Here is a 144,179-nt window from a genome sequence, read left to right as displayed (position 1 = left end):
TGCTGAAGTGTTCCAATTTGTCTTAAGGTGTGGTCTATGAATATGTGAAGAGCTCCAGATCTGTTTGTGCTAGGTTATGCCACACATTTATTGTGATCGGAAAGGGAGGGGATCTGCCTGGAGAACAAAATGCAAAGCATCTGTAGAATCATCTATGGGATCATCAGGGAACTCATACACAAGCTAAGACACTTTAATGGACGGGTTACATATATATATGCATATGCATATACATATCTATATATAATAAGCATTTTCAGTTATATTCCTCTTCTCAGAGAACTGAAGTATGAGCTCTAGGCAATTGTATTTAATCAAGGGGACTGAAGCTTAGGATACCATCTTTTATTGTAAAATATTGGTGTGTTTGTAACTGACATAATCTTTTGCAAGACAAAAAGTAGTTCTGTGAGTAAGGAGAAAGCAGTTCCTTGTTGGAAGGAGTTAGTTTTTGAGGACTCATTGCCCAAACATGCCCATTAGGCAGTGGAGTTGATGGGAAGCTCTTCATGGCTTCTACTCCTGTCCCACACACTAGGTCAGCATTTTCAGGCTTTCCTATTCTGAGTAGCTGTGCTTGGAAAATCATTTCCCCCTTCATTTTCCCTCTCATTCCTCCTCATTTCTTCTCTGCTTACTGGAATACTTTTAAATAGTTTCTCTTTCAGCTAGAAGGTATCCTTTAGGACAATTAACTGAAATTAAGTACTTCCTACTAATTTAGTTCTCTTAATGTAAACCTACAAAATTCTGCAGCCTCAAGAAAACAACTGTTTCTTTTCACCTCAGATGAGACAACCCAATAATGTAACTGCTAAAGGATTAGATGGATTCCTCCCAAATTGCAGCTTATGTAGCTACATTTTTCTCTTAATCAGTCACTCATCTAACAATATTTACCATAATGTAATTAGTACCATAGATTTAATGGCACCTCTTTAGGATTCATGTTACTTACTGGTATCTGTACCTTTGAAGACTGAAATAGCTCTCTTCAAATTGGTCTGAACTGCAAGAGTTTCATATTCAATGACTCACGTGAAATATTTATTTTGAATTTATGAAAAGAAACTAAAACAAAAAAAAACCTCCACAACTGATCTACAAACCAAAATGATCCAAAACACACCTTTGCAACAAGATTCTGAGAGGCAAGATGTTGGATTTTCTAGCTCAGTGATTTCAGTCAGCTTAGCAACTCTTCAGCTCAGTGATATCAGTGGCTCATGATTCAGCCTTGCTGGGTTGCTGGTACTGCTGTAAATGATCTAAAGAATGCTGTTAGATACCTGCTCTGCCAAAACATACAAATGGACTTTAACTGTTAATATAATGAGATTAGTGAATAGGATATAAACTCAGGAGAAGAATGTCACAGGTGGATTGCCTTAGATATGTTTATCTCTTGTACCACAGTATATCTCTTTAACTTGCAACCCAAACTTACATTGCAGAATTAGGATGGCAATTTACCTTCAGATTTAGAAAGGTAGTTACACTTTCTTTTTTAACAAAGAGGGAGAAACCTGCTGCATACCTTAAGAACAAATGCATTCAGCCCTAAAATTCTTCTTATAATTTTGTACAATATTTCAAAGTGTTGTTACTACCCTGACAAATGATAAAGAAACACATTTTCTTTGAAAATTTCTTTCCACTTTATATAAAGACATAATCATACAGTACATAACAAATATCAAATGCATCAGTTTTCCTTCCTTCACCATTTCCACAGTATTTTGACCTAAAAAATATCATTAAATATTTATTGACTGGCCTAAATCACTGGTTGTAAAACACAGTTGATTATTTCACAGTTCATTGATTTCTGTAACTCTGGCTTATCTTGCTATCAGACTTTTCTCAATTTTTCTATCAAAGCAGGAAGAAGAAGAAATATCTTTAAGTGAAACACAAAGAAATACAAACTCTTCCAGTTTCTGTGCTATTAATCAGAGTTTGGAGGAGAGCTTCTGTTGGAAGAAAACCTGGGAAGACTAAGAGGAAGAAACCCAAAAGGAGTGGGACGTGCAGAAGGTATATTCAGTAGTCATGCTTCTGTGGCTCCCTGTTAGTGTTGTAGTGATTAAAAGTGCTAAGTCAAGGGGGACGTTCTAATCTGGCAAGTGACTCACTCAACAAAATTGGTAATTGTGAAGTTTTTCTCATCCCTGTTACCTTTTTGGAGGTATTGAACCAAGTCCTTCTGGTTAAGGGTCTGTGTCACAGGAATTAACACTTGGGTTCCTGACAGGCTCAGGACTTGTACCAGATTTGTTTTTTCTCTCCATAAAATCAATTTTGCACATTCTAATAGATATTCTCAGCTTTTTGTTTAAATTGATTGTATTTGGGTTTTGTAACACATACTGCTTTTCATTAGATTTTGGCCCAGATCTTTAATTCATATCACCCTAGACCCCTCAGATGTGTCAAAAAGTAATTACTTTCTTATCAATACAGAGCTAGCCTGGATTATAATCACTGACTTGAAGTTAAAAGGCCTAGTAACTCATTTACAACTTCTTGAATTCCTTCTCTTGCCACTCTTCAATTGTTTAGTTCTTTATCCACTAAAATTTTCTTATTTTCCAGAGAAGTGAATCTGTCTGTTAACAGTACCTACCTGTCTCCTAAGTTGAAACACAGAAAATTTTGTCTTTCTCTCTCCTTAGTATGTTTCTCTTAATAAATGAGTTAAGAGATGCTCTGAGCATAAAACTTGTAATTCAGAAGGTTAAATAATTACATTATATCTCTGAGGCACAGAAGACCCCTTCTCTTTATCAAACTCCCCCCTCCAAATCAAGAACACTGTTTATTTGACATTTTGACCACATACAATGACTTAGAGGCCCTCTGGGCCTGTGCATAGTATTTACCTGTGTCTCTGGAAAAGTCTGGTATTTAAGAGTCTAATATTAACATACAAAATAGATTTGTGTAATTGCTATCATGCTCACTAGACTCTTTTACAATAATTATCTCTTCCAGCAGCAGTTTGGCTATTACAGCCCCTAGGTTAGAAGGGGTTACAAAACTTCTTCAGGGTAGTAGCTCGGTAATTAGCTCTAGCAGGTGCACCACATTTAATAGTGTCTCAGCTCACCCTAGTGCCTTTCAACCATATTTATGTGATCACAGAGTAGATGCATCTTTTGCCTTTCAGTTTTAAAAATTGTGTAAAAAAAAATGTTAGATTTCATTTAAAAGTGCGCAGCAGGTAGCAAAATCAGCTTGGTTCCTTAGTTATACTTGTAGTGTTACTGTGACTCTATGCAGGACAAATATACTTCAGCCCTTAATTCCCTGGGTGTTTCAGTGATGCCACAGCCACTTCTCTGCAAAGATAAAATAGTGGGCTGACTTGAGGCAATCAGCTGTCTCCAAACTAGATCACTGAACCTTCACAATCAAGTATTTGATCAATTGTTACAGGACCTCAGAGCTGGAAATTTCAGGTAGTACTAGAAGCTCCCCCTAGTAGTTCCTGCTGCACCTAGTCCAGTTTGTGTGTTTAAATGTGTTAACAACCAGGTGGAGTTTCCCAAAGACTCTCCTACATGGCTCTGTTGAAATGTCAGTCAAATTGTACATAGATAAGACATTTATAAATCATCAACAGAAACTGTTCCTACAGAAATGATCACTTGGGACAGTCTTTTGTGTACAGGTATGATATTAGGGGTGTTTTGCACTCAGTAGTTAAGATATGGCAACAGTGGTGAATTATGCATGTGCTGGGTTAGTCAGACATGGCTATTGCTTCCTGGTTTATCAAAATTGAGCAGAACAGTACCTCAGGGTGTCCCTTCTTATCTTCTTTCTGCAAGAAACCTTGCTAGCAGATTTCCCATCAATACTGAACAGTAACTGATTACCCTATTTGGAAGATTTTATTTCCTCATGAGAGTGTCACCCTAGGCCAAGATCCCAATAAATTAGTTTTCCCTTTTAACTAACACTGTGTCCTTCAGTGTCTGTGAAACATCACTTTTTTCTTCTACAGCTAAATCAAATGTTATCTTTGGTTAATATTGATAAAATACCAAGCTTTTGTAGATCGTCATGCTGGAAGGAAAGTTGCAGAAAAACAATGAGAAGCACAGTAGATTCAGGATTACATTTCTCTTCTTCATAAGTCTTTCATTTCCTCATACAGTTCTAGGTCCACCTGCTTACTTTGAATAGTGTATTTTCATGGTACATCTAGGGAGATGTCACAAAATGTAGGTAGAATCATAGAATAGTTAGGATTGGAAAGGACCTTAAGAACATCTAGTTCCAACCACCATGCCACGGGCAGGGACACCTCACACTAAACCATGTCACACCCAAGGCTTTGTCCAACCTGGCCTGGAACACTGCCAGGGATGAAGCATTCAGAACTTCCTTGGGCAAGAAATGTACAAAGAAAGAATATATACAAAGAAAAGCGCTTTTACAGTAAAACTCCAGTCTTTGAACTCTGTGGGTGTGTAAAACATTATGAGATGGAATTTGATAGAACCCATTAATTCTAAGGAAAATATTCACTAAACAATCCACTAGGTCCTTGATATTAAAATTAGCAAATTAAAGGAACAACAAAAGCAGTAACAAACGCCTCAAAAATTCAAACGCTTAGATTTAAAAGAGCAGCTTGAAAGAGCATTCAAGTAAGTTTGGCCAAAAATACTTTTTTGTAATAGTAAAACCTGGTATATTATTACAGGGGTAATGGAAGCCCCTTCATATGCACCAGAACTCTGTTATGCTAGCAAAAGATTAAGAAAAATAGACAACTTGGAAAGCTCGTCAGTATCTTTAGAAGCCTTCAGCTATCAAATGTGATAATTCGAGTAGTTTCAGCCAGATGATGGATGTTCAGGGTCAAATAATAGAAACTATTTCAGACATCTCAAAGAAGTGCGCTGAGTAACTGCCCGGAAAAATAACTTTGCAAAAGTGTTACCTAGAAATCCATAAAATAAGATTGTCTTTTTTTTTTTTCTTTCTGTAAAGATGTTATGGTTTTGACACTGAATCAGGTGATGTTGCAGTAATTGAGACATGATACAAGAGCACAAACAAGAGTTTTAATGTTTGTGACAAACGCTGCCCATTCAGGCAGAATGTATCAAGATTTCAGTTGCTTTATATAAAGAAAAGATTCTTCAAAATGAAAAATAACTGCCCAACAAGAGTTTTTCCTGTAATGCTTGCTCACTTGGAAAAACCACTTTGCTTTCATTGAGAAACAGAATGTCACGGAGAGAAAATGTCTGACAAAGAAAAGAGGAAGCAACAGCTGCAATGAAATTCCTACCCACTGGAAAAAGCGGATGATCAGTATTAGCCACACAGCAAAGATACAGCAGCTGTTAGTAGCCTTATAAATTTGTGATTTCTGTAGCCCTGGTAGTCCACCTCAGAAGTGAACCAGTAATGTCAAACCAATTCCTAATTTATGCATCCATGTTAATCTTTAGAAAGCAAACAAATTTGAAACAAAATCAAACTCTTCTCTCAAAAGAGAAGTGGGCTTGACATTGGTTCATCTGAGTAACCATAGTTTGAATATACAGTGAACCTAGGACATAGTGTTTCCACTCTTCTGCAATGCACTGAGATTCCTTCACCAGTCATGAACCTGAAAAGGCTGTAAAACAATAAATAAAGTGGTTTTGTGGAATTCAGTTGTTAGAAAAAACTCTGATGAAGATACCAGGGCACCCTGTCTCACACACTTTGCCCACCCCCAGCTTGAGTCCATCTTCACCTCAGTTAAAAGGTGCTATTGAGTGCAAAAATAGGCATACAAGCAAGTTTGGGTGGTTACTTTATGCAGCAAATCCATGTATTAGAGGGGTGGCACAGAGCTCTGCACAAGCCAGGAGGCAGGGTGTGCTGCCAGTATTTGGCAGATTTGCATAGTAGATACTGTAAGATTTGCTGTTAACTCATGTTAACTAGACTAGAGCTATCTTCAAAATATCTACCCCTGCTACAATTTACTGAAAATCAGTTTGTCCTTGTTCTAAAGCTCTTACAAATACAAGTGAAGTTCTCTATATAAATAACAGTATATCAGTTTTTTTCCTCCTGCTTCACTGCAGTTGAATTTACAATGTCTTGACCTGTGTGATAACCTAATAAAACTTACTCTACAGAAGCTGTAAAGTTAAACCAGAATTTCTTCCCCTTCCCTATACGAGATGATTGCCTAGGGTAAGAGAAAAACATATATCATTTATGCTATATTGAAACAAATAGCTTTTTTTTCTCCTCAACCAGGGTGTCATAACAGTTCTGAATCTAGAATAAAACTGCACTATTTCAGTGGAGAAAGGAGGAGTCATGTAAATGCTAGGTGGATAACATAAGCCAAGGACATCAGAGAATGTAGCAGTCAGTCATTCCAGAATTGGAGCTGTTGAGCCTACACATCCATTTCAGGACCGTGTCTATCGTGGGTTAAAGGCTGAGCAAGCAAGGCAGCTCTTTTAAGTATGGTGAGTTTGCAGAGGAGAACAATAGGAAGCATCCGTCTTCCCACTCATGTATTCACAAACCTTGGTAATCTCAGCAATTAAATTAAAATTAATCTCTGAAGCAAATAAGCTACTAATGCATTAATCCTAAAGAGGTGTTTCCATTTATTGCTTTAGACTGACATTGACTGGAACTTCAATGAAGGGGTAAACTATTATTAAACCCAGCCCGTATCTGGTGAAGAAGCTGAGAAGTGGGAAAGAAGACAATTTAGAATATTTATGGTGTGAAAGAGAGGAGCATTCTACATAGAAAATAATACTTTTTCTGAATATCTCTTCCAACTTTGCTTACGTGGATATGTTTCATAGTTTTATTTTGGGATATTTTATCATGCATTAAAGGTCATTTGATTTGCTGCTCATACTGCAAGATTTCCCATCTAACTTTCCTCATGTATTGCACCAGGTGAGGAGTGAAGTAAAACCAGGATTTGGAGACTGAGGTTTTCACTGAATTCAGTAGGAACCATCTTAATGGCTGGGCTGCTATGAATTATACTCCACCAACCACTACTTCAAGATGAGGTCCCTTCATTCAGTTGTACTCCAGAAACAGTATGTCTTAGAGATTTTGAACTGCTCAAATAAACCACTTTTCCCATTCTCAAAATACATTACAACAAATGAAGCACTTCCTGTTCTCCTGCTTTAGCTGCTGTGCTGCGACCTCATTACCACAGCATCACTGAACGTGCTGATAACATTTCTTATGTCTATACTGGTGGAAAATCCTGACACAGGTCAAAGCACCAATGTCTCTGTCAGCTCAAGAACTGCTATTATTTCAGAGGAGTACAAGAGAAAGTACAGAAAGCTTAGACATAACACGTAGCTCATTTGATCTAAACATTAGGCAACTACAGAAGAGGAAATAGAGCCTGGCCCTGGTGTCCCCTAAAGTATGGAGCCTCATATTTTTAAAATGAAAACCTTGCTCCCTGCTGCCACAGCCTCCTTACAAATCAACTGCTGACACTCCATATTCTTGCAACAGTTCATTTAACTCTTTGCAGTTGTACTTAGCAGGCTGCTACTCCCCAAGATTTAGTAAAACATGGATTTCTGCTTTCCTGCTGCTATCATGCTTTTGGAGTCAGCGCTTCTACATTAAATCAAAACTGGAATAATATATTTCTTTCAAAACCTCGTGTCCAGGTTTGAACCAGGTACTGTTAAAAAAGCTTTTTCATGGAATCTTAAAAATCTCTTTGATGAAGATGGGAGCACAAAATTTCTGGTCTAGATATTACCTCTATTGATTTACATTTCATCTAGAAGTCATGGATGGTGAAAGAGGGTAACATCTTCAACTACCAAAGTCATCTTCAAAGTCAAGATTTGTTCAAGACCCTAGCATCTGTGCTCCTGATACAAAAGCAGAAGTATGACACAAGTCAGTCAGAAGTACTGACTTTTAATATTAATTCTTTTTAATTTCTTTCTAGATTAACAATTTTGACACAAACCCCATCTTTCCCCTTTCCACATAAGGTGCCTTCTCACAGATATCTTGCTGATGGGCATATGAGATAAAAGTGAGGAAAAAAGGCACGATTAATTAATCAGTAGGCACTTATGTTTTCCAATTATATCTGATTTTGATGGAGATCTCAAACATCACACTGAGGGAGTATGCTAGACTGAGAAAACTGTGTCCAGGAGTATGGTCAAACCCCCTCAAACATTTAATTTTACCAGTGAGCCAGGCAAGTGAAATTTCTAGGGAGCAGTAGTCAGCTTCCCACAACACTTCTGTATAAAGGCATCTGGGGCATTCACAGAACCAGGAGGGGCTGCTGTTTTAGGTGGGGATTTGCATATTTATGCATAAATAACTCCTGTGACCCATCACTACCCTGGGCAGTGTCAGCGGGGAAGCTGCATCCTTTTCTGCAGGGCTTCTTCATCTATTTGTGCATTTACAGAATACAGTCTTTAACAGGCCTTAGGTTTCTCTGGGATTAGGTGGTGGCTCAGCAGTCACTGGGCTGTCAATTGCTTTTGCAGGTGTCTGCATTTTGAAGTCCTGTAACACTCACATGCTCAAGCCCATCTTGGATCATATCAAAGAGGCTAATTATTTTGAGCCTGCTGCTGAAAAAGAACACCAAAATACACCTCCTTCCCCTCCAAAACAACGAGTAATTTAAGAGGTGCCAATGGGAGGAACTAGTGAATTCTTCATTTTGGGTTGTTGCTATAGCAATGCACTCAACATTTACACTAGTAAACTGAAGGAGAGCTCCGTTATGTGGTTTATCCTCTTGTACATTGGCCAGCCATCACAAAGCAATATCTTATTCACTGGAGTGTAAAGAAAATAATCTTCTCTACTACCTGAAGAGTTAAGGACACTTTAGAAAAAGCTGAAGAAGGTTAATATGTTTGCAAGTGTTCTTTTGTATACAGAAGATGAAAACAGAACATGATGATTATTAACAAAAATAATTTGTTTGCATTTAGTTACACCAGAGAATGAAAGACAGTAGGAGTTAATAATGCAGAAACTTCCAACTATATGTGTGCAGAGTTCCCACAAACCTGAATGACTTCTATTCAGTACAGCTTTCTTACGTTTCATCTCCACAGAGGTAGCTCTACTGCTAACTTATACGTTAGTGATGGGACAACTGCAAACCTTCATGCAGCTCCACAGAGAGCTGAAAATTATTAGTAATGGAAATTGCTTTACTCCCTTCAGAATTCTTGTCTTATTGAAGAATATCTAAACTACCATAGGAGCTTGAACCCTACATATCGATGGGCCCTGACATTATCCACCTGAGGGTGTTAAGAAAGCTGGCTGACATTGTTGCAAGGCTTCTCAGTGTATATGGGACAAATGATGGACATTGTTCACCTGGATTTCTCAAAGGCTTACAATATGGTTTGCCACAACCACTTCCTAGAGAAACTGGTGCATTGTGGTCTAAACAGGTGGTGTGTGTGGTGGCTGGGGAACTGGCTGACAAGCTGTATTTGGAGGTGGTGATAAATAGCTCCAACAGGTGACCTGTCACTAGTGATGTCCCCCAGGGATCCACATTGGGCCCAAAGCTTTTAGTATCTTCATAAGTGATCTGTGATATCTTGTACCCTGACCAAGTTTGCTGACAATACTAAGCTGAGTAGGGAACTGGACACTTCAGAGGGGAGAGCCACCCTGCAGGATAACTCGGATAAATCAGAAGAGTGAGTTAACAAGAACCTTATGAAGTTCTACCAGGACAAGAGAAAGGTCTTGCACCTGGGAAAACCCAATCCAGGAATGAAGCACAGACTGGGATCTACCTGGCTGGGGAACAGCTCTGTGAAAAGGGACCTGAGGGTCCTGGTGGACAACAAGCTCAGTATGAACAAACTGTGCAGCTGCAGTGAAGAAAGACAACAAGATGCTGGGTTACACCAAAAAGAGCATCACCAGCAGAGATAAATATGTCATTATCCCATGACTTGGTGCTTATTAAGCCACACCAGGAATACTGTGTTCAGTTTTGGTTCCTGCTATACAAAACCAATGTGGATAGTCTGGAGATGGTTGAAAGAAGTTCTACAAAGATGATCCAAGGACCTTGAAGCCTGCCTTATAAGGTAAGACTGCAAGAACTGGGTTTGTTCAGTCTCAAGAAAAGAAGGCTTAGGGGAGACCTTATCACCATGTTCCAGTATTTAAAGGGTGGCTATGAAGAAGACAGGGACTCCCTTTTTACAAGGAGTCACATGGAAAAGATGAGGATTAATGTGTACAAGTTACTTGGGAGATCTCGACTGGATACAAGAGGAAACTTTCTCAAAATGAGAACAATCAACCACTGCAATAACCTTCCCAGGGAAGTGGGGGATTCCCCAACATTGGACACTTTTCAGATCTGGCTGGACAGGGTGCTGGGACATCTGGGGCATGCTTTGTTAAGAAAGGTTGGACCAGAAGATCCTTGAGGACTTTTCCAACATGTTATGATGGAGTGCAGTACTTTTGCAACAAAGTAGACTTCTTTTCAATTCCACTACTTATATGGAGAAATATTTAATTCGGCTTGAATTTTATTTTGAAACTTGGCTTGGAAATTAGTGACAGAATGAGAAATAATGCAAAATGCTTGAGAGAAAATAAATTGGAATAAGGTGGGAGCAGGCTACTTTGCTTAGATATTCAAAATAAAGTAGCACAGGAGTCTCATCCCTGAAAAAAGAAATTTTCTTAGCATGTTTCCTTCAGAATATACACTGAAGGGCTGTTACATCTCTATTATGAAAAGAAGCTTAAATGAAAACCATGATATTTGCTGTGTGCCAGTAAATGACACATCACAAACTCTGCTGCAGGATGTTGGCACAGAAAGTCACTTCACAACACACTTCTTTGGGAATATAAACCCAATTCTCATACTTTGTATCTTGTTTCCTTCAGTGAGAATAAGCACTTGATCCCTTCCTGTTTGAAAGCCTCCGAAACTCTTTCACAATACCAGGAAACAAAGCCTACTGTCAGTTCTGCAAGACTTAAGAGCAAGTCTTATTTGGTATAGTAAGGTGAAACCAAACAAGTAGCATTGTCTTAATACCCAAATGTAAGTATGAAGCCACAGTTACCCAGTCTTTGTATATCAATTTTGGGGCATCAGGAATGGAAATCCCTCCCTCAGTGGGCCAGCTCTGGACATAGAATCATAGAATAGTTAGGGTTGGAAAGGACCTCAAGATCATCTAGTTCCAACCAGCCTGCCATCAGTATGGACACCTCACACTTAACCATATCACCCAAGGCTTCATCCAACATGGCCTTGAACACTGCCAGGGATGGAGCATTCACAACCTCCCTGGGCAACCCACTCCAGTACTTCACCACACTCATAGGAAAGAATTTCTTTCTTATATGCAGTCTAAACCTCTGCTATTTAAGTTTTATCCCATTACCCCTTGTCCTATCACTACAGTCCCTAATGAGTAGTCCCTCAACAGCATCCCTGTAGGCCCCCTTCAGATACTGGAAGGCTGCTGTGAGGTCTCCACGCAGCCTTCTCTTCTCCAGGATGAACAGCCCCAACTTTCTCAGCCTGTCTTCATATGGGAGGTGCTCCAGTCCCCTGATCATCCTCATGGCCCTCCTCTGGACTTGTTCCAACAGTTCCATGTCCTTTTTATGTTGAGGACACCAGAACTGCACACAATACTCCAAGTGGGGTCTCACAAGAGCAGAGTAGAGGGGCAGGATCACCTCCTTCGACCTGCTAGTCACACTCCTTTCAATGCAGCCCAGGATGCAGTTGGCTTTCTGGGCTGTGAGCACACACTGCCGCTGGCTCATGTTCATTTTCTCATTGACCAACACCCCCAAGTCCTTCTCCACAGGGCTGCTCTGAATCTCTTCTCTGTCCAACCTGTATCTGTGCCTGGGATTGCTCCAACCCAGGTGTAGGACCTTGCACTTGGCGTGGTTAAACTTCATGACGTTGGCATCAGCCCACCTCACAAGCATGCCAAGGTCCCTCTGAATGGCATTCCTTCCCCCAGGGTATCAACCAAACCACACAGCTTGGTGTCATCGGCAAACTTGCTGAGGGCACACTCAATCCCACTGTCAATGTGAGCGACAAAGATGTTGAACAAGACCAGTTGCAACACCGAACCCTGAGGGACACCACTCGTTACTGATCTCCAGCCAGACATTGAACCGTTGACCACAACTCTGTGTGCATCCATCCAGTCAGTTCTTTATTCACCGAGTGTTCCACCTATCAAACTGATGTCTCTCCAATTTAGAGACAAGGATGTCATGTGGGACAGTGTCAAACACTTTGCACAAGTCCAGGTAGACAATGTCAGCTGCTCTACCCCTGTCCATCAGTTCCGTAGCCCCATCATAGAAGGCCACCAAATTGGTCAGGCAGGATTTCCCCCTAGTGAAGCCATGCTGGCTGTCACCAAGCACCTTGCTCTTTTTCATGTGCCCTAGCATGCCTTCCAAGAGAATCTGCTCCCAGATTTTGCCAGCCACAGAGGTAAGACTGACTGGTCTGTAATTCCCTGGGTCATCCATTTTCCCCTTCTGGAAAATGGGGGTTATATTTCCCTTTTTCCAGTCATCGGGAACTTCACCTGACTGCCATGATTTTTCAAATATGATGGCCAGTGGCTTTTCAACTTCATTCGCCAGCTCCTTCAGGACCAGTGGATAGATTTCATCAGGTCCCATGGACTTGTGTACATTCAGGCTCTTAAGATGATCTCGAACCAGATCCTCTCGTACAGTGGGCCCAAGGTGTAGGTTTTTACAGTCCCTACGTCCACCTTCCAAGACTTGGGTGCTGCGGTCAGAGCCTTTGCCAGTGAATACCGTGGCAAAGAAGCCATTCAGAACCTCAGCCTTCTCCAAATCTTGTGTAGCCAGCTCTCCAGAAAGCTTCTGGAGGGGGCTTCTGTACCTGGCAAACAACTCCAAGCAGCTGGTTCTCTGGGTAGGCAGAAGTTGAGAAGACTCTGTCAGTTTGGATACAAGAGCATAGATACATCCTCTTCATGTCAAGACTGTGCCAGTGAAGACATCTTTGACTCTGTGTGCCGCCAGCCACCCATCAGTTTCCCCACCCAAATGACTGTTGCTCTCCATAGGCTGAGCTCATCACTTCCCTAAATTAGCCAAGTCAGAAAGAACCAAATCAGCAGAGACCTCATGTTTGATCCAATCCTGCCAGTTTTTGCTTAGGTGTGTTAAGACAGGCTCACACAAACAACTGCATTAGCAGGTAGGTGTCAGGGTCAGTGCAAGTCACTGGGGACAGGCCAGGTAGGGCAGCAGGTGCTCACAAGCCAGCAGGACCATACCTTCCTCTCTTCTCTTCCATGAGGTGTGGTCCCACCACCCACCAGAAAGCCAAGCTTAAGGAGGCCTGGTACCCCAGCTGGCACCCTGGCTTGGTCAGAGTCGAGCAATCACTGGGTAAAGCTGTAGCCATGAGAGAGTTCCCAAGGCAGAGTGGGAAATTATGAGGGCAAGACAAAGTTGAGGTCAGCAGTGCAAAGGCAGGGCACGATGTACCTGCAACAAAGCTTGGGGAAGGGCTGCTGCCAGGCAGCAGAGAGAGCAGTTCTTCCTGCTGGCATAGCTACAACAGGAGCTGGCCATGGTCAAATCCTGTCTTGAGCTAACCTGGCCTTCCTTCCCAAGCAGATACAGCCTAAGAGAACTGTCTTTTTTTTTGTTAGAGCACTCTGATGAGTAAGCAGAAGGCAAAAGGGCTCTGCTGTGCAGCAGGATCCATTACAGGCTGGATTTCCTTTGCCTACCTGTGCTCCTCCCCAGTAAATTCTCATCCAGGTTGAACCCTCTATTAGGAAGCCAGGTGAGAAACTTACAGTGTTCTCTGTAATAGTGGGGAGTGAGGATTTAACTTCTACCTTGATATGGTATATAGAGGAGCATGTTCACCTATGGAAAATTGTTCTTTAAGGGAGAAGAGTTTCTAAGATTAATAGCCAATTTTTACTGTTTGTCTGTTCCGCTAGACAGACTCTTGATCTGTCATTTAAGAAAACGTTATCTGCTGCTTTACTGCAGACTTCTTCTCACACAATGAATTCTCATCAGCGCACAGAAGCAATATGCTCCTCATCAAGTCTGTTTTTCTTAATGAGCTTTAATAGGCTTTGCTTCTTTACCCAAACCTCATCGCCAGTACCTCCTCCACAAGCTCTATCAAGGTAAAAAGGAGTTTCCTTTTCAAAATCAATTCAGTTAGCACAAACTCCTGAAAACTGGAAGTACCAAAATCAATTTGGACTCTATGCAACATTTACAGTATTAGTTACAGTGTGTGGTTTTCAGCAATGCTCAGGCATGTATTTCCATGCCTCTTGCAAGAAGGCCATAATCTCTGTGAAATTAAAGATGAGATCCTGTCCTGAAACAGTATTACTCTCTGGAATAGAAGAGAGTATGAGACTGTAAAGGACTGAGTGCTGTTTCACTTGCAGTAAGCCTCTGCTGAATTACAACTCATTAGAACATACCCTCAGTCTGTGTCATTTAGATGAAGCTTGTTTGCTGTTCCTGTTCTTCTATACATTCATTTTTATCCTTGCTCTTTCATCATTTTCAGTAATGATACATTACTATCCACTTCTTTGGTGTTCTACTATTGAAAAAGAATAAGGTCTGACTCAGACAAACACATTGTTATATTTTATATAATAGTCCAAAGACACAGGCTAACTAAAGTGGATACAATGCTATATAGACTCGCTAGACAGAAAAAGATTAAAAATCACAAAGCCTGTTACACCAGGAAGGCTATTGTCAACAAATTTACTTCATTTTCAATCCTCTATCTCTTGGTGCTTTGTACTGGCCCCATAGAAGAGCAGGAGTTCCCTAAGCCTCTAATCCCACCTCAGTGGCTTCACTCAAATCCTTCCTCATCATTCTCCTTGGAAGCAATGGCTCTTCCATACACAAGAGGGGATGAAGCTGTTGCCTTGTCTACTGTTATCTCACTTCTCCTGGGTAACTTTTTTCAAAGTGTTTATTATCTTGTCTTAGTCTCTATACATGAATTTTCAGCTGGCATTTGTTTATTTGGATGGCATTTTGCATACATTTTGCCTTGTGATGAAGATGTAGACAGTACCAAAAAAAAACAAAACATCCCAATAAGAGGAGGCAAAATAAAAGCATCTCTACATGAGTGACTCTAGCTGTTGTCAGTGTAGGATAACTCTTTAGTTTCAAAGTATGAGACTAATTGGTTCACGTATTTTAAACATGAATTAATTAGTTCAGTGCCACATTCACTATTAGCTGCAGCTCTTGGCTAGATGTGAACAGAGATTAATCATGTTCTGTATACCAAGCTCAAACAGCTCAATACACTGATTCATCAAGCAAAGATGCCTGATTAATATTCAGGAGACTTCAAGTGGGTTAAGAGACTATTATAAAAGCAACAAGCAAAAATGGAACAATAGAGCAAAAATGGAAAAGCTTTTGTGTTATCAACTCCCTTCCTGGTTCCAGCACCCAGCAAGACCAGGCTACTCATGGTGTCAAGCACTGCTTATTCTAATATTTTTCTTCTATGGGATAACTAGTTCTCTAAATTTGGATCTGTAAAGAAAGTATGGGTGTGTGGGGAACAATAAACCAGATAAAATTGTCCATACCTGTCTGTCACAAGAACCCTTGACCCTTCAGTACAGTTAAACAGAACACACTCATCCTGCCAATACCTGTGTCTCCCATTGATACAGGTTACTCAGAAACACACTGAGTGGGTTTCTGCCTGAAATAAACTTTAAGCATAATGATAAACAGGATCTATAAATAAGCAGTCATCACAAGGGTTCCGATTTGTCCTGCTCCATTTCCAGACTGCTATTAGTCTCTACATTATTCATTTCATCTTTGGTCAGTGAGGAAGGAGGGGAGAAGGTGCTCCAGGTGCCAGAGCAGAGATTCTCCTGCAGCTCTGGGTGCAGATCATAGTGAGGCAGCTGTATCCCTGCAGTCCATGGAGGAATGCAAGCTGGAGCAAGTGTATGCACCAAAAGTGATCCCATTGGAAGACCATGCTGGAGCAGGCTCCTGGCAGGACCAAAAGCCACATAGGGAGAGGGCATGTTTGCCGGCAGGACTTGTGAACCTGTAAAAGTGACCCATGCTGGAGCAGTTCATGAAGAAATGCAGCCCATGGGAAGGACTCATGTTGGAGCAGTTCATGGAGGACTGTCTGTCATGGGAGGGGCCCCACACTGGAGTAGGAGAAGAGTATGATGAGTTCTTTGCCTCAGGAGGAAGGAGCAGCAGAAACAACATGTGATGATCTGCCTCATTCCCTGTCCCCTGTGCTGTTGTGAGGGAGGAAGTAGAGAAAATTGTGAGTGAAGTTGAGCCCGGGGAGAAGAGAGGGGTGAGGAAAACGTGTTTTAAGATTTGGGTTTGTTTCTCATCATCTGACTCTGATTTGATTGGTAATAAATTAAATTAATTTAGCTGAGTCTGCTTTGCTATGACAGAAATTGGTGAGTGATCTCACCTTATCTTAACCCATGAGCCTTTCTTTGTGTTTTGTCTCTCCTGTTCAGCTGAGGGGAGGGATAGGGTAGCTTTGGTGGGCACCTGGTGTCCAGCCAGGGTCGAGCTGCTACATACTTAAAGCAACACGTTATGCCTCACTCTTGCTTTACAGTCCTCAACTTGCGAGAAACAGAGTTTCCTTATCAGAACTGTAATTTCTCAGCTGTCATTACCAGTGAGAATAGAATCTCTCAGTATTAAGTGAAAAAAACACAGATATCTGACTCAGATGTGTGATCTTACATCTTAAATGTTTCATTGCAGTTATTGAAACTCCATGGTATGAGAAACAGGTTATCTGGACAGATGTCAGCAGGACTACAGCCATGACATCACATGCTCCTGCACCAGCACCTTAGCCTTTGACATACCCCTCTTCTTACAGATTTACATTACCCAATCACAAGTTGAATTTGCTATCATTTCCATAAACTTCACACAAAAATTCAGAAGTAGAAGACATCAAAATTGAGGACTACCTAAAAACAGCTTACCAGCAGTTGGTGGCCTTAGAGAAGGGCATAATATTAAAGTCATTTATTGCAATGATTTGTCTTCAGATAAAAAAGCTGAACCTCCTGTACAGACCTGTCAATGTAAGAATGCTTTGGCTAATCTAGTTTCTGTTGTTCATACTTTCATTATACTAAGGGAAGTCTTTGAAGTTAAATAACAGCCTTTTGCAAATTTTGACTCAAGGAGCACTAATAACCTATCTTAGTGAATTCCTCAGTCTTTTCACTTCTGTTTCATGCCTTCTCTGTCCCTGTAACCTTCTGATCACAGATGCCACTTTTCCTTCACCTAGCCAAAAACACCTGCCAGAACCATCTTTTGTCCCCAAACTGGCATCCAGTTATTGTTCACTCAGATGTTTAGAGTTCTTTTCTTGTTATCCATACCCATTTTTTTTTCCTGAATCTATTCAATCTACTATCTATTAAATTAGGCAAACCAAATACTGGGCTGCATTAGGAGAAAGATGGCCAGCATACTTAGGAAAGGTATTATTCCCACTCTGTTCAGCACTAGTGAGGCTGCCCTGAGATACCAAGCCCAGTACTGTGCCTCCCAGTTGGAAAGGCATGTGGAGAAATGGGAAAAGGCCTTACAGAGAACAAATATGAGGGACAGAGGCTGTGACTGGTTAAATTTGTTGAGAGGAGACTGAGGGATGTGTACAGCTAGCTACTTACAAAGCAGTACCAAGACTATAGAGCAAAATGCCTCCTAGTAGTGACAAATGATATAACAGGAAGCATTAGTCACAAACTGTTCCTTCAGAGGTTCAGTTTTGAAGAAACCTTTTCACTAACATAGTAGTGCAGCACAAGAAAAGGTTGTGCAGAGACACTGTGGCATCTCCTTTGTTGGAGGCTTTGATGATCTAGCTAGGAACAGTTACAGCTGATCCAAGGCCAGTACTGCTCCTGGCTTTGAGCAGGAGATTGCTCTAGATGACATCCAGCACAACTATCTATGATCTGTGATTTGAATAATCTATGCCAGCATCAGCCATCAGTCAGCTAGAAAGTTTGTTTTAGCTCCGAGGGAGCAGATAATGCTATGAGCCACAAAGACTCCCCAGCTCAGCTCTAGTGATAGACTCAAGAGTCCATGGAATGAAACAGTGGAACAGAGAGAATTAAGGTTGAAAAATATTCATGGCTTTAACAAACATCTCAACACTGTCAGCTATTTACTTTCATGCTTATTATAGAAAGGGAGAGAAATTTATCTTTTGGGTTTTTTAATTTTTTTAATCCCTTGTTCCAGTTCTTTAAAGTTTTGACGTGATTTGTCTTTGCCAACAAGCCGCCTCGCTCAGTTCCTTTTGATGAAGATATTAGGGTGATTAAATACTTCTTTGTAGTGATTTATGCTCTCTTTTGTTTTCAGATCAGGCAAGCTACCACACTGTAGTATAAGTAATTGTCATGTTTTAAGCCTTTCCAGCAACAAAATACAATGAAGCAGCTTGCTGAAGCCAGTGGAATGGGGACGAGAATTGGAAAAACATAAACCTCCATGGGTTGAGATGAGAAGAGTTTAATAATTAAAAGGAAGTAAAATACAATAATAATATAAAAACAGCAACAGCAATAATGATAATTGGAAATTGAGAGAGAAAAAAAAGGAAAAAGACCCACACAAAAAGAATACACTCCTCTCAAATACAAAAAAAAAAAACAACCCCACAGGTGACGCACAATACGATTGCGCAGCACCTGCTGACCGATACCCAGCCTGACCCAATCAGTGATCTGGGCATTCCAGGTAACTCCCCCCAGTTTATAAACTGGTCACGACATGCTGTGGTATTGAATACCCCTTTGGTTAGCTTGAGTCAGGTGTCCTGTCTCTGCTTCCTTCCGGCTTCCTGTGCCCCTCCTCACTGGTAGAGTATGAGACTGAAAAGTCCTTGATTGGAGTAAGTGCTATTTGGCAACAACTAAAAATGTTGGTGTGTTATCAGCATTGTTCTCCTACTAAAGCCAAAACACAGCACTGCACCAGCTACTAGGAAGGAAATCAACTCTATCCCAGCTGAAACCAGGACAGTAATAGCTACACATCCTCTTTTTATAGGCTAGATTTATTGGGGAAAATCTTCTTCCTCTGTCTCTGTTTCCTCAAGCTAATACAACATATGCTCTGGTTTATTTGATGGAAATCAAGTATTACACTTCAGTCTTTTCCAATAAATTCTTCAGCTTTCAGCCCTGCTGTACAACCTTCATCTCACTGATGTTACAGGGAATTCAGTCACCAGCCAGAAATAGGACAAAACAGGAGAACTGAAGCAGCTAGATCAACACTGGAGCAGTAAACCAAATCAGAACATGTTCAACTCATTCTATAGGTTAATAGACATAGTTTTGGTGGGTTGCTCCTGGCTGGACACCAGGTATGCACTAAAGCTGCTCTGTTCCTCCGCTCCTCAGCTGGATAGAGGAGACAAAACATAAAGAAAGGATCATGGGTTGAGATAGGGAAAGGGAGAGATCAGTCACCAATTACCATCACAGGCAAAACAGACTTGTCTTGGGAAAAAAAAAAAAAATTAATTTATTACCAATCAAATCAGAGTAGGATAATGATAAATGCCTCAAATCTTAAAACACCTTTCCCCACCCCTCCCTTCTCCCTGGGCTCAACTTCCCTCATGATTTTCTCTACCTCCTCCCCCATAGCAGCAGAGGGAAATGGGGAATGAGAGTTGTGGTCAGCTCATCACACATCTTCTCTGCCACTCCTTCCTCCTTAGGGGGAGGACTCTTCACACTCTTCTCCTGCTCCAGTATGGGATCCCTCCTATGGGAGACAATTCTCCATGGACTTCTTCAAAGTGAGCCTTCCCAAGGACTGCAGTTCTTCATGAACGGCTCCAGCATGTATCCCCTTCATGGGGTGCAATCCTTCATGAGCAGACTGCTCCAGCATGGTTTATCCCCCGTAGCAGGATAGTGGCAATAATCCACCAGCTCTCCACAGAACTGAGCTCCTTTAATATGACTTGTGACCCCGTGTGGGTTAGGTGGATATCTGCTCCTTTGTGGATCTCAGTGGGCTGCAGGGCACAGCCAGCCTCACCATGGGCTGCAACATGGAATGCAGAGGAATCTCTCCTCTGGTGCCTGGAGCAGTTCCTCCCCTCCTTCATTGACCTTGGTGTCTGCAGAGAAGTTTCTCTCACATATTCTCACTCCTCTCCCCACCTGCAATTGCTCCTGTGCAGTAACTTTTTCCCCTTCTTAAATACATTATACCAGGGGAGCTACCACCATTGTCAATGAGATAGGCTTTGGCCAGCAGTGGGTCCATCTTGGAGCTGGCTGGCTGTCTGACTTTATCAGACACAGGGGAAGCTTCTAGCAGCTTCTCACAGAAAGCACCACTGTAGCTCTGTAGCTCCCCCCGCCACCAAAACCCTTCCCTGCAAACCCAATACCAGAGTAGATAAAAAATGGACTGCCATTGCACCCTCCTAACAAGATGACTGTATTAGATAACACTGTGTAAAAAAATCCAGTAAGTAAGGGTAATTTTCAAGCCCCACGAGTAAGCGCTTGAAGAACAGATTATATGTCAAGAGATAAGCAGTGGTCTGGTCTGCCAGCTAAGATAGCAGTTCTAAAGTAGAGATACTCAGCACCTTCCAACAGTAAGCAAATGCGAGTAAGATTTCTAAACACATGAGAAATGTGATACACCAGCACCAATCAAAACTGCCCTTTTCAGCAACATTTTTACAAAGTAGTATTTTAATCATTTTTTAAGTTTATTTACACCAGGGTTGGAGTTATGCATCTAGAAACCTAACATTTGCTGCATTTTTAAAGAAAATATGCCAAGCATACTTCTGCACACTTAGCTATGTAATACTCTGGCCACTTTCAACATAAGTTTAATTTAACTCAAGTATTAGGTTCCCAGAACATTAAGACAATACTGACATAAACACTTCCAAGATCAAAACTGACTGAAATCACAGAGAGGATTAAATGGCAAAGCAAACTTTTCTTCTTCTCTTGTATATATGTTGTCCACCTGATCCTGCTCTGAATACTTGGCCAACTATATTGGCATTTCATGTTGCTTTTTCTATGCGATTTGGCATTGCACTTTTCTGCTAGAGTGGTTTTTCCTGTCTGGCCTAAATGTGAGCCTGTGCCTGGGGTCCATTATATAGAAGGAAATCAGTTCTGTAGACAGCTGGTGGATTATTGCCACTATCTTGCTACAGGGGATAATCACGAAATGGTTAATGGTCTGGCTTTACAGTCTTGCAAGATTTTTATGTAAGGGAAGGTCAGAATTGTAAAAGTTATTTCCAGCTACATTGAGAGAGCTAATTCCCTCTCTGCAGCTGAGTTTTCCCTCTCAGGTATGCTTCCATGGTAACATATTCTTAGCTACTGCAAGGATGAAGTTAATCTCAGAAGCTTAGCTTTCCATTTGCTAATTTTCTGCACTGAATCTTATTTGAGATCCTAGTAGCACATACTGTAAGTCTTTGTGCTAGTTTTACTTTCTGATCTATTTCTAATTATCTTCTGTTCCAAGTAGCATTTTTGAAGAAGATTGCTGTACAAAAGAGACTAGTATTAAGAAAACAGTTTTTGAATGAATATAAACTTAAAGGTAAATAAGTGAAATTAGATTATGTCATGCTTTATAGTTAATGCATCACATAAATATAATAGTAGTGGAGGGTCATCAGCTGAGTTACAATAGGGGGATAATATCTTGAAAAAAAGAAAGACTGTGCATAATCAGATGTGAAAGCATATTCTAATATCAGCGTTTGTGAAAAATTTCAACCAACGCCTTGTTGCTCATATCAAGAAAATTCTTTTTTATTGGGAGGACTTCCACAAGTTCTTTGCTAAATAGCTTTGGTAATAAGTGAGCTATATGATTTTACTACTGAAAACCGAATGAGAGATCTCTATTTGAGAATCCATCAGGGTTGATGTAGAACATCCAGAAATAACTGGATAGTATAATACTTATTAAAAGCATTAGACATATTTTATAACTGTCAGTTTAACAAATTAGAAAAGTCCAATCTGTTTGATTTTTTGCACATTTTGTTTATTTTACAGGCTTTCTAGGTGGAGCCTATGATTGATTGCAACTACTTTCCTACTAAAGGACTACACTCCACGCACTAGCATAAATGAACACTTGCATTATGTAAAATGGGATTTTGGTTTGTTCAAAAACGTTCTAATTCTGGAGAATCTAAGGTTAGCATCAATGTAGTTAGATCAATTAAGTCATGTGGAATATAGGGAATTTTCACAAAAAAACATTCTTGAAGAAATTTCCCAACACCTTATAAGAACTCTGCAGCAGAATTACTGTCTCCAGAGGGACATTCAGCAGTACCTTTAACAAAAAACTTTCTTCCTTCTTGCCTTACTGTAGATGGTTTCCAAAATAAGCATCAAATGGGAACTGCAACTGACAGATCTTTTTTATTGCAACTCCCCTTTTTGTATTCTAAGCAGGTGCTCAACAAGTCTGTGGTCCTACTGAAAGTGGGATTTGACCAGTTTATTTTAATAACTGTAAATAAGAATCCATTGGATTTGAATGGACAATCTTTTTTTTTTTTTTTCTGTTACTCAGTTTATGAGCGCCTGATGTTATATAAGTATTGTCACTTCTCAGTATGTACGTATGAGAGAGAAAACCACTTGTCTATTTTGGTTGTAATGACAGCCTTCCAAACATGAACACAAGTAAATGTTGAAGTCCATTTATTTAAAAAATTACTCTTCTCCCATCCCCTCACTTCTTGACATTACATTGCTTTCTTGCATAATCTGAGATCAAGCATTACAATTGTAAAAGGTAATTCATTTCAACCACATTTAACAGCTAAGCAGAAAAGCAGTTTTTAGGCTTTTGGTACATTATACTACTAATGGATTTTCATGTTCTTAGGAATAAGTAATTGAATTTCCCAGTACAATTTAGAACTGTAATAACCATATCAAAGAATAACTACCTAAAAATGAACAAAAATGCATTACACACATGTTCTTTTCATTTTTACAGATTTGGTTAAACTTTCTCCCTGCCTCTCCATTTATTTGGTCACTTAAAATTTTATGCTTATGTAAAAAAAGGATATATCCATTTATCGTAGTTAAATCTGTGTCAGCTGTATGAAAGTGCTTAATAAAAGGGAGCAAAATAATCTTTGTGAAGTTATGAATTCCAGTAAGTAAAAAAAAAAAATAATTCCTCCCCTTTTGCTTCCTTCTTTTCTCCTTCTCAGCTTTTCTCCCAGCAGGAGCACTCCAAAATACATTTCAGACCCAAGAGAAGACACTGTATTTTCCAGAATAATTCGATGTAATAAGCAAAAGTAGACGGAATAAGAAAAGAAGCATGCAATTTAACACAGATCTGACCAGCAAAGTCTCATATCAGAAGCTTGGAGCCTTATCAGTAATATGAGTTGGAAGTTCTAGTTTTTCTCATACGCAACATCATTGTGCTAGTGCAGAATTCTTAATTATGTCTACAACTTTAAAAGCAAAAGGAATGTGTCAACAAAACTATTCTATGATTCTATAATTCTATAAATAGCAAAAAAAAAAATCAGTGGATGCTTGTAATTACTTTGCAGTGGTTTGTTTTGTTCAGCCAGACTAAGGTATTCCAAGCATCTATATTCTATTTAATAAAGCCAGCTTTCAATATGCAATACTCCTTTAAGGAACACCTCCAACAGATCTGTCTCTTCAGGAATCTTTTACAAAATTCTTTTAGGGGACTTAACAAAAAAAATACCCATGAGGTTTTCCAAAGAATGCTTACTGGAACATCAGAGATGTGATCCATCAGTTTTCTACTTGTTTGCTATGGGAAATGATTCTTGACTTTCTGATCACTAAGCTTGAAAAATCAGTCTTTTAAGAGAGTCTCAAAACTTTTAGGAGGAAAGCAACAAGGCATCTTTTTCTCATAGTGGAACATGAAAAGATAGAATTTCATATTATCATTTTTCAGTATCTCTCTGCAAAGCATTAGCTGTTTAATAGCTATCCTCTGGCTGTTTTCTTATTTGAGGTAACTGATGATACCAAACACTAGCAGCAAATGTTTCATTAGTGGGCTTGATTTTTGCAGCTGGTTCAGGGGTGATACTGTTCAAAAGCAGAACAATTACTCTCCAGCAGTTTAGGCATTCTGAAATGCAGGCTCATAGTGTCAAAAGGGCAATTGTATCTGGAAATTTGAGTCTGAAACTTTAGGAAGTGTTGCAAAGCTGTAATGTGGGTTGACAGCACTTCCTTTAGGAAGTGTAATTACTGGCCTTTTTCTTCCATAGCAGAGAAAATGTTTTTTCAGCTTGTGTCAGCATGCAGCAGCCACACTATTTCCATTCTTCTTCAGATGTGAGTTGCAAAAATAATTTTCTTTTTTTTTTAGTTGTCTACTTGCATGTGCTCAGTGACTGCAATTCAGTTGAAAAGGCAACTCACATGTACAAACAATGGTCAATCAATCACTGAAGTCATTGATAAGGGAACAACAGGAACCTGTTCTCCCATCCTGATTTTTAAATCACAGACATAAAATTATATGTCAGATATATCTTCCAGATCAAGCAACTCATGTACTTCTTACGTAGGAAGTTAGAGCAGCAGCCCAGATGTGCTGGAGACAAGTCCCTCGCACCCCCCAAGCTGGCATGGAAAGAAGTTAGGATGGCATTTTCCCCCTGATTCTGGATGGTTCCTCTCTGACATATAAGGAGAAAATACACCCATTCCCACTGTAAGAAAGTGGGAAAACATCAGCTGACCACAGCCAGAGCATGTTTCCAGTGGAATAACGAGTTGCGTATTGTGGACTTTGTGAGTATTACCCAGGCAGAAGAGAAAAGATGGTGAGCTAGAACAGCTGATTTGCTTAGGAAGATTTACCAGACTCTAGTCACCAGAAAAAAGCAGAGCTGCTTTCTCCTTAAATTCCTTTCCAGCAGGATGCAGTTCAACTCCTTTTACTCACACAACACTCATGCTGGCCTTTACTGTATGAAGGGCACAGGGGACCATGGGCTGGCAATGTCCAGGCGAGGTGACTGCACAGCAGGTGCCCGGGCAGGCTGGGTCGTCAGGGAGGATAGTGGTCAACACAACCCCCAAGCCTGAAGTGAGTCCTCCATCAAAGCCTCTCCTGGCTACTCCTCAGCTGCCTCAAGTCTGGCAGCCACAGCCTAGGTCCTGCCACAGAGGGGAGGCAGAGACTACTGCAGCCTGCAGGGTCCTTCCCTGACTGGAGAAGTTTGGCCATGTCCATGCTGCTCTTGGTCACTAATGGGTGGGTGCCTGTGAGAGTCCCCAGGGTGTAGCTCAGATAGGGAAAAGAAATGACAGTAGTCTAATTCATAATGCCATGACTTAAGTGCAGATAGAGCTAGAGTATGAAATGACAGCTGCTCAGAGGGACTGAGGCAAAGGAGGAAGAGATTTACATTCAACTGAGAACTTAAACAAAACAGGCTTGAGAAAGCTGTGTGGCAGCTTTTCACACTTAAGGCTGTGGTCAGAAGTGCAACTGTGATCTCCATGGACATAAAATATAGAGATCATATTCTTGTCAAAACTAGCCTGTTAATATGAGCAGTTAGAAAAAAACAATACAAAACCTCAAAACCCAAACCACATATTACAAACCTACATGAAAAAGTCCTTTTTTTTTTTTATTAAGAGCAGGCTATATTTCTGTTTGCTGAGATGATTTTAAGCTAGCCAGTTTAGGAAATGTGGGCATTTCAGCTGCAAACTTTATTGGCCATCTTGTTGCCACAAAATCCATCAGAGGTCTGGGTAGCCTGGACTGAGTCTCAGCAGCCACTGAGCAAGTGACTTGTGTGAAGGATGTCACAACTCCATTGATGTCCTTGGTGCAGGAAGAACATGCAGAGTACAGGAGTCTCACAGGAAGATTAAAATTTCATAGATTTAACTGTAGCTTTTTGGTGACACTTCAGAAGAACGTACCAATTCTGCTGCAGAAGGATTCCTTTTAATCTCCCCTCCTGCTTTTGGCCTATGTGGTAAGGAGTAAATCATCCATAGCCCTGAATGACAATTGACACCTTGGAGCTACTGAATCTGAAATAATTAGCTTTTGTGAACTGACCTGTGTTGCCATGTGAACAGGCTTACAGATTCAAACTATTATGAAGGCAAGAGAATTTAGCCTGCAGAACTGAACTCCAGCAAATGTTGGTCTCAATGAGAGTTCATTAACATCATCACAGTTTGTCAACAGCAGTCACACTAATTTTGACTGCCGGAACGAAAGAAAGTAGTTGGAATCACCCATGCTGAAGAGCAATGAAAATACACATTACCAAAGCTGATACCATCCGTGGTTACTAAAAGCAGCCTTTGCTCCTACAAGCTTTATGTTTACTATCAAGTCATTGAAATGCACCCAAGAGATAACACACCTCCTGCAGAGACTGAAAGTTGAACTACAGTCTGGGTTTCCAGTTCTCTATTCAGACTAATCCCTAAGCTAAATTTACTGAGGTTCACTCAGAGCATCTATTCAAGGTAAATATGTAGCACTAACTTGGAGGACCAATATCAGTTTTGTACCTTTGATCATGAAATTTTAAAGTTATATCTGTCTTACTGCACATAATTTTTTTTTTCAACCACAACACAGCTTTTCTGATTTTATACCTTCCCAGATACAGCTGCATTCCAGAACTGCTCTGTGACTATCCAGTTTAATGTTTATTCATTGTGAAAGAAAACTGTTTTTTGCCAAAATCTGCTTCACAGGCTTGAAAAATTCCCAAATGCATTCCTTATCCATTCTGAGAGGGATGGGATACTTGCTGCCTCAGCTCAGCATGTTCAAACCATAGCTAGGTAATTCTTTTGAAAATATTAGACATCTAGCTAGCCCAAATTTTGTAGTTGTTTGAAGAAAATTCTCATAGCTTTGCAGTCAGAGTGGTGTTTGAAGTGTGAGTAGAAAGTATTTTCCTCTCCCCTGAGCTAGCAGTCATCAAGATCTACAAGAAAGAACATACAGGAAAGAATAAGAAAAATTCTTTTTCCTGAAAAATTGATACAAAGTTTTCTTTGAACAATGTAAGGTCTTTTAAAATGGAAAAAAAAAAAAAAAGAAACTCAAACCCAACTACTTGCCATTACTAGCTGTGTCAGTTGTAAGCTATATTTATTCACATGCATTGTAAGGTTTAGATCTACAAAAAAAAAAACCCAGATAATAAGTTGAGATTAATCATTTAGATTAACAGTTGTCAGACCTTCTCAAATGCTGAGGTTTACATGGGACATTGATGTATAGATAAGACAGTAAATTTACAGATTTTTTTAAGCTATAAAGTTAGCCAAATGTTATACCTGCTGGCTATGACTACATGATTTAGAGTGCTGAAGGATTATGATTTGGAGACTTGGAGAACTGATTTTAGTTCAAGTCAGTTTCAGCTTTCAAACAGCTAGGTTTCTTACAGAATACTTTTCTGATCCACATGTCTATGTCTTTGGAGCCTGAGCATGCAGCAGCTAGTTGCTGATAATGACAAGGAAAATCATAACATTCTCATTTATTAATACATGGGGTTTTGATTAATCTGAGAGACGGACATCCAGTGCAAGAAAGCAGGGAAAGATTTATGCAGTGGGTGTTTGTGCTGGGGCAGAGTTAATTTTCTTCATAGCAGCTAGCATGGGGCTATCTTTTTGACTTTTGCTGAAAACAGTGCTGATAACACAGGGATGTTTTAGTTATTGCTGAGCAGTGTTTACACAGAGCCAAGGCCTTTTCTGCTTCTCACACCACCCTACTAGTGGGTAGGCTGGGAATGTGCAAGAGCTTGGGATGGGACACAGCTGGGACAGCTGACTCCAACTGGCTAAACAGATATCCCATACTATATAATGTCATGCTCAGAATATAAATCTGGGAGAAGAAGAAGGAAGGGGAGGATGTTTGAAGTGATGGCATGTCTTCCTCAGTAACTGTTAGGCATGATGGAGCCCTGCTTTCCTGCAGATGGATGAACACCTGCCTGTCAATGGGAAGCAGAGAATGAATGCCTTGTTTTGTTTTGCTTGCATGAGTGGCTTTTGCTTTACCTATTAAACTGCTTTTATCTCAACCCATGAGTTTTCTCATGTTTACCCTCTCAGTTCTCTCACCTGTCCCACCAGGGGAGAAATGAGCAAGCAGTGATGAAGCCCTTAGTCACTTGCTGGGGTTGAACCACAACAGTATTGACACCTGCAAGGCCTATAGCAGAGTCCTGAAAATAATTTGAGCTCCTGTTACCATGTGACTGAGAACCTCTATCTTTGAGAAATAATATTTTATGAAAGCCACAAATCTTCAATATATTGTAATCTAGTTTGCATTACACGCCATTGTTCATCTTCTTTGCCAACTCTTTATCTTCTGCATTATTGTCACCACTTGAGCATCTAACTAAAGTGGTGTTTAATATTAAACTAGAAGGTTCATCACTTTCCTTGTTATCATACCCTTCAGCAGTCAAAAATATATTTTCATCAGAATTAACACTAACAGTTCCTTTAATTGATGCTAGGTATGTTAGGTCACTAATGTAACAGTCTGCATTGTCTTCTCAGTATGGGTTAAGCTTCCTGTATTCATTAACAAACTCTTTTTGAACTGAAGATGTGGAGGTTTCACTGTCACAGGACATTAACTGTGAAGCATTTATTTCTTTGTTTGGGTCATTATGCATCCATCTTTTGTCAGCAAAGTAATATTAGAGGAGCTTTTTAAAATCTACCCAACATACAATTGTAAAGGCAAATCTGTACACAAAAATGGAACATGATAACTTCATTTTAATTCTACTAAACCCAAGAAAATAGGTTCTTACAGTTGTACAAAAGGTGTATTCAAATGTATCGGCAAACAGATTCAGACAAATTTGAATTCATGTTAATTTGTGATTTGAAGTCTATATCTGAGCTGGATTTTAAGAACAAAGACAAATCTTAGTAGAAGGTATTTCTTATGGTAAACTGACAGATCTATAATCAGCCTCATTGGGCTTCTATCTTCCTGCACAGAGATGTGACATTTAAACACTACATAAGAGCTTGTTGCTGTTCACTAAAATACTCTGAACTGTCAAGAAAGACCCACAAAGATACCTAGATTTGCAGATTAGAGCTGCTAAAAATCTTCTGACTGGTAAAATTTGCAGTAGCACAATGCTTCACTATGAAGTACAATCAATTGATTCTTAAGTGACCATTATTTGCGAAGTAGACAGTGTGTTCATTAGTGGAACTGATGATGAGTGAGATGTTAAGAGAGCGTATTTTACTTCCAGCTTTCAGACCTGCAAGGGAAATATGCAGAGGGAAAGTGAGCCTGCAGAATCTCCATTCCTCATCATTACAGCTATATCCTTAGAAATGCAAAGAAAGCAGCAGAACAGCTTTGATGACTTGCCAAAGGCTTCCTTTTACAGCAATTCATGCTTCAGATAGTTTAATCATATCACGGTGCTTTTCGTCAGATATCAGTTTGAGAGAAGTCGTCATGAGGGTGCAAGAGTGTAGGCTATTTAGCCTTGATTTATCAGAAGTTTGTGATTCTTCCTCATACAGGAAAAATCCCAGTCTTTCAAAAAGTGCAGAACTACGAACACAAGCAACACTACTATCTTATAGTAGTGTACTTCTTTCACAGTCCTACACAAAAGTGGAATTGATACTACTTGTGAAAGTTGTCAGGATGTATGAGAAGTTGGTTACCGCTTGTATTGCCCAAATGTAACCTCTGCCCTCACTGCAAATCTCCACTGCAATCAGGCTTTGACCCTGAAACTTTAAAAGTATGGTATGAACAACTACACTGTAAGAGGACTACTTGCCAAAGATGGTAACAGTAAATTTTACCTGTAAGATGTAGGTAATTGGTCTTAAAGGTTTTATTCTGAAGCTCTTGGTGAGAGAGAATAAAACAGCCAGGTATGGCTTCATTTCTATCACTTCTGCTCAGAAACCAGTGAATGCAAAGATAGGATGAAGGACCTCTCCATGTTTAATGTATGACATGGTAATACTCTTGTTCCCCGGCTTCAGAAGGGAGTTTCAGCTCAGGCAGAAAGATCACTAGACCTAAGTGTTTGTCAAGCAGATATTAACACAGGATTTTTCTCTGTTCCATGAGGTTCTAGAAATACTTAGTGCTTTTGAATGTCATGGTGACAACATGAGTCGAATTGTAGCATTTGTTTATTCATCTGACAGACTGCCACATATCTCAGAAGTTCAGGCGGAAAGTTAGAAGGCTCATTACAATAATTAAGATCCACAGACTCAGTAAATTTGAGGTACTTGGGGAACTGATCTTTTGGGGTGAGCTTTTGTGTCTTGCTGACCAGAACCTGCCATTTAGAAAAGGCTGCAACAATCTTTTAGTATTGAAAATATTAAATATATATATGTTTATGTAAATATATATATATATTTGGGGGTTGGAACTAGACAATCTTAAGGTCTTTTCCAACCCTAACTATTCTAAAATATATAGGTAACCGAGCTGTTAAACTCTCAGTCTAAAACACTCTTAATTTTTCAAGCTTGATATATTTCCATTTAAGACAATAAATTTTAAACTCCATTATGACATCTTGAAAATCAGAATAATTTCTTCTGGTTACATCTTCCTGCTAACATGTCATCTACTGAATTTACTGCCGCAGGACCTGCAGCACAATTGTTTTAATTTCAGATTCCTAGAGACCAATGAGGGATACTATTAGCTCCAAATACCATGCGACAATAAAAAAGAAGCTCTAACATATCTAAATATTATAGCTGGCAATTTGCACTTTAGATATCAGTTGTGATTTCTGCTATGTTTTGCATCTGTTCATAGCTTTGGCTTCTATCTGTGCTGCAGTTTTCTTTGATTTTATACCAAGAAGTATATGTCAGAAAATATCTATGATTTATTATTTATTTAAGGAATCTTTGCAAGATGAGTTTTTTGGTTGTGTTTTTGTTTTTTGATTTTTTTTTTCACAGTTCAACAATGTATCACAAGCCTTCCCTCTGTTCTTGTAACAGCCAGTTTGAAACGTGAGAATTGGGTTAAAACTGAACAGTTTCTTCTCTTTTCTCTTAGTGACACTTCACGGTATATTCCCAGAGGTAGCTGTAAAAATATATTACAGCTGGAAGCAAGTTTGTTCAGAATAATTTATTTTGTCTAAAATTGGACATGCTCTATGCATTGTAATAATACAATTTTTTTTCCTGCGTATATTGCATACAGTGATGAAATATGTATTGCATCTGATGATCCTAAACAACTAAGCAATTGTCACATCACTGACAAATCACTGTGTAGCAGAACATTCAATGCAGCTGCTGGAAGCCTACATTCTCCTGCAGGAATAACAAATAGGTTGCAGATTCATCAACTCAGTAAGCCTCAGATTTTTATTCCCAAGGAGTTTCTTTCAGTAAGACTCATCGCATCCATTACCCAAACATATTGACCTACAGTTATTACTTCTCCATTAAAAAAAAAATCAATAACACAACCTTTCTCAGTCTCTTCACACTGAAATACCATAACATAAATTCTTACTTCTGAATGAACCAATTGTATTGAGGTAGATGAGAATCTCTTGCTCTATGCTTGTGACATCCGACCCAGTAAAGACAACAGAACTCTTTCTGTCTAGGACAATGCATGAAAAATTAGGTTCTATTATGCATGAGTAGCTCAATAAATTTATTATTTAGGCTCTTGAACCTATGCAGCCATCTTCTAGGAAAAAAGGTTCACACTGGTACTCAGCTGCCTTTGAGGATTATTGTTAATTTTGTTTCTGATGAATATATGTGGTTCTAGAAATCAGGTGACAGTACTGCATGATGACCTGTACTAGAAGATGAACTGTACATTTCAAGGGAATGCACTGACCATGTAATGGAGTAATTTCTGCCTGGAGATTTGAAGTGCCACTTGATTAAATCACCCTCAGGCAGACTTGGAGGCTGGAGTTCTACTCCCTCCAAAGCAACTAAAAATGCTAAGTCTGCAACTGCACAGCTTAAAGCAAAACATTATGTAGTTTCACCTCTGTGCTGGCCTTGCACATGCTACTGTCAACAGACTTCCTTTGAACAAAAAAGCATGGTTTACTCCAATGCTCCCTTCTGCAGTTTTCATACTCTGACTCCTCTCCCTCAGTACCTCCAGTTTATGTATCTTGCAGCCTCCCTGACCTCCCCACAGGCAATTGGTCCTGTCTCCAGCCTCTCCCTCAAGGACCTGTGGGAGGCGAACTTGTAAGGCTGACATACTTGGACCCTTATTACACAACACCTGACAATACAGTCCCTTTCCCAGATGCCTTTTCTTCCCTCCAGTTCTGGAGTTCCCTTATATTCCAATTGTAGCAGCCAGAAGCCAATAATCACAGTTATGCTGCCACAGTAGTAGTAAAGAAGTAGTATCCCTTGCTTGTCTTTGAAGCCTCGAGTTGTTCTGGCAGTAGCCTAAACTGCTATTTTCCCCATCAAGAGGAGCATGGAAGACTACTTTTGTTCCTTGGCTATGACAATTTTGGAACTAATGACTGTCCTTGATCTATGATATCTCAGTTATAGGATCAACATTCCTGTAGCAATCTTGGACTTAATTATCCTGGGAGTTCTACTCAAGAGACTAAACATTCCTTAATGTACACCATGATTAATACTTTTCTTTCCCTTAAAAACAAATGTATGCATAAACCAAGATACAGAACCTTGAAGATTTAGACGTTTTCTCAACTGCTGTAAGCATATGAATTGAATGACATCATTAATATTTAGACAAAACCACTCATTTTTTATGCTCTTTGTGATCAAGAAAATCCTCTGATGATATTGAGAAATTCTGCTCTGTAATTTCTAGTTATGAAGCAGAATTCATAATACTCTATTTTAAAACTGAGATTAACATGAGTTTTGACGACTTTGATAATTTCTCTAGTTATGCCACTATTTTTTATGCAGAGACAAAAATGTGAAATAACTTTCAATCATAAGTGCATCTCCCAGGCAATAGAACCTTTGAGGTGTGCTTGTACATTGTTTCCCAATGTATGGAAAGAAGGGGAAGTAGTAACAATAGTTCCTCCCAACACTGTTTCACATATATTTTAGCTACCCTCAGCTTTAAAGCCTGATTGATCATTTCCTAGTTAAGATAATGAAAAAAAAAAAACTTTGCAGATATTTTTATTTCATGAGAGCAAAAGAAGCAAGGACACATTTTAGAATTATAACCAAAATACATTGACTTTGTTTTCCTTGCCCCTTCCAGCCTAATAAAAAATGCAGCCTCCCAAAGGTATGTTCTTTATTGCATCCCTACTCAGATGGATTCTGTAGAGCATAACCTTTTCTAAACTGGTGTTTGTCTCTGACATGAGGCGTGTCACTCATCATAAACAATAGCCTCTTCTTGATGCTTGTCTTGCAGCTTTGTCAGGGCTTGCAGCACGGCTTTGATCAGTCTTTGAAGACTCTTCTGTAAATGGTGATCAGTTTTTCCCTTGATTCATGTTACCATTTAAAATTAATTGTGGCAAAGTTTAAATGACAGCATAATAAATTAAACAAGAGTCCCGAGACATTTATGATGTTAACAGCTGGATCACTATAACAAATATTTTTCCAATTTAAAAAGGCCTAGCTCATTAAGTGTGTAGGAAAGATCATATCAGATTTTCAAATGCAGCAGGCTGCTAAACAATCAACTAACTTTTGAGTCTTGTCTTGTTCTCCTACATGAATGATAACAGAACTTTATTAATTTATCATTATATCTAAGAGGGGGCAAACAATCCATTTCAGACTCAGGAATTGCTTAAATGACCTCAATTACAGGACACTTTTAATGACAAGTATTACATTCACAAATTCAGCATATGCACAGTCTGCATTATACTATCTGCTTTTGAAATTTAAGTTTGGCGCAGTAACCAAACAATAATTATGTTGCAATAGTGACAGTAATGATTACAGGCAGCTGAGGCTACATTTCACTTCATATAAGCAGTTTTATCATTCACTACTTTTATCCATTCCTTACTATTTCCAGTCATGTATATTGCAGTTGGTACACATGTTGCTGTTTGACTTTTTTATGTTCTTAAGGACATCTTAGCATGCACAGAGTCCACATATAAAAAGAAAATATATCTGGGGAAAAAAGCCACAGGTTGAGCTGCAGCTTGAAGTACAGGATGTTTTTTATTCTGCCAAACCATATGCTTCACTCTAAGGAGAGCATTAGAGTTGGAAAAAAAATCTGTAAGTTACTCAGGAAAAAAGAAATTCCCAGAAGTAGGAGCAGGGAGATGATAATGTGCAAAGAAGCTTTTAAAGAGAAAGGTACAATGCGTGGAGTTTCAGCTCAGATGAACCACTACAAAAGAGGAAGTAGCTTCTTGCTGTAGGATGCAGAGGTCGGAGTGTAGAGAGTGCCTGCACTGGTCTTGTGAGGGAAAGGTGAAGAAAGGGCAGGGCTGCGCTCGCTGCCCCCTGGTGGAGGTCCTCCTGCAGCAGGGGCTGAGCTGCGGGATGCTGTCAATGGACTGCAAGGTGTCAGGGAAGCTGAGAGGAAGCAGGACTGCTTACTCCAGGACCAAACAGTGCAGGGGCCTCAAGCTTCCCCTCTAACTCGTGGAGGAAAGAAGGAGGCTGTTGACCAGGGAAGCTGGAAATTAGTAACAAAAAAAAGACAACAAAAGGAGGAAGAGAGCAATTAAAACCAAGGGGCTTCCTCCTAAATCTACTGTCCCCACCCAGAACCGCTTTGCTGTCCTGCAGGGGGGTGATGAGGAAAGGCACTTGCATCAGAAACAGTCAGCTGGTGCACTGGTACAGAAGATCTCTACTGGTGCCGCCAGGAAAAACCAACGGGTTGTAGTAGTAGGGGACTCTGCCTTGAAAGGGACAGAAGCGCTCATCTGTCGGCCTGACCCGGTTGCAAGGGAGGTGTGTTGCCTACCTGAGGCACAGATCAGGGATGTTGCGGAGAGACTGCCTGCTCTAGTAAGTCCCATGGACTATTACCTGCTTCTAGTGATACATGTGGGTGCTAGGGATATAGATAGCAGTAGCCTGAGGAGTATAAAGAAGGACTACAGAGCCCTGGAAGAGGTGGTCAGGGGCACTGGAGCTCAGATATCATTTTCGACAATTCTCCAGGACACAGGGGAGGACCTTCCAAAGGCAAGGAGGATTGGACAGGTTCATAAATGGTTAAAAGGGTGATGTCATAGTCAAGGGTTTGGGTGTCTTGGACATGGGGCCCACATTTGTAGGCCAGCCCTACTGGGGGCTGGTGGAACTGCTCTGATAAAGAAAGGGAAGAGTGGTTTTGCTGGGAGGCTTGCCAGACTTGTCAAGGATGCTTTAAACTAGTTGTGTTGGGGGAGGGGAGCATCATTCCATCCCAACACACCCAGTCAGTTGCCAGCACCTATAATAAATACTCGGAGCAATGCAGTAATATTCTAGCCGCTGCAGCCAATGACCCGGCTTCGTTTGGAGCTTGGCTCAGATACCTCTATATAAATGCCCATAGCATGGGGAATAAACAAGAGGAATTAGAGATGTGGGCACATCTACGGGGCTATGATATAATAGGCATCACAGAAACATGGTGGGATGGCTCCTTTGACTGGAGTGTTGGAATGGAAGGTTACAGGCTTTTTAGAAAAGACAGGCCCGGTAGGAGGGGAGGGGGATTTGCCCTTTATGTAGGGATAGGCTGGAGAGTATGGAACTCTGTCTGGGGACAGGTGAGCAGTCAATAGAGAGTTAGTGGTCAGGGTTAAGGGGAAATCAGTGATGGGAGACATTACTGTGGGGATATGTTACAGACCGTCTGATCAAGAGGAACCTGTGGATGAAGAACTCTATGGACAAATAGAAAAAGCCTCACACTTGCAGGCCCTTGTTCTCATGGAGGACTTCAACCACCCTGACATCTGCTGGAGCGACGGAACGGCCCGGCACAAGCAATTCAGGAGGTTTCTCGATTGTGTGGAAGACAACTTCCTTCTGCAAGCAATAAAGGAGCTGACAAGGAGAGGTGCCCTGCTTGACCTTGTGCTCACCAACAGGGAAGGGCTGTTTGGAAATATGACACTCCAGGATGTGGAGTCTTGGATGCAGTGATCACAAGATGGTCGAATTCAAGGTCCTCAGGACAGGGAGAAGAGCATGCAGCAAGCTCACTGCCCTGAACTTCAAGAGAGCAGACTTTGGCCTCTTCAGGAACCTGCTTAGCAAGGTTCCATGGATATAGCCCTAGAGGGCAGGGGGGGGCAAGACTCTTGGTTAATATTCAAGGATAACCTGCTACAAGCTCAGGAATGTTGCATCCTGACTAGAAGGATGTGCAGCACTAGGGCCAGGAGACCCCCTTAGATGGATAAGGAGCTGCTGAGAAAAATTCACAGGAAAAAAGAGGCTTATAAAAGGTGGAAGCAAGGACAGGTGGCCTGGGATGAATACAGGGATGTTGTCAGGGTAGTTAGGGACCAGGTTAGGAAAGCTAAGGCCCAATTGGAGCTAAACTTGGCAAGGGATGTTAAAGATAATAGGAAGGGATTTTATAGGTATGTAGCGGCTAAAAAACAGACTAAGGACAATTTAGGCCCCCTCTGGAAACTTTCAGGAGAACTGGCTACACAGGACTTGGAGAAGGCTGAGGTTCTGAATGGCTTCTTTGCCATGGTCTTCACTGGCAAAGGCTCTGACCGCACCACTCAAGTATTAGGAGGTGGACACAGGGACTGTGAAAACCCAGACCTTGGGCCCACTGTAGGAGAGGATCTGTTTTGAGACCATCTTAAGAGCCTGAATGTACACAAGTCCATGGGACCTGATGAAATCCATATGCGGGTCCTGAAGGAGCTGGCAAATGAAGTTGCAAAGCCACTGGCCATCATCATGGCAGTCAGCTGAAGTTCCCAATGACTGGAAAAAGGGAAATATAACCCCCATTTTCAAGAAGGGGAAAATGAATGGCTCGGGGAATTACAGACCAGTCTCACCTCTGTGCCTGGAAAAATCTGGGAGCAGATTCTCTTGGAAGGCATTCTAGGGCACATGAAAAACAACAAGGTGCTTGGTGACAGCCAGCATGGCTTTACTAGGGGAAAATCCTGTCTGACCAATTTCGTGGCCTTCTATGATGGGGCTACAGAACTGATGGACAGGGGTGGAGCAGTTGATGTCATCTACTTGGACTTGTGCAAAGCATTTGACACTGTCCCACATGACATCCTTGTCTCTAAATTGGAGAGACATCAGTTTGATAGGTGGAACACTTGGTGGATAAAGAACTGGCTGGATGGTTACATGCAAAGAGTTGTGGTCAATGGCTCAATGTCTGGCTGGACACCAGTAACAAGTGGTGTCCCTCAGGGATTGGTGTTGGGACCAGTCTTGTTAAACATCTTTGTCGCTGACATGGACAGTGGGATTGAGTGTGCCCTCAGCGAGTTTGCCGATGACACCAAGCTGTGTGGTTCTGTTGATATGCTGGAGGGAAGGAATGCCATCCAGAGGGATCTTGACTCACTTGTGAGGTGGGCTGATGCCAACCTCATGAAGTTTAACTATGACAAGTGCAAGGTCCTACACCTGCATTGGAGCAATCCCAGGCACAGCTACAGGTTGGGCAAAAAGGAAATTCATTGTAGTCCTGCGGAGAAGGACTTGGGGGTGTTTGTCGATGAGAAAATGAACATGAGCCAGTAGTGTGCACTCACAGCCCAGAAAGCCACCGTATCCTGGGCTGCATCAGAAGAAGCATGACCAGCAGGTAGAAGGAGGTGATCCTGCCCCTCTACTCTGCTCTTGTGTGACCCCACTTGGAGTATTGTGTGCAGTTCTGGTATCCTCAACATAAAAAGGACATGGAACTGTTGGAACAAGTCCAGAGGAGGGCCACGAGGATGATCAGGGGACTGGAGCACCTCCCGTATGAAGACAGGCTGAGAAAGTTGGGGCTGTTCATCCTGGAGAAGAGAAGGCTGCGTGGAAACCTCATAGCAGCCTTCCAGTATTTGAAGGGGGCCTACAGGGATGCTGGTGAGGGACTGTTCATTAGGGACTTTAGTGGTAGGACAAGGGGTAATGGGATAAAACTTAAACAGCAGAGGTTTAGACTGGATATAAGGAAGAAATTCTTTACTGTGAGGGTGGTGAGGTACTGGAATGGGTTGCCCAGGTAGGTAGTAAATGCTCCATCCCTAGCAGTGTTCAAGACTAGGTTGGATGAAGCCTTGGGTGATATGGTTTAGTGTGATGTATCCCTGCCCATGGCAGGGGAGTTGGAACTAGATGATCTTAAGGTCCTTTCCAACCCTAACTATTCTATGATTCTATTCTATGATTCTATGATAAAATTAGATGAAGTGATATGACACTGTATCTAACTATATGATAGAGATCTACACAGCCAAGTTCAGAGTCTGAGTTTGGAGAGACAGAGTTTTCCACACTCTATCATTTCTCCTAATTATGAAAGAAGAGATACTTATATTTTAATCAAGAAGACATAGTGAAGATGGAAAATCTACAAATTTGAGGTAGGAAGATATTTGCACTAAGAATAGAAAGTTCACAGAAATGTTCAGATTCCATATATATGTACACAATGTTATCTTCAAAAGCAACCACTACTGCTTAGTTTTAAAACCAAGATAATGTTTATCACAGGTGTTTCATGGATATGCAACAGGGGACATATCTTTTGAAGAAACACTTCTTAAGCAGAAAGTAATGAAGAAAACTCTGTTCACCAAAGATAACTGCAGCCAGTTATCATAACCCTCTGGAGAGGTGGGAGGCAGGCAGATCTGAGACTGAAGAGAAAATCTTTTTAACAACTTTGCTCAGGAATGGGAAGACTGAATCAACTTCAGAAGATGTTGTTTTCATCCTCTTTAGTTACATTTTTAGTGTTCTTAGAGAAGTTTTACTTGTGTGCAATTGATTCTCAAGAATTCCAGTTTGAATGAAATAAGAAGCCCCAAATCAGAAATTCCCAACTTCACTTGAGGTGCAAGGATCCAGATTAGGGCCATCCTGAGGATTTAACACTCAAGAATGACGAGCTGTATCTAGCCTGGGAAATAGCTCCATGCTCCAGCATGTTTAACTGCTTTTCATCTGAAGATAGTCACACTATGCCTAGAATCAACTTCTATCCGTGTGGCAGTGAATTCTGATTTAGATAGAAGTGCTCCTACTCACTATTCTGACACAAATCTCAGAAAGCATACCACATTTTGAGATTACATGCACAACCATATAGAGAGAAAGCAGAATCCATGAAGCTAGTTTGTCCAGGACAAGAGCTATGTTGATTTATGCCTTGGAAAAATCGAAGTTCACAGTTGAATCTAATTCAAGTAGCTTGACAATTTACATACACTACCAGCTTTTACAAAAGAGAAAGAAAGGGTGGAAAAGGGCAATAGTCCATTTTTCTTTTTTCTCTGCAGTACACTCCTGTTTATTTCTAGAGAGCACATCTTCAAAAAGTTATTCCCTTCTGTATCTATTTCTGAAGAAATATTTCTTTTCATTCTGACATTTAATTGCTATAACCTCTCACTGGATGCCATGTCCCTTCAAACAAGGAATACAGGCCTGCATTTCTGTTTCTCTTGTGAAAGCCTAATCCTACTCTCTAAGGTTTAAAGATTACACTGGTATTTTTGTACCTTTCTGTTTTGCATCAGAATGTAACGATAGTTTTAAATTCTTTTTGCTTGAAAGTGAGTAAGAATCAGTGAGCATTAAAGGCAGATTCATCTTCATCTTGAAGAATGATTTATTTCAGGGAAGAGAATAAGATGGTACAATAAATGTAGTATTCTGAAATGCCAGCTTCATTCAACCTGTCTCCACAGGAGAGATTCAGTACAGATGGATTTCAAAACAACAGTGAAAATGAAATTAATGTTAAAAAGCAATTCACTTACTATGTGCAATCTCAAGATACTACACCCTTCACATTCCTATGTGAATGCAATTTGCTGCTATTATTCTAGCATATTCAATTTTCTTAAGAACTAAGATCACAACCTCTTGAGGAGTGAATGAAGATAGCAGAAGCAGTTTAACCTGGAATACTAAAATTATATCTGAAGCCATTACCTCCTGAGAAGACAACTGCCTCAAAAAGTAGGCACCATGAGAGATGTTTCCCAGCAAAAATGTTTTTACATCACGACAGTTCTTTCCCATTCTTGAGCGATTTCAGCTGAACGAAGTCTGAACAAGTACTTACATATAGTTTAAAAACAGTGAGTTTCCTTTCCTGTTTTTTATATAAGATGGACCAGGATGGGCTAGTATAAGATAAAATTTCTTTAAGGTAAGTAGGCATCTCCTGAGATCTTTAAATATCTCTGGTTTACATTATATGAGAAAATGCGTTCCAAAAACATTTTGAAGTTTCATTCAGAATAATCTCATTTGAATGCTTTATGCTGCCATTCACATCCAGAAGGAAACTTGAGCAATGTAAGAAAATAGGAGGAATAATCATTGTCTCAAGCAAAGAGTCTTAATATTCAAGAAATTAAAGAAATTCCAAACCCAATTAAGAAGTCTAGATTATAAAACCTAGTAAGTAAAGACTTGACAGAGCGATATATCTTTGCAAATCTGTAGAGGTGTCTGCTTTGAAATAGGTATTAACCCCACTCCTGCCGTATTACTGGCATTTCCATACACAACTTAGGAGCACCTCCTGGACATCAGTCAGCAGTGGAAGACACGGGACTCATCTGGGACATATCCTGAACAAAGAATTGCACAGTCCATTAAAGTCTAGTATTAGGAAGAGCCTTTAGCAGGTGACATCATGGAATCAAGCTTTTCCCCAGATAAATATTAGGTCCTTTTAAGAAAAAAGACCAAGTTATTTTAAACAGTGCATCAGTCTATGTGCGCTCCTTCCAAGCCCCCAGAGAGGAGTTTTTGACAGGACAAGAGGCAATGCATACAAACTGAAATACAGGGGGATCCTTCTGAACATCAGGAAACACTTTTTCTGTTGTGACAGTGACCAAGCACTGGCTCAGGTTGCTAGGGGTGGTAGAGTCCCCATACTTGGAGACATTCAAAAGCTGACTGGACATGGTCCTGGGTGCCCTGGTTTAAGCCCAACCAGTAACTTAGAACCACACAGCCAATTCACCCACCACCCACATACACCTCTCTTCCGGGCAGGATGGGGAGGAGAATCAAAAGAATGTAAACCCCACTGGCTGAGATAAGAACAGTCCAATAACTAAAATATAATATAAAATTACTACTAATAATAATAATGATAACGGAAATAACAAGGGGAAAGAATATAAAACTAAAATGGGAAAAGGAAAACAAAACAATAAACACAAGTGATGCACAATACAATTGCTCACCACCTGCCGACTGATACCCAGCCCAATGCCAAACAGCAACCTCTCCCTTCTGGGTAACTCTGCCCAGTTTATATACGGCATATGACGTGCTGTGGTATGCAATACCCTTAGTTAGCTTGGGTCAGGTGTCCTGTCTCTGCTTCCTCACAGCTTCCTGTGCCCCTCCTCACTGGCAGAGTATGAGACTGAAAAAGTCCTTGATTGGAGTAGTGCTACTTAGCAACAACTAAAAACATTCGTGTGTTATCAGCATTGTTCTCAGACTAAAGCCAAAACACAGCACTGCACCAGCTACTAAGAAGGAGAAAAACAACTATTACAGCTGAAAACAGGACACTGGGCAACTGGCTCTAAGTGGCCAGTTGAGCAGCGGGTCAGACCTAGTAGCCTCCAGATATCCCTTTCAAGCTCAGCCATTCTGTGATTCTCTTTTTACTACTTCTGGGGTAGTTCCCATGGCTGTAAAACACCTGGAGGCAACCTGACTTCTATTCCTAGATCCTAAAACTTTGTGCAGAAAGAGATAAGCTTTTACAGAGCCTGTAATTTTCCAGTCTTAGCACTTCCAAAGACGAGTTTATATAATAAATACTTTTTTTCATGTCAAAGACAGGCTGAAATACTGAAGGCTTAGTAAGCAGCAAAAGAGAAATTTTAACTCGTCATTTATTTCTGAAGGATCTGTTTGGAGTCAATAACTTCTCGTGAGCTCTTCCTGTGTGAAATGACAAATTCCTAAGTCCGAGCTTTTACTGATATTTTACTTATATATTTAAAATATGGTTTGCTAATGTCTTTCTATGGAAGCTTGAATCAATCAGTGCTTCATAGGGCTTAGGTCTTAATTGCTTTCAGGTTTGTGAAGTCTGCAGGCTGAAGATTCAAGCAGTCAGGCCCTCTGACCCTTCTTTTGATTCTCACTATTCAAAGATAGTAAAGATCCCACTTAAGTAAGCAAATTCATTCAGAGTAGAATGTTTACACCCTCTGTTGGCAATTTTGCTTCCACCGCTTTCATGTAACACCTGTGACATCTAGAAAATGTACTTCTGCCCTGGGTTCAGCAGTAGCAGTCATGTTTTCTCCTTCTTGGTAGCTGATGCAGTGCTGTGTTTTGACTTTTGGCCTGGGAACAGTGCTGATAGCACCTATGTTTTTAGTTACTGCTGAAATGTTTACTCTGGCCGAGGACTTTCTGAGCCTCATGCTCTGCCAGGGAGGAGGGGAGGCCGGGAGGAAGGAGAGACAGGATACCTGACCCAAACTAGCCAAAGAGGTATTCCATACCACAGCACATCATACCCAGGTTGTAACAGAGAGTTACCTGGAAGAGCTAGGGCTCTGGGGGTTGGAGTAGGTATTGGTCTGTGCTCGGTCAGGCAGGGTGGGGTATCAGTCGGTGGCTAGTGAGGTGTCGTATTCTCTTCACTTGTTTTTTCCTTTATCATTATTATTGGTGGTAGCAGTAGTGATTTGTGTTATACCTTAGTTATTAAACCGTTCTTATCTCAACCCGTGGGAGCTACATTCTTTGGATTCTCCTCCCCAACTCTCCAGGAGTTGGGGGAGCAAGGGGGGAGTGAGTGAATGAGCTGTATGGGTGGGTTTAAACCACAACAACTTCCCTGAGCCTTTTATTTATTGATGTGAAAGCTGAAGTAGTTCTCCTCCCAAAAAGGTATTCTTTGTTGCAAAACATGAGACAGAAAAAGTGATTAAGACCCATTTCCTTGGCCAACCAATAGAAAGCATGGATAAAGATGTTCCAGATAGCACCAGAGCTTGCTTAGTCTAAGAAAAGTTCAGACATGCATCAGATGCAAGGCAACAGTCATCTCCCTATCTAGCTGGGGTCCTCTGTCAAGGCTGAGTTGCTAGACAAGAAAGTACAACTACAAAGACAAGTGGCCTGAAGGAAGGCATTTTTCCAGACCAATGTTCTCAATAGCTAGGGAGGAGGATGCATGGGCAAAGGAAAAGTTTCAGCAGCATATACTTCCATTGGACAGTACATGCATAGATAGGCTTAGCTTCATAGAAGTGAATGTGTTTAGTTTAGCATAATTCAGCATATTTCTCACAAATATAGGTTAGTCTCCAGAGAATGATATTTAGTCAGGGAAACAACTACTATTTCAAGTACAGATTGAGGAGGAAACATTATTCAGTAACTGTGTGAAAAAATGAATCATATTTATGTGCTTTATAGGCAATTATGCAGAAGGATCAGAATAAAATGTTATTTTAGCTTATGCTGACACACAATTTCAATAGGCATCTTTATTATGCAAAATATTCATAACAGATCAATGTGAAGTTAATTTTATTTTAATTAAAACTTTATATTTATTATGAAACCCAGCTCTCATTCACTACAGCCCTTTTATTCTCAATGACTCACTGAGTACATCCTATAAGAAAAGGAATATCATCAGCCAGGAGCTCACAGATGAAGGATGTTTGCTAATAGCACAGTATTTCTTTGGGCTGAATACATGAGCGACTTGAAGTTTCTTACTGTTAAAGTTTTCCCTAGCCTAAAGTACCTCCAATCATAGGACCGATTATGATGCCAGCTGCACTTTGTTGTTGTTGGAGGATGCCACTTTGAAATGATTAAGTAAAGATACAAGATCCCACTGTTGCAGCAGTTGTGCTTTTGGGTAGAGGAAGGCAGGGACAGCATACTTTTCCACTTTTCTACACACATGACATTATTACACAGTTCCCATTGTCAGCAATAAGAGAAATCCCTGGGTTACCTTTTCATTACAAGGGCACACAAAAAAATGAGATAGTGGCCTAAATCCATTTGGGAACCAGTGATGTTTACCTAAAGCTACTAAGATGAAACAGTATGCACTGCTCCTGGTTATTTTGGTAGCCCTTCTAGTTTCATCTATAAAATCCAGCAAAGAGCTGGGAGTGGGGGAGCTAATTTAATTGATAGAGTGGGGTTATTTCCATAAGCAGAGGGTAACTCTATGTCTCACTCTAAAACTCTAAAACTAAAAACTCTACCTGTGTTTTTACTGTCTCACTAAAAATACTCTCTGTGTTTTTAATAATCCAGTTTTTCAGGAAGCATTGTTCCTATGTATGCACAATCAACCCCAGGTATGCTTCCCAAAGCCACCCTCCAGTTAATCTCTCTAGTTTCAGGTCTTCTCTCACCCACTAGTTGATTAAAGAGAATAAACCCAGTAATGCCTAGTCCCTATTTGTTATAAATATGCGTATCTCAGATCACTTTCCAATACAGCCTGACTTTCAAGCAGCTCTCCAGACCCACCCCACAGCTTCTTCACCCTCTTCTGCTTTTCTCACCATGTCATACAGTCTCTTCACCAGCTACCATCTGCCACAGCCACTAAACACCACTTGTGCCTCATTACAGCTACCAATTCACCCTCTGGAGTCACTGGCTCCTCAAATTATACCATTTCCCTAGTAGAAGTAGAGTTTGTGGCATCTCCTTTTAAATGTCTGTCATCATTCCCAAAATTCTTTCTATCCCCTTCATGTAAGAGAGTTAAACTAGTTACACTGAGTTGGGGAAAACTGCAGGTCTCCTACTGTTGCCCTTTCAGCAGGCAATCTAAAGATCAGAATTACCAAATAACTTGACATCTCTAAATGGCACCCTGAGCTCTCCAAGTAAATGAAGCATTAAGCTATGCACAAAAGCCTTTCATTTTCTTACAACAAAGAATTATTTGACTGTATAAGACCAAACGAAGTCATTTTATTGACAGATCTAGAACCTTCCAGGTGACTGGAAGAACATCCCTCAGTAAAGACCTGTGATAAGCTGCTGCAACAATTAAATACTCCAGGAGAAAAAAAAAAGAAAGAACTAACTAAAAAAAGAGTATATAATTTATGTGATTATTCCCTGAGTCTTGTGTCTGGGTGTGCACTTAAAGACTAGCAGGAATGAAATCTGCTGTACACATTTATTACTGATCACTTAATTTTATAGGAGGAAATGTCCAGACCTTTTACATGTCTTGAGGTCCCAGGACTCGCTTTTCAAAATGAGGAAGTGAGACAACCTTTAGCAGCTGTTTTATTTTCCAATAAGAAGCCTTCTAAAGTACCAAAAGGGCTCAACTTTTAAAAGGATCAAAATTGTTATAACTTTCCTTTAACCCACAGAAAAGGGAATAACTACAATTTGCAGTAAATTCAGACGTTTTTGTCTTTGATGCTGCTGTTGCTCTCCTGATTCTCCTTGGGCTATCAGGCAATTTCTACTCAACCTCCAGCAACAAGAAACTCATCAGTTTCAGATTACCTGGAAAACATTGTGTAAGAGCCCACATTTCCTTCTAGCATCCCCCTTTCCTGTTGTCAGAAAAACCTCCAAAGCTAGTAAGAGTCATCATAGCCTCTATCTTTCTCCTAGGCTAGGTGTTGCACAGAGGTTTCTTATCTTGGGCAAACTGTGGTGCAAAAAAACAGCTGTATCTATTGCACCAAGTTACTGAACTGGATTTTAACTGTGTTTTCCTGCTGCAGCAGTTCTGGAGCTGTCTTTGGTCCCACCAAACCTCTGGTTTGCTGAACCATCAGTTTTGTCTTCATCTTTGACTACTGCATTGTTTCTCATGGTTGTGTCCATACTAGATGTGTTTGACTCTAGAGGCAAAAGAGGAGACTCCTGGGGTAGATAGCTTTAGCCCAGAGCATAGCAGGCTGGATGAAGACCAGAGAGACTCAAATCAACCAGATCTAAAGAGGCTTCTTTCTTTGTTCAGTGATGTTTTCTGTGTGTTGTCATTGTTTCAGAGAGACTGAGCAGGTACCAGACCTCTCTCCACCCACACACAGAAATGTGTGTGTGGGTGAATATGTGCACTCTCTAGAATCTAATAAAGAGTGGGCTCATGCTGCTGCCTCACTGGAAGCATTTTTCATGTCTCCTTCCAATCTGTCTGTAGAGTCTGCTTTAAGAAGATCAACATAATTGGCACTTATTTGGGGGAAAGGGAAGATGGAGGACAACAGTAACATTCACTTCCATATTGTGGTGATAGATGTCTCATTTCTTTAGTAGGTTACACATTTTGAGAACTTCTCCACCTCTACTCTTACAGTTTTAGAATCATAGAATAGTTACAGCTGGAAAGGACCTTAAGAGCATCTAGTTCCAATCCCCCTGCCATGGGCAGGAACACCTCACACTAAACCATGCCACACAAGGCTCTGTCCAAACTGGCCTTGAACGGTGCCATTTACTACCTACCTGGGCAACCCATTCCAGTACCTCACCACCCTCACAGTAAAGAATTTCTTCCATATATCCAGTCTAAACCTCTGCTGTTTAAATTTTAACCCATTACCCCTTGTCCTATCACTACAGTCCCTAATGAACAGTCCCTCAACAGCATCCCTGTAGGCCCCCTTCAGATACTGGAAGGCTGCTAGGAGGTCTCCATGCAGCCTTCTCTTCTCCAGGCTGAACAGCCCCAACTTTCTCAGCCTGTCTTCATATGGGAGGTGCTCCAGTCCCCTGATCATCCTCGTGGCCCTCCTCTGGACTTGTTCCAACAGTTCCATGTTCTTTTATGTTGAGGACACCAGAACTGCACAGAGTACTCCAAGCAGGGTCACACAAGAGCAGAGTAGAGGGGCAGGATCACCTCCTTCTACCTGTTGGTCACGCTTCTTTTGATGCGGCCCAGGATACGGTTGGCAGCAAGCCAATTGGCTGGAGCGGCTAGAATATCACTACATTGTTCCGAGTATTTATTATAGGTGCTGGCAACTGACTGGGTGTGTTGGGATGGAATGATGCTCCCCTCCCCCAACACAACTAGTTTAAAGCATCCTTGACAAGTCTGGCAAGCCTCCCAGCAAAACCACTCTTCCCTTTCTTTATCTGAGCAGTTCCACCAGCCCCCAGCAGGCCTGGCCTACAAATGTGGGCCCCATGTCTGAGACACCCAAACCCTTGACTATGACATCACCCTTTTAACCATTTATGAACCTGTCCAATCCTCCTTGCCTTTGGAAGGTCCTCCCCTGTGTCTTGGAGAATTGTCGAAAAGACTATCTGAGCTCCAGTGCCCCTGACCACCTCTCCCAGAGCTCTGTAGTCCTTCTTTATACTCTTCAGGCTACTACTATCTATATCCCTAGCACCCACATGTATCACTAGAAGCAGGTAATAGTCCATGGGACTTACTAGAGCAGGCAGCCTCTCCGCAACATCCCTGATCCGTGCCCCAGGTAGGCAACACACCTCCCTTGCGACCGGGTCAGGTCGACAGATGAGCGCTTCTGTCCCTTTCAAGGCAGAGTCCCCTACTACTACAACCCGTTGGTTTTTCCTGGCGGCACCAGTAGAGATCTTCTGTACCAGTGCACTAGCCGGCTGTTTCTGATGCAAGTGCATTTCCTCATCAGTCCCCTGCAAGACAGCAAAGCGGTTCTGGGTGGGTACAGCAGATTTAGGAGGAAGCCCCTTGCTTTTAATTGCTCTCTTCCTCCTTTGGTTGTTTTTTTTTGTTTTGTTTTTTTGTTTCATTTTTTTTGTAATCTCCAGCTTCCTGTGTTAACAGCCTCCTTCTTTCCTCCACGAGTTAGAGGGGAAGCCCAAGGCCCCTGCACTGTTTGGGCCTGGAGCAAGCAGTCCTGTTTCCTCTCAGCTTCCCTAACACCTTGCAGTCCATTGACAGCATTCCGTAGCTCAGCCACCTGCTGCAGGAGGACCTCCACCAGGGAGCACCGAGTGCAGCCCTGCCCATTCTGCACCCTCCCCTCACCAGACCAGTGCAGGCACTCTCCACACTCCGAGCTCTGCACCGCAACCTCCCCTCTCATCAGCTCTGTCTCTGTGCCTACGCTGGCCGCAGTCGGGGCCTGGTCATACGCCGAACGCTCACCATCCCGCTCGAACTGCCGCGCTCCTGGTCACTCGCCCTCCCTGGGGCACTTTTTAACCACTCACAGCTAATGCGGCTCCTCCTGGCTCCGCCCCCTGTGAGTCCCTTCTCGCGCCAGCTGTGCTGCCGGCTCTTGGGCAAGGCTTATCGAGGGTTTGAGGCTCCCTTGGTGGCTCTTGTCGCTCTGTGGTGAGGCTCCTGGGCACTGCTCTCCCCCCACTCCGGTGGTGAAGGCGTCCTCTCGAGCTACAGATTCAGCTGCAGACCTTAGCTACAAGCTCTTCTAAGACCAGAGACCAGCAGGCTGTTTGTAACTCTGTAATGATTTTTACAGGTAAATCTCAAAAGTCGTTGATGACGTATACAACTTATACACGCTTTATATTTACAAATTAAATCTAGTATTAACTTAAGTGATTCTTTATATGCCATGTTGCAAAGTGTGATCAATACAATGATCACTTTGTTTTTATGCCTACATAGGAAGCTGAACATAGGATGTTCATAGTCACATGATAAAATAACTTTCTGTTGGGAACAAGTAAATACTGGCCTAATTTGAAAATCATCAAAGCTAAGAAATGTGCGCAGGCAAAGGAACAAAGCTTTCAGGAAAAAAATACATAAATATAATTGGGAGTAAATAAACTCTTTAGTGTAAAACCCAAACATTTTGGAAAGGTATCTTTCATTTACACAAAAAAGCAAATAACTGCACATAGCAAACCAATTTGCAAAATCCAGACATAGGTCCTGGTTTTTATTAAGAGGGGAGAAAGCTAAATGTAGTAAATAAATTATTTACAATAAATAATCTGTCCAGTAAAGCCCCTGAATCAATTTTACTGATTACTCCTGTGGAACTATGGATGTCACTACAACAAGGGTCTTGGAAGCAGACTTGGAAGTTGCTGTGACTTGCAGACTACCGTGGTGGATTTTTATATGAACTTTTTTCTTTCACATTATATAATGTGACATATGACAAGGACTGCTTCTGGAAGAAAAACTAAAGAAGAAATTAGGTACAATAAATCACCAACCCATAAATGCTACAGATGGCATTTTAGCATCCTGGTTGACAGTATTTTTCTTGGTTTTAGCTACAGTTAGTATTTTTTTAATCAGAAAAATGTGTTTTTATTTTTAAATATGTAAGTTGAAAGATGCATATAATACTTTTATTAAACCTTTTAAATTTTTTAAAACCTCATTTTTTACATTGAAGCAAACAAATTAAAAACATTAAGTTTTTAACAACTCAGTATGCAAAATTTTTACAAACTAATAAAATTATAGATAAAAATGAAGTTTCATTATTGCCAGTGAATCAAAAGAGAAGTACTTTTTTTTTTTTAATGATTGAACCAATATATACCAAACATGAGCCATAAAACTAGGCATCAAAATTCAGACATCAAAACAGAGATGGGAGAAATGGAAATGGAGGGAGCATCTTTGGCAAGGTAGGGAAAGACACAGGACACAAAGGAAGAGGATAGTACAGCACGTTTATATTTGGAATTTCCTCCTAAAAGTATCTGTAAGTAAGTAGCTTCTCTTCTGTTTCCCATCACTGTTTAAGAGGTTATTGATGTGTGTTGGGTATTTCCCAGGGTTTCCTCAGACACTTGAAGAATCACAAGCAGCACCAAAAAGAAACATATTTGTGGGAGGTTGTCCCACTAATATATACCCTAACCCCAGTAGTGTTTTAGTGCTTCAAGTGTTTCTTCTCCATGCAGCCAGTCCCAGGCATTTTGTTCAGCGATCAATCCTCCTTCCCAGTTGATGGACCTAATTACGAGGCCATTTTGGCAAAGGAAGGGCTTAAGCAGCACAACTGTATAAATAGATGCCCTTCCTTTGATGTCTAGTTGGATGATTTTAGTCTTAGTCTGCATTGTGCACAGGGTTGTGACTTAAAGTAGGATATTTAATACTATGGCATTCTGGGCTCAGAGGTGTCTTGTGCCTTATGTTTTTTTAAGGCTGAATTTTGGACACAGCTCTCAGCTGCAGCACACCAGCCTTTCCTCCTATAACACAGAACCCAGGCAAAAGAAAGAGCCTGGAAGTTCAAGGCAGTAGTAGCAGCTTCTCCTCTTGCGTGAATTGAATGAAAGAAACTGTGTAATTGATTAATACAATGGCAGATAAATAAGAAAGGTGTTTTGCAAGTAAGTCATGAATGACTTCTCTAGAGTCAGAAAATATCAACTGAATTAAAGGCTTAGAAGCAAAAAGAAGAGAACCAATGGGAAGGAAGCAAAAAAATAAAAGATGAGCAGGTGAGAGGGGAAGGAGCAGAGGTTTTGTTGCTGGGATTGCTTGCCTCCTTGAAATCAGAGCTACAAAGGAAAAAAGGGAACTACTATTTTTCTGGGCTGTCTAATGGTACATGAAGTGACTTGTTAGAAAAGAAGGAATAGCATCCTCTTCAAAGGCAGGAATTTTTACTCAGATTTTATTCTATCAAAGAACAGTATCTTTCCTAGAGGCTGAGAAATTTGCTTCTTTTGGTGCCAAGCGCTCTATGAAAATTGTAGCATATCATATATATTTTACAAACATATTTCTGTTCTTGCAATTTGTAAATAAGGAAACAAAAAATCCTGTAGGTGACGTATTTCTGTCTGAACATGATATTGTTGCCTGCATTTAAACTTTTGGACTACTTGGGAAATAGAAGTCACTAATGCCTTAAGTGTTGATTTGCGCTTCTCAGGAGTTTTAATGAGCTAATTGAGAGCAGTCTCCTGTCTACTTGAAATGAAATAGCACTTATAGGCATGGAAACAGAATCCACCCAAGATCTGGTTTTAGCTACAGGATTTGCTCAATGCCATACTTAAAAAAAAAAAAAAAAGAAAAGAAAAAGTTGCCTTGTCTGCTACCATGTTGATGTTTGTCTCTAAATTGGAGTGTCATCAATTTGATAGGCAGACCACTTGGTGTCCCTCAGGGATCGGTGTTGGGACTGGTCTTGTTTAATATTTTTGTCGCTGACATGGACAATGGAATTGAGTGTGCCCTCAGCAAGTTTGCTGATGACACCAAGCTGTGTGGTTCGGTTGATACGCTAGAGGGAAGGAATGCCATCCAGAGGGACCTTGACACACTTGTGAGGTGGGCTGATGCCAACCTCATGAAGTTTAACCATGACAAGTGCAAGGTCGTACACCTGGGTTGGAGCAATCCCAGGCACAGCTACAGGTTGGACAGAGAAGAGATTCAGAGCAGCCCAGTGGAGAAGGACTTCGGGGTGTTGGTCAATGAGAAAATGAACATGAGTCAGTGGCAGTGTGCACTCACAGCCCAGAAAGCCAACCGTATCCTGGGCTGCATTGAAAGGAGTGTGACCAGCAGGTCGAAGGAGGTGATCCTGCCCCTCTGCTCTGCTCTCATGAGACCTCACTTGGAGTACTGTGTGCATTTCTTGTGTCCTCAACATAAAAAGGACATGGAACTGTTGGAACAAGTCCAGAGGAGGGCCACAAGAATGATCAGGGGACTGGAGCACCTCCCGTATGAAGACAGGCTGAGAAAGTTGGGACTGTTCAGCCTGGAGAAGAGAAGGCTGCGTGGAGACCTCTTAGCAGCCTTCCAGTATCTGAAGGGGGCCTACAGGGATGCTGTTGAGGGACTGTTTATTAGGGACTGTAGTGATAGGACAAGGGGTAACTGGTTGAAACTTAAAACAGCAGAGGTTTAGACTGGATATATGGAAGAAATTCTTTACTGTGAGGGTGGTGAGGTACTGGAATGGGTTGCCCAGGGAGGTTGTGAATGCTCCATCCCTGGCAGTGTTCAAGACCAGGTTGGATGAAGCCTTGGGTGATATGGCTTAGTGTGAGGTGTCCCTGCCCATGGCAGGGGGGTTGGAACTAGATGATCTTTAGGTCCTTTCCAATCCTAAGTATTCTATGATTCTATGATCTTTCTAGGTCCCTTCCAACCCTTGGGATTCAGTGATTCTGTGATTCTGTGTTCAGGGTGTGAGGAAGGACAGAGATTTATCACAACAGAGTTGTTTTTACATAAAGAATTAGCTCTTTGTACTGATTGAGAAGGACCAGCCACCTCCCAGTTAATGGCTAGCCTGAAGCCAAGGGAGGAAGAGACTCAGAGAACAGTAGGCTGCCAGAAGCAAGGAGGCATTTGATTTTGGGCAGCTGGGCAGCTGGAATTACACAGATGATAGCAGAAATTCAATGTTAACAGGAATTGGGTAGCTGGTGACCTGTACTACCTTAAGTGAAAAGGTAAATACAGCTGAAGTAAGAAGAAAGCTCCAAGGTAGGTTTTGAAGCACTGAAGTCATCAATGCATCAATTCAAGGCATTTTAATTACTTTGGACATTAGCTTTCAGAGCTCACTGAAATCAGGCAGCAGGGAAGGATCACCTTGTGCGGGGCAGAGTGTTCCAGAAAGCTTTCATGCACCCTGGAGTATTGTTAAATTTGTGTTTTCCCAAACATGTTTAGAGCAATAATAAGAATAGCTCGAAAAGATGCTGGGCAGCAGGCAGAGTAGAGAGGACATAAATATTAGAACAGAACATAGTACAGTGAGAGTCAGCGCATTACCTCAGCTTCATACTAATAATACTGCTGTGAGATGTTTCTTGCCTGACTCTGTACATAGAATAAATCTAAGATTTAATATCAGAGCAAGTGAGGGATGGGCATGTGTTAGGCTTGGTTTAGGAGGTTCAGCTCTAAGTTTGCACATAATGGACCCCATTCTGTAAAAAACCAAACACAAATGCAATATTATTTTTCTTTGCTTTGCCAAAGGGTCTTGAGTAAAATTATAGGCTAACAATTCAGCTAAAGGCAAGCAACACCATAGGAAAGCTCCCTCATAGACAGTGCAGGTCTCCGTGGCAGAAGATGTGCAAAACCATTAGGACATTTATGGAAACTGCTGAAAATACGTAAATAGCATTTAGCGAGGGAAGGTCGGAACGATTGCATCTCTCCAGTGAGGTGGTTCCTTCCTTGAGAGGACTAAATATCCTAAATATTTGAAATTATGTATGTTCAAAGTGAATTGCAATTAAACTGTGAAAGCACCTGAAACAGAACTAGATGAAAATTCAGACCAAAGCCATTTCTTGAATGTTTGGGGAGATGGTTAACAGCAGCCTTTCCTTGCAGAAGAGAGTTCCCTTATCTTAGAGAGGATGGAGGTGGGAGCTGCTGTAAGGCTGAGCACTGGCAGAGAGATCCAGGACCTTCAGAAGCTGTGCGTTTGACAGAGAAGTGGGGTAGCCAGGAGCTCTCAGACTGAAAGAAAGGCAAAGAATTAAATTGCCTTTGCAATGGTGTCAGGATATCTACCTGTGGTCACTGTATGTGGCCAGACTGCCTCTCTCCTGAGACAGATCTGTGGTTCAAGCTGATGAGGGTGAGGGACGAGGTCTGTGCCAAGGCAGGAGCTTGGACTGGGCTTACTGGGTCCGTGACTTCCTATCTGCACCAGGACATGGGAAATGCATCTCTGCTGTGGGGACAGAATTTCTTGTGCGACAGACACTGAAAGCTGCAGGCAGAAAACTGATGTCTTTCATCTTCCTTCCTGAGAGTGGATAGGACACACAAAAGGTTTGTGGCACTTACAGGAACCAGGATAGGCAATCAGGCAGGCCGGAAGGGCTATCCCAGGCAAAACCCTCTGGAGGTATAAGGAGACAGGACCCTTATTCTGGGTCTTCTAGAAACAGGTCTTATCCCACTAGACTGACCTTGCTGGAGCATGATTTTCTTCCTCAACAACAGCAGCAGGAAGAAAATGTTTATGCAGTTGACTCTTCAAACCCCACCTTTCAGCTCTGTTCCTGCCTAGAGAGATGAACTCCTAACGCAGACGATAGAGCTACCAGAGACAGGAAGCCTACAATGAGGGAAAGAAATGATAACAGAAGGTGCAGTAACCTCAGTCATCTGACTCATCCCTGTCCATTTTTCCTGAAAAAAAACTCTTTTCATTTCACTGTCACAAGCAGGAAAACTCCAGTGCAGCTGGGGTGGAGAGCTGGTGATGCACAGGGAAGACAGTAGCTCCTCAGTATATATCTTGATCAAGACACTATTTTGTAGTGCACACAAATGCATGATAGTTTCAGTTTGTACCATGGCTGACGGTCCATCTTGGAACCAGAGCTCTGCATACCTCTGCTGCTGAGGAATACTTCTAAATGCCCTCCAAAGTGGGCATCCTCATTCCCCAGCACTGCTACAGGAAGCAGCAGAACTGGCAAGGACATCTAGCTACAAGAAACAATGCAATGCTACTGTCTCACTGCTGTGCCAATATACCCAAGTATGTTTATTTCTAATAGGCCTTCATGTCCCATCCTTACAGCACTGATTAGAGGTGTTAACTTTACAGTTTTGTTATCTTGCTCTGCATAATAGGTATTGAAATAAGCTGAGAGGAAATTGATGCAGACACAGGTAATGGAGGATTTGTATATGCAGTCAAATAAATAAGCCCTATCCAGCAGAAGCAATAAACAGATACCTGTTTCTGTTTGTTTTTTTTTTATTACCTTTGCCAAGGTGGAACATAACCCTGCAAATGTCCTCGCACTGTAGGAATTAATATCTTTGTAATTATCTAAGACTGACATTTTCTGGAACATATTGCACACTATGCATTAGTCATAGATTTCAGATGCTACTGATTCAACATTCATGAACAAAAACTGTGCTTGAAAGGAAGATTTCTTAAATAATTTGGCTAACACATAGACAATTCATGTTGCTCCTTTAATTCTGCAAAACCATAGTGAATCTGTGTGTACGGGTCTGGAACGACAAAACCATAGATGAAAAGTATCTCTTGCAAATGAATTTTCAGTACTGTGCTAACCAGAGGATTCCCGCAGCAGCATGGGGGCAGAGGCACACAGGCAGGGAATGCAGCTCAGTCCATGCTAGGGGATCCCTCAGTTGGATTACTCAGTCCTGGCTGCCGGGCACCATTTGCCCTTCCTTATCCAGGCTTTCCCCGAGGTGCCCGCCCGTGGCTGAGGGGCTCAGCTCTGCCCTGCGGTGGGGCCACTGGAGCCGGATGGGACCAGCTGTGTCCGGCACTGGGCAGCACCGACCAGTGTGCACAGGGGATGCCTGGGCAGCACCTCCATGCTGGTGGTGCTGACAGCACTTGGGCACCTGCACCCAGTACATGCTGACGTGCTGCAGGTGCTCTGGTTTGTGACATGGAATAGGGTATCATCCAGGTAGAACTGTGCCATCACACCTCCTACTCTCCTCTTTCTGAGGCTAACATAATTCATAGAATCATAGAATGGCTGGAGTTGGAAGAGAGCTTAAAAATTTCATCCCGTTCCAACCCCCCTGCCATGGGCGAGGACACCTTTCACTAGAGCAGGCTGCTCAAAGGCCCATCCAGCCTGGCCTTGAAATTCTCCCCAGCATAGGAGTATACCTCATACCTTTGATCCAGTAGTGTTTTTTTTGTTTCCTATAACCCTACTCAAACTCCAGCAAAGAGCATCTTTTACTTTAAAGAAACAAAATGTACACAAGCAGTACGTGATCTGACTCCACTTAGTTTCTGTATGCAGTGTATGCCTATTAATGAAGTATTAAGGATCTTGGATCCAAGGCTAGCCATGCCTTGGTATGAATACATAAGCATGAAGGAATACATAAGCAATAAGAAAATGGGTCCATGGTAATGGAATTTATTCTACGGGGAGAAATATTTTAAAATAATTATATATTTACAATCTATAATATAGTCATATCTATAGCAAAAGTTTAAAAACACTGTAAAAGTGCACAAAATCTCTGCTATCAAATGAACTTCACTACTTGGGAAGAAATTACAGGCAAAATTTATTCATAATAAAAGACAATAATTTAGGTGGTATTTTGTCTTTCCCATTTTAGTATCATTCCCGAAGAAATCCTGTATGTTTTTTTTCTCTCTTTGCAAGTGGCAGTTTTCTCTAGAACCTGCTACAGAAGGTTTTACTGCTGACTTCAGTGAAGGTAAATCTTAGTTTCTGAAGAAACTGTCAATTTAACTTGTTACAGGATTCAACAGATAAAAGCATTCACTTCCACTCATATTTTTTATCCTCAAAAATATGCAAAAATGAAAATACCAAGGCTGTATCTGTACATTATATTAGTCACCAAGGGAATCCTCTAAGGCAAAATAAGATACTATTAATGCAACAGAGTATAAAGAAAAATTAAGTGCTATTTAGAAGGCGCAGAAGCCATAAGCTGCTCTAGAGAAATGAGAGGGGGATGCCTGATCATCTCTGTCACAGCAGCTATGAAATATCACTATGCAAACCTAATGTCTTAATGGCATTATTGAGGTAATGTTTTAAAAGGTACAGTGCAGCAGGAACAAGTCTGTCACCAAACTCCCTCAAAAAATGTTAATTACAGAAAATAAGTTATATATAGTACTTTTTTTAAACACTTAAGGAAATCAGGTGACAAAATACATTTTATGAACAAAACCAGTTTATCTTGCACCAGTTTATAGAAGCAAGACAGAAAAATAATAACCACAGAACTAAGCTGAACAAAGCCAGTTCAGATGCAGCTAACTTGGAAAAAACAATCTGCCTCAAACCTGGCTCTGGGTCAGCTTGGGTTCTAGTGCCACCTGCTGTAATAACAGCATTTTCCCACTTGCAACCACAGGTAATATGCAGTTTAAATTAATCCATTGCATTAGAGGGCAATATGTGAAGAAAAGTCACACAGAAGATGAGATGCTTGAGTAATCTAAGTGCACATCAAGAGTGCCATACACTGAACCTAATAAATTGAGAACTTTCTCTTGAATGATGTCAACCTGCTCTGAAGGGCAATAGTCATCCAAACTTGATCTGTAATAAGGAAATGAAAAAAGCATGAGACAGTACAAATATCACCACCATGACCACATTTTATATGCTTCTAATGCTCTGCATTGAGGCTGAAACCACTTTCAAACTGTGATGAGTTCTGTGTTGCAGTATCACTTCAAAGCACAGAGCTCCTCCTCAATACTTGGTAACAGTTTGAAAATTTAATATAAAGTCTGTGGCAGACCAGGAATCTGACCTATTCATCCTTCCAATTCTACTCTCTTTGTCACTCCAACACAGAACATGTTGGAAGTCAAAGTTAAAGCAAATGATGCATTAAAGGACTGGTGAAAACTTAAGATCAAAAAATTCAAATTCTACCAGTAAAACAGGTACAAAAACTTGAAAAAAAATCTTCATAATCCTTGGGATATAACATTATTTACAGTATCTATTAATGAACTGCAAAGAGCAAAAAAGCAGAGCTGACATTTTTTGGGTTTTATGTCTGTCAAGATCTACATAAATGATTCTGTTTTCTCTGCAAGAGTGGATGATAACCCTGCAGCTGGCATAGGAAATACAGCTTTCTTTTATTGAAGGTGTTAGCCATACTAAATCTGGTAGACAACAATTTCATGTCAGCTTCTGCTATTGTTGACTTCCCTTTAAGGGCTCACTTACTACTTTTGAAGTGATTAAATTACAAAAATTTGTTAGCAGATACACTGTTGTCTTCAAATTAAGTTTTCCCAGGACAGATCCCTAGTTATCCCAGGTCCCTGGCCTCAAACTCCATCCTTTTCTCCCAAATAAAAGCATAACTTTTACCCCACACAAACTTTTACTAGAGCTTTCTAGAATACAAATTTCTTTCAGCCTAAGAGATGAAAGCCACTTCCATCAGAAATTTTGGTAGAATCAAAAATCCTATCTGTAGTACAATAAGCCCTCAAGCAATAGAATAAAAAATGTGTGATTTCAGCCCATGCAGGCTTGCCCAAGCTAGCTTTGCTCTAACTAGCACAAGTAACACAAGTAGTGGAGAAGAATGAACCTCAGTGACAGCTATCAATCTCAGCACACTCAAGGCCTCATCACAGGCTTTGTACAGCCTGTGCTGAAGCTGATTAAGTCATGTTTTTACTGCTTTTGCAATCTGTGTTAGCTATTCTCAATCCCAGTAAAATTGGCTGGCAGCACAGAACCTTCCCTTAGCTGTGCATATAACTGTCAATGCCTTATGTCAAACTGACAACTTTATCAGATATCAATTTTCACTACACTGTAAGGTTTCTGTTTTAAGACAGAATATAAGAGGTACCAACCATTTCTATATTGATAAAATCATTTAGCTATGTAAGCATAGTCTGAGAATTTTAAAGTAGAAGTGTCTACATAGTCTTACCGAGCAATTGTCACAAGTGTGGGCTTAGGCATATCTTTTAGTAGAACTTTAATGGATTTTATGAGGCCTTCGATCTCCTCTTCAGTGCTAACATGGTGAGGAAGCTCCATATAATCACAGGTCAGACCAGCCTGATGGACCTACATGTAAATTAAACAGAGGTCTAATTTCTGATGATGAATTACTGATGCAGCTTATGTGTTCAGAAAGCCTCTAAAATAACATCCCTAGCCTTGCAGGTAACCTACTCTCCAGGCAGTAAGAGCTGGGCTTTTTTTTCCCCAACTTGTCCTTTAAAGAAAAAGAATAAAATTCAGAGGTTATATGGATTGCTTCATTATCTTCAGTACACTGGACTTCTCCTATGAATTCAAAGTATGCTGCAGTCCTTGAAAATGATAGGTCTGATGTTTTACATATAGGTAACTTAAGTTCTGTAAGGTATATCAACACACTCTGGTAAAATGAAATCATCTTCACAGGAAGCAGTTTGAGATGTCACAGTCCTGAGAGACCACATTAATGTTCTCTAAATATAAACAAGAATACTAGAATTTTAGAAGATTGAAATAGAAAAGCTGGCCTAAGTAACAAGACATATAAAAAAAGGAAAACTACCAAAATCTCACAAATTCAATGTGAAAATGAATCAAAAAGCAAGCTTTACATGAAGCATGATGTTTTCCCTCCCTGTTGAAGCTATGCTTCTGAAATGTGTCTACTTTCTGGTATTTTACCTGGTCACCTACCATTTCATAGTCTGGGCTTTCCATCCTGGTTTTCAAACTGTGAACCAGCTCAACAAGCGGCTTCATTCTGGAGTTAAAACAAAACCAAAACTTCTTAGAGAAACAGTTGGAAACATATAATTACCTTAAGTGTAAAAGAGAGGGATGAAAGAAAAAAGGAAGAAAGGATTTGGCCTAGGATATGAAAATGAACTTTTCCCCTCTATCATCTGGCACCTGAGAAAAATGGAAATTATCAGTACTATTGTAATGTTTCACCAGTTTTGGGTTTGTTTTTTTTTTTTTTTAGAAAGCCCCTATACTCATAACTTCCTCTGGCAAGGCCTCTTTGTAGCTCTTTTAACTCAGATCTAGAGAGAAGCTGTTGTAACTCAAAGTCACATGAACTTGATAGAAAATGCTTGTGGTCACTGTAACACAGGTCTGGCAGTAACAGGTGCATTTGATGGGGAAAATGTGTGATTTTCCTGTGAACAGAAAGCTTGGACTTTTGTTGTTTCTTTTAAATTGGAAACACTTAGTTTAAAAGCATGCTGGATACTTCTGAGACATTTTGTGAACGCTGTCACTCAGGTACAGCCTTTTATCCACTTCCATTTTTTCCACAGAAAGCAGAACCTTTGTGAAGTCTTTCACTGTGTCCTCCATAGTTTGATGCTTTTTTGAGAGCTCTGCTTCACACAAATCACTACATTTTTTGTCACCAAACGTGCCTCCCTCCACAGGCAACAGAACTTGCATGAAGCTTTACAAGGCTCATCTTGGAAAGCTTACCATGGCACTGAAGACAACAGACTGCCTTTTCTTTTGTTTTGACTCTTTCTCCTCTAAACTAAAGGAAAAATGGTAGCCTTGCATAGATCCTATCCAGCCTCTCTCCTTTTCTGTTAGCAAAGTGCTGGGGAAAACTTCAGTTCCCAAAGTATTGTTTAGATTTTAAGATATTTAGAAATCTCTTACCCAGGATATGAAGCCCACTTCTGTAGGGTTTCTTCATCATCACTGTCACACAAATCTGCAAATGCTGCTTCCAGATCTTCTAGCTGATGAATACGGTTTTCAACACAATCCAGCAAGCCCTCCTTTACGTAAGCACATATAAAAGTATGTTAGGAAAAAAAGAGGTAAGAATGTCATGGCTTATCCTATGATTTTAATTCTGAAATTACTGATCTACTGGAAGTAGGGCATCAGGAACAACTGATTCATTACTACAGAACATCTTTTCAAGTGAATAAGAATACCCGAAGATGTTATAACCTTCAGAATTAAACACCTGTATTTGCTCTTTCTTACAAAAATAAATAAATAAAAACCCCCAATAAAAGCCACAGCTAAATTCTGCCAGAATACAACAGAGAGCTAAGAAACTGTATATAAGTAATTACTGAATTCGTTTCTATAGCACTTAAATGCTCAGATTCCATGATTCTATGAAACCATGCTATGATTCTATAAAAATACTAGTTAGACATTGTTAGGCATTGAGCACAGCTCTGAATATCAAGGAAGAGCAAGTAGGACAGGGAAGGGGAAAGCTGGGTGAAGGAACAAACAGGAAAAAACAAACCACCAAAACCAAACCAAAGCCTCACCAAAGCAACGCTCTGTTGAGACATAAAAAGAACAAGACTGCAGATGACTTACTATGTTTTAATTTCTTCCTTGTCAATTACCACTTGTTTATGGAAATTAATCTTCACACTCATGCTAACTATTTATGCAATTCACATGTTTAACCAAAATGTTTAATAGGAAAGAATTCCTAAGTTGCTGCTGATTAGCATCCAGCCTACTGTATAGCTTAATTCAAGACAATTTCATTAAGCACCTTTCACAGGTTCCTTCCTTCTCGTAACTCATTATTATTGGGTAAGTAAAAAGAATCATACCCTCAAATGTCCAACAAGGAAATACCATACCTCTGTCGCATTTCTATGAGGCTTCTTGAAACTGTACAACTCTTGCAAAAGCTCATATTCTGTCTTTAAAAAAAGAAAAAAAGAGGCAAAAAATTAGACTCTTCAAACGAGAAACAAAACTTAAAAGCTTTCCTTCTTCAAAAAAAAATTGATCACCAAGATCATTACTCTAGTACTACAGATAGCTCTCTATAAAGCAGGTGAGGAAGAGGTGGTAAGGCTTGAGAAAACAATACTTCATGGCCTCAGCTAAACATTTTGCAATTGTTTAACTTAAAACCTGACTTCAAACCCACAACTTTGGAAGCTAAGTATTTACAATCTGTTAGTTAAAAAGTCCCTGAAATTAATCATACATGCTGCTGAACTAAGGTCCCAATTGAGATGCTGAGTAAAACAGAGATGGCAGATTTAGGCATACAAAACCAACAGGAGAATATGATCATAAAGGAAAACAGGACAGGTAAAAGCTTCAGGGTAGTTGCACAACAAGTTCACAACTAAACTATTACAGGGGTTTGTCAGCCCTACTCCTTGATCATATTCAAGTTTAATTAATCAAGGATAAACAGATCTTGTTATTTAACACCATTAAAAAGGTGAACACTCAATTTTTTAGAGCAGAGGTAGAAAGGAAGGGTAGATTATTCAACATTTATAGAAATACAAAGCGTCTTTAGGACAACATTTTGGATTTTAGTCTTTTTTTGGTGCGAAACACAATACTTTTCTGGAATGGTGAACTATATTTGTTTTTTAGCTTTTCCTTGGATTCTCACATTTCAAGTGTTAGCTTGGGAAATTTTTTGAGAATGGAATTATTTCAACTTAGAATAGGAGGAACAGAGTTAAAAAATATGAACTACAAATGAAATCATTATATAAAAAAGATACACAGGGTGCTCTGTGCAAGTCCATTTCCAAAAGTGGCTCCTAAGACTGGGAACCTATCATAGCACAAAACAAACAAACAAAAAAGGCACAAGAAACAGAACACCCACCCCCCCAAAAGAACAAAGAACTGAACTCCCCACCCCCTCGAAAAATAAACAAACCAAACACCCCTCCCAAAACTCCTCCATTATTTTATTCAGAATGTATTTCAAGCCCTAAGAGGGATATTGTCTTATATGGCAAGACCCTCATGGTGCTTTCCCTGTACACTTCTCTATGTGATTCAGAACAACTTGCACTGCACAATGTCTGAAAATACTGTAGTCATAAATAATTAATGTCAGAAGCTAACAGAAGTGAAGGGAAACTCTATCTTCTTTTTCTGGTGAACAAGGAAACAGCAGCCTAGCTGAAACTCAAAGATGCTGTATGTTCTTTAGCATAGGCTGAAGTTAAAACAATGTGAAAAGACTAGATTTAAATGCTAAAACCATTAAGGATATTGCAGAAGAATTTATAAACCTAAATATCACACCCAACTTTCAGGGCAGATTAGTTAGTTCCTAAAAATCCTGTTGAAGTCAAGAAAACTTCAATAGAGGAAGGTCAGGTTAGATATAAGGAAGAATTTCTTTACTGTGAGGTTGGTGAGGCACTAGAACAGACTGTCCAAGGAAGTTCCATCCCTGGCAGTGTTCAAGGCCAGGCTGGATGGGGCTTTGAGCGACCTGGTCTAGTAGGTGTCCCTTCCCATGGCAGGGGGATTGGAACTGGATGATCTTAAGATCCCTTCCAACCTGAACCACTCTATGATTCTATAAAACCTACTAACAGCTTTGCTCTTTTGAGGATCTATATATTTATGACTCTATACAGATGACCTACCTTTGCTGAGCAGCCAAGTTATAAATGAAATAGAAGGCAGAGTCTTAAGTGATGGCATCAGAGACAACAGCTGCTTGCTCATCCTTATAGTCAGCACTCCAGATAAAGGAAATGAGCATTAACAGCTTCTCATCAGGACAAGCTATTACTCTTTGGATAATTAACACTGCCATTCCTTTTGAAACACAGAAGCACACCAGTAGCATACTGTAGGAGGTAAAAAATCATACAATCTATCATCACTCTGATAAACCTTGTGGGTATTTGGAACATTACCTTTGGAAACCCAAGCATAATTTATGTCCCAGGCAACAAGCAGAAGTGAGCCATATACCTCTGAGCTTGAATATGCACTTGATACCGATTTCAAGTGTCAGGATCTACCCCTATTAGGTTGTTGTAATTCTTGCAGCATGCACTCCCTTAGAATGTCTCTCCTTCAAATATTATCATGAATCACAGAATCATGATTAGCTGATCTGCTAATTTAGCTTAGATGAAAATCTCCCCATAGACACAAATGCTAGGACCGATACTCTGTTGTGAATGGTGAGGGCTCCCCATTCTCATGCATACCTGTGTGTATATTTCTTTGAATGGATTTTTAACTGAAAAAAAGTCTAAGTCAATGTCTAAAACATATGCATCCCCTTTCTTCAGTACTTGGCAAACATCTTTAACAACATTCCTAATTGGGCATTCACTGTTTCTGAGAGAGCTTGAAGCTGAGCACTCTAAGGTTTGTGTCCTGTTCAGGGCACTTGTATTTTGCACTTCCTTTTTCTTCACATTTGGGGTGCTGTAATCAAGGTTAGGAGCCACTGATGAAGAGGCAGAAGCAGTGCTTGCTGTGTCATCTGTATTTAGCTTCAGTCTCTTAGCAGATGCTACTTCACCATTTTCTTCACAGTTGTTTGATGCTGCAGTAGGTTTGATGAGAATGACGTGTAAATTCAAAGGCTTCTGGTTTTCCAGCTGATCAGCAGGGACATAAAGACCATCACTTAAAAAGTAGTTATCTGTACCTGTTACCCTACAATTGACAAAAACTCACAGTTAGTATACATCTTTGCAAAGGACTAGGAAAAAAGAGTGTACACTTTAGGGCTACTGAGAAGAATGAATAGATGTTTGATGGGTAGCAAAAGCAATAAAGCTGTGTACACAAAATTATTTTAGTCTGCAGGTTTTTAAGTTGAAGGTTTTTCTACTTCTACTTCTTTATTGCTGAATAAACATATTAAAATATCACTCTATATTTTTCATGATAGCCCTGCAAGGTTTTAATGAATAAAAAAAAATTCTACATTATGTGCTGCTAAGATTAATTTGCCATTGAATTGCATTTTAAAGACACAATCCAGAATTTAACAAGATACTGTCAATATATAGCATATAACGTTTCAAACCTATGATATTTTGTGTTGGATTATGTTGGTCCTAATTTTTAAGGAAAACTCTGTTAGTTGTGTTTGAGAAGTACACTGAAAGACATTGATAGTGATTTAGTAAAATATTATGAATTTTGATCTAATAGGTAGCACTTGATATTTTTTTACTACCAATATAGATTCCATATTATAAGTGGGGGAAGCTGGTAACTTGAGGGTGAATAGATATGTATCAATGGAATCCACTTAATTAAAAAAGAAAACAATCAGCCAAATAAACAAAAGCAGCAATGTTAAAAATGTCTGCTTACAGTGAAAAATGAAAGAACCTACATTTTCAAGCCACATTTCAGTGTATTAAGCTTCAAGCATCATAAATTCAGTTTTAAAAACAAGCTTAAGAAAAAGCGTGAACTTCCGCTCACTTGTGTTAAGGCCTCGTTTGATTACTAGGTATCACCATCAATAAACAAAGACAAATAATTTCTTAAGCAGCAGAAATTTGAAGCTTTGTTCCCCAGTGTCTTGTGGCTGGATTATCCTGAACTTGCTAAAATGAGAATATCCATTGCCTATCCAGCCACTTGTTGCCAGCAAAAATTTTAGGAAGTTAGTATTTCTGAGGACTCTTTCCCTTTCTTCCTTCATGATTTTAGTAAGCCTAGAACCTAAGGAAGAGGTACGTGACCATCTTCAAAAGGCAGCTTAAAATGTTGTTTTCAAGATTGCTATGGTGACCAGAGGATCTGTGGGAGATCTGTACAGCCATCATGAAGTATTTCTACATGTGTGCTAGTTCTCCTGGTTAAACGTACCTGAAAGCACAATTTTTGTCTTATTATTTATGTTTATTTTAGACCCCAGATTCAGACCTGTAGAGCTTTAGTGTTTTATTTAAGGTGGTAAACCAAAGCATTTTTCTGTGTTCTTCTGTTAAACTTGCGTAAAAAGGTTTATTCCAATATGCTGGCAAAACACACTATTTGTACATGCCCATTCAAGCTGTACAAAATCCTAATGCAGTGAATATGGCGAATGGAAAATTGCCATGGACTGCATGAATCCCACAGGTCTCTGATCAGCACTTGAATCACAGGTTGACTAAGACTGTAAGAGACATCTGGAAGTCTCTAGTCAATCATCTGATCAAAGCAGAACTAACTTCAAAGCTACATGAGGCTGTCCAGGGCATAGTGCAGAGGAGCTTTGACTTTATCAAAGAATGGAGAATTCACCACCTGCCTGTGTACATGATTTAGTGCTTAACTAGTAGTCTAACTTCAAAACAAAAAAAAAATCTAGAAAACAAACGAAAAAACCCAAGCTCACATCAGAAAAACAGAATCATGGATGATACCAAACGAAAATTTTGCTAGCAAGATCAAAGACTAAACAGATAGAAGCTGAACTGCTTTTCCCATCCACCCCCATAAAAAAAGAAAAAAAAAAAAAGAGAAAATCTTTACATGCATTAAATGCCCAGTTTTGCCACAATGAAGATGGCAAACTTTGTCCTGACTGGTACATTTAGGTTCTATTTAGAAAATAAAATAAAAGCTGTCTTTCATCTTCTGTCCAGTGTTTTGCTCTAATTCTAGTGAACACAAATCCCTGAACTTCAAGGGTCAGTCAGTCCTAGTGCATTTAACCACGTAAGCACACCCTGAAGGGAAACTTATCAAAGGAACTAGATGAACACAGCTAGATATGAGTAGAGAATCAAAGCAGACCAAGTGATTTTTTTGGCACACAGCCCAAATATGACTCCTCTGACTATTTTGATCCTGAACAGTAAAAACCAGTTCGTCTTAGAACAGTTTTCTTAAGTATGTTAATATGACATGCAATTGAGCAAAAAGTAATTATGAATTTTGCAACATTTGCTAAATATCAGTATCCCCTTTTATTTCAGGCCAGTTTTATCAAAGTGATCTCATTTACTTAATTAAATCTTATTTTTATACTGTACTATGAGTTAGGTTAGAATTTGGCATTCTATGATTTACTGGTAAAGCAAGAAGGATATCCCATCAATAATTCTGTTTTAACTGGTAGAGAAAATAATGGATGCACTGAAAAATTACATTTTCCTTATGTTTAAAAGTATTTAATATCTATTATTATAAGATCCTCTGTTTATAATCCTTGATATGTACTCACTGGGTGCAATACAAGGTGGGTGAAAAACTGGCTGGACCAACAGATCCATGGTGGCAATCAATGGTTTGAAGTCTTGCCAACAGCTATTTACCAGGGATTGTTACTATTTTGATGTCTTCATTAATGCCCTCAGCAATGCACTCTTAGGAAGTTTGCAGGAAGCACTGAATCTTGGGGAGTAGCTGATACACTAGAAGACAGGTTGGCCTCCTGAGTGACCTAGACAGCCTAGAGGAACAGCCTACAGGCATCTTATTAAGTTAAAATAATATACATACAAGGTCCTGCATCTGGGAAGGAATAACATGCAGCAGTACAGGGTTGGCACAGACAAGCAAAAACCTTAAGAACAGGAACTGGTAATCCCAGCAGAAAGCAATTTGAGCATGTGTGAGCAGTACACTCCTGCAGTGATGAAAACTAATCACAAAATTTCATTGTATAAGCAAAGGTCAAGGGAAGAGATTTCTCTTATTCAGCACCAGTGAGGTCACATTTGAAATAATCTGCCCAGGTTTGGGCCTCCAGGACAAGAGAGACATCTATAAGCTGAAAATCTAACAAAGGGCTGCTAAGGTGATTAGAAGGCTGGAACACAGGATGAACAAGGGGAATCTGAGGGAACTGGGCTTGTTTTGTCCTGATAAAGGAAGGCTGAGGAAGATGTAATTGCTGCCCTGTTACCCTCTGTTACCCAAATCCTCTCTTAAAAATGACTGCTTTCTGAGATGTTTTTTACTTGAATGAGACCTAATTTAAAACCTGGGTAGCTGGAATGAAATGTGAATAGCTAGAATTACCTATTTAAAAAAAAAAAAAAAAGGCACGTCTTCACTGTGCCCATTCACACAAATAGTCACATTAGGTCCTAAGGAGATCACAAATAGAAATGAAATTTTTATCTTTATCCAATAATATATATATATAAAAAAACACTGATGAAAAGCTATAGAGATAGCTTTTATACTGCTAGTATAAATCAGCAGAAAATTTACCTGATTGTAGTTGTTGATATATCTTTCCCAATTAAAAAATTGTGTTTTCCTTCTGAGATCTGCTGAGCCCAGGGTGGGTGAAGCCAAACCACCTGAGAAATATGGCCAGCATAAACAGCAGGCATAATCCAGTTCTCAATACTTAACTCACTGTAATGAATTCAGAAAAACAGGAAACAACACTGTTACCTTCCCTGTCAAGAGCACCACAAACATCTTCAACATCTTGAAAGCCCCCATGCAAATTATCTGAAATTAGAACCCTGTGTAAGGATCACACCATCAAAGAAATAAAAATGAGATCTTTATTCATAAAACAGACCAACAATGTCTATAGCAGATTTTTTTAAAGTCAGGATTATACAGTGCAATCAGCTTCACTCTTAGAATGGCACTTTGATTATAAACTACATATCTGTGTTGTCCTTTTTCTCTTGATCCATCAGACAGAGGAAAGCGCAAGGAGCATCATCAATGCTATTCTTAGTGACTTCAAACTGACCTCGTAAGAGTATTTTATTGTAAACTGATCTAAGTAGATTTAAATATAATCTCAGTAATTAAAAAGAGTCAATTAGTGTCTACAGATTAGCATCTTTTCTCATTATCAACACCCTTTTTTTTCTTCAGGTCTACAATATAGCCCACAAAACTTTTTATTTATCCAACAAAGAGAACAAAATCTTGACTATGGGTAGGATAACATAGGTACTTACAAGCATCATCCTGTCATTGCTGCAAATTACCTCAACATGGAAGCAATCAACATTTATTTTAAAACAGAAAGACAACAGCAGGGATCACTCTGTGGCTTGTTACCTACCTACCTAAGAAGCCAGGGAGAAATACTGATCTTAATGATCTTAGCAGGAAAATCTTACTCAACTTCCCATACTCACCATGTCAACACAGGATAGACTATTTCAATTTCAAAGTCAATTTTTCAGTGTGAAGAGAGAAAGGCTATTTTAAAATCACAGCTCTTCAGCCAAAGCATACACTGAGTGATCTTCTGTTACCCAGAGGAACAACTTGGGCTAATAACATGATATACTACTGAACAACTGAAAAAAGGAAATTCATACATCTTAAATTGCTTGATATGCAACATAACCATTTGACTGCATTCACAAAACACAACTTTTTCCAATTAAAAAAAGTTTTAGGCATAAGTGAAAAGGAAAAAGATACTACTTGAACCTGACTTATGCCTCTTTGGTTCATATTTCCTATGCAGTCATACCAATATTCAGTGTAAATCAAATGCAGCAAGAACTAGACTTAGCACTCTGATGCAGTATCTGGGACTTACTTAAAAAGAGCTTCTTTGTCATATACAGTGTCTGCAGGCATATTCACAGGAATAAGAAGGTCTGGATGGGAATCGAGATGAACAAAGGTGATGTTACTGCCAGGAAGATGCTTTGAACCAATGGCACGATAAATGAAAGGCAGCACCTGAAACACCACAAATAAAAACACTTGAATTATAACCAGTGAGCTGAAAAATTGACAGCTTTGACAGCAAAAACACCAGTTCCACTCTTATTTCTTTAGAATTTGGATTAGAGGAGGAGGCAGAGGACAATACAAAGGGGAAACAACTCCAGTGGCAGGACAGCTCATGAACTGTAATCATTATGAGCCCAAGTGTTTCACACAAGAAGCTGCTGAAGAATCAGCATTTTACTCCCTCTTTCCTGCTTTATAGGAAGTCTTGTTTGCAGTAGCTCCTCTCACTAATCATTCAACTCAATTCCTAGTTGTTTTGTTGTTTTGTTTTTTTTTCATTTACAACTGAACCCCATGAATTCCTTTCCTCCTCTGCAGAACATTGCTCTTGCATTGCCTTATCCATGCTATCAAGCTTCCTCACCATATGGAGAGGAGATACAAACATTTAATTACTTGTGTTTTATAAGTTAACTGATATAGGAGCGAAAACTGTCCCCATCGTGATTTAAATTTCAGCTGATCTTCAAAATTATCCCCCTCGCAGAAAGGGCTTAATTCCTAATCACTACATGATTTAGTGGCTGCAATAAAGAGGCTACTTTTCTCAACTGCCCAACATCATTGACTGCTGAAGGTGAAAACCCAGGAGATAACTCATCAATAGATAGCATAGCAAACCACTGAAGTGAAATAACATAGGGTACTAAAAATGTGAAAACTGATGGCTGATTCCTGATACCTCTTAGAATGGACTGCAGTATATGAAGTGTTTCCCACAGCAACAGGACAGTAACTGCCTTAGCTGACAGAGCAAATCCATCCAGGATTGTGCATTACAGCCCTGTTATACAGGGAATGTGAAGACTGTAAAGGTACTGGGCAACAAAACTTACACATGATCTCTACATTACAACAGAAATGGAGCTATGTTGGGGTTTTTTTTTGGCAGAAAACTGAAGCCTTGGGTGATATGGTTTAGTATGAGGTGTCCCTGCCCATGGCAGGGGGGTTGGAACTAGATGATCTTAAGGTCCTTTCCAACCCTAACAATTCTATGATTCTATGAAATCCTGCACACTGCATGGACATACATTTACACATGACTACCAGCTGAAATGTGACTGTATTCCATCTGTCTAGGAATAAATTCCACCTTCTACCCAGTACATGTGCAGTAATATGTATACTGCTGTAATAGTAGCTAGCACAAGATAAAAAATAACAAGTGTTCCCTCCTCCATGACTTTCACTTCTTCAGAAAAAGGAAGTAACCTGAACAATCTACCTTTGCAATTAAAAGTAGTTTCATCTCAGGCAACTGTTATCACAGATTGTGAGACCTTGCTACCACCTGATTTCAGGTACTTGTAGAGAACAAGATCTTTTGAGTTTCCTTTTCTCCAGGCTGAACAACCCCAGTTCTCTCACCCACTCCTCATCAGACTTGTTCTCCAGATCCTGCACCAGCTTCATTGCCTTTCTTTGCACATGATCCAGCAACTCAATGTCTTTCCTGCAGTGAGGGGCCCAAAACTGAACACAGTATTCAAGGTATGGCCTCATGAGTGCCAATGTCCTGGTTTTGGCTGGGATGAAGTTAATTTTCTTCCAAGTAGCTAGTATAGCGCTATGCTTCAGATTTAGGATGAGAATACTGTTGATAGCACATTGATGTTTTAGTTGTTGCTAAGCAGTGTTTACACGAAGTCAAGGACTTTTCTGCTTCTCACATGAAGTGAGAAGGCTGGGGGTGCACAAGAAGTTGGGAAGGGACACAGCTGGGACATCTGACCCCAACTGACCAAAGGAATACCCTATACTGTATGATGCTATGCTCTATATATAAACTAGGGGAGAATCTGGCCAGGGGCCACTGCTCTGGAACTGTCTAGGCATCAGTTGGCAGACAGTGAGCATTGTGCACTGCTTGTTCTAGATATTATAATTATCTTATCATTACGATTATTATTTGACAGTCCTTTTTGGTGCCCAATGTGGGATATGAAGCATTGAGATACTGACACATCTGACCAGAGCCTGCAAAAAAACTGTTATAAGCATTCATTATATTAGTTTAATGGTTACTGATCCCAATGTCAATTTATTTTCTCTCAAGAGTTGCTGTGAATGTTCTCAGATTTGTGTTCTGTAACACTTAAACTGCTGCATATGTTCCCTTTAGTGTGCTGTTTTATCACTTCTGGGGGCTGTGGCAAGGTTATAATTTGGCTGCACTTTGTAACATTGGTTTATGATACTATTAAATAGCTGGTCCTGAGACTGATCTGGTATTTGTACTCAGCATTGCCACTATCTTGTACTTCGGGAGCCATCTATTGGATACTATCAATAATTACACCTTCCACCTTTTCTCAATAGAGTCAATCTGTGGGGGAGATACCTTCCTCCAGCTTCTCCTTCTCCTCCAGGCTAATTACAGTCGCTCCTGAAAATTTTTAATATCCTCAGGATGTTCAAACCAGCATGCTCCTATACCTATATCTCCTAAATGTGCTTCAGGTCTTGTTTACAGTTAAACAGCTAAGAATACCACCCAGAGATCTGCCCAGAGACTGGACATTTATGAGTGGCAGGGTGTGTGGGATAGTATGAGCAAGGACCTAGGACAGTGGGCACCTCTAGTGTTTTGGAATTTCCTCCCTGAACAAGTGCAGAATCTGGAAAAAAACAGTAAAACATGTTACCCTAGCAATTCGAGAGACACAAATCACTGCTACGTGCTGGGGCCTGGCCCATGCCTAGAGAGTCCTGCTCAACACTCTTCAGTATCCTCAAGGAGCTTCAAGGAGAAGAGGCAGTCTCTGGATCTGACAACAAAAGGACAGGGACTGCAGCTGCTCCAAACCCCAAGAGAGACACAGCAGCTGAACCAAAGAACCAACCTGTGCCAGTATCAGTTGCCCTTATACACAAGAATACTGGAAGTCAGCCCATGTGGTAAGGGATGAAGGAGCTTCTTCTAAGAGGGAGCAGGAGGAAGTGGATAAGGCACACTTCCCTGAAGTAGGACCTCCACAAAAATAGGAAGAGTAAGATAAATAGCCACTGCGTGGGGAGGAGTAAGGGGTTATAAGTCATAAATGAACAGTAACCACCTGATCTCTATTCCTGAGTGAGCTGCAAGATACGCAAAAAGATTTCAACCATTATCCAGGCAAGCACAATGTCACCTGGCTGCTCTGGTGTTAGAATAACAGGACCAATAGCCTGGAATTAGAGTGCATGGAAGCCAAATAGGTGGTGGGATCTCCTTCTAGTGACAACCCACTCACAATCTAACAGCCCCATATGACCTGTGCAGAAGTCTGAGAGAGAGTAGAGACTAATAGTAGACTATCGTGTCCTGAATGAAGTCACACCACCACTGAGTGCTGCCATACTGGACATTCTAGAACTTCAATATGAACTGGAATCAAAGGTAGCCAAGTGGTATGCCACAACTGATATTGCCAATGTATTTTTCTCAATTCCTTTGGCAGCAGAGTGCAGGCCACAGTTCGCTTTTACTTGGAGGGGCGTCCAGTTCACTTGGAACCAGTTGTACCAGGGGTGGAAACACAGCCTTACCATCTGCCATGGACTGATCCAGACTACACCGTTCAAAGGCAGGGTCTCCTCTACACATGCAAGTGATGCTACATGCACTAAGTGGGCTACACTAATTACACAATGAGCTCAAATATGAAATCGTGGCCACTAGTCCATGAATTCTAGAAGTCATCATGGACTGGCCAGAGGGCAAAGATTTTGGAATGTCACCAGAGGAGAAGGTGACATGTGCTAAGTAAGCCCCACTGTACAACAAACTCCCAGACACTGAGAAGCAATATGCTTGAAGGGTCCCACCATATTGTCTGAAAGCATCAGAGATGGAAGGCAGCTGTATGGAGTTCCCTACAATAAGCCGCAGAAACTGCTGAAGGAGAGGGTGAATCGAGTAATTTTACAGAGGTGAAAGCCATCCAGCTGGCCTTGAACATTGCTGAATGAGAAAAATGGCCAGTACTTTATCTCTACACTGACTCATGGATGGTGGTAAATGCCCTGTGGGGGTGGTTGCAGCAACGGAAGCAAAGCAATTGGCAGGTCCTTCAACCCTTCTGGGCTGCTGCATTGCAGCAAGATATTGCTGCCCAGGTGCAGAACCTGGTGGTGAGGGTACGCCATGTAGGTTCTCATGTACCCAAGAGTCGGACCACTGAGGAACACCAGAACAACCAACAAGTGGATAAAGCTGCCAAGATTGAAGTGGCTCACGTGGACTTAGATTGGCAACACAAAGGTAAATCTGATATAGCCTGACAGACCCATGACACCTCAGGCCATCAAGGCAGAGATGCAACATACAGATGGGCTTGTGATCGAGGGGTAGACTTGACCATGGACATTATCACACAGTTTATCCACGAATGCAAAACATGTGCTGCAATTAAGCAAGCCAAGAGGTTAAAGCCTCTTTGGTATGGAGGACGATGGCTGAAGTACAAATATGGGGAGGCCTGGCAGATTGATTATACCACACTCCCACCAACCCACCAAGGCAAGTGCCATGTGCTTACCATGGTGGAAGCAACCACTGGATGGCTGGAAACTTATGTTCTCACGCCACTGCCTGGAACATTATGCTGGGCCTCGAGAAACACATCTTGTGGAGACACAGTACCCCAGACCCTAGAAAGAGCTGAGTCAGACACTAGGACTCATTTCTGGAACAACCTTATAAATACTTGGGCCAAAGAGCATGGCATTGAGTATATCACATCCCCTACCATGCACCAGCCTCCGGGAAAATTGAACTGTACAATGGGCTGTTAAAAACTACACTGACAGCAATAGGTGGTAGGACTTTCAAACATTGGGATACACATTTACCAAAAGCCACCTGGTTGGTCAACACCAGAGGATCTGCCAACTGGGCTGGCCCAGCCCAGTCAGAACTTTTACATACTGTAGACGGGGATAAAGTTCCTGTGGTGCACATAAAGAATCTGCTGGTGAAAACAGTCTGGGTTATTCCTGCTTCAGGTAAAGGCAAATGCAGCCATGGGATTTCTTTTGGAGAAAAGGAACACCAGTGTCAGCAAGGGACTATACGAAGTTTTTGTCAAGTTCTTAAGAGTTTGAGATGAACAGCCATTTATGTTTTATGCAAGACTGACATACTGAAAGCACAGTGTATACATTTAGTATGAGTAGACTTGAAGCTAATTGAAAACATTAGTATAGACAGTAAAACAAGGAATGATCATTAGTAGTCATTGTCTCAGCATTCCCACAACAGTAACACTCTAAGTCCTCGGTTACCATAAAAAATCAGCTATCACAGCATCATATATTTTGCTGAGTCTTAGCAACAATTATCTGCATTAAGCTACTTACTTGCAAATTCAGAACATTATTTTAAATTTTAATAAGTTTTTTTACACTGAAATTTTCTGTTTGCAAATAATCTAATTTAGAATCTGCTTACTTAGGACTAAGGCTTCAGCTTATGGCTATAAACAAACGCTATGGGGAAACAGAAACAGTAGTTCAAAAGCAATTCCTTCTTTACTCCCCTCTTCAATAACTTCACTAAAAAAAAAAAAATCAAATTTCTCATCAAGTAGCAACCAATCTGCTTGTTAGAATATGACTGTATTTACTAATTTGCTAACATGTCACGCACTGAAGAGCTGAGTTTCCAAGTACTGCACTAATGCCCAGCTAATTTTAAGAGCAGTGTAATACAGGCGTTATTACAACTACAGCAATCACAACCCACATAATAATATTTAAAAACATAAAAAGCCAGCAATAATCACTTAAAGAGATACAAAAATTCCTCCGTGTGATTAATTAGCTTAACCACTGAACTGGGAAGGAACTCATATCAGGTGGGCACTGAACTTCATTTATGTTTCAGCAGTGACAGCGAACGCAGGTTTAAGATCTGCGCACGGCTGTGGAGGCGGGGATTACTGTTCCCAAGGAAGAGTCCGGAGCCGGGAGAACCTGGCTACATGGCAGGAAGAAACTGCCGGTGAAAGTACAGGGGAGCAATCAACCGGACACCTCCCTTCGCTTCCACCTACCGGACTAAGCCTCCACGCCGCACAGAAAGAAAAGAAACAAACAAACGAAGTTACTCCCTACACAGCCCCCGAGGGACACCTCGTTCCGCCGCCCAGTCCCACCGCCAGGCACTCACGTCCTGGTGATCCTCCACTACCCACACCGGCAGAGCCGGGTAAGCCCGGAGGCAGCCGCCTTGGGGCCCAGTCACGCTGCCGGCCATCGGGCCCCCGCCGTTCATGCCACGGCGACGGTCCGGCTTCGGCGAGGGCCAGGTTTCACGACCCGCTCTCACTCTCCTTCCTTCTCTCCCTCCCAGCGGGTGGTACTTCCGCCCGCAGAGCCCTCCCACAGCCTTCCTGTTCCGGAAGCCGGGGCGCTGCAGGCCCGGTGGCCTCGGCGGCGGGGCGCCAGGTGGGCTCGCGTGCCTGGCTACCTGTGGGGGGGCCGCGGTGCTGGTGGGAGCTTCCCTTGGGCCGCTGCGCTCCGTTTCCTTCGTGGTGCTGCGATTCCTCCGCGCGGCGCCGGGGCCCTTGTGCTAGCGCGGGGGGAAAGGTTTCGGAGGGGAGGCGGCGCGGCGGTGTTGATGCCGGCGGGCTGCTAAGTGTTGGTGAGGGTCAGGGTGGTGGGGCCCAGACGGGCCCTGCCCGCAGCGCACCTCATGGCGCTGCCTGCCCGACCTGCGGTGAGAATCCTTCTCCGTGTGGAGAATGGAGCTGTGCGGCGGGAAGGCAGAGCCCGGGCCGGTGTCTGTGTCATCGCCTGGTTTGTCTCTGGTCTGTTTACTTAGATCCTTCGGGGGTAGTTGGAGGCCGTTATAGGCTGCTGGGAGGCAGTGGTTGGATGAGGCCTTTAATAACGAGCCTGTGTTACTTCTGTGTGTGGCGGCTCCCACCAGCACTATGCATTTGTTCTCCTATGTTTGTCCTTTCCAGTGTTTTTGAACTTCCTTAAATTTAAATGAAAATCAAATGTGACCAAAGTTTGCAGCGGAGGGAGCTTTAAAATGATATGTAGCTTTTATTTTTTTTTTTTTTTGGATTAGGATTAATAACAGTTGCCAGCGAAAATAATGGAAGTAGATTTCCCCTTTTCCCCTTGTTGTTTCTTTTTGAGAGCCTTTGCCAAGTTGGCAGATACAGAGAAGGCACAGACTGACTGGAAGGAGCAAGTGGCTTGTTTACAGTTGTGTCTGCTACCTCCTGAAAACTTGGGATTCTCACTTACTTTGGCTTTTGGTTATGCTAGAGAGGGAATGCATGTCACTGCCACCAATTCCAGTGGCTTCCACTGAGCCCTATGTGTCTGAGAGACATAGATCCTCTTGGTTCCTGCTTCTTGATGTCAGTCCTTTTCCCCCTTCATTTCGTTTCCTTTCTCCCTCTGATTCCAGAAGTTGTCTCTCTCAGCAAGCTCCATCTTTTGCAGGAGTGGCACAAGAATGCAGCTGAAAGTAGTGCTCTCAGCAGTCTGGTTGGGCTGTGTTGCATGATAGCAGGCAGGAGAATAATCTGTATGTGCACTTTAGTATCAGCAAAGCCTCAGTGAAAGTGAGACTTTGTTTTCTTCATCTTTCCAGTTAGGTGTGTCTTTCTCCTTTCCTTCTCTTCCTCCCCCGTAAAACAGGGTTTGACTTCTGTGACTACTTAACTTTTTTTCTCTTCCTCCATTTCAGACAAGACACCATGAATGATTTTTTAATTTAATTTTTATTTTTTCCTTTTTTCAGCTTTTGAAACTTAACATTGTAATTAAAGAATCAACTTTTAACTTTAATGAAGCGCAGTTGTTTTCATTTATAAACATTAATACAATGCAATAAATACATGTATAGTTTTGAGCCTTAAGCCTACTTGAGACTTAAGCCTGCTTGAAGCAGTGGCAATTGCTGGAAAGGTAACAGGACCAAACAGGCAGCTGAGGGATTTTTTCAGAACTATTTATTTCAGTGGAATTGCAGTAGCAGCACAATCTGCGTAATTTTGATTTCTGATTTCTGTAACCTCTAGGATTCTCATTCCACAAAAATATACCTACCTAGTGTACAATACTTTCAAATATCTGTAGAATTCATTCCTTTGCTAAATTGGATCTCAGTTGTGAATGTAGATTGCTACTGCTCATTTAAAGTTTACAAGATTTGTTGGACCAGGTAGCTTTCAATGAGGTGTCAGTAAAGTCATTCTGTCTGAAGTGTAGAATCTGTTCTAGAAAGGACTCTTAATTTCAGGGCTTTGGGTGACAATAGCATTTGTTGAAATGAGTGGTTTCTTTGGTGTGGGGTGCCTGAAGGCTTTATATCAAAAGTGTCTAGTTTTGCTCCGGGTGAGAGAGAATGCTCCAGTTTGGGTTCTGGGTTAAAGACAGTGGAGTGCTGCCATGGCTTAGAGGCTTAAAGGAAACAAAGGGATATGTATGACCTTTGCTAGAGATCTGAGCAGCAAAAAGCTCCCAGTGAAAATCAGTGGGCATTGTTCACTGTTTCTGTTAAAGGAAGCTGCAGGAACTGTCGTTTCAGCACCCTGGGAGTAGTTCTTGCAAATGCGTTAAGGACGTTCTAAAAAAATTGTGTGACACTGGACTTCTGTTTTCCTCATTAAAGGTGAGCCATGTCTTTCCATTCCGGGCGAGGATGTCCCCGTGGTCAGGGGGGACCAGGAGCAAGAGCTTCAACACAGACCTACCGCCCTCAGAACCTACGGCAGCTTCACCCACAGCAGCCCTCCGTACAATACCAGTATGACCAGCAAACTGCCCCTCCAACAACCTATTCAAATCCTCCAACCACTGGTTACATGCCTCCCAGGCCAGACTTTGTTCCCTATCCTCCTCCAGTGCCCCCTTCCACACAAAATCCCATCAGCCAGTGTCCCATGAGGCCACCGTTTCCAAACCACCAGATGAGGCAGAGCTTCCCGGTGCCTCCGTGCTTCCCTCCTGCTCCTCCACCAGTGCCAAATCCTAGCAATACTCCCGTGCCAGGAACTCCTGCTGGGCAAAACACGTTTCCTTACATGATGCCTCCACCCACAGTACCGCATCCTCCCCCTCCACCAGTCATACCACAGCAAGTCAACTACCAGCCTGTGTATTCCACAGGGTATTCACAGCAGTCATTCCCACCACCAAATTTCAACAGCTACCAGCACAACTCTGGCTCCTTTCAGAACAGCACTACCAACAGCAGTGGTGGCAGCAATCATTTTCGGCACACGGGTCAGTACCAGGGAGAGAAGTCACAAAGTGATCGACGGTCTCCAGACAGGAGCAAGCACTACGAGGAGCACAGGCATCGTGAGCACAGTCACATCCATGGTGACAGGCATCGGTCCACTAACCATGGGGACCGTCGGGATCGTGGACGGAGTCCAGATAGGAGGAGGCAGGAAAGCAGTCGGCACCGAACAGATTATGACAGAGGAAGGATATCGCCTCATCACAGAAGTTATGAGCGTAACAGGTAACTTGGGGTATTTTCTGGTTGCAGAGGGAGAGCTCTCATCATTGTCCCATAGTACTATAGCGTCAATGCAATGTTCTTCTATCACCCTTGTTTTCCCCTCTAGCTGGGGAGGTTGCCAATACTCAGCTGTCATGGAAAGAGCTATTGTTTTGATGCCTTAGGTATGTTGCTTCTGCCTCACCTTTGATAGCTGGCAGATCTGTTGCCCTTTTTTTGTGTCTAGTGATCTAGGCCAGAATATTCAAAAAGATACTGGAAAGGTAAGTATTTAAATACTTATCAGGGTACCTGGATCACATGCTTTTATTAGGAAACTGAGCTTTCTCATGTCACATATGAAATATTAATTCACACACAGTGTATGTGGAAATGAAGCCACTTTGATTTAGCTATGCAAAGATTTAATTGCAGAACCTTACACAGCTGTATTTCAAAAACAAACAAACAAACCCCTCCAAACAAACAAAAGCAAAACTCCAGACCTCACATTCAGTAAATTTTACTTTGATTTCCAAAAGATATTTGTAGAGAGCAATAAGGTCTTCCCTGAGCCTTCTTTTCTCCAGGCTGAACAACCCCTGTTCCTTCAACAGTTCCTTGTAAGACTTGTTTTCCAGACCCTTCGCTAGATTTGTTGGCCTTCTCTGGATCTGCTCCAGCACCTCAATGTCTTTCTTGTAGTGAGAGGCCCAAAACTGACCACACTATTCAAGGTGTGGCCTCACCAGTGCTGATGTCCTGTTTTTTGGCTGGGGTAGAGTTAATGACCTTCCTAGTAACTGACATAGTGCTGTGTTTTAGATTTAAAATGAGAATAATGTTGATAGCACATTGATGTTTTAGCTGTTGCTAAGCAGAGTTTGCACTAAGTCAAAGACTTTTCTGCTTCTCACATGAAGTGAGAAGGCTGGGAGGTGGACAAAATGCTGGGAGGAGACACAGCTGGGACATCTGACCCCAACTGACCAAAGGGATATTCCATACCATATTATGTCATGCTCAGTATATAAACTAGGGGCAAATCTGGCTGGGTGCCACTGCTCGGGAGCTGTGTGGGTATCAGTCAGCGAGTGGTGACTAATTGCCTTGTGCATCACTTGTTTTGTATATTATTTTATTATTTTTATCATTATTATTTTCTTCCTTTTCTATCTTACTAAACTGTCTTTATTTCAAGATGCATGTTTTCTCACTCTGATTCTTTTGATTCTCTTCCCCATCACACTCAGGGTTTTTGAGCAAGCAGCCATATGGTGCTTAGTTGCTGGCTGGGGTTAAATCATGACATCAGAGTACAAAGGAAAGATCACTTCCGTAGTCCTGCTGGCCATACTATTCTGATACAAGCCAGAATGCCGTTGGTCTTCTTGGCTGCCTGGGCACACTGTTCAGGTGGCTGTCAACCAAGGCCTGCCACTGGGCAGCTTTTCAGTCATTCTTCCCTAAGCCTTAAATTAATTTAAAGCTCTTCTGACCCAGAAATTTAAGTGGTCAAGTTCTCTGGGTCTGCCTGAAAGTTGAGGCTTGTAGGTGAAATTCATAGTTTCAGCATATGGCAGATTTTCTGTGTCTATCAGGTTTTTGTGTGTACTTGAGGTGGCTGTCAGGAAGAGATGGCTTGTCTGAAACACTTGAATGGCTGCTGTGCTTACAAAGCAATTGTGCATGGAATAGATTTTCTTTTCCTTCCTTGAGACATGAAGAATGGTTAAACGTAGAATAATCTTACCCTTTGCCATTTGTAACAGAAGAGGAAGAATGTCAACAGGTCTTATGGTGAATTTATAGAAGATACCTCTGTATGGTATGAATTAACCCTTGTATTGAGATAGATGGCTTTATGACAAAGGCAGAGGAGCTCGGTGTCTGTCTTTTACAAATTTTGTGAAGGTCAGCATTCAGAATGTCTTCAGTTGTGTGTTATTTTGAGTAACAGTCTCAGCCTGCTTCAGTGCTCCTTTCAGATATGGAATATATGAAATGCCAGTTTATGTATTTAACTTATTTTTTGAACTCCAAGGGAGCGGGAGAGAGAGCGGCATAGGCATCGTGACAACAGAAGATCAACATCACCGGACAGATCCTACAAAAAAGATTACAAGAGAGCAGGAAGGTAAGAAAGCTTACATTCAGTTTTTAATGTGTCTGGGGCTCTGTGCATCCATGCATGTGGGTTTTTGTGTTTTCTATATGTGTATTTGTGCCTGCTTTGAAACTCAGAGAAGATGAGTGTCTTAAACTTATAGCCATCTGCGTATACATGCAAATGTCAATTTTCTCAAGACCTTGCACAGTTGAAAATAGGATTCATCTCTGGAGAGGTGGCTTCACTGCTGTGTCCTAAAAGCTTCCTCTTACATCTGCTTCCAGCTTGTAAAGTGTCAAGATTATTTAAAATCATTCTATGTTTAGCTCATCATTTAGGGTCTCTTCTTATATTGATGCTCTTTTCTTTGTGAATCCTGGGTAGTTGAAAACAGCGCAACATTATTGGCTCTGTAGACAGAGGAGGTCAAAAAAATAAAAGTAGTTTAGCAGTCTTCCTACATTCAGCTTTTAAAAATAGTACTCTTGCAGTACATAAGGAATATCACAGGTTGTGTGTTTCAAAGGAGTGCCAGAGCTAGAGTAACACAAGCAATGTGGCTTCTGTATAATCCTTCTAATAAAACCCTTTTTTATCATGCAGATAGTTTGCGGGCTGTATATGAAACCTTTGTGTTATAACTTTTAGTTGAGAGTGATGTGACTTACTTTTTTTGTGACAAGCTTCCGGATTTGGAACAAACTTGAAAGTCACCGATAATGCAAGTAGGAATTTTAATCTGAAATAGCTTTTTGCCTTTTTTTTTTTTTCCATTTTAATTCCTGAGTAAGGTTTAAATACAAAAGCACTTTCAATTTCGAGTAATTTTTTTTTTTTAATAATAAGAACTACAAAGTACCAGACTCTTTACACGCAAGTTAGGAGGAAGACACAATTGGATTTTGCTGTAATTTATATGATAGGATATGTACTGATCTGAAGAAGACTATTTGTTTTTCATTCGAAAATTGCCACTGTTACAGTAATAGAGTTGCTTTTGTTTTCTTTCTCACATTAAGCCGATCTCCAAGCAGAGAGAGAAAGAGGCCCCGATGGGAAGAAGACAGAGAAAGGTGGTCTGAGAACCAGAGCTCCAACAAGGAGAAAAATTATGCTGCTATCAAAGACAAAGAATCTGAGGAGAATGCCTCTGAAAAAAATGAAGAGGAAGATGAGGAATTACTTAAGCCAGTCTGGGTTCGCTGTACCCATTCTGAAAGCTATTACTCCAATGACCCTATGGATCAAGTGGTATGTTTGTGCAGCCTAAAATTACTGTACCACAGTCCTTTTATTATTTGTTACTTGATTAATGTGAATACTTCAGCAGGATCATGTATTGTGTCATTTAATCCTTCTCTTCTCCCAGACATCTTATTCCCTTAACCCTGTTAAAGGCTTTATTTATTAGTATTCTCTGTTTTCTTTAGTTTCTTCTGTCTGTTTGCTTTGAGATTAGTGGTACATGGGTAACGGCTGCTTTTTTGTCTCCAGGAGGGGTGTTTTTTTTCTGTTACACCTGTACTTGAGTAAAGATGCCTCAAGCACCATATATTCCTACAGCCTTGGAGAAATTTTATACAGAAGCAGGAAGTCTGTATTCTTTGTACTTCACAATAACTCTTCAAAATAACTACATGGTGTGGTGATAGAGCTGCATTTTTTTGTTTGTTTGTTGTTTTATTTTGGCTGTTTGTTTTATTTGTTTTTGTTTTGTTTTGTGGTGTTGTTTGGTTTTGTTTGGGTTTTTTTTTGAGAATGACAGGGAGAGTGAATTACATGGTGATTCAAACCAGGCAACAAAATGTGCTAGGTTTTGTGTTTCTTGTATCTGACAAAATTCTTTTTAATTACAAATACTTTTACAGGTCCTTTGTTTCTTCTACACCTGTGAAAATATCAGCACTTAGCTGTACTGAATATTCTTAGCCATAGTTCTGCATCATTAGGTCAACGGTTTGATGATAATGCATCAGCAAATTGAGTAATTTCTCTGCTCATTCACCCAGTAGACAATGTGATGGTATGCTAGACCCTTAACTAGTATTGCCATGTTTCACTGAACTATACAGATCTGAATTTTGTGAGAAGCTGGTTCATGTGCTATTTAACACAGTCTTTTTTTTTTTCTTCTTGTTGTTCTGGTTTTCAATTAATAGGGGGACTCTACTGTGGTAGGAACAAGCAAGCTCCGAGATCTGTATGAAAAGTTTGATGATGAGTTAGGAAAGCGACAGGCAAAGGCCAAAGCAGCCAGGCCACCATGGGAGCCACCGAAGACAAAGCTGGATGAAGATTTAGGTAGGCAGAAATGATGATGAAGATCTGAAATGGAATAATCTGTAGTTAACCTGGTTTTGGCAGTTGTGTGTATTTAATAATGTTGGTAGGACAATCTGTGTTTCTTAAATCCTTTCTTTATATTGCACATCCATGGCATTGTTGCTTCTGACTGCAGAACAACTAGATTCTTTACCCAGAAGGCCTAAGGGAGAATGGAGAGTATCCAGCATTGTTTTATGCTAAAGTTTCTTCCATGACATAAAAGCATGCTGGGCATGATCACATAGGCGGAAGCATGGCACATAAGAGGCTTTCAGGAGCTCCTGGACTTACATTTCTAAAAATGAAGCAAGAGTAGTGGTAATAAACTATGTTTTGAAACCTGAGACTTCTGCACAAGGTGATAGTAAGCAGAGCTGCACAGCCAATATAAATGATGAACTCTGTGCAGTAACAAGCAGCACCACCCATATGGATCTTCTTGCAGTGAAATAAGTCTACTAGCCATATCAATTTAGGGGCAAATACTGGTTGAATTAGCAAAGCATACTTTTTTATAACAATTTGTCTACTCAGAAGTCAGCAAAAGCTATCTTTCTGATTTTGTTTTGTGAGGTGTTAGCTGTTCTTTTTACACTTTCATTATTTCATTCCAGTTACATTAGTTCAAGAAATTCTTGGGCATTTCACATTGATTTAGATACTCTTTTGGGATTGCTTTTTAACTTATGCTTCATTTTTGTCTGCTGAGCTGCTTCAGACTCATGTCTCAGCCTAGTAACTGTTAAAGGTTATATATAAACAATTCTGAACTTAAAATGCATGTATATAATGACTTGGTCAGCTGTGTAGTGGCAGTATAAAAAGATACAATAAAGTGAAAGAAAAATAAATACAGATTAAATAAAATGTGAATTCACAAGAATGACTACCAATTTTATTGTAGGGTTTTTCAAGAGGTATATTTTCATGTGGATGAAGCAAGGACAAAATTGCTACATTTAGCATATGGTGTAAAGCTTTACTTTCTCAGATCTCTGCAGAAAGAGCTCATTTGTTGCTCCAGTTTAAAATATGACAGAGACAAGAGCAACTTCTCTGGGCTTTTTTCCACTCTTTCTGGAGGACCCAAAGACTCTGCATCTGCATTGGTCCTCTGGGCTGATGTGGTGTCTGTGCCAGCTTCTGCTACAGCTATGGTTCTAGTAGCTAATAGTGTCTAATAGCTTGTCTTATTTTGTATTTAAGTGAATTCTGTCTCTGTTCTGCCTTTGTTAGCCATAATTGCGTATTGTAGTGAGATGGCAATGCACTCCAAGAGCACTTTTTTATTATGAAAAGCTGATTTCAATGCATGAAATCCAGCAGTTCTGGACTGGTTTTTCAGAACTTCAGCTGACTCTCATAGGTCCCGCACTCCTTTTGCACCTAAAATCAGACTTTTATAACTGATTAATGGTTATCAGAGAGCTTTTAAGACTCAAGTGTTTGTAAACATTTGTAGCACATCTAGACAAAACTTGTTTCAACTGAGCATATATGACCTATGTATACCATAGTGCCAAGTGTGTATTTTAATAGCACTTTAGGCTGAATTATGGACTGTATAAAAATATATCTGGATTTATTTAAAAAAAAAAAAAAAACAAAAAATTTTGTTAGTAATGTTCTCTCATTGTCTTTCTCCTTCTCTTGTATTCAATAAATACACATATTTTTAACCATAATTTCACAGTATTTCAAAGCACTGGGATTTTTTTTCTCTTAAGTCAAAACTTAAGAGAACAGTGCTATTTTTTTTTCCTCTTAAGTCAAAACTTAAAAATGGAAGAAATGTTGCTCCCTTCCAGAAATAATAAACCTTAGTTGCATCATGGTATATGTCATGGTTATGAAAGCATTTAAATTGGAGCTGAGGGGATCCATGGAAATGAGTGACATTGCATCCATAAGAAAGGGAATCACTTGTATGTAGCACAGAATGTTAGAGATATGTGAGATCAGGGTCTGGCTGTTCTTTTAAGTCCAGACACTTATTACTTTGATAATACCACAGAGAAGACATTTTAACCAGTTTAAGACCACCTTCTGTTCCTTCAGTTAATACAAAGAAAAATGTCTTTAAAAAGAAGAAATCAGGGAGGAAAACTCAAAGAACAGGGCTTCCAAAAATCTTATGACTGACTTAACTCAGCTAGTAGTTAAAGTTTGGTTGGTGGTTTTGTTTTTTTTTTTTTTTTACCATGTCTCTGGTTTCTAATATGTGATAATGGATTTATTAGAAATAACTGATTTTGAAAAATGAGTCTCACAGTACATGTTCTATAATCTATACATATGTGCTGTTTCAAAACAAGACAGTACCTTGCAACAGACAGGAGCATTTTTAGGTAAAATGAAACTACATCTAAGCACTTTGCTCATTGCAAACAATTGACTATTAAGAGATTCTGTTCACTCATGCTGGTGACATTATGCGTATTCTTCTCTCGTGTGCAAACAAGGGGTGCAGTTGTTATGAGCATTACTTATCCATAGCGTTTACTGTCATTTTAAATTAAAAATACAATTACTGTCCCTCTTTTTTTTTTAGTAACTTTCAGTATGCCACAGTTAGCTATGTAATGTTAGAGAATGCATTACTGTTGGAAAAGAGAGTGTGTGCTAGTGTTTTTCAGCTGACTTTATTTTTCCTGTGTGAATTAGAAAGCTCCAGTGAGTCAGACTGTGACTCTGAAGATGACAGCGGCTGTTCTAGCAGTTCAGATTCAGATGTTTTTGACGTCATTGGAGAAATTAAGCGTAAAAAAGCACACCCTGATCGTCTCCATGAAGAACTATGGTACAATGATCCAGGACAGGTATAGTGAGAGGAAAAAGTACTGTGTGCTTGTAAGTCATTTTCCCCTGAAGACTGAAAATACTGCATTGTTGTCAAACATGATGAGTGGCATCTATTTCAGTATGCATTTTTACCCCCCTTTTCCCTTTTCTCTCTGATCTTCTTCAAAGCACTTTGCTTTTTGATTTCATGACTGTGGTTCCAGCTCATGAATCCTGGGGATTATTCCACTGGAATCATGTCTGACAGTGTTAATAAAACCTGAATTGCTAACAATGTACTAATGCTGTCCTCATAGCCCTGAAATAAAGGTACACAGATGGATTCTGGGATGAAACAAACACAACATGCTTACCTCCTTTACAAATTTTCCACCGAAAAGCTCTCGGCTCATAATGATAAATAATGTTTTATATATGCAGTTAATGCTTCTAATTTCTTGTCTAGTGGTTCTTTTGTAATTGCATGGAGATTATAGTTCTCATTAAATGTAATTGCTAAGCTCATGAAGTACTGTTTTGAATGTATACATTGCACAGAAGACTAGTTTTTGTTTGCAAATTTGCCATCTTCATCTTTCTTAAATATTTTAGTCTATTCTAACGCATTGTCACATGGCATCTCAGTAAATATTTTTCTGGCACTTTGATGCATGAGTTTAGCATGCAACAAATCATAATGCAAAAAGATACTGCAATGCTTATTGCCACTGTGGTAATTCAAAGGTCTGTTGAATATTCTATTACAGACTCATATTTATGCTTCTAGTTAAAAAAAATAATACTTTGAGCATTGCTAGCTGTTTTTATTTATATGGAAAGCAAAATAAATGAACTGTTTAGATATTTAACTGAAAAAATTGTGTAGCTCTTGGGCACACTTCAAAGTAATGTTGTAGGCAAGAATATTAGCTAAATAAAAACAAGTGGAATAACTGTAGGATGAGTAGTTTCAGGAATGCATGGTTTGTGAGTTACTGAAAAACTTTCTTTCCCAAACCTTTCTTGAGATTGACTCTTTATCTTTCTCTATGGGAATAAAATCTGAACATGATGAGCTTGTCAGTGCTCTACTACTTCTGAGTAGGCTTTATTTGACAACATTTGAAGTTATCCTAGATATTTATCTGGTATGCCAAAATGCTTTCTAACTGTCGCTATGGAAAACAGGAATGATGCACACTAGCACATACAAGTACACCTTTTGACATCAAACCAGCTTTTTGGGACGGATCTTCCCAACCCTTTCATCTGAGTAGTATGCTTACTACTTTGAACTATCTCCAGCAGTGCTAGCAGTTGCCAGAAAATAAATTGTTAAAGTTGATGCCACTGCAATGGCCCTTTTCTTGCAAGTGTTATGTGCTTGTTTGTGTTGCCTTGTTGGTCAGAGAAAGTTAGAAGTCATCGCTTGTGTACAATTGTGATCTTTCAACATTATTTTCCACTTCATGATTGCTCTTCTGCAATTCTTTTCCATGAGCAGTGTCATTAGGGACATGATAGGTATCTGACTTGCTTTTCATGTACTGGCCTTCTACAGGTACTTCACATCCCTGTTTTGGTTTGCTCATGTAATATAAACAGAGGTAGTGTTACTGCAGAAGTGTTCTAAGAATTAAGGGTGAGATTTTAAAAAATAAGTGATTAGTATTTTATTAGCCTCAGTAAGCTGATATTTTGGGGGGAATGAAGAGCAATTTGACATTGACTGCATTTTTTTCTCTCTCTTCTGTTTTATGTCTGCGTAAGACAGTAAAGGAAGCATGCTTTTACCGATGAGCATGATTCAGTTTCATTGAGCCTGTACTTTCCTTCAGGGTCTCAGAATGTGAAGGGGAAAAAAAAAAACCAAAAACCATATGAACGAAAAGCTCTCATGTCACTCTGTTGTTAAGATTGCATGACTAAGTTCCCAAAGGAGTTGTGAAGTGCCCTACTTCTTACGTTCCTTTGCACATATGCTTTGTGCCAGTCTGAAGAAATTAAATTGAGATGAATATTCAGAGAAGTAACATAAAAAGTAAAAAGTTGTGTCCCTCTCCCAGCTGTCTGATGACTACATTAACAGCAGTTTGGTGGTTTTTGCTTTCTGAGGTATCTTCACATTACATCTATTGTGTGATCATGCTGTTTAGCCCCACTGCTGATGCTGTTTACATTTTCAGAGAGCTTGTAATAGCATGGAAAGTTCTGCTTTTTGTATTGCATTGTGGGGTTGTTGGGTTTTTTACCCTGAGTCTAAAAATATATTTCGGTTCTTGGATTCAAGCTTTGAAAAACTCTGTTAAAGCCTGGTGCTGGGAACTTAATTTGTTTCTTTGGTTTGGTTCTGGGTTTCTTTGATGGGCATGATGTTAAGAGCACAAAGCTTTAGCATATTGCAATAATTGATAGTCTGCATTGAACTTGGTCAGGAAAGTGTAAAGAAAGACAATAGCTTTATACCATGTGCAATGACCCTTTTTGGTGTAGCTACTTGATGCACCCCTACTGAATACTGAAGAGTATTTCTCCCCCGTCTCCCCTACGCCTCCTCCCCCCCCTTTTTTTTTTGACTGATCTGTTCACAGGATGGATTTGAAGTGTTCCCCTTAGCTCTTTAAAGTACCAAGCGAAAATCTTCAAATGGTCTGCTTTGGGTGATAGGCTTGACACATGGCAGAGGGGTTTAGTCAGGGATGGGATTTCAGTGAACTTAGTGGAACTGTTTGAACATGGAGATTTCAGTAGTTAAATATTTGCATGTGCCTGTTTAGGGCCTGAATTTTGTTTTAGGCAGACAGTGTGCTGTTTGTGTGTATAAGAAATGAAAAAGACATATGTGATAGTAGAGTGGTGCAGTTCTGCTGAGAGTGTTTTTCCATCTTGTGCTTCTGAAAGAGCAATGAAGTTGAGTGCTGTTGTGTAGTTTTCTTACACTAGTCTATACTGTTTTAAATTTTATTGGATTAAGAACATCCACTTAATCTAAGCATGACAGGCTTTTAGAAGCATCAGCGCTCCAGGCATTAAAACTAACATACTTTTCCAAACCCATTTTTCAATAAAACAAAATCCTATTTTGGTTTTGACAGATGAATGATGGTCCTTTGTGCAAGTGCAGTGCTAAAGCCCGGCGAACAGGAATAAGACATGGCATTTATCCTGGTGAAGAGGTAAGTAATTCAGAGAATTGCAATTATGAATACAAACTTGCTGCTGTAAACCCATACTTGGGTTGATTTAAGGTGGGGTTTTTTTTACATGATTTACAGGCTGAGTAAAAAATCCTATGTGACTTTAAATCATTTAGTTATATAACCTCATTTAAAATGCAATACTGGTAATGAAATCCACCTGCAAACTATGGAAAACTTTTGCCTGCATTTATTGAGTTCTAGGATTTTGAAAAATGGTGTTGGGGTATTTTTCTTAGAAATACTCGTTTGTACAGAGTATGCTTTATGATCAGTAAAATTTTTGGAAATAAAAACAGTGCTTGGATGACCTCAAGCCTTGTTACTCCAAAAAACAAGTCTGTTCTGGTGGAAAAATTGGAGGACATTAATATGTAGGGTTTCCAATTTACCCTTGTAATTTTTCTTCAATAATTTTATTTTTCAGTATGCTTTTCCACTTATATTTACTGAAACATTCTCTTATTTCTCTGCAGTTAAGGATTTATGCTTAGCTTTAAACTGGCTGGTTTGTAACTGTCTTTTTGCAGCAGTGAGCAGCTTAATTTGGGGTTGAACAGCCAGAGTAATAACCCTCCTTGCTGGATGGGTTATGCGAAGTGCACATTGCTATGTGTCACTATCTTGCCGTCACAATCAGGCCAAATTTTGTAATACTGTTTAGAGTAGTACCACATTTGCTGCAGTGATTTTTTTTTTTTTCCTCACACAGAAATGTGTGTTCTGAACAGGCTGGTGTCAGCCTCTGAACTGCAGCAAATTGGATGTAAGCCATACGAGAAAGTGTTTTTGTCTGACTGCTGAGGAATTTTAGGTCTTTCAACTGGATGCTTCAGAACAACCTGGAAGAAAATACGACTTCCAGGCATTTGATGTTGTCAGGTTCAGAAGAGGGCTGGCTGCCTTTGGGTCTCTCAGGCAGACAGAGCAGGGTTACCAGAGCTGTCTCTGTGGTGATAATCTGTTCTCTTCAGGACTCAGATTTGCCCTGGGCAAATGAGCTGATATTTGTCTGTCTTGATGACATACTTTCAGATCTTCTTATGTGAGGTCCAGGTTCCTTTTTGTAAGCTTTTAAAATCCGTTTCCTGAAACAGATCTACATAAAAGAGGAAATTATCCTGGTATGTAAGCAACTAACTGCTGTGTGTAAGAAAGATTGAGAGTCAAAGGGAAAATGAAAAAAAAAACCAGCAGTTTTTAACTTTTTTTTTCCCTTTTGAATAGCTTTAAAAATATTTATGAAAGTGAAAATACAGATAAGACCTCACTTTCCTTCTTCCCATATTTTATTTTTTATATTTTTAGTCTTCACAGATTTTATATTTTATTTAATTTTTCTTAATGCCTATTTCATGGTTTTTATAAATGCTTTATTCTCTCTTTTAATCTAAATTTGCCTTGACTCTGCACGTAATTGTATTTATCTCTTTCTTTAAGCCCATTAAACCATGTCGCCCCATGACCAACAATGCTGGAAGACTATACCACTATCGCATTACTGTGTCACCTCCCACAAACTTCTTAGTAAGTACTTAATAAATAATTCCAACTAGGACTCTAATTTTACTTTCAGTGATGGGAGTAGTACTGTTTCTTGCTTACTCTGTGGTGGTTTTGTTTGTTTTTTTAAGACAGACAGACCTACTGTTATTGAGTATGATGACCATGAATATATCTTTGAAGGGTTCTCAATGTTTGCACATGCCCCACTAACAAATGTAAGTATGTTCATTACTATATATGTGGGATTTGTTTGGAAGGTAATCTGTTTGTGCCCTGAAGTAGAACTTCTCTAAAACAACGTGTGTATTACAAACATCTTTCCAGGACTGTGGACAAGCTAAAGACATTTGTGCTAATGAGTCTCAGGTTTTGTCTTGACAAATATTAAATTCTGTAGGCATTTAAAGGCAATTAGTTTTGTTTTGAAAGGGAGAAAATATAAGAAGAAAAGGACATGACTGGTATCTGACTGCCCTTCTTTTCCAATATAAGCTGTTAGCTGTATCTGAATTAAAAATATGCAAGTGCTTAATTTCTGTACACTTAAAGATTTTTTGTTATCTTAATATTTCAGAAACTGTTTTTTCAGATGCCATAGTGTTTGTTTGTTTCTTTTAGTTTTATTCCTCTTATTAGCTACAGACCAGTGCCAAAACCTGGTACAAAAATGACTATCAGTACAGGACTGGGAAGTAAGAATACTTGAACTGAGAAGCACCGAGAAGAAAATATTTTTTTCCCTGAAAGTTTGCTTGCATAGTGTATATGACAACAGTTTACTTTTGGTGAACAGGGGAAGGGTCTCTCATTGACAGGAAGTCAGGGACAGAGTGAAATTCAGCCTCTGGCATGGCAGTGTGAAGCATTCCTGCCCAGTGGCAATAACTCAGCCTTGGGATTCAAGGCAGATTTGTCTCAAGGCTTTACATTTTCACTTTGCAAATCAGTGAAAAGGAACAGTTTTGGTTTACTCCCATTTAGAGGACAGAGAGAACACTTTATATCTGTGTGTCTTCTGCATGACAGGATGGCAGAGAGGTATGGAAATTTTTAATATACAGAGAACAAAGAAGTCTTTTCTCGTCTGACACAAATAGTGAAGCCATTGAGCTTACTCTTACTGTAAAGTACATGTGTGTTTTTTCTCATTCCAAAGTGGGGAAGTGATCAGCATCATTCTTCCAGAGTTGGAATAGAAAGCAATGCTGCATTGTCAGTTCCGGTTACTAACGTGTATAAAGCCCCTTTGGAAGGAAGCTCTTGGTGTCCTGATTATTGGCAGTATAAAAACTGTTTGAGAGACATTTCTGTAGTCTATTAGAAATTTAGCTGTTTTGCGTTAAAACATGCAATTAGAACAAACATATACACCTTCAGCAGTATATGGGCTTTGCAGATGAAGGCACCTTTTTTACTGAGGAGAAAAAAAAAGAATTAAATGGTTGTCTTACTAGTTAGTTGAGTGAACTTCTGAGAATATTTATTTGATGACATTAGTGTAAAACTATAGATTTATTCAGAAGTTCATACGTTGTGCTGCTGTGACTCAAAGCTGTAAGACAGTATAGCTAACAGAATTGGCAGTGTGCTAAAAACGCCTTGCCTTCAGGTCACTGTATCAATCTGACATATGTCACCAGCAATAAATTCACTTCCAAATATACAAGTGAGAGAAGATATGGGTTTCCTAAGCTACGCTTTTTCTTCTAAAGAAAATTTTATCTCCAGTAGATGGCATTATTTTATCTTCCATTGCCATCCCTCCTGTCAGCCCTGTGTTATTACAGAAGTAGCAGTTAGAACTGTTACTTCTTTCATGTGCTTTTGTTCCCTCATCTTTGCATGATTCCCCAGAGTAAGTGCCCTTTTCACTAGACAGTAATACCCTTGCATACAAAATTGTATTAACTATACATTTTATGCTGTATAGTTTTTCATGCTGAATTTCTATTTTCCTTTCAGATTCCGCTATGTAAAGTAATCAGATTTAACATTGACTATACAATTCATTTCATTGAGGAGATGATGCCTGAGGTAAGAAGGATAATTAGTCGAAAAGTCAGGGTGGGTTATGAGTTGTTGATATGCTTAATGGATTAAACTCTTTAGAATCCCACCTTGTGAAGTCTCTAAGAGACGGGCTGTGATCTAAGTGACAGGCTGAATAGGAAGTTGCACTCACAAGTACTCCATCTACCTAGATTATTAATATATTAATATTATAGAATCATAGGATAGATTGGTTTGGAAGGGACCTTCAAAGGTCCTCTAGTCCAGCCCCCCTGCAATGAGCAGGGACATCTTCAACTAGATAAGGTTGCCCAGAACCGCTGGCCTTGAATGTCTACAGGGATGGCACATATACCAGCTCTCTGGGCAACCTCTGCCAATATTTTGCCACCCTCATTGTGAATAATATTTTCCTTATGTCCAGCCTTCTCCCCTCTTTTAGTTTAAAACCATCACCCCTCACCCTATTACAACAGGCCTCACTGAAAGTATCTTCCCATCTTTCTTATAAGCCCGTTTTAAGAAATTAAAGGCTGCAGTAAGGTCTCCCTGGAGCCTACTTTTCTTGAGGTCAGAAAACCCCAACTCAGTCAGCTTTTCCTCATAAGAGAGGTGATCCACCTCTGATCGTTTTTCTGGCCCTACTCTATGTTATTATATATTAAAATCAAATAGTAGGAAGTGCTTATACCCATAGTTTCTTTTCATTTAAGTTATATACAATATATATCAGGTACTCTTATCTGTACTACTGAGTTAGGCATTATCCTTCTCTTACAGATGACAAAAATAAGGCAAATGGAAGTACTTGCTTGCCAGGACCACATAAGTCAATGGCAGAGCTGAAACTTAATGATAAGTGTGAAGGTCTGAAGATTGCTTATCAGTACTTAATATAAGTTGTTGCCAAAACAAATTTCCTGTGGATACAAAGCCCATTCATTTAATAATAGAAATTAATCCCTCGTGAAACCACTTTGTGTAGTAACTTGTTGCAGTGGAAAAGCATGTGTAGGCACAGAAAAACCCCTGTATATTAACTACAAAGATAGGATCAGTGTTTAATTTAGTCACATATATTTAGATTTCTTTTTCTAGTTACCTCTTTTTTTTTTTGTGACTTAACAGCATCTAAATGTATGCAAGAGCCCTGAAATTCCTCAGCAAGATTAATGTGATCAAAGCAATTAGTTTCTTGTTAGTGAATCTACTGTGTTGTCCCCAGATCTTGTTCTAAAACAATAAATGGCCACCTAACAAAATAGAGAATAAGACATTTTTTGAACTTCTGGTTAAATGGCTGCAGCAGTTGTCTACGGTGTTATTTGCAGACTGTCTATACTAATAATTACTTCAAAGGAGATTGTGTTTGGGGTGTGGAATTTATGGCCACTATAATACATGTAGAATTTATATCCTGATTTTGTTGTTGTTGTTGTTCAGGAAAGCTTCTTAAATTCCTTCATTGCTGAATGAAAGCCCCTTGCTTTGGAGGATCTGCTTCTCCACTTGATGAGAGTCTCCCCCCTGCCTATACTATGTTGATTTAACATTGAATAAGGCCTCCTAATTACAGTGCTTTTTGAAGAAACTGTGTTATGTTGCAGTAGATGATTACAGATATATCAATATTGTTTCCAAAGGCCATTGTCTAGTGGTTGGCAAATACAAAGACACTGTTTTTTTGTATTTTTTTTCATTGATTTCTTTTATTTTTTCATTTCATATGTGGGTGGCACTGTATGTATTGTAGTATTATATAATTCTCGTTTATTTCTTTTTCCAGAATTTTTGTGTGAGAGGTCTTGAGCTGTTCTCTTCATATCTATTCAAAGATATTTTGGAGCTGTATGACTGGAATCTTAACGGTAACTTATTTAGGGGAAAAAAAAACCCAACAAACCAACATACCCAAATGACAATTAATTGTAGCTGTTGTAAATAAGATTGCTTTATTAGGATCTTTGGTGTAAAAAGAAAAAAAGTGGAGAGAGGCCTTCAAAAGAACAAAGTCATATGCTGTTTTATAATAGAGGGACAAACTTGCCCTTCCCCAAGAAGATGAAAGCTTTTTGGAGTTTATTAATGTGGACTGGAGCAATTAAAATATACAAACTTAGCACTGTATTCTTGCATATAAACTAAATTTCTTTCTTAATCCATACCTGATACTTTTAATCAAACAGTAAATATTATTATTTGTTAATATTTCATAGTATTGTGTGCATGGTCTTTTGAAAGTTAAGGTGTCAGGTAGACTATTCTCTCTCGTTTTACGAGCTAACAAACAAGTTACTTGTATGCCATTTCTCTACAGTCAACATACAAGGCAGTGTCATAGACAACTGTAGAGGGATAACATGTCATTATAGCTGAATGGTTTTGACTTGACAAGATGAAAATACATGTTTCTGTGAAGACTGCAACAAAGGAACTTCAGAGATGATACTTCCCTTGGTCTAAAAGAAAACAGAGTACCAGGAATTTAATTTCAGAATCTGTAGCTGTGTTTTGATGTCTTGACTTTGTCTATGGAGATGTGCCCTGCACTTAGTGCAGTTAAATTGAGCAGCATATGGGTAACATTTTGTGTAGCCTTCTTTGGTTTGATAATAATATCAATGTTGTCTTTTGTATCATTGGTTCTGATTATTCTTTCTAACACCAGGTACTTACTGGTTTTGTTTTTCTTTTCATGAAAAGCTTTGTATGGTGAAGTAGGAAACAAAAAGAAAAAAACTGTCATAAAATAACAGGAAATTTACATGATGTTATCTTTTGTTACTGTAACCAAAATCATCCCAGTAATAGGGAGGACCTAATAAACTAGTGCTTGTGTCTGTAAAGCTTAAGCAAATTATATAAAACAGTTTTTTATCACTGTTTTAATTAAAATTACTGTGTTTTTGTTAGATTCTTTTTAAAGTTATTGTAGCTTTCTTTGAAATTGTGCATGTAAAAGCTTTCACTAGAAGCTATTATTCTGTTCCTCTCTACTGTGCATTTTATTATTTTTCTGATTGAAACCTAGCCCTATCAAATGTAATCAGCGTTTACTGATTCTGTTTGTGGAAGAGTTACATTCTTTTTCTTCTTTTGCAAATATTTTGCTTTTCATAAATTATTTTTTTTTTCTATTTAAGGTCCTTTACTTGAAAATGATTCTGTTTCCTGTCCCAGATTTCACTTCATGCCACGATTTGTGAGATTTCTTCCAGGTAATGTTTGTATTATGTAGCTTTATGGGAATTAGATCTAAAACTATATAAAAAAAAAAAAGGAAAACCAAACCACAAATACCCCCCAAAAGCACATCCCCACTCCTCAGCAAAAAAAAAACCCAAACTTACTTCAAACAGTTCAGTCAGTATAGAGGTATGGCACTTTCACCTGAAGTCTGTAGTGCTTACTGGCAGCATGGATAGTTTACTCAGAACTAGGATCAGGCAGGCCAAGTCTCAGCTTTTGTCTCTGTCATGGTGATTTTAGGCAGTGCTGAGTCATCCTTGTCTTGTTTTGTTACGGAGTTGTGGCATTCAAGGAGTGCTATTACCTAATGTCCCATGTGAAATTGATTTTCATGTCCCCTCTGCTCTTCAGGATACCATGAAATTTTATACAAGTTTTTGATGTGCAATTTTGAGGGTCAGCATGATTGGCATTCCTGAGCACATGTTGTTCTGTTTGTTTCTTTCTTAATGCAGACTGAGACTTTGAAGCAAATGGTGAAAGACATAAAAACGCCATTCAGTGCAATTCTAACCCTGGCCTGCCAGCCAAGGGCAAACTTTAGTGTGGAGCATTATGCTTATTTTGAGTGAACAGTTTACACAGGCATTTAACACATCGCTCAGATACTAGGGCAGTCATTCATTTGATACAAATGTCATGGCTCCATTGAAAATGTGTCCTGCTGAGATCTTGCCAGTGATTGCACCATAAGTGTTGTGTGGACAAGAGGATGCATTTCATCTACTGGACTGAAGGAACAGATGAGACATGGAACAGTCTTTGTCAAGAGGGCTGTGGCCTGAAGGTGCTCTCTGCTCTGGGCTTTGAAACTTAGTTGAGATATTAATTACTGCTGTAGCTAAATGAGGTTTGGCTCATTACTGTGGAGAGTACTGATGGCTAGATGACTATATTTCTAATTGTTCTTGCTTCCTGGATACACAACACTGTTCAATCAGAAGCAGAGCTCTGAGGCTTGCTAGCTAACATTGATTTGCTTTTGCTGAAGCAATTTACAAAATAAGCCATCAAGCCACATGCCGCTGATTAACTTGACCTCATCACAAAACAAGAACAAATTTGACCTGCCTGGTTTCTGTAGCTTGAGGGTGTTTTCCTGTTAGTTTTGGGGTTTTATACTAGGATTTATTTTATTTTAGTTTAGAAGTCAGCTCTTGTGCTTTTGGATTGTTGCAGGAAGAGATGGGTCTCTATGCATATATTCCTGTGTGCTTTCACTTTAAGTTCCCAACCTTCTAACTCTTTATAAAAATGACTTCTTTTTTTTTTATTTTTAATATTACTTCATATGTAGTTGACTTTCAGCGTATTTTGGCAGTTTTTTTTAATCAACTTTGCATTTTGTATTGATTATTTTTTGAGATATCCTTAGAGATTTTTCATTACCAGAGAGTGGGAATCTATTTCCTTCAGGTATGTTTGCAGACACTATCTATGTCTAATCGAAGGAGACATTGGTACAACAGGTCTCCACACATCCATCATTTGTCTATTTAAAGATAAAAATGAATTGCTGTTTTTCTATCCCCTTTTTTTTTCTTTCTTATTTTTCTAATATGGACTGAAAATAAGAGGTTTGGGATATCAGGTTTTCTATGTAGATTACTTAGAGACAGACCTTGGGGTAGCTCTGAGCTCTGAGCTAATCATACCAGGTTTACTGAGTGTCAGAGATGTGTAGCATGCAGAATAGTTGATGTATTCATAGTTGTAGATTTTTATGGTGATAAATATATTGAGAATAGAAGACTAGGAAAAAAGAATAAATCTGAGGTCCCAAACACTGCATGTTCTGACCCAGGAAAGTTCAGGTCTCTAACTGCTATTGAGCACAGTTTGTAGTGACCTGTGCCCTTCCTGTACATGGCCTTCAGTAAGACTATGCTTTTTTTTTCTGTGTGTGTGATTGATGGACATGGGCTACCTCTTGTGTAACGATATGATCTAGCTGTTAACAAAGACAATAGTCTTGTAAACTGAGCCTCCCTTTAATCTGAAGGAATACTTTGCATATTTAAAAATTTGCCCCTGTAGCTATTTAGAAGTATTTTCTGTTTGCAGTGAGGTTTGTGGTGTATTTTCCCCATTTAAGATTGCCTCTTGGAGTTTGAATGAGGTTAATTGTTCTGAGAGGCCAAGTTACATCATTCCCTTTCATCTTTTCTGTACCATAGCAATGTAATCCCAGCTGAAATAAGAGAAGTGCTTGTTCCCTTGTGTGTCTTGTAGAGGACATCACCTTACACAGCACAGCTGTTATGCAGCAGTTCTGTGAGGCTTTTCCTATGTGCCTGTGGTCCCATTCCCTGTGCTGTGGCATCATCTTCAATATTGCTATAAGTCTTGTCTTCTGTCTTTTTCCTCCATTACTTTTTTTGTTTATGTAGTGATAGAGAGAATGCACTTGGGGGTTGGTATCGGTTTACTCCTGCTTCCGGGGTAGGGAAATCAACATTTGTGTTTGGTGGGGATGAAACTTCAAGATGCTTCCATACGCACAGATTAATACCCTGTTGGTGAAGGTGGGGGTCAGAGAGATGTGTGTCAGAATTAAAGCACTGTAGTAATGTGTCTGTCTTTTTACTAATATGAGCAGACATACTGAATTTGAATAGTCAGTGGGAAGCAGTCTGTCAGAACTGTCACTCATCTTCCCTGTTTGCATTTTCATATCTGTAATTGGCTACCTGGAGCCAGTCAGATGTTTATTATACTGTCTTCCTTTGTTATAAGCACTGTTTGCTGTTCATGTTTCCTGGGGTTTCAGAAATATTTAGTAGTTTTCACATGCCCTTCGCTCATTTAGTGACAGAAGACAGCATGTGGCTCTTTAGTCTTCATTACTGCAGGTACAGAATGTAAGCACTACAGATGAGCTTAAAATGCAAGGATAACTTGTTACATCAGTCTAGAAGTATCCTGTAAAATTTTGAGTGTTCTTTAAAAAAGCTGCAGGAATGCCTAAAGGCTTTTTAACTATTATTGTAAAAAGAATGATAAAAGTGTGAAAAGGAAGATGTAACTGGACAATATAACTGATTGTTCTGCCTACTCATTTTAAAGTTTTTTCAGGCAAGTTAGAAACTTCAGCTTTACAGTATGATGAAACTGTTACTCTTTTTTCCATTACTGTTACTGCTTCCAGTTTTAGCTAAGTGTTTGTGTATGTGCAGTATTCATCCATAAAACATTTGCCTTCATATTTTGCATTTGCATTTTGCATTTCATTTTGCTCATCCAAATATTTCATGTGTTCTGCGTGTTTTCTGTTTTGCTTGTGCTTTAGGAGAGTAAATACCTGAAATGTGGTTTATTTATTTATGTTTTTAAGATGGAGGGAAAGAAGTACTATCAATGCATCAGATTCTTCTCTACTTGTTACGATGCAGTAAAGCTCTGGTGCCTGAAGAGGAGATTGCCAACATGCTTCAGTGGGAAGAACTGGAATGGCAGAAATATGCAGAAGAATGCAAAGGGATGATTGTTACCAGCCCTGGCATGGTAGAGCGAATAATTGTGTTTTGTGAACAACCCAATGATGCGTACATGTCTTGTTTCAGAAAGATTGCTGCAGGCTGAGTTAGAAAGGGAAAAGATGACCGGTGACAGTTGCAGATTGCTATAGGAACACTCCATTGACTTGTTCTAACCGTGAGAAGAATTGCACCCTCTGCTGCTCTGCTTAAGGGCAGATTTCCAGATGAGCACTGTTTCAATGTGCATGTTAAAAGGAATGACTAAATTTTATGTATTTGAATCTGTAATTTTCTCCTCTCCTGTCTTTTCTCAGACTGTTTGTGTGATCTCATTTTCTTTTTCCTGACACAGGACCACAGAATTAGTAACTATTAGCTGTTCTCTTTCATCTTCCTCTTTTGACCCCATAGATCTAGATAGAGTACTCTATCCAGACGCTGCCCTGAATATGGAAAAGGTGTTTTCTGCCTATGTGTCTTTTTTTCCACATTTTCTATGTTGTTCTCACACTGAGGAATTCTGTGTATGTTAATGAATGCATCCATTAATTTTCAGTGCCAAGCTTGAAACCCCTATGGCCTTATTATTTGTGAAAAAATAAGTATTTTAAAACATAAATTCTCTGAACACAACTCCTTTCAACTCCAGTGTTATGTGAATTTAGCCCATTTTTCTAACTTTCACACTTAAGAAATGTGGGTCACAAGAATAGATGATGTCCACCAAAAGCTGCAGGGTTCTCTCTCTGTGGTTTCATCAGTATTGCAGTGGTATCTCAGCACTAGAAGCATGTTTTGGACCTTGTATTATAGGCTGCCATATAGCTTTCTTTGTTGTAACACCTTTCTTCCTCTGACTTAATTTTCCTTTTTTGCTTATAGCTTAACTTCCTAGCTCCAGCAGAAAAAGTGTGACTTGGTATCACACCTATGGGGAAATTTTGTTTGCTAAATGATAAACCAGTCCCCAGACTTCAGCCATGATGAGCCCTAATTATATTTTTCAAGTTCATATTTTTAAGTATGGCACCATTATATTTAGTAAACTACTTTATAAGCTAATTATAACTTGGGCGAGTTAATTTATTTTTCCCTTTATTTAATTCTGCTCAGTTTTGCACTGGCTAAAACTTCCTAAACCAAAAGGAAAACAAGATCATCTGTGAGAACATGAAATACAGAGTATACACAAACTCTTGCTATAGAAAATTCTACCTGAGCTGGTTAAAACTGAGGGCTAACTCAGAATCTCATAATAGAAATTGTTAGACAGCCTTAAATGTTTACCATTACCTGTGGTTTCTGTGATACAAGATAGACGCTAGTGCACAAGTCAGCATCTGAATGGTGTATGCTAACATAACTTCAGTGGTGTTAATGAAGATATGCTGATTTCATCTAGCTGAAAACTTGGGTTTTTTTTGTTTAGCATGAAATGTTCCATCCCTAGCAGTGGTCAAGGCCAGGTTTGACATTCTTGGGTGACATGGTCTAGCATATGGTGTCTCTGCCCATGACAGGGGGGTTGGAGCTAGATGATCTTAAAGTCCTTTCCAGCCTTAGCTATTCTATGAAGGAACATATACGTGCTTGTTCCTTGAATCACTGAACTGTGAATGTCTGTATTCACAAGGCTGTGCAGTTTGTGAGTGATACTGTGAATTTTGAGATGTTGTGTGATTTTTACTGACAAACTTTGCATTCTACAAGACAATGTTTTTAGAGATGTGTATGGACATCAAAATAGGTAAGTATAAAATAAATCTGCGGCACTTTGAAGCACTGTCATGTTATAATGCCATCATCAGAACATGTTTTTTTCTCAAGAAGATTGCAATGACTTTCTTAGTTTATGGATTTTTTTGTTCATTGCAGCATATTCTACTGAGTATGAAAACATTTTCTGTGCATTTTACAGTGTTAGAAGATAAAACAGTTCTGTTATAGAGACAATGTGAAACAGTGTGAGAAAATGACAGCTCCTCAATTCAATTTCATGCACTTGACACAACAAAGTAAACCAACTAAATTTTATTTTGTTGCTTTCCTCCACAATATCACTTCAGAAATAATATTTCCTCTGTGAGCAGATCTAGGTTTTATATATGTATTTTAGTTAAAAAAAAAACAAACAAAATAACCAAACCAACAAGGTGTATATTTTCATGATGGAGATGGAAAAAAAAACGTTGATAGGCATCTAAATCCTATGTGCTTAAACAACTAACAATAGTTCAGCATTATTTAAGTTACTCATGGTATTTCATTAGTTCCGTGAAACTTGTGTTGGAATAGATTTAAAAGTTCACAAATTCTAATCCTCTTTAATACTTTATTCTTCCTAAAATATTGCTGCTTTTCTCTCTGGTTCAAATACATGTGTATTTTATCATCTTTTGTCCTACATCTGCATGCTATGTCATCCTGTCTTCTAATATCAGCAAAGCCTTGATTGATGAGGTTTAGAGTAGGAAAGAAAGGTAATGGGCCTCTGTTCTGTAAGAATTCCTTTAGTTTTCATGAGATTTTTTTAAAGCAGGGTTGTAATTACTAGTTCTCTCACAGCACATTTGAAAGAATGCAAGGATAAATTTCCTTGCATCTTGTTTGCTGGTGCACGATTTATACTGTATGTTTCTGTATGGTGCTGTTTGTTCATTTAACCTTTAGAAACAGCACCAGAGAGGAAGCTAGTGTTTGCTCTGCTAAAGGGAAAAAGTATAGTCTAGCTACACCCCTGTCTTAATTGTCAGTGAAGGAACAATTATGATTAAGTTTCAAAGGAGTTCCTTTGTCCTGATTGTTATCAGGCCTCTGTGGGTGACAAAACTCCAAGGCAGTGTCATAAATAGTCTGGTTTTGAGTGATCCGGAAGCCACATATTTCACACAGACCCTGCTATAGGCATATTGAAAACTCTTCTCCCTTTTACACTCTTGAGGATCAGTTTACTTCTATTTAAGTATCTAAAATATGAAACATTTGAATAGAAGAACATTTTCTGTATTTTAAAAAAATGTATAATTGGTGTATTGAGTATAATTATTGTTTCATAATCTGCTAATTATATTTTGCCACCTCGGTTCATAGAGTAGTTGTGTAGGAAGGCTTCTTTTTGAGGGGGACAGGGATGGGAGAAGTTCCTCATTGTTAATGTTAAAAGAGGGAGAACCAATTAACAGCTTTTGTGAAGATAAAAATTTCTGAAATTGGCTTTGTGCAAACCCCACAAAACCAGATAAGCTTAAATTTCAGGACCCTAAGCTGTGGTTTAGAGAACATCATTCTGCCTGCTACAAATCCTCCCCATCTGTTTCATTAGATTTTTTTTTTTGTCCCAACCCTTTTAGTGGAAGTGCTGTGAGGAGAACATTTTCTTTCTTATGTGTTTTTTAAACCAGGCAGCATGAGCTAACCAACTTTTTTTTCCCTCTTGTGTTTCGGCTAGGAAGATATAAACTTATGTACAACCATCATGTCCAAAGGGAAGCTAATAAGCATTTTTCCCTTGGAAAACGTTTCTCTATCTGAATGTCAAAGTTTTAAGTAAGTTTTTGTTTTTGTAGAATATATTGGAGATGTAGCCACTGGATGAGGCTTACTTTTATTTGTAGAATTGTCTTTGCTTATCCATGCAGAACATGATTCCTGTGAAGAGTTCTACCAGGAGGGTTTGAAAGGTGAAGGCTTTGTTTCTGACACAGTTCTTACTCTTTTGTGAAGAGAATGGTGGAAGCTGTTTCTGTAACTCTGAAACTCATCTTCAAGAAATTCACAATGCTAAATTAGAAGTTTTGAGATACGGGTAACTAGAACTAATGGCCTTTTTCTGAAACCTTAGGCAAGCAGAAAATAATGGTCTCATCTAGCTGATTGCAAAGTGGGGAGTAAGCAAGGCACATAACAAAGCAGCTTGCCAGGTAATGGAGATAATGTTTACTTGGAGACAAACTGTGCAGCTTCAGCTGAGTTTTTAAATGTTAGACAAATGGTCAAGAGCTCTATTAGGAGCATGTCTTCTACAGTCATCTGCAGTTACTCATTTTCTGTATTTTTAGTGGCATTTTTAGTAAAAGTTGCTACTTTCTACACTGTCCTTTTTAACTAGAAAAACCCAAACTTGTGTTTGGAAGTGTAAAAAGGACAGAAGACCCCTCATCATACAAGGCTGTATTCCTCTCTGTACACATCAGCCAAGAACCCTTTCTAAGAGTAGCATGACAGATTTTTTAAATTCTGTTTACGTGGTGTGATTGAATGGATCTAATAATGACTTCACTTGCTTGGGAAATCAGGAACAGAACTAAAATTAGAGAAGGTAACCTGATTTGAGTGAACTACTCAGGCATGTGGGAGCTTGGATGCCAGAATGCTAATCCTGACTTTATTTCTTGTGTGATGTTTGACTGAAGAAAGTTGCTTTTAAGTTCTTGGAAATAATCTAACTGTAAATTTCCTGACTTGTAAAATAAAAATACTTCTTTTTTCACTGAAAGTTCGAAGTTGATTAGCTTCATTTCAGACATTGTCATGGCCAAACATTTATTATAATATTAATGATTAGTTTTATGTGTATTTTAGTAAACTTGGAATATTGTTGCTTCGTGGTTCTTGGATAGTGTCAGCTACAGGCAATTTATTTTCCATGGAGCTATTGTCAATTAAGTGTATCTTTTTTTTTTTTTTCCTCCTAGAAACCCAGCTCAGTTCGTATTGATCAACTGGACCGTGAACAGTTCAATTCTGATGTAATTACTTTCCCTATTATTGTCCACTTCGGAATACGACCTGCTCAACTCAGTTATGCTGGAGATCCTCAGTAAGATGCTTTTCCTTACATGTTTAGAAGCGCATTACTGCTGTCATTTATGGCTTAAATAGGACTTGTTTATGTGCCTGTCGTGGTTTAAACCAATCTGCACTGCTCGTGCACTCACTCCCCCCCCCCCTTGCTCTCCCGACTCCCGGAGAGTTAGGAAGGAGAGTCCAAAGAATATAGCCCGCACGGGTTGAGATAAGAACAGTTTAATAACTAAGGTATAACATAAATCACTACTGCTACTACTACTAATAATAATAATGATAAAGGAAATGACAAGTGAAGAGGATACAACACCTCACCAGCCACTGACCCATAACTCACCCCACCCTGCCCAACTGAGCACCGACCGATACCTCCTCCAACCCCCAGAGCCCTCTAGCCCTTCTGGGTAACTCTCCCGGTTACATCCTGGGTATGACGTGCTATGGTATGGAATACCTCTTTGGCTAGCCTGGGTCAGGTGTCCTGTCTTTCCTTCCTCCCGGCCTCCCCTCCTTCCCTGGCAGAGCATGAGGCTCAGAAAGTCCTTGGACAAACCAAACATTTGAGCAGTAACTCAAAACATACTTGCTATCAGCAACCGTTCCCAGCCTGAAGGTCAGAACCACAGCACTGCACCAGCTACCAAGAAAGAGAAAAATGACTGCTACTGCTCAAACCAGGACAGTGCCTAATTGAGTCCAATCTACAGCTTAATGCTTATGACATTGTACACAAGCTTTTGTAAATTACAGATATAAGGTGTAACTTCTTTTTCTGGCATTGTTTAGGATCTGCTTAAGTAAATTCATGCATGTGCCGTATGAAATTTCTCAACCTGAAAACAGCTTTTCTAGATCAGAGCAAAGGTTCCTCAAGCTCCAGGTTATTTCTCTGAAAGGCCAGTTGCTAGTTGTTCAGATAGAATAGTGTAACAGGAAGGCAGAGGGGAAGAAATACTTACCCAGGCTTCCAAAATACATGGACTTCTGAGCTAGAGAATGTATTTAGATCATTTTAACAACCCTGAATGGAATTTCCTTTTCGAAATTTCACAAACTACTGTTTGAATCTTTTTATGCTAATGACAGGGTAATCACTTTCCCAGCATCACTGTGAATTGTATGAAAAAGGACTCACTTTTGTTTCAGAGCTGCTACTTGATCATTTAATTTGACGCTTTTCAGGTCTTGTATCTAATAAGGAAGAAAATAGCCATTTTCTGTTTGTTTTCTTGATGAAATTTGTTTCTTGCACCCTGCCATATCCTACTTAGCTGTCTCTTACTATGCCTCGAAAAATCAAGTCTATGTAACTGTTTCCTAGCATGGAAGCTATTGCATCCATGCTGCTTTTCTCTGTACCTTTTATATCCTAATAGAGATTGGGAGGAATGTAGTGAAGGAGTGGAAGCAGAATCAGAACTTCAGGCAAAGCAAGCAATACTGTTTCACTGTGGGTTTGTGTAGTGGTATAGATGTGATTGCTGGATTTTGTTCACAATTCTTAATTTCTGACATTTCATGGAACTTTTTCAGTGATTTGGAGATCTAAATAACAGACAGTGTAAAACTTCTAATGCATATATAGTTGCAGTTGTTTTTTTTCCCTAATGCATTCCAGTGTCTTTCAAAGACATTGGATTTCACCTGTAGTTTTGAGGCCCTAACAGTTAATGTGCATGTATGACAGATGTATGCTTCTACAACTGCCTGCTGAGAATTTTAGACTTAATATTGTGGGAAATGAGAAGAGTGAGTGCTTATCCAGAAAACAACATATTTTCTTTTGCCTTTGAGCATGACTTTTAATCTTCCTAATCTTTTAGTTTTTTTATCCATAAAAGTAAAATAATTGAAGAGCATAAGAACCACCTCTATACTGATGCTAAATCACTTAATACCGGTAAACTTATAGTGCCTTGCATTGAAAACAGTATGAAGACACAAAAATTGTTCTTCCCACTTTATTTTAATTTTCTTTAAAATTTTATGGAGTTTATGGGTTTTTCTTGGGTTTTTTTGTGTTTGTTTTGTTTTTTTTTGTTTTGTTTTTTTTTGTCCCAGAGCTGCTTACATAATTTAGTAACATTACATAACTTTTCATCAAAGTAACAGAGTAGTTTTTGTGAAAGACCTCTTCATAAATCACAGGCTGAACTCTGGTGGATGTGTGAAATAGGTAATGCCAAGAAAAGATTTTCCTCCAGTGTGTATTTTTTTATGCAGTTCAAATACAAAGTTTTTGTTACTGTAATCTGATTATTAATTCTTAAATTTAACTGCAATAACAAAGTCTTTTCCACCCACATTAGTATTAGTAGTAAAATATAGATTGTATATAATAATTTCAGGTTTTGGGGTTTGAGTTGAAACCTCCTCATGGCATTTATATGTCTTTTGTGTAGCTGATTCATTCATTAGCTCATTTCTCTTTGGATGGGAATTTGTCAGAAATAGATGTGCTGTTCTGCAGATTGCAGAAATGTGGAGAACAGAACATAAGAAAAATCTGTGGCTTGACCGTTTCAGACGTGTCTGTAGACTAAAAAAATATCAACATCTCTGGAGGCAGAGAGTATACATTCAATAATGCTGCAGAGAAATAGCTGTGGAAAAAATGCCAATACGAAAAGATCCATTTGTGAGCCTGAGAATGTGGGATGCTGGGAAGATTATGAAATCATAGAAGAGCTGCTGCTTCATTTTCCGCTTTGCATTTGTAACTTCCTACTAAAACCACTGCTCTAAGGTGAGGCTGAGGAGGGTCATCTTGTACAATGTAAAGATTAAAGGAAATAAGTTCCTTGAATAAACTTACTTCTGTCCTCTATTTCCCTGCTTCTTCTTAGAAGTCTGGGCTTAGGGGTTTTCTTGAAAAAGCTCTACAGAGTTGATAGTATTTTGAAGATAGCATTGTTTCTGAAAGACACAAGGTATTTAGGAATGTCGTAATCCTCTTGGTCGCTCCTCCCTTAGTAACTTTTGAACCTGTTGGTCAGTTGCAGCTGAATGTAAAGGTGGGGTATTGGGTATAGTTGTAATGGAGTAAGTTCTTACAAGTTTTGTGAAAATCTGCGCTAGATCACAGAGGAACTACCACTGAAGAAAAAGTTGTGTTACTGAAGTTCATGTGTAATTCAATACCCCCAAAATTAGAAAAAGCTAGACAGTTGGAGGAAAACAGAAACCTTAAGTATGTGCTAACCACAGAGGAGACTTGGACTTGCCCTTTCCATTCAGCACAAACCCACAGGGAATTAAGCTATCATTTCACAGTTCACAGAATTACTTTGTGTTGCACATGGCTTGTAGAGCTCTTCTTCATGTGCTTCACTGAAATGTTTCAGCTAGTTTACAGACAGATGCTCCCTGGGAAATGTTACTACTACTTTCCAGTAAATGGTAAGTAAACCTTGTTGAGAGAAGAGAGTTTTCACTTGGAATGTGGGCAAATCTTATCAATGTGTAGAGGTGGCTCTTTGGAGAGGATTGGTGAGTGTCTAGGAAACCTGGGTTCCACTCTCAGTTTTGCTGTTCACCTCACTTGCACACTAATATCGCCTGTCTGCTCCTGTGTCTGTCCCACTGGAACAACTGCAGAGGCACTGTCAATGTTCTTGGAAAACACTTCGAGATTTTTTTCTGGAGCAAAAAGATACTTGTAGGTGATGTGTGTGTATATGGGTGCATTATTAACAGCTGGTGTGTTTGTAGGGACAAAAGGCGAGAGACTGTTGTATTGACCAAAATATTTGCTTTTCGGTTTTGTCTTTCAGATACCAAAAGCTGTGGAAGAGTTATGTGAAGCTGCGTCACCTGCTGGCTAATAGTCCCAAAGTCAAACAGGCTGATAAGCAGAAATTATCACAAAGAGAGGTATGGTGGGCCTTCCTATACTGATAATGAAGCATGGTAATTCTGGATGGAACAAAGACATATGACTGTCCTGTTTATGGAAACAATAGAAATCCTTCATGAAAGGTTTCCTTTTCGGCCTGTTAATACTGATTTTATTTTTGCCTTTTCTTGTTAGTGAATGGATTTATTTTTTTTTCCCTTTTTTAGCTGTCAAATCTGAAAGTTTTTTCCCCTATTATAATAATGATTGTTATAGAACTGTAACTTCTTTATAGCTATTACCATTAATGGTGTCAAGAATTAGCATAGAGAAGGACTTTTTATTTCTGAGTGCACTTTTAGCTGGCTCATAATTTTAAACATTTCTCTGCTGAGATAAAAACTGCCATGCTTGTGCATGGTTTTAAACTGTAAATTACTAGGCAGTCCTAGTGACATTCCTTAAGATCTTTGAAGCAAAATCATCTGGTTGTTATGTTCAACAATCTTTAATGAAAAATGAGGTATTTATTGAATTTTTGTCTTTCGTATCTCCCTGCCCCCTTCCCCAAAGTGATGAGCGAAAAACATTTCCTAAGTGCAGATGCTCAACCAATTGGGAATTAAAATCAGAAAAATAAAGTAATCTAAATATAGACTAAAGCAGCCTTTTCTCAGGTATCTATGTGGACTGAAGCTTTGAATTTGTCTTGTGCTTGTCTACCAGGCACTCTTAATTGGACAACTTACATAAAGAATGCGTAGAGGAGAAATTTAACTTTTTTGGTACCAAATGGAATTAAGTTAAATGGTGGTGTATTTTCGTCTATTGATTAGAAACCCTGATGATACATAGAATCATAGAATATTCTGAATTGGAAAGGACCTGTGAGGATCATTGAGTCTTCCTCTGTTTGCTAATTGTGTGGCTTTGGTTGCAGCAAAAGTCTGATACATTTGACATTGCACCTGTTTTTTATTACTGCTACAAAGCACAGTACATGCTGTTGCATGAGCAAGCATCTTGGTTAACATTTTATTTATGCTGATATTAAATAAGCCATTAGCTTCCTTACTTGTAAACAATGGAAAAAGCACAATGTTGTGACGTAACTGTGCCACGGTTGTAAGGAAAAAACATTTTGTCCATACAGGAGACTGTTTTGTTTGCTACAGCTTTCTACACTTGGAGCAAGTAGAGGGGAAAACTATTGTTTTATGGACATGTTTTCATTATGGGGCTAATGGCTATTTGTAAAATTGTAGTGGATTGGATGTAGAGGGGTGATGACGTTTTGTTTCAAAAGATAAAATGCTTCTTTGACATTTATCACTTACTGTGCGGTGTGCTGATTTTTGTTTCTAGACCATGTTATCTAAGATAACGAGTTTATCAAGTAGTTCACCATCAGTCATATTAGTCTGAAGCAGAAGCTTTATGTGAACATAACCTATGCATTTTGCCAGTGGAAGTACCAATAACTTAGAAGGAGCTATAGGGCTGCACATGATTGTTACATGGGCTTTTAAAGTTTATGAATCATATATTATGAGTAACTGGAGTGCTTCTGAGTTGGTGAGCCTGAAAGTATGGGCATGTCTTAGCAAACATTGTAGTATATGTCTCAGAAAATACCCAATGACACAGCCTCAAAATGTAAATTTCAGACAGTGCACAATGGCTGCAGAGCTGTAAGCATCTCTGCTCCTTCTGTGAATGCCATCAGTCATTCGCTACTGTGAGATTGTAAGATGTTATTATTTGTGACAGGGTCGTGCCAGGGGCTTTGTTCCTCCAACCTAACTTTGAGCATTTACAGCAGGTGCGTAAATTGGGATCTGAAGGCTCACTTTTAAGTCAATGAAGAGAAGTACATTTTTTTAAAGACATTTATCACCCTTCATTGAATATAAAAGGAGCCAGGGCTAACTAATGTCCTGCCCTAGATATCTTAGTGTTGATGTGTCTGAGATTTGATGAATCTGAATCTGGATGGATGTTCCTCTTGGAACCACTCTGAGTCTGCAGAGCAGAAGACGAAGCCTGTTCCTGCCAAGAGATGCTCACAGGCTTCAGATTTTAAGCTTGGAAGAGACAGCTTTGAGCAAATGCCCTGTAGTGAAAAGGAGGATGAGAGGAAGGATGCAGCTTTGAAAAGTTTTGTGTTCTGAAGAAGGAAGAGCACTAAGGGAGTCTTTACCATTAGTGCACGCTGTGTGGGGAGCTTGCATACCCAGGGGGCTGTACAATATTGGAACCAGATCATGATCCAGGGGTGATTTACTTTAGTTGGTTTTCTTTCATTCCATTTTTACAGAAAATAATTTCTTTTAATAATTCTGTTAAGATCTTTTAATGATTCTGTCCCTTTCATAATTTCTTGAGGCAAATAAACTTTTTACACAATACCAAACAGCCAGTGGTCAAGGCAAAACAGATTTTTGTTTTATTTTTTGAATTGAAATAATATTAGTAGATTTTATCATTATAGGCTCCAGGACTAGTTTTGGTCTACCAAAACTGCTGTCTGTGCTGTGTTCCAGCATATTCATCAAAGTCTATGGCTTAGCAACAACAAGACTTAGACTAGTCTTAGAAACTACTCACTAAAATTGAACCTTAAAGGAATATTGTGGAGGCACTCGTGTACATTAATACTGCTTTGTTGTAGAACGTCCTTCACAACAGGTCCATTCTCTCCCTGTTTAGGAAGCACTGCAGAAAATTCGTCAGAAGAACACAATGAGACGTGAGGTGACTGTCGAGTTGAGTAGCCAGGGATTCTGGAAAACCGGGATACGTTCTGATGTCTGCCAGGTGACTAAACTGCGAGATGTTTGTTTCTTTCTTGATAGCTGCCTTTTACCTCTTGAAAGGGTTTGCTGTGATTCTGTGCTGAAGAATGGAGTTAATACCTTTGTCTCAAGATGTATTGATTTAAGGAACTGTTCTAGTTTCCCATCCACACACAGAAAAAGTTATTTAAAAATATTAGATTGCTTGCCACTGATTGATCAGAACAAGGAAGAGAGGATAGGAATGGTCATCTGGATGCTGGGCATTAGCCAAATGAAGGCTCCTGGGGCCTCTTCATCAGTTGGGTTAGTTTTAATATTTTTATTTTAATAAATTTTTATATTTAGATTTTTTTTAAAAACAAATTTTACATTGAAACATGAAGAAATATCTTTTTACTTGAAAGAAAAGAAAGAAAAAACTCCACAGTAACTAACTTACGGATTAAAACAGGTGACCATCAGTAGGAAGGTCACCTTCCAGATACTCCATTTCATATGCATGACATCTCCAAGGTACAGATCTATCTCTGGCAAATCCTATTGTGAAGCAGTTGACAGCCACAGCTTTGTGATATGGTAAAAATAAGTGCATTTTTAATATAATATTTGATTAGTAAAATTCAAGTTGTTACAACAGTTAACTTCAAAATCTGATAAGGCCAAAGGGGAAATTCTTACAGGAGAGAAATGCTAATAACTAAATTGCTTTTCTTCTGTCTGAACCATTTCTTGTGACTCTGCTATTGCTTCTGAAGTTGAAGAAAGAGAATAGTGGAACAATATCTTCTCACATTGCTTAGGAAAATTACAGTCCTTTTCTAATTTTTATCGTGAACTCTATCTATTTTTACAGGTTAAGTAAGCAGTGTAAAATTCTAATTTAGGAGCTTTGAAACAGTTCTGTGTTATTCATAATATCTTCTGTGATTCATCTGTTAATGTCTTCTTCGATTCGTTTTGTTGTTGAAGGACAGCAAAACATGAAGGAATGATGAAAGTGAAGCTATTTCACATTTTTGTGCCCATCTGCAGCATAACATCTAAATCAGCCAATTCTGGTATGAAGGTCCTTTGATTTGATTTCTTTGAGAGGCCAAGAGTAGGCAAACTGTGTATCTGTAAAATTAAAGATTGCTGCTGTTGCTACATGCTTTCTTCCAGATTAAAGAAAACTAAAACTTAATATGCATAAATCAACGCTATGGACAGAGCTAAAGCTCAGTGATTTAAAATTAATACTTTTTAAAAGCATTGCAGCTTAGAAGATTGAAACTCTTTCAAGTCACTCTAACAGCTTATAGTTACTCTTAGTTCCACATAGCGGTAATGACATTGGTCTTTGCAGTCTCAGAAGTGAATCACTTGCAGGATGAGGAAAAAGGGTGAGTGAAGTATTCCAAAAATGTAAAATCATTGTTATGGGCCAAGCTCACTTGAAGTTTTCCAATACATGAAGTGCACTACTAACCACTAAGCTGGGCATCACTTACTATGCAGTCTGGCCTGATAGTGACATGCTGAGAAGATACACCTCACATGCACCCTCTCCCCCATCCCACACCCATCATTGCCAGTATTGTTACTGGTGTGCTCTCAGCAGCAGCGTTAAGTTTTGTTCAAGTGAGGAGAGAAATTATATGTTTCAAAATATTTCGGCTCATCTTGTTCTTCTTAGTAGCTTAAGGTCAGGATTGTCTGCCAGCCTTGGAGGGTGGTTGTACTAGCTGGGGCACCCGAGAGAGTTCCTGCCTTGCTATGCCAGCTGCAGCAAGAAAAGAACATGCAGCATCATAGTTAAAATTTCATATGCTTAAAAGCAGCAAAAAAAGAAAAAAAGTTACTTGTATGTTTATAACCAGATGCAAATACTAAGGGTATGGGATGTGGCCATATGGTTTCAGGAGACTTTTTTAATCACTAGCCATTCTTCAGCCTAATGGAATTTTTAAAGCATGTATTTTGTTTTCTTGTAAAGCAATAAGTAAGTAAAACATCAGAAACGTCAAATAGCTACAATCCAGTTTGCACATTGTTTGACTCAATCCAGTATTTAGTGACATGAAAGCAGCACTTGGTCAGTATAACTGCAAGAATCAAATTAAAGGCCCTCTGTGTGCTCCCAGAGAGATGTCAATTCTTCATTCAATGCACCACAGCTGATAAAAATCTAAAACTTTGCATTTCAGTCCTCAAACTTAAGGCTACAATTATTGATAAAAATAATACTAAACCTTGCTTGGGGGACATTTTTTTTGCCTAGTGTAGTGGAACATATAAACAGGGAGGGAAGCAGAATTGTCCTAAGAAACAAGTTTTGGGTTGGCTTTTTTGTTGGGTATGACCCATCTCCAGCCCCCCAAATTGCTTCTCAGAAGGAAAGCTTAGGAAGCATACCTGTATGGTTTGTATGGAGTTAAGAAGGATGTGCCTCTAGCTTATAGATTACCCTAAGAAAACTCTAAATGAGTAACATGGTAACAAAATAAAATTTCTTTGCTTGGAATGTTTTTGCATTTTTTGTCTGCCATTCAGAGATACAGACAAGTGTTTTGGTTTTTTCCTTGCTGCTAATTAAGTTAGCTCCATCTGGCAGAGAAGAACCTGGGGTGCTGGTTGACAGCCAGCTGAGTACAAGCCAGCAAATGTACCCAGTTGACCAAGAAGGCCAATGGCATCCTGGCCTCTATCAGCAACAGTGTGGCCAGCAGGGCAAAGGAAGCGATCATCCCCCTTTACCGCACACTGGTGAAGCTGCATCTCAGATACTGTGTTCACTTCTGAGCCCCTCACTACAAGAATGACATTGAGGTGCCGGAGTGAGTCCAGAGAAGGGCAGTGAAGCTGATGAAGGGTCTGGAGCACAAGTCTTACTAGGAATGGCTGAGGGAACTGGGGTTCTTTAGTTTGGAGAAGTCTCAGGAGGGATCTTATTGCTTTCTACAATTACCTGAAAGGATGTTGTAGGGAGGTGGGGGTTGGCCTTGTCTCGCAGGTGACAAGTGATAAGAGAAGCCTCAAGCTGTGTCAGGGGAAGTTTAGATTGGACATTAGGAAAAATTTCTTCAGCCAAAGGGTTGTCAAGCACTGGACCAGGCTGCCCAGGGAAGTGGTGAAGTCACCATCCTTGAAGGTATTTAAAAAACATGTAAATGTGGCACTTGGGGACATGGTATAGTACTGGAGTTGGCAGAATTAGGTTAATGGTTGGACTCAGTGATAAATGATTATGTGATTACTTTCCAACTATGTTTTTAGTTCTCAAGAATTTTCCAGTCCTTTACTTAAGCAGAAAGTATTGTCTTCTCAGTCCTGTAATATTCACCAGATTTTATTTTCTGTGGTTCTTTAATGACATGCAGAAATCCATAACATTATTTATTCCATAAATTATACATAATCTACTTTGTACGCTTGCTTTTCTTGATTCTGTCCACAATGAACCTTCATCTTCTGTAATCATACACATTCCTTTTTCTGCAATTAATAGTGATAGCCCTCAGATTTTGATTCCCTTAGAACACATCATTCTTTTGAATATATTCCTGTCATGTCAGTAGTAGGAGTAATAAGGAGAACTTAAATTTTATGTCAGTGTCACAAAAATGGTCACATGCATGAAATTCTTTAAACACTGACATTTTCCCTATAACTCTTACTTTTCACTCTTACACAGTGCTTTTGCTGTTGATATCATACTTGCTGTAGTGCTATACTGATAAACTGTAGTACTTGCTTATTTCAACCCAGCTCCATTTGAAGTCAATATTATTGTAATATTCCTGCTTTAAAACACAGGAAAAGGGAGAGTTTTGTTGTTGCAACATAGACTTAGTTAAAATTTTATGAGAATATCCCTAACAGAAAAACATTACCTGTTTCCTAGATGATCAGACAGCAACCTTTCTGATATATATATTTTTTTTAGCACATTATGCTTGGAAATGCCAGACTACAGCATTTCAGAAAGCCCTTAATTCTTCCTCAGAAAGAAATGAAACAAGGCACTAATAACTGTGCTTGGAAATCAAGTAGCTACTATTGTTTGATGAAAGCTGGTTAAAGTGATGCATCTTGCTTAATTTTATGTGGCAGAGGGGAAATGGTCTTTCTTCATCTTTGGTACTAACCTAAAAACTACAGGGCGTTAAATGAGAAGGTACAAATATATAGCATTGATTTCAGTAATGGCTTATTGAAATTTGAGGTTACTGGTGACCAGATATTTTTTACTTCTTTCAAAATACTTCAGTAGAAGACTGGTTTTATGTGTTTGGATGGGGCTTTATGTATTGGATTTTATGTATTTGGACATGGCTTTGAACAACCGGATGAAGTTGTGAAGTGAAGGATGTCCCTGCCCATAGCAGTAGGATTGGAGCTAGGTGGTCTTTAAGGTCACTGCCAACTCAAACCATTTTGTAATTCTATTTATTTATTTAGACTGGGTCAGGTGGTGTCTCCATTCTGGTTATACAGATGGACAAATGTGATTTAATTAAGTACTCTGATGATGAAGGTTGGGAAATAACGTTCATTTTTTTTTATCCTTTAAACAAGCCAGTAAAACTCAGTGTTGTGACAAATGGAGAATGTTTGTATTTATAGGTTAGTCAAAACTGAGTACTCTGTATAGTGAAGTTGAATGCTCTTTTTCTATTGCTATTGTTTTTTAGCACGCGATGATGCTTCCTGTTCTCACCCACCATGTCCGCTACCATCAGTGTCTGATGCATTTGGACAAATTGATAGGCTATACTTTTCGAGATAGATGCTTGCTGCAGGTAAGATATATTAAAAAACACTACTTGATGTTTTGTCCTCCTAATAGTATAGAGCTTGTTCATAACCCTGACTGCTGTGTAAACTGAAGAAATGCAGTGCATTGCCACAAGTTGGATGTACTTGATTGTACTGCAGTCTTTCAAAAGTTTCAGTTATTCCAAGAGACTTCTAAATAGAGACATCTGTTGTGCATGTAGGGATACACCTACCTTTGCTGCAGTGGCAGGTCTGGATTTGCTTGTAATGTTTAGAAAGACAAAAATATACTTACTGAAAAGATTGTCAGGTACATTACTATTTCCATGTAAGTTCTTTATTTAGATGTTTATGAAGAATATGCAGATGAGCATACATGCCTTGCTTTCTCCTTTTATAGTCTGCTGTTCCAAAAAATTAATAACTTTAGCATTGCCTTTTATTTTGCATTTATAGCTAGTGAAAAGGAATTTGTGAACTTCAGCTCTTGATTTCTGCAAGTATGTGATGAAATTTTTGCATTTAAAAACAAGGGCAGGAACCGAAGAGACGAGAATTCTGTATTTAAATACACCCATGTTGCATGACCAATCATTTGTCTAAGTGCTTATTTGTAAATGATCAGGTCTAAAGGCTGACTCTTGGCATGGTGGCCCCTTTCCCTTATGTGCTTTCCTGAAAATACTGAAGGAAAATTGAGACTTCTGTTCAGGGTTTCCCCCTCAAATAAACATCAGTTCTCTCCATTGACTGGGGCTGAGAAAGATAAATTTTCTCTAAGTTAAAAAGATGCAGTTTCTGTATCTGTATAGGGACTTCCCTCCTGAGCTACATTAAGCAGAGGCTTATGGGAAAATGTGTTATAATAGCTTCTCTGTTTTCTAGAAGTTGGTTCTAGAAATAGAACCAATTTTACAGGGTTCGGCCTACTGCAAGTTACATTAAACATTGAGCATCTAGTGGATTTGGTTGTCTGCAGGCTGCCATAGTTTTAATATTAAAGATAAAAATGCAATGATGAAAATCTTCAAAATGTTGAGACCAAACATGCAAACCAAAAAGCAAATGGCAATTGAAAATGGAAGAAACCATAAAATCAAGTATGCCAGCATTAGTAATTTTAGTATTTACTTATAACAAAAGTACTTTTTAGTCCTTGATCCCTATGCAAATTTATTTAAAACCTATAAACATGTTCCAGAAGAGAATGAGCTTTTTAAAATGTATATAGCATGAGTCACCTATTTAAGCATATTGCTTTAAGCATAAGATTGATAATTTTGCATTGATTTTTACCTGTTTCATCAGGACATACACGTTCTAAAGTACAGACTGGGCAACAAAGATAACACTAATTTAGCTATTCAGGGAAATGTGTCATCCACTTCAGATGAAGCAAAAGTTGAAATTGTGCATATATGACAAACTTATTAGTATTAGCAAGGAATTAAAAAGGACTTGGAGAAAGTTCTTATTGTTGATTAGGTGTAATTTTACTCTCTAACAAAGTTAAAATAAGGTTCCCTGAGTATTGTGTTTGGAAAGCCATAGACAATGTTTGAATGAACTACTGGAATGTCTTTGCTCACAACCCACATCACTAGTCCTTCACTTGTTTCAAAAGTAACTTTCTGCAGCTTGAATGTGCGGGTGTATTTCTCAATTACACATTTATAGAAGCATGTTATTTTTAGGTGTGCATGTGTGAAAGAGAAAATAAATGAGTTTGCAGAATGGAGTCGTAAAAGCTAGCTGTAGTTCTATATACTGCTATATAGTCCTATATACTGCTGCCATTTTTGTAGTGGTAAAGCCAGCAGCAGAGTTAGCTTTGATAATGCTAGATGGTACAAATGGAAACAGATGGAAGAATGATACAAATGGGAACAGATTGCCCAGAGGAGTTGTGAATGTCCCATCCCTGGAAGTGTTCAAGGCCAGGTTGGATGGGACTTTGAGCAACTTGGTCTAGTGGAAGGTGTCCCTGTCCATGGCAGGGGGCTGGAACTAAATGAGTTTTAAAGGTCCCTTCCAACCTAAACCGGTTCTATGATTCTACAAAACAGGTCAGTCCTGCCATTGCTGTTCAGTTCCAGTTGAAGAGTGGCCATATACAGTCATGAAAGTTCTTCCGTAAATAACCATGTTAGACATACTTTGCTGTTTGCTTGTTTGAAGTGGGAAAGTTTTATAGATATTTAAGAAGCCTAAATCAAAAATATGAATGGTTGAGAAGTTCTTGTTCATAGTTTTAATATGAATATATATCCTTCAGTGTTAGAGTGAATATATGTTTAAATAAGCAAATGTATTAAAATCAGGTCAGCAAAGCTGGTAAGCAAAACTCTTAGGGCAAATTGACAGTTCATGCTTTTTCTCTTCTAAACTAATTTTTCTTTAAAGAAGAAAACTTGTTGAAAGTTAATTAGTTAAACTGATGATTTGGCATAAATATTGCTTCTTTCTGACATCTGAAATAGTATATACTATGTTTAAATTACTGGAACCAAGCTACTGATTGACAACATCATTTTGTAGCCTTCCTTCAAGCTAAAAAATAACAATTATTAGCTACCTGTCTGAGATTGTTTTTTCCCTTTGATTTGCAAAAATATACTTAAGACTTCTTTTTTCTGTTTGTGCTTCGTTACAGCTTGCCATGACTCATCCAAGCCATCACTTAAACTTTGGAATGAATCCAGATCATGCCAGAAATTCTTTATCTAACTGTGGGATTCGACAGCCAAAGTATGGAGATAGAAAAGTTCACCACATGCACATGAGGAAAAAAGGTATATTGTTATACTACCACCATTTTTCTCTCACCCTCACTTAATTAGTAAGAAAATCTTTATTTATTTGGCCATTGTGTTTCTGAGAGATCCCCTCAGTGAAATATTTCTGTGGTTATACACAGACACCAGTGAGACCCTTCTAAAGAAAAAAAAGTATTTTGCAAATGAATCAGCAACTAAAGAGCTGAGAAAAAGCAAGGATAATAAATGGGAGGATGTATTTTCTTTGATTTTTGGCAAATATTGTTTCCTTAATTTGCTTGGCATGGCGATCAAACTTGAGGATATTTTGTAAAAATGTCATATTAATGTGGTCTAACTGCTGCAGAATATTCCCCTTAATTCCCAGAATATATTCCTTAAAAGCATACTCAGCTGTAATGAAGTGGGTTTTTTTTGTTGTTTATGTAATGATTGAAATGACTTTTTATGCAAAAATGGTGTTTTTATCTGGCTCTCTGAATGCACATACAATAGTATTGTAATGGGACTACGATCAGTTAGGCAGAGATCGTCTGTAAGGATTATATTTGATGTAAACCCTGTAAATAACAGGATGATCCATGTGCAGCAGTTACAAAGTAACATTTTGAGTAATTATCTTCTAAGCCTATTCAAATTGACTTAGTAGTTGTTTATTTAATAGTGTATTGTTTATATTCCTAGGGATAAACACCCTGATAAATATTATGTCCCGTTTGGGACAGGATGATCCAGCTCCTTCCAGGTAATGAAAATAATGTTTGCAAGTAGGGAAGCTGTTGCAGAGAGAGATGTTTAGTAAAAGTAACCAACTTACTGTCAGAAATAGCTTTTGTAAATAGTTGAAATGAAAAGTCATTTTGAATTGACTTTATATTATGAAGATATGCTGAACCTCCATTAACAGTGACATAATAAATGTTTAGTCATGCCTGCAGAAAGCTTGTGAGGAAGGATTTCACAGATAATTCTATCATTTTTATTTATGCTTGAAATGAGGAGGACTTTTTAAAAGGCTACCTTAGCTTTCTGCAGAATAAAAAATAAGAATATTTTGTTATTGTTATCATTGCTATAAATTGGATTCTCCATCATGTTTCCTCAAAGTAGTACCTTCCTGTTATGGCATCTTGTTAACATGAGTGTGATACTGAATGTGAGCTTCACTGATTTACTAGTCCAATTTAAAGACATGTGCAAAACCCATTAATGATGTAATGTAATAATCCTTAAATGACCACTAAGAATTCTGTGTGAATATATAATGTTTAAGATGTGGTTTATAGCCACAGGCACCATATTTACCCAAAGCAAATAAACAAAGCTCATAGGACTAATGCACGAAGCAGTTGTATGTGAAATCTCCTAAATGAAATGGAGGGCAGAGTGTATTTCATTTAACTAGTGTTGTAACCACGCCTTTTAAGATTGATCATTTTGGAGGAAGCTTGGGAATGGGAGAAGTTCAATTCTGAATAAATTATTATTGCAGTGTTCCCCAAATGCTGTTTCAGCTAGACCATCCCCTTCTCTTCAAGAGTCGGCTTCAAGCTTATTCCAGTCCTCTTAAGATAACATGACATAATGCTAAATTGCATTAATTCTCACAAAATAACACGAAAATATGAAATCCCACTTCTGAGATCTGTGTAGGAGCTCACACTTTATTGTTTTGCACAGCAGAGGTATTTGAATTCTTTCAGCCCATAACAAAGGCCTGCTATTTCAGAAATTAGATTTACTGTATAATTGTTGGGGGAGTGCAAATTACAATAAAAGCTGTCAAATACTTGAGAAGGATCTTCTGAATTAAAAAAAAAATCTTGTGGCAATAGCCTTGATTCTTTTACAATCATGTGAAGTCAAAATGTTGCTACTTAAATGCTTTGATGTGTAGAGCAGAAATTTGCATATATTTGAAGACAAACTCGCGTTCTTTTTCAGCTGCTGTGTCCTGTTAGTCCTTTGTTAGATAAGCAGACTGCTTGGAGGAAATGAAACTTTATGCAAAACAGGGAAATCAGGAGCAGTGATAGAAGAGAAGGAAAACACAGGAAATACATTATTCTATTAGCTTAATGGCATCTTCAAATGCATCTTCTTGTACAGCCTTTTTTTCTTTGGATCTCAAAGGAAGTTGCAGAAAATAGAGTATTTAAAGGTGCTATGATGAAAAATGAAAGTACTTACTCCCTTATAGCTTTGCCATACCAATGAATCAGTTGCAGAGTCTTCACGCTCTGCAGGTGTTGATACTAATTGCATACACTACTCTATTTGCATGTACAAGGCTGAAGCCAGGCTGTTTCAATCACCTGATGCCCTCTGATGGACAAAAGAAACCTGACCTCAGTGCCAATCAGCATTACTGTTTCCTTTCTCCGTTTGTTAAGCTTTGACAACAGCTCCAAAAGAAACATACGAAAATTTCAAAGGTGGTGGTGTCAGTCCTGAGTTTCAAGATTTATGTAGTGGATGTTCTGTTTTGGACAGGAGAGGGTGGGGGAGGCTGCAAGAATGTCTGTCATGCCTGAGCAGCAATTAGCTCTGGTTTGGTGTCTTTTAATTGTATTGTGTAAATAACTAGAATGCATTACTTAGCTGATAGTAAAATTTAAAATGTCTTTTTCAGGATTAACCACAATGAGCGTTTAGAATTTCTGGGAGATGCTGTGGTGGAGTTCTTAACAAGGTAAATAGGGAATTCTTTAACAGTTTTCACCTTTGTACGGTATTGTCATGCCATTGAGCTTATTAAGCTTTGCAGTGTCTGCTTTATGACTGTGTATGTTTGCAATCCTGCCTGATGGTTGGAGCTGCACACAGCTCTCTTCAAAATTACTTCAGTGCTGAAGATACAAGGAAGATTACAAAAGGAAAAACTAGAGCTTGTTTCATGGAATGCAATTTTAAGTTGATTGGAGTTAGAGATTATTCGGCTACAGACGAATTAACTTTGTACCTTTTATTTATTTTTTTTTTAAAGGAAAGATATTTTCCTGGCATGCCGTTTTGTTTCCATGGGTTCTTTTTTCCCTAGTTGCAAGTAAAAAGCATTTAATGGTAATGTTGAATGTGTTGGAGTTCTTATATTTCCAGTTGTTAGGGCTGTAGTCTATATGTAGGTTTTAATGTCTATATGTAAAGAAAATAGTCAAACACAAATATAATTTATTTAAAAGTAATAACAAAAAGCTATAATTCATCAAAAATTGCTCCAGTTTTGGTCTGGTTTGAGTATTCTGAAATTGATGAAAAATACAGGGATATTATCAGTTACCTCCATGGGCCTCTTTTACCTGAATACTAGAGGCAGGCAGTTTACACAAAAAAAAATATTCTAATCCATTTTGAGGGGCTTTGTTCTACTGTTTTTAGTAGGGGAGTAGTCTTGTTTATGATAAAGCTTCTCTTAAAGCAAGTTTGTTACATGAATTGCCCTTATATCTCAATTCTCTGCTAGCCTCTGCTAGCCTCTACTAGCCATTAACTACTCATTATTAAAAGTCTATGAAGGTCTCTGATGCCCTTAAAACCCATGGCCTTTTCTTTCATACAACAGTACAGGCTGATAAGATAGAAGATTTGCTGATTAAAATGTCTTGCATTTTTCATTGTTCATCAACCATCAGTTGACATTCCAAGCTAACTTTTGTATCAATTCAGAAAAAACCTTGAGCTATATTTCTGTTCAAGAGAGCATGTAAGCACCTAAGTCTTCAGGTCTCTGCTTTTGTGAATGGTGATATTTGAATGGATTGCCTCTTAAGTTTTATATCAGTTTTTGTCCTTAAATAATCCTGCATTTATCTGCACTTTTCTTCCTGTGTACTGGGTTAATAAAGTATTTTAATGATTAGTGCTACCTACTTGTGGGATGTTGAAAATCCTCTCTGTGTTAACTTCTCTTTGACATGGATTAGATAGTAATGTGTGAAGATACTCAGAATCATTTATCTGTTCCTCAGATCTTATTTGGATCACTGAATTACTTTTCTTGTTTTGTTTCTGTTTTATGAAATATCTTAACTGCATGATGGCAAATATCATTAAAGGCAGTAAAAAGCCTGTGATTTTTACTCCTGCCTCTCCCTCTTCCCCCTCACCCCCATGGTATTAATGAATTCACACATTTGATAAATACTGGAGGTTGAGTTTTGTTGGCTTCATCCAGACTGAATCAGCAGTATCATCTTAAAGCATTGTGTGTCTGCAACACGGAGTTTCTCAAGGCTTATTGTTCCCTTTTGCTTTATTCTCCAGCATCCTGTAGGTGTCAACCTTGCTGAACCCACTGCTGCTGCTATGTAGACACCTTCAAATGAGGGAACTGAATTGTTTCAGGCATTTGGAGAATATGTGCTGCCCAGTAGAGAAACAGCACTCTTCCTCCCCCTGTTGCCAGTGCTATTCGGTCAAATATTCTTGAGCATTGTTTTAATGTTTGTTCATTTACCTCATTAGAAGCTGAGTTGCCCCCTTGGGAAGGGACCTGTGTTACCAGCTAGGATCGGAGACAAAGGCATTGTTCTCTAGAAGCACACATGATGCGTATTTAACCAAATGCTAACAGCACCTGATCTGATATTTGTTTTGCAGTGTCCATTTGTACTACCTGTTTCCCACTCTGGAGGAAGGAGGATTAGCAACATACCGCACTGCCATCGTACAGAACCAACACCTGGCCATGTTGGCTAAGGTACAGTTTTATACGTCTCTGTATTTGACACCCAGAGGTAGGATACTGTGGATCCTAGCACTAGAGATATACCTGCTTTGAACATCAGTATCCTTACCATGTTTTGTATACAAGATTTGGGATACAGCAACTCTTTTCAGTTTGAAAGTAGATTCTAAAGATCAAGTAGGACCTAGTGTTTTCTTCAAAGGCAGAAGGATAAGTTTTTAGGGTGCTTATATTGAAGGTGTGTGTATATGTACATTCATATTGCACAGGTAATGAAGCTGATAGTAGAAATTTAGTGAAGAAAAAGAAACAAGCTGGTTGTTCTATAAAAGGACTTCCTGCTAGAAAACATAGGGAAAACATGGCAGCAGGTGGTAGAGAAAGTAGGGAAATAATATTTTGCCTGCTTCCTAAGCACAGTAATTTTCAGAATCACTGTGGACTATGAAAGAGAAATATGTTAGGCTTTTGGTGAAAACTGTATTATCTCATGGGGAAAATTGAGATGCCTCAGAATTTTATTTCATTTAATTCTGTGAATGACGGAACTTTTTTCATTTCTACATGATAGAGGAGGGTGTGAATATGATGTAGAAAGTTTATTAAGTCTCTGTTTGTAGATAATCTGGTATTCCCATATTCATACTTGGTTTTGTTGAAGTGCTTTTAAAGAAAACAATCTAGCACTTACAGATGTCATGTATTAAGCTGTGCATGCATGCATACATGTCCACTGCTGATAGTTTTCAAGTGCTCTTTTAATCTTCTCTGTTCATGTTCACTCAGTAATTTAAATAAGCATATCCAATCTTGAGCTTTTGTGAAGAAAATGTATGATTTCTAACATGTCATCTTTTTGCTTAGTTCTCAGGAGAGGCACAGTGTAAGGGAGCGAACACAATAATTTTCTTCCAAAGCTTTCCTTAATGATTTAGATAAGCATGAATTGATTGAAATTTTCAGATTGGGGTTTTGTTCTAAAATATGGTATTGAACCACCTGACATTTGTATTCATGCTACTATTGAAAAACCTGCATCCAAAAAGCTCACATTCTCTTAAAGCCTGTTCACAGCCTTTATCACTGTACATGGACAATTCTTGAATATTTTGGAAATCTTTTTAAATTGTATTTATTTATATTAGATGCAACTGTAAATATTAGATATCTACATATTCCTGATTTCTCAACTTGCCCTTTTTTCCTCTTGTATATCTTACACAATGTTCCTGGTTTCATTCCCTTTAATTATTACCTGCAGTATCATGTTGCATTTAGTTTACTTAATATAGTCCTCAGCTCCTCAATTTCTCTTGTGTGTGGAATGCTATTTTAATTGAGGGTCGAATGATAAATTTCTGTAGCTTCTAAAGGGCAACAATGCAGAAATTTTAAAAGTAATCTGAAACATGTTGTGATAGAAAAATGAGAAGCAAAACACATGAGGAAAAAAAAGCTAAATGTAAGCTCTCAAAATAGAAATAAGCCACTGGAGGTGGGAGAGACAAACCAACTCCCAAACAACACTTTTTAGCCTGAGCAGATGACAATAATCTGTGAGAAGTTTAAATCTGATATAAACCAGCTAATGTTCCATTTTTATGTTGACTCTAACGAGTGCCCCCCACTCTATATAGAGTGCAATGGAACAAGTAAGAGCTAATGTCCTGTGTTCTGGATCAGTGAATAGGCTCTCATTCACTGAAAATGGAAGACTCCTTTTTATCATTTGCAGCGTGTCTGAACCATGCACCTCAAAAAGCTTAGTCTTCCTTTTCGCCTCTTCAATATACTCCAGGAGGATACAGTTGAAAGTTAATGAGAAAATTGTCAGTAGGAACTTATACCCAGTTGGGAAGAACCTACTCTCATACAAACTTTGCAAGATGGAGAAATCTCTTCTTTAAAAATCTCAATAATGATTTTATGTTACGAAGATGACTATGTAAAGAGAATCTAGTAGCTTTTGCCTGCATTTCCCTAGCAGAATTATCATATAATATGTAGGATATCTGACTCACTACCTGAAATTCTGACTGGCAGGAACAACTATGGTATAGGCAACAGATGAGTGTTAATGGTGCACATTTGGAAACAATAAGGAAGCTAGGTGGCACTGTGGATTAAAATATCAAGTCTTCTGCTTGTAGGGCCTAGAGGCCATTGTTACTGCCACCTGTTGACACTCCTAAAGGAAAAACCAGATGTTCAGTGGATTGTGTCTACCAGAGTTCTTGTTCCTCACTATTCTGCTTTATCTTATTCTTGTAGGCAACATCTTTTTCCTCAGTGTTAACTCCCCTCCCTTTGAATGTCCCTTTGGTATTTCTGAAAGGAAATCACATGAGGGCAAACTACCAGCAAGAAACAAAACACATTGTACCATCCCATTGGTATAAGCCTATTTTTCTGTGACACCCTCAGCCTCCATCTTGAACTCATTCATAAGTCTCCCTAGTAATATTTTTTGATCTAGCTTCCCTTGAGAATTTGGTTTGATAATTCCTAGCATTCCCATGCTATCAGACTCTTGTTGCTTGCCTCTGATAGATATGAAGTCTTCTAATTTTTAGCCTATGTGTAAATTGAAACTATGGAGAAAAGCTTCAACGTTCCCCCAAACCCAGTTGCTCCATAATAGTGTCATGAACTCTGGTGGCTAGAACTGCTCCTCTTGTACTTCTAAAACCATGGTTTAAACTCTTCCCACATATTCTGCAGAAGCTGGAGCTAGATCGATTTATGCTTTATGCTCATGGGCCAGACCTTTGCAGGGAATCAGATCTCCGTCATGCTATGGCCAACTGCTTTGAAGCCCTAATAGGTAAGTCATGTGTATTTGTGTGTGCAGAGTTGTTTTAATATCTTTACATTCCATGTTGGCTGTGATGGAGGAGACATGGGTCTGTCTTGAGTAGTGATAGTAAGGGTAGGTGGCAGTAAAGCTTCCTAAATCTTCTTTGTCTCTTTCATGCACATATACTGAGTGTGCAACATAAGTGTGAAGTATTACAAAGGAAATCTCATCTTCCGTACCCTGCCTCCCATGCGCTGAAGATGCACCCATTTCATAGGGTTGTGGTGCAACACTGTTGTCCACCATCGCAGAACTACACCTCTCATGAGCCACCACCCTGCTGCCCACAGTTATCTGAGGGGGAGTAGTTCAGTCACTGTGAAAAACCATGGCAAAAAAAAGGGCAGGTTCACTGCTTCCAACAGGACTTGCACAGAACTCCAAAATGCAGAGTTGCATTTCAGCCCTGCATTTTAAACTGCAGCTTGCTTTCTGAATGCACCAGGCATTCCCAGCCAAATCACCAACCTGCTTCCAGTCTGCGCTGCTAACCTCCTGTGAATTAAATGTAACATTTGCCGAGTGAATACTTTTTGGTCTTTGCATTTTCCTTACAAATAAAAAGTCAGACAGTATGCCACAGCTGGTGCAATAGAGCTACTGAAACTCTAGCTGAGGGTGAAGGGGAATTGTGTCATATTTGCCGTTGGACATTAAGATGCTGATTAGTGACTGGCTGTGCTAGTTGATAAATTTATATTGGAGGAGAAATCAGGAGTGCCTGACTACAGTTACCAAATAAGGCAGCAGTATGATAGAAATCTGATCCATTGTATCCACACAAGCTCTATTTAAAATAGCATATATTTATAAAACTTTACTTCTTTGAATCCACAAAGCAATCTAAATCTTGCTGATTTGGCTTCATATTCGTGCAGATGTACAGTACAAAATATTAACTATGGCAGTGGTTTATTCCTCACCCAGGTCTTTACATACTACACAAGCTCCTAAAGCATTTTGTCTCACTTTGAAAAACAGATGATAGTTGGCTTACATGTCAGCAGTTCTATGCATTCTGCCTTGGGCCAAATTGCATTTCATCTTATCAAGAAATAAGAGTTTTCTTTTTAACTCTGTTTTTGCTTTCCATGAGTGCTTTGATCTTTAATTTAAAATAAACAGAAAAGGAACACTAGATATGTATCTGTGGCTTTGTTCATATACTTGAGCTTGTCTAGGATGTAATGATGAGAGCTATTTGGCCACCACTGAGATTTCCTAGAAGAGCAGGCTTGCTGTGTAACCTCCTATACAAAGTTGTTCACAAAATTAATTGCGCTAAATTGAGTTAAATAAGGTTTTGTCAGACCCATAGCTTAAATCTGGGAGCATGTTAAAGGACTATAAATGTACACATGGGATCTGGAGCTCCTACTTGAGAACATTTGTAAAAGTCTGGTGCTTCTTCCCTGAGATGAAGAAAACAACTAGAAGTATAGGCAGGTTGTCTTGGGCCTGTTAAAATTCTGTGCTCTCATTATATGTCTCTGGCAAGATAGAAACCCCAAAACTTCTCTCCTTCAGAGAGCTCCAAAGAGAGCAACTGACCTACTGAGGAATTAAAAGAGAAGGGGAGAGGGGAATGAGGATGGGGAGGGAGAGTTACAGCAAGGCAGACCATGTTCCTTCTGTATGTATGTACTATGGAAAGTATGCTTTTAAAAACTGAATGTATTGAAGAAAGCAGAGAACTTTGACTTTCTCGCACTTAGTGATTTTCTAAGTATTAATGCCTTATTGACCTTTGAGATATTGATCCCCTCATGCAGGAGCTGTTTATCTAGAGGGGAGCCTAGAAGAAGCAAAACAATTATTTGGACGTTTACTCTTCAATGACAAGGTATTTATGTATATATATGATTTTTTTTTTCATTTAAACAATAGCTGAAGACATGCTTTCTTGTCTTTTGTTTTACTTAAGTATCACAAATGAACAGGTATGCATAAACCTTTTGTACTTAGTTCCTGGAAACTGAGTGTAGCATAGCATGCTTGGGACAGCAAGCTGCACTGGCTCAGGCAAAAAAAAAAATTAGTATTTCTTCAGGTGTATTGTTTGTTGGTTGGCTTAGGTAGGAATAGACGGGTGGCATGGGAAACCTGCAGACTTCCTTTCAATATGCTGATCTGAACAACAGAGATGGGTGCTGTGTATCCAGGAGGCATGCTTTGGGAAGGGATGCACATGTACAGCAACTGTTCTTGTTTTGTCATTTAAATCGTCCCACCACTAAAAGTTTTAAACATATATTTGAAAAAAAATACAGGGAATTTCATCCAGTGTTTACTCACTTGTGTAATTAAAGTCTGATCCATTCTTGCATACTGTGTCTTAGAGAGCTGTTGGAATTTAACCTAAGAGAAGTAACCAGTACATACTGCTGGGACAATACACATGGCAGTGGTGATGGGATGAATTATATAGTATTTTCCTCTTGAAAGTCTAAGTCTGTGAAATGACAAAGCTTATTAGAGATAAAAACATTTTGAAGCCTATTGTAACTCAATGCTTATTTGCTGCTCAGTGCCTGTAGTGAAAAAGCCCATAAGAAATAGAAGAAATTAAATGGGTATTTTCTTCTCTAGTCCTTGCCTTTGGTGAAGTCAAACTTGCTACTGAAGAGTACTTGGAAATAAAGTTAGTCCTGAGGCTTAAACAAATCTTTTTCTTCCTTTAACCACTTTTTATTTGGTTCAAGGTTTTTTCCACCTCTTTGACACAAGCTAATTGGGAAAACTACAGGCAGTTTGAACAGCAAATACACGATTTTAAAAATTAGTTTGCCAGCACTATTGAATTTGCACTAAGCAGAGTCAGCATCTGAAATAGTTCAGTATTTCAAGTAATGACATTTTATTTAGTACTGTGGAATTTGTTAAATGACTCCCTTGAGCATTGAAGGCATTTCTCTATGTTTGCAGGACCTGCGGGATGTATGGCTTAATTATCCACTACATCCACTCCAAGTAAGTGTATCCCTTTTTGTAACAAATTTTATAGCTCAGTTTCATTTTCTGGGATGCTTTCCCATAGGTTTCCATTGTAATGACATCTCAGAAATTTTGCTACAAAGAAGCCAAAGAATATCTATATTTGCCTTTGTGTTTTGTTTTTTTTTTCTGGGGGGAGAAAGGGGTGGTGGTGTTATAAGTAATGAGTGTCTGCCTCTCTGAGGATTAATCACTCCCCTTGACTTGTGTTTGATATATAACTGTGTTTACACAACAAATCTAGTGAGAGGTAATGTTTTGGTGTCTTTTTGTTCATCTTCTTGAAGTTGTGGGAAAATGGGTGCAAAATCAGTCTACATACATATTTTTTTAACCTGAAATTAAGACTGAAATCTTAGTAGTAGGAAGGCAAGTTAGTTGAATGGAATAAGAGCGTGATTCTGATTTTTATTTTTTGTGTGTGTGCACAATGATAACATGGCTGTTTTGGTCATTCCAGTAGCTTTATTACCAAGTGAACACTGAAATTATGAAAGTATCTGAAGGCTGATTTATCCTCCATGTATTGAAGGATACAAATTTACAAGACTAGAAGTTGGGAGAATGGTTTTCCAGTCCTTTTTCCCTGACTGAATTCTGGGATAAACCCAGAGTAAATCATGGAGGCCCTCTGCACTGTAGCTTCTTGTTTTCACAGCAGACATGGTAGTATTTTCCTGGTGTGCAGGGGTGCTGCAAGAATAGCTGTATTCAAATTGTCATCCAGTCAGTAAGGTTTTCAGGGTCATACAAACATCTGAGAGGTTTCTTTTGTGCAACCAAACCTCTGATGTTTTGTGCAGTCAGTTTGACTCCTTTGAAACTTTTTTATGAGCACACCCTTTCAGCAGAAGGGCACTTTGAGGCCTCCATCTGAAATGACGTATATATTTGTACGAATTTTGTAATGGGTACATAGACCAAGTCTTTAGCCACAAATCAGTGTGCATGAAGTGTTTTTATGACGAACTCTCTTAGGTGTAAAGAAAAAAGAGTCTTAATGGGAAGATAAACTTACGAGATTCTAGCACTAGCTATCCTGCATGTAAAGACAAGTCCTACCTCACAAATGAATAGGAGATTTTAGAGGAGACAAAAACATATGTAATGTTGCAGATGATACTGTGTGCTGGGTTCCTAACTGGCTGTGGGAAAGGCACTCACAAAAAGCTTTTAAAAATGTGGTGATGTTTTTAAAAAAAACAGAATAATTAAAAAGAAGCAACCCTAGCTAATACTGTCAGTGCTTACAAGATTTAAAGGAATGGCTGAAACATAAGAAATAGAGGAGTCAAATGACGCATCTTATAAGGAATGGAGGTCACTGGCAGATTTCCCTAGGGAGCTCTGCTGAAGTGCAGGCTGTTCGCATCAACAGCCTGGGAAGGAGGATGAACAGTGAGGTGGCAGTCTGTTGACAATACCAAATTATTCAGGCTAGCAGGGACAGTAGCAGGCTGAAGAATTGCAGTCTGATTGTGAGAATGCAGGAGTGCCTAACTATGGAGCAAAAAAGCATATGAAGTTCTGTATAGGTAAACATAAATGACTACATAAGGCAGCAAAAAAGCAGTCTTGGCTCCACATGCAACTGAACTCCAAACTGACCATTATCACCCAGGAGTGGGATTTTGATGCTGAACTCAGGACACCAGGGTATGTAGTTCTGTGAAAACATCAGCTGAAAGCTCAGTGGCTTTTAAGGAAAAAGACAAATTGTATGTAATCAATTAATAGAAAAGGGGCAGGCAACAAACCAAAATAGATCTTAATGCCACTTTAAAAAGCTGTGGCTATTCTTATTTTTCCTTTAGGCATCCTCATCTGTATGATTGCTCCTATAATGAATTGCTATAAAAGAGAGGTGCCCAGAGTGACTGGAGGAAATGCTTAAGCCATTTTCCAGAGCCAGAAAGCCATTTAAGTGTCACCACATCAAGGACATCAGAAAAGAAACTGATAAGATACTGACCCAAAGTGACAATTTTAATTTTCTTGTGTTATTGTGCCCTTTTGAATTTCATATACTAAGTATTTATTCTTGATTTTTTGATACTAAAAGGAAGTCTGAGAAATAGGTTTGAGGTTTTGTTTCATCTTGACATGCTGTCAGTCTGCCAGCCTATTCTTGAAATTTTTGAATCTCTTGCTCAGTTGCAAGCAATGTGATATTAGAAAACTCAGGTATATCCGATTGTACATGTTTTGGCGAAGTAAGGAGTAGTTCTTGCTATCCAGATAGAGAGACAAGACCATATAAGCAATATGTTATAAATGTCTCTAATGTTAAAAAACACGTATCAGAGCAAACGCCTTCTTTGAGTACTAATTATCCAAGACAAAAAGCCAAAGGAAGCTCAGTTTTCTTAGTTAATCTGTCCACAGAATGATGTGTTCACTGTATTCTTTGCCCTTGGCTTACAGAAGACTTGCTCTTTGAAAAGTTCTGAAACAGTGTCAGTTTGTAATTATTTGCACTTCATTTTATTTACAGCTGCAGGAGTCTAACACTGACAGGCAACTCATTGAGACCTCTCCAGTTCTTCAAAAGCTGACAGAGTTTGAGGACGCAATTGGAGTCATCTTTACTCATGTTCGGCTACTAGCACGCGCATTCACTCTGAGGACAGTAGGCTTTAACCATCTGACTTTGTGAGTTTGCAGCGAGAGTCCTCATGTAGCTCTTGTAGCATGTTGGTCATTATGTTAATATCCCAAATAGCTTTATTTGTAGACAAACTGTAGATGATATATTTCTTCTTTAGAAGAGAATAGAGCAGCTATGGCTCAGTAAAGCCATATCCAGCTCAATATCCCATCTCTGACAGTAGTCAGTAGTGGATACCTTGGGAAAGACTACAGAAAATGTTAGAGAGCCATCCTGTTGTTTCTTCTGAGCTTCCTGCATCACTGATATTTGCACATCACTCCTGAGACAGTAGCAAATCATACTTGGAGGTACATTTGGATAGAGGAAATAAGTAAAATCTTGCCCTTGGTCAAAGTGCAGCCCTTGTGTTCTGTGGTGTGTAGAGCTGCCAGGCCCCATTTTAGAGCAAACGGTAGAGCCATGGTAACAGTGGTTACCCAGTCCAGGATCTCCCATGAGTTTAAATCCTGATCCTGTTATTTCTCATTAATTGACAGATTTTTTTCTCTTTTGAAGTTGCTGCATTCATTAGTTCACTTTCTTCTAAGCTGCAGGTAGAGACCATATCTCATTACAAACTTGATGTCAGCTGCTCTTCTCCTTCATTTAATCCCAGATCTGTGATCTAATAATTGTGTTTATATGTAGCTCCCCTGATTTGCTTTCTCCCTGAAAGTTGGTGTTACAGCAGTAGGGAACTGTTTTCATCTCACCTGGTTAACACTGTAAAATTGTCTTAAATGCATTTGGAAATGAGCAATGCACACTTTCACATCACTATTTTAATTTGTGTGTGCATGCTGGTTTTGTTTCTTCCTTCCTGAGTGCTTATTGATTTTGCTGCATTGATGTCTCATTTTTCAGAGGCCACAACCAGAGGATGGAATTCCTGGGTGACTCCATAATGCAGTTGGTAGCCACAGAATATTTATTCATACATTTCCCTGATCATCATGAAGGGCACTTAACGGTGAGACTGCCATCAATCATGCTTTCCAGAAGACCATGAGTGGGATGGAGATTGAAATGATGGGAATAGCCAGTGAATTATTCTGGATTTGATTAACAAAAGAAGCCTCAGCAACCGCTGTTCTTAATAAGGTTTTGCTAATTTTAAGTCATGAGCCCTGCAATGAATAGGAAACAGTGATTTATGAGCCCACTGCAATAACTTTAGTTCTGTCTGTGAAATGGATTAATAATTTTCAGGATGTCAGTGATAAAACTGGGAGAGAAGACGAGTTCTTGTTTAAAGATGGGTGTCTTAAACTGCTTATTTAAAATAGGCACATGACATGACATTTTTTTATTCGTGACTTCTAGTCTGTTGGACCTGCAACCAGGCAGGGTTATGTTTCCTGATTAAGAAGTTTTTACGATCTATTTTAGTCTTTTTTTCCTGTTGTCTTCAATCTTGAGCTCATTTGGTAGCTTTTGAATTTAATTTTACTGTTGATTACTGTAGCCTTTCTGCCTCTTGTATCTAGACTCTGAAAAAAAAACCAGTTTAGGGCTCTTTCAGCATTTCACAGTACTTCAAATGCAGGGTGGTATTATATGTAGGTTTTTTCCTGATTGATTCATTTAGTACTCCAGCTAGACAGCTGTGGCTTTGTGTTAGAAATTTTCTTAGCCTTACAAAATTTTCCTCAGTTATCAAGTCTTGACTAGAATAAAAGAAACAATACAGGTTTCAGGAATGTGAGTCGTCTCCTAGTTAAAATTAGGAAGTGACGCTGTAGGTTTCTTAGCTATTTGGAATGTTTTTCTCAGATCAATAAAGAGATGGTGATGCTAAGTGTGTAGTAGGCAATGTGTTTTCAAGAATATGCTTCTTGGGTTGTTTGGGGTAAATAAAGCTGTTTACAAGAAAAAGGTACATGCTCTGACTAAAAGTAATTTTAATTTTTCTTCACCCGTTCTTAAGTTTAATTTACCTTTGTATGGATTCTTCTACACCGTTCAGGAGATGGAATAGATAAAGTCTGAACTTTTGAAGTAAAAGTTAAAAGGGGAAGAACCTTGTCATATTCTTCACAGAAACAAAAGCCTAAGGCAGAAATCCAAGACTAGTGGAGTTTTTTACTTTATAGGGGACTTTCAGGAATGTAGGCATCAATGTGGTTATAATAAGGTAATCTTTCAAGAACTATTAGGCAGGAAGGACATGAAGTGTTGCTATTAATGGGTGTAAATACTCAGAACAATGATAAGATAATCTCCATTTTGCTTAATTTAATGATTAGAGCATGTAAGAACGAGTTGCACAGTCCACAGTTCATAGGGGAAACTACAAAGCTAGAGTGGAATGAATACAGAAAACACGTAAAGATACTAAGAAGTAGGCAACACTTAGGAAAAAGAATTCAGCTCTGGGGATGTGCATGCAGTGAAAAAGAAAATTGTCATTGAATGTTTTTAAATGAAAAGAGACTTGTGATAAAGGAGACCAATGATGTGGGATCTAAAGAGAAACAGTAAACACTGAGCTCTTTTTTTCCTGTCATCTGGGAATGTAGTTACCTTTGAAGTAGTAACAGAGCATCCCCTGAATGGTGTCAGTAGTACTGAGGGCAATTTTGGCTAAGGATAGGAAGATTCAACTAGCAATGCGGTGGTTTACCAGTGTGCTGTGATTACATGTTGGAAAATGACTGTAAACTAAGTATATTTTTTTGCAAAGGAAAGGAGAACATAGCCTTGTCTTCTACACATTTTGAGAAAGTCAAGTGATCTACTAAAAAGAGGATGAAATTTTGTTAGCTGTTGGAAGATAAAACATCTCCAGTACTGGCTTATGCTACAGTCATGAGTAGTAGTAAGTTGCGTGATGATGGAAGGATATTTAAAAAGAAAATTAAATTGCTTTGTAATTAATTTTAAGCTCCAGTTGAGCATCCATCACGTTACAGCATCTGCAGTGATACAGGCTGTATGTTGTCAGAATTGGGAATAGCTCTAAAAAAGTTGCTGAAAAGGCACATATACTGTGTCTTTGATGTATCAGTAACAGGAACTGAGATTCCTGCAGTAGAGAACACACTTGTAGGGGAGTCAAATTCTAATACAGAGCAAGTTTATAACCACAGTACTAGAAGTATAACTGGTTTGGTGGGTTTTTTAATTTCCATCTTTAGTTCACAATGTAGTGTATATGTTGATCTTTGTTTTATGATACTACTAATCATGATTAGGGGTCCCATCAGAATGAGTACTCTGCAAACAACACCTCAGAAGAGATCCTTCTGTTATAGGAAACAGATTTTTGTCATGTTACTGCACTTCTGTCTTTTAGGTTGCATATCTAATTAGGAATTTGTTGGGGAAAGTATTGTTGTTTTATCTTAAGGACATACAAGGGTAGAGTTTGGAAAGGAACAAGTAGAATATAAGTTTGAGCAGGACAGGTAATAATCCTATCTGCAGTCTGTCTAGTTTGTGAAGATCAAGTTGTGACTATGGGCTTCATACATCATTGCCAAACAAATTATGAACATATTGTTCTTTATTTATCTGTTGTCAGAGATGAAGTATCAAGTGCAGCAAATAAATCTTGATTTTTCATAAGCTCAGTTGACATGCTGGAGCCAGGTAGCATATAACTTCTATCTAATAAGCTGAGCAAATGTGATATGGAAGACAGAGGAAAAATGTGCATGCAGCTTCTCAACTCTAGATTACACATAAACGGTGGGAAGGAGGGACATTCTTTCCCTTTCACCCCCACCTCCTGTAATATCTGTGACTTCTTAAATTGATGTTATTTTATTTAAAGCAAAAGGAACAGGAAAAAATCTCACTTTAGCCAGTGGTTCAGAAAATTGTACAGAACTGTAAAATTCAAATATATTCCTTTAAACTAAGGGATTTTATCTTTGGTAGAGCTCCATGTTTATGTAAGTAATCTGCCTAGAGCCAGGGTTAAGCATTTTGGGGAGCTCCACTGGACAACCAGGTGTCCTGGATCTCTTCATACATTGAAAATATTAGAGCCAAGTCTTTGTCAGGGATGCAATAGCTCAGGTAGAGCAAAAAGTACATACAGGCTGCCCAGCCATGCGTTTTCTTTTCTGGCCAAAAATGAGTGGAGTGGCTTCCTCACCTGCTTATTCGGAAACGCTAGACTGTCATGCTTTAATGCACATTTGTTTTAATTGCTGCCTATGTATTTCTTATTTGGTGGCTACTAGGGACTGCTCTACTGACTCCAGAAGATTATATGGCTATACTTTCTGTGAAAAAATATATGTAACTGTGTGTTACTTAAACTAGAAAAATGCAGATTAGCTGAAAAAGTACAAGACTGACTAAGCTATGGTATATGATTATGAAGAAGCTCACAAACAAGCATTTTAAATGCCAAGACACATCTACGGAAGTGATATGTCCGTAAAATAAATGACATTTGGTGAGAAGAATTGAAACAGAAGGAAAAATCAGCAGTAGAAAGAAGTGTGTTTGTGTATTTATGTAAATTACTTGAGGTGGGCTGAAACAAAATGTCAATAAGCTGAGAGATGAGAGTGTACAAGGATAAAAGTAACTTTTCTCCCTGCCTCTCCAAACCTTTCATAGTTTGGTATTGCTAATTGTTACATTGAGTGGAACCTTTTTCTGTTGCAGCTGTTGAGAAGTTCGTTAGTGAACAATAGGACACAGGCCAAGGTGGCTGAAGAGCTGGGTATGCAAGAATTTGCCATCACTAATGACAAGACAAAAAGACCTGTAGCTCTTCGAACTAAGACTTTGGCTGATCTCTTGGAATGTGAGTTAATTTGGTTGTAACAGCCAACTTACGCAATTTGTGCAATTTCTTCTTCCTCAGGGTTTAAGAAAGCCATTAGAAATCCCCCAAATCACTATTAAAAATGTACATCCAGGTTTACAATTGAATTATACCTATACCTCCGAAAGCTAGATTTTTTCAATGCTAGCCTATGTTTTTGAAGTCTGTATGAAAGCATGAAGGAAGCATAGTTGCAGATACAAAGTTACAGGCTTAGAAATTGAGGGGTCATCATGACCAAGTCGAAAGTATGTCAGAAAGATAAAGTTTGTAATCTGAGCTACTTTGAAGCAGTTTCAATGTTTCATTAATATGTTCTTGTTACTGTTGGAAGATAAAGTAGTTCCTTCAACAGGTGAAAATTTCTGGGGTTCATTTGACTGCCTTTTAGGAATATTCAAAATGGTCATTCCACAAGAGGGAAGGCTATATGAAAATTAATTTATTTTTAGTCCATTTATGGAAGTTTGTGCTAATTTATCTCCAGAGAAAGTGGAAACAGTGATAAATATTCTGCAAAGAGTTATTCTGTATCTTGTAGATTTTGTGAGTCTTTCAGACCCTTTGGCTTTTGCCAGTCCTCTAAGCAAATGGGAATAGCACATGAATCAGACTGATTTATAACTTACTTTTTTTATGGTATCTATTAGTGATCTATTTGTAAGTACCCATCATCTCCTGGTTAAAATGTGAGATTAGGAGCTGACTGTTTTTTCTAGCTCTTTAAATGAGTGGGTTTTGATAAGTCACTCAATCTCTTGGTCAACTTTATTTTTTCCTGTATATGCAGGATAATAATACCCTCATCAGATTACTGCTGCAAAATGTAATTGAATATGGCTTTAGAGTACTCAGAAATACTTGTTTCTAAATATGTATTAACATACACTTTGAATGAGTGACAGCACATTTTCTTTTGCTTGTTTGTTTCCCCAGCCTTTATTGCTGCCCTGTACATTGATAAAGATTTGGAATATGTTCACACTTTCATGAATGTATGCTTTTTTCCACGGCTAAAGGTAAGATTAGTCAGGTTCCTACCTTCCTGCCACTGTGTTTTAATACATTCATACATTCGGGAATCTTACCAATTTATTGTATTTTAGACTCTTACAACAATCTCTCAATCATACAAGCATCTTTGTAAACTTCTTACAGGAGTTTATTTTAAATCAAGATTGGAATGATCCTAAATCTCAGCTTCAGCAGTGCTGCTTAACTCTCAGGACAGAAGGAAAAGAGCCAGACATTCCTCTTTACAAGTAAGAACTATCATCTTAAGATCTAATTATCAGTCTGTCCTGTATATGGAGGAAGATGTGATCTGACATCCATTTTTACCATAGTTTAATTTTGCTGTAGTTTTACAAGCCCTCCAGACTATCTTTGTCTGAAGATGAAAATGTTGAACCAGTGTTTTGCAAGCTTTAGGTGTTTTAAGCTATCATGTGGAAGAATTAGCAAGCATTTTGTCTTGTAAGGGAAAATAAATTTTTTATGTCTATGTGGAGTATTTAATTTGCATCATTCTACATTTATTCTCGTTTTATTATCAATGAAGTGAATGGAACAGTGGCTGTTTGGGTGTGAAGTCAAGACATTTCCAGTCTATTTTCAGTAATAGTATAAAGTTTCTCTACGTTCTACATTATTATGCAGACATACTAAATGCATTGTATTACACATCTTGATTAAAGACTACTTTTGTAATTCAGTCAGGCACTGGAGGGCAACACAAGTTTTGGACATTTTTGCTGCGGAGTTCAGCCCACATGTGTCTTCCTGTTTAGTCACAGAAGAACTCAGGGCACTGAACCTCTTAACTTGTACACCTCAGTTAGATACCTGAAGCTGAATGGGAAGGATCTTCCTTCTCTCAATTGTAAAACAGCATAATAGTTGCTTCAAAGAGGCAGTAATAAACTTAAAATTATATCTATATCCATTCAATTAAGATGGGAATTGGTGCAATATTAGCCCCCAGAAGAAGAGATAAAGACTATGAAAGCTCAGGGCTTATCCTGTTTGTATTGTTACATCAAAAATGTATGAAGAATGAAAGCCGTTAAGTGCATTTGTCACATTTACTGAAGTAAAGTTTTCAATTAAATGTAGCAGTTCAGTTTTAGTGACAAACAGTGCACTTCAGAAATATGGTTGCATTGACACTGCAGCTGATGTTCTGCAAATCTGACTCCTCAGTGTCTTGTATGAGGGCTCACAGCTTTGTCTTGAGTGAAGGAGATGAATACAATAAAACCAATGCCTGATTCTTGTAAAGACTACTGAGTATCAAGTACCAAATGTTTGTTTTGTTTTGCTGTGATGATAGATTGATTTTTATAGTACAGCTTAGAGCTAGTGATATACTTGTTAAATTTGTTTACTTGGGTTATCTGTTTCATTGCAGTCAGTACTATTGCTTTTAAATTTGGGTGGGTTTAATCTGCTCTTGTCACAGCACATGGAGACAGAGCACTATAGTTAGATACTTCAAAAATTGATGTGAGATTGGTGCTCCTTCTGAAAAGAAGCAAGGAAGTGGACACACCTCAAGCTGAGGGGGGGGAGGGAAGGAGGGGGAGATTTGGGAGAGCGGGAAGAAACAGCAAAAGCAGCAATTCATTGCATGTCTAGGGAATTACCTTCTTTTGCCCCTTTAGGTGGTTGTTGATGCATGTCATAGACTTTATCTCAAATGGAAAGTTTGTTTTGTGACATACTGTAACTTTTCAGAGCTGTTGGAAAATTTATTTTTACTGTGATCATTCAGTATATAGGAAGTTATCATGTCCAATATAAAATCCTTTTAAAACCTTGGTAACTGTTCAACTCTCAAGGACTAAAATTTTTTGTGCACCCAGTAGTCCTGTTGGTGTGAGTAGTTGCAGTTGCACAGCTATGCACAATTTATATAACCTTTTTACAAGTGTTTTCACAGTGTTTAAGGTTAAAGTTTTAATTTTCATATGGTGCTCCTGAGTGAACCTGGAGAAATAAATGTATGCAGTATGATTGAGGTGTGTTTTATGTAAATTTCTCTATATTACTGCTCACTGCACTGGTAATCTCTGGGTTAATGTGATTTATACAGGAAGCCGTCAACCCTTGCCCTATGCTTTGCACTAATTCCACTATAAGTATTGACCAGACTGAAAGCTTGGTGATGTATGTGCCACAAGCAGATTCTGGTTTTTGATACTTCCTGCTTGAATAAATCATATCTTCTTATTTCAGGACTTTGCAGACAGTGGGACCGTCTCATGCTAGGACATACACAGTAGCTGTTTACTTCAAAGGAGAAAGAATAGGATGTGGTAAAGGCCCAAGGTATAGTGAAAAACTAATCATCTGATTTTAAGTTTCGAGTATGGCAGTGTCCAAACTGACTAGCCATGGAGATAGACAAGTGTGTGGTTAGCCTTAGAAAATGAAAGCTATAGAGCCTTTTTCGTGATATGCTGAATTTCTGTCTCAGAAATACCTGAAGGGTTTAATATCTGTATAGTTTGGGGTCTTAAGCTTTTTTTTTTTTTTTGTGAACTTGCCTACAAGGTGGCTAGCAGTGCTGTTTTGTGGCTGGCAGACTAGAAACTGCACAACAACTTCCAGGAAATAACGACTTTATCATTGGCTTTGCTACTGAATTAGAGTCTAACTTAACATGGCAAGTCAAGGATGCAAGGCTCTCAGCGTTTTTTTTTCTGATGCTGTTATAGTTGGCATTTTAGAATGTTTTCTAAAGTTGCAGAGACTTCAACCATGAACCAGAAAGCCCTCATCTTACTTTCTGCTATCAAATCTGATGATTATAAAAATATCATTGGTTTTATAGCATTTGCACCTCTGTGATTTTATTCCCTTCTTTTCCTCTCAAGAAAAAGCAAATGCTTCAGTGAAGAATGGACTAGAATATTCTGTTACTGATCTAAGTTTAAAAATATTCTACAGGAGCTGTAGTGCTATTGCTTACATATTTATGGAAAGGCTGATATATCATACACTCTGGGAATTACTAACTACTTGTTGGTTATCTAAAGAGTTTTATTACAAAAAATAAAAGTAGCTAGTGTTTCGCTTTCTCAGAAACTTTAGTTTATACTGTACAATGCAGATCTTATAACATGGTTTTGTTTTGGTTTTCACAGTATTCAGCAAGCAGAAATGGGAGCTGCAATGGACGCACTTGAAAAATGTAAGATATTTGGGCAACAAAGAAAATAACGTAAAATTAACGTCCTTGGTCTTTAGGGAGATGGGGTGCAGGTTTTGTGAGGGGATAATATTTGAACAGAACATATATGCTGAATGCTTCTAAGCAGCAGGTTTTCCTTTTAGTACTTTCAAGACAGTTTTGTAACAGGTGAAGTTAATACGATACCATAGGCATTTTTTAATGGGAGTTGATCAACTACAGAGGTTGCAATTTAGAGGGAAACCTGTGCAGTGAAATCTTATTGAGATTTTCCATTATTAAATATGCAGTGGGATGACTGCTTAGTCTCTGGTGAGGTTATCTAGTCCTCTGATTTAGTGGAGGAGGAAAAATTACATTTCAGTTACCAGTTTAGAAAATAAAACTTGATCTCAGATTATACAGTAGACTAGGTTAAATCTAACAGGCAGATCTGCAAACATTATAAGTCAATATTTATCTGTTAGGAAGTTTATGTCAGCTAAGATCCAGTGAACTGTGTGTGCACCTCTCAAAATTAAGCACAGAATAGATAGCCAGCATGGGAGCAGTCCTTCATTGCAGTGGAGTCTCAGGTATGGAAGGAATGAGTGTATGCAAGCTTCTTATACGAAGTAACTTTGGTTAGGTAAGTTAAAGTGTCAGGTGTGGATGTACTGTAAGCAAATAGATTGCAAGCATTTCTGTGCAGCAGAAACAATCTGTTCAGAAGAACATTGAGAGAGGTATGCTTTTTACATTTGATTCAAGAAAAAGACATACAGTTCCTCAGATGCCAAAGTTTTTTTAAGCTATTATCTCTGCATCTGGAAATCCCAGGGCTTAGAAGTTTCAGAAGACAATGAATACGTGTAATTCCTAATTTTTTTTATATCTATCTGCTAGGTGTATATTTCCTGCCACCAGTAAATTTGACAAGTAGAAAAATGTAACTTCCCTTCTCCAGTGAATATATGTAAAATGTTACTGAACTTTTCTTTGAGTGTTTTTTCTTGTGACAGCATCGTCACTCAGAGCTGTGAGCTCCTATCAGTCCAAGGATATCATAGCTCTTTTCTGACATACATATTTGTTTGGACACCACAGGCCTCTATAGTTCTTTGCTCCAACCACCCTCAAAACAGAGCCAACTTTCAAGTTAGGTCATGTTTCTCAGTGCCTTACCAATCAAGGTTTGAACTTTGAGGATGAAGGCTTAGTAGCCCCTGTGTGCACCTGTTCTATTATGTATATGTTTGTGGATTTTTTTGGTTTTGTTTGGTTTTGACTTTGTTGTTAGTTTTTTAATGAATATATAGTTAATTACAAGTAAAAGTAATTTTCATGTACTTGTTTATATTTATGATAACCATGATGACTTTATTACATAAATGTCCTTCTCAACATCTTTAACGCCTTATAAACAAACAGACTGCTACTAAGCTGAGTTCTTCAGAGTTCTTAAGGATTCATGTTACAGACACAGTGCTGAAAAGCAGATTTTCATTTTATGGTGCACATGAGCAACAAGATATCTCAGAACTACATTAAACAAAGCTCTAGTGTTTTTAAAAAACAAGAGCAATTTAAAAACTATTTTCTTTTGTTTAGATTGCTTTCTGGTTTAAATAAATATACCCATCTGTGACTGAGTTGTAAATAACTGATGAATAAACCTTTTATTCCTGTAGTATATAATGAAAAGTACAAATTTCATCAGCCAATAACACAAAGCAGTCATTCCGCTCTACCATGAACTGCTGCAGAATATAGGGCTTCTGCACAGTGTTGTCTAGCTGAACAAATCTGTGCTCTCTGGGACCCAGAAAGAGGAGAATGCTTGGTGCCAAGGGACTCCTTGAGGAGCCTCAGCCGAATTCTCTCTCAGTAGCCAACTAGAGAAAGAGTCATCCTTTGCTGAGGCATCTTACAATTTTTTTTTATGGCTTTAAAGGTCAGTCTAGTAACATTTTGCATTCATCTCAGACACAGATAGGTAGCCAGCGCTGATCCCAGAGCTCTGTGTGATCACAGCAGGATTTACCACCATCTGCAGGCTGCCATGTACTCCACCACCTCTTTGTTTTCTGGAGGGTGCAGGTCTCTGCAGCACAGACACACAGATGAATGTCAGCACCCTGGTCATGCAGAAAACATTGTACTCTTGTCAGCTGTGCACTAAATTGAGAGCAATCCTGATCAATTATGTAAGCTGGTTTTACAGCTTCAGTTCTAACTAATGTATAGATATACCAGCCAGTGAAAAAATGACTGAAATCAGAAACATCTGTCCCCCTAGCTATCTTTCCATCACTAGAGCCTCATCCAGTCTGTTTTATACAGTCCTTCTCTCATCCATGTTCTTAGACTACTCTTAAGGCTGTATTTTGGTACATAGCCAAGCATTAGCTTTCTCAGGAACAGATTTTACTTCAATCCTTTTTGCTACACTATTACTTTCCCATTAGGACCCCTGCCATAGCATGGGACATCTAGTGGATTCTGTGTGATCTAAAACAATAATAATGGAAACATCTGTACAATGCTTGGAACCAGGGGCTTTTTTGGAGTGAGAACAAGACAAAACCCCTGACAGCATTGACAGTAGTCTCACATTCATTTTTCAGTATTGACCACCTGTTGCTAAGGGAACAGAATGTAAAATCCAGGTAATACCTGGGCATGTTGCTATACCAGGATTTTATATTTTATTTTTGTGAGTGTATTAGATATGGCAGTGCTTTGTAGCAGGGGAAACAGATGTGGAAATAGTAAAGAAACCAAACTCGTATGACACGCAGCCCTGGTTTCCTGTGGATTTTTAGAAATAAATGAGTAAAAATTATAATAACGTTATTCACCAATATTCCTACTCTTATCAAAGTTAAAAAAAAAAAGAAAAAGAAAAACCTGAGGATTTCTGTGTTATCAGTTTGTTTATTAATGTAAAATATTTCTTCTTGTGTCAGATAACTTTCCTCAGATGGCCCATCAGAAACGGTTCATTGAACGGAAGTACAGACAAGAGTTGAAAGAAATGAGGTGGGAAAAGGAGCTTCAAGAGAGAGAGCCAGAGGAGACTGAAGAAGCAAGAAAATAGAAGGAGGGCACAGAAGCAGTGGCATATTTACTTACTTAATAACTCTGTGGCCTATGGAGACCCAACCTAGTTTCTTGCAGATGATGAATGAAGAGTGCCTGTTGATATCAAACAGAAAATCATAATCTGTACTTTAAAAAAATGTGTGTATATATAGTATTTCTTTAGTTTTAAGTGCAAAATTTGTTTGGCTTTTTGATAAGATATGGTTTAAAATCCCTTCAATTTTTAAGAGAAGTTGTGGGATTATTTTTATTATTTTTACTGTCTTGTATGACGTAATAAAGTATTAATTTTAAAAGCCTGTAGGAGAAAAACCTGATTAACTACTGTCTTCTATGTCCAGATACTGTTTTCCAGTGACCAGCAAAGTTAATGCATAAACTCAGCTGTGAAGGAGGAAAGTGTTACAAGAAACTAATTCATCAGAGCACTTAAGCCTGTACCTACCTTAAGTTTTGCAGCTAAATGTACTTCTCGACTCTGCTAAACCAGAGCCATAAACTTCTGGCCCTTTATAGAAACTGGTACAGTAATTTAAGCAAAGGAGCTACTT

At 39.1% G+C, this 144,179-nt stretch overlaps 2 protein-coding genes across 3 annotated transcripts; one reads left to right on the top strand and one right to left on the bottom strand.

Moving 5' to 3' along the window:
• Nucleotides 1–56,224: 56,224 nt before the first annotated feature.
• C1H5orf22 (chromosome 1 C5orf22 homolog) lies at nucleotides 56,225–75,612 on the bottom strand. 2 transcript variants are annotated; one of them, XM_005149999.4, is made up of 9 exons: nucleotides 75,442–75,612; nucleotides 69,088–69,233; nucleotides 67,776–67,925; nucleotides 63,806–64,262; nucleotides 61,451–61,513; nucleotides 60,489–60,610; nucleotides 59,529–59,595; nucleotides 58,780–58,919; nucleotides 56,225–57,410 (listed from the first exon to the last, which is right to left on the bottom strand). In XM_005149999.4, exons 1-9 carry the CDS (start codon nucleotides 75,544–75,546, stop codon nucleotides 57,278–57,280), a joined length of 1,383 nt encoding a protein of 460 aa, XP_005150056.2. In that variant the 5' UTR covers nucleotides 75,547–75,612; the 3' UTR covers nucleotides 56,225–57,277. The 2 variants fall into 2 exon arrangements, with proteins under 2 accessions (XP_005150056.2, XP_033923799.1); XM_034067908.1 differs by lacking the exon at nucleotides 75,442–75,612 and adding an exon at nucleotides 73,811–73,907.
• A 53-nt stretch (nucleotides 75,613–75,665) lies between these two features.
• DROSHA (drosha ribonuclease III) lies at nucleotides 75,666–143,940 on the top strand. Its single transcript, XM_031049664.2, has 32 exons — nucleotides 75,666–75,719; nucleotides 77,908–78,765; nucleotides 80,789–80,881; nucleotides 81,874–82,105; nucleotides 83,014–83,155; nucleotides 85,844–85,998; nucleotides 89,056–89,136; nucleotides 90,598–90,684; nucleotides 90,792–90,878; nucleotides 92,626–92,697; nucleotides 94,460–94,541; nucleotides 95,817–95,891; nucleotides 99,257–99,426; nucleotides 104,096–104,220; nucleotides 107,981–108,080; nucleotides 110,752–110,859; nucleotides 115,514–115,621; nucleotides 118,252–118,390; nucleotides 119,060–119,120; nucleotides 121,008–121,067; nucleotides 122,975–123,074; nucleotides 125,784–125,886; nucleotides 127,692–127,762; nucleotides 128,845–128,889; nucleotides 131,408–131,565; nucleotides 132,428–132,533; nucleotides 136,187–136,328; nucleotides 137,286–137,368; nucleotides 137,508–137,611; nucleotides 139,587–139,679; nucleotides 140,498–140,544; nucleotides 143,493–143,940. Exons 2-32 carry the CDS (start codon nucleotides 77,915–77,917, stop codon nucleotides 143,621–143,623), a joined length of 4,011 nt encoding a protein of 1,336 aa, XP_030905524.1. The 5' UTR covers nucleotides 75,666–75,719; nucleotides 77,908–77,914; the 3' UTR covers nucleotides 143,624–143,940.
• Nucleotides 143,941–144,179: the final 239 nt, after the last annotated feature.

The sequence above is a fragment of the Melopsittacus undulatus genome, chromosome 1, assembly GCF_012275295.1.
Source record: "Melopsittacus undulatus isolate bMelUnd1 chromosome 1, bMelUnd1.mat.Z, whole genome shotgun sequence".
Lineage (NCBI taxonomy): Eukaryota > Metazoa > Chordata > Aves > Psittaciformes > Psittaculidae > Melopsittacus > Melopsittacus undulatus.
The sequence above is the reverse complement of the archived record's forward strand: the minus strand, read 5'-3'. Positions and strand labels throughout refer to the sequence as shown.

What these genes read in the sequence shown, in the direction of transcription:
- C1H5orf22 (XM_005149999.4), bottom strand. Translation starts at nt 75,546, where the DNA reads ATGAACGGCGGGGGCCCGATGGCCGGCAGCGTGACTGGGCCCCAAGGC. An exon ending in GACAAAGAAGCTCTTTTTAA is followed by an intron (nt 67,926 to 69,087) that starts GTAAGTCCCAGA and finishes AATTCATTACAG; the next exon opens with TGAGTTAAGTATTGAGAACT. An exon ending in AAGTGGGCTTCATATCCTGG is followed by an intron (nt 59,596 to 60,488) that starts GTAAGAGATTTC and finishes TTTTAACTCCAG; the next exon opens with AATGAAGCCGCTTGTTGAGC.
- DROSHA (XM_031049664.2), top strand. Translation starts at nt 77,915, where the DNA reads ATGTCTTTCCATTCCGGGCGAGGATGTCCCCGTGGTCAGGGGGGACCA. An exon ending in ATGACCCTATGGATCAAGTG is followed by an intron (nt 82,106 to 83,013) that starts GTATGTTTGTGC and finishes TTCAATTAATAG; the next exon opens with GGGGACTCTACTGTGGTAGG. An exon ending in TTTGGCTGATCTCTTGGAAT is followed by an intron (nt 136,329 to 137,285) that starts GTGAGTTAATTT and finishes TTGTTTCCCCAG; the next exon opens with CCTTTATTGCTGCCCTGTAC.